At 39.8% G+C, this 144,179-nt stretch overlaps 3 protein-coding genes across 14 annotated transcripts; 2 read left to right on the top strand and 1 right to left on the bottom strand.

Annotated features, from left to right (window-relative positions):
• Window positions 1-31,295: 31,295 nt before the first annotated feature.
• CGGBP1 (CGG triplet repeat binding protein 1) lies at window positions 31,296-38,976 on the bottom strand. Of its 2 annotated transcripts, none has more exons than XM_080363275.1 (2): window positions 38,848-38,976; window positions 31,296-36,262 (listed from the first exon to the last, which is right to left on the bottom strand). In XM_080363275.1, exon 2 carries the CDS (start codon window positions 36,231-36,233, stop codon window positions 35,730-35,732), a length of 504 nt encoding a protein of 167 aa, XP_080219401.1. In that variant the 5' UTR covers window positions 36,234-36,262; window positions 38,848-38,976; the 3' UTR covers window positions 31,296-35,729. The 2 variants fall into 2 exon arrangements, with proteins under 2 accessions (XP_080219401.1, XP_080219402.1); XM_080363276.1 differs by lacking the exon at window positions 38,848-38,976 and adding an exon at window positions 38,112-38,239.
• Window positions 38,977-39,255: 279 nt separating this feature from the next.
• On the top strand, window positions 39,256-76,513 carry ZNF654 (zinc finger protein 654). 11 transcript variants are annotated; one of them, XM_080364009.1, is made up of 10 exons: window positions 51,013-51,136; window positions 51,859-52,006; window positions 52,482-52,560; window positions 56,030-56,111; window positions 58,063-58,198; window positions 62,301-62,503; window positions 63,287-63,426; window positions 68,162-68,303; window positions 69,942-72,255; window positions 72,646-76,513. In XM_080364009.1, exons 3-10 carry the CDS (start codon window positions 52,523-52,525, stop codon window positions 72,651-72,653), a joined length of 3,063 nt encoding a protein of 1,020 aa, XP_080220135.1. In that variant the 5' UTR covers window positions 51,013-51,136; window positions 51,859-52,006; window positions 52,482-52,522; the 3' UTR covers window positions 72,654-76,513. The 11 variants fall into 11 exon arrangements, with proteins under 11 accessions (XP_080220137.1, XP_080220130.1, XP_080220132.1 ...); XM_080364011.1 differs by lacking the exons at window positions 51,859-52,006; window positions 52,482-52,560 and adding an exon at window positions 39,256-39,373 and having other exon boundaries at window positions 50,991-51,099; XM_080364004.1 differs by lacking the exons at window positions 51,859-52,006; window positions 52,482-52,560 and adding an exon at window positions 39,262-39,373 and having other exon boundaries at window positions 50,991-51,136.
• Window positions 76,514-82,584: 6,071 nt separating this feature from the next.
• Window positions 82,585-90,188, top strand: LOC308048652 (uncharacterized protein C3orf38 homolog; the record flags this gene model as incomplete). Its single annotated transcript, XM_080357914.1, has 3 exons — window positions 82,585-82,717; window positions 85,911-86,131; window positions 89,611-90,188. The coding sequence occupies 3 exons, from the start codon at window positions 82,585-82,587 to the stop codon at window positions 90,163-90,165; spliced, it is 909 nt and encodes a 302-aa protein (XP_080214040.1). The 3' UTR covers window positions 90,166-90,188.
• Window positions 90,189-144,179: the final 53,991 nt, after the last annotated feature.

Here is a 144,179-nt window from a genome sequence, read left to right as displayed (position 1 = left end):
TCCCACACCAGAGTTGGGAGGCAGGGGGAAGAGGCCCAGGTCAGTTTTGGGATGCTTGATTATATCCTGTGTGGCAAATAATGTGGCAAATAATGAAATAGTTCACATTTTGATTAGTTACCTTCTGAAAGAGAAAGAAACTCTGAGGAAAGATGAGCAAAATTTGAAATATTTTATTTGTCAGAGACAACACTGGATAGGAGTATAAAATGCAGAGAAATTCAGTTCAAAAGAAGCATGTTATTTAAAGAAAATCAAATGAAAGCCAATTATTTTAGGAGTTAATTTGCGACAGCCAAGTAGAAGCAAACCCTGCAGATGTGGCAGCCTGTTAGCAGAGTGGGCGTAGGGAGTGGGACTGGTAGCAAGTAGAGAGTCACCAAAATGAAAGATGTTCAGCTCCCTGCCTTGGCTTCAAGCGACAAAGCACAGGAGAGGCTCAGGTCAGGGTCGAGACAGGGGCAACTGTAGGGGGTTTCTCTGAGTCAAGAAAGACAGGAAGCAGCACAAATATAGATAAGAAGAATCTTGTTCTGTTTCTGTTTTTGGTTGATATGTTCTTTCACTGGCGCCAGAGTAGTTAAAAAGCACAGTCTTAGAGAAAAGTCTTGAAACTTAACAAATATTGTAAAATGGATTTGGTGTTCTCTAGTTGAGCAAATGACAGTTGTCCTGACCAAAAATGCAAATCAATATGATACTCCAGCTAGTAGTGCTGAAACCTGCTCAGAGAAAACCTGTTTAGCCCTGAAATCTCAAAAGTTCTGTGGGATTTTCTCTCTGAAAAAAATAACACTTCACGAGAAGGAGCAAAAGGGTGAGCAATTAAGGATCTAGTCTAAGATGTAATGGTTTTGGTTTGTTCTTAATCAGTGAAACCCATGTTTGTCTGGTGGTATGTCATGCTGTCTTCCAAATAACTGCAGAATAGCACCCACTCCACCCTAAAATTAACAGGCCCTGTTCATGCACCACCACAGTGCCACAATTCACTGGCATCTCAAAACACAGGTACCATGTTTTCTTTCAGCACTGTAAGACGACAAAGCAAAACCAAAGAACACCCACAATAAAATTAAAAAAAAAAAAAAAAAGGAAGGAAGGAAGAAAAAAGAGGAAATTAATTTTATGTTTGCTGGGTGTAGAGGGGTTGTGCGTGTACTCTGATGCCCTCATTGAATTTAGGAGGGCCTGTCTGCAGGTTTGGCTCGCAGCTAGGGGCTGGGTGAAGAAAGGGGGAGTCCTGATGACACCAAGTTGGGAGGGTGTGTCAACCTGCTGGAAGGCAGGAGGGCTCTGCAGAGGGATCTGGATAGACTGGAAAAATGGGCTGATTGCAATGGGATGAAGTTCAACAAGGCCAAGTGCCGGGTGCTGCACTTTGGTCACAACAACCCCCTGCAGCGCTACAGGCTGGGCGCAGAGTGGCTGGAGAGCAGTCAGGCAGAAAGGGACCTGGGGGTACTAATTGACAGGAAGCTCAACATGAGCCATCAGTGTGCCCAGGTGGCCAAGAAGGCCAACGGTATCCTGTCCTGTATCAAAAATAGCGTGGTCAGCAGGACGAGGGAAGTGATCCTTCCCCTGTACTCTGCATTGGTGAGGCCACACCTGGAGTATTGTGTTCAGTTCTGGGCCCCTCAGTTCAGGAAAGACATTGAAGTGCTGGAGCGGGTCCAGAGAAGAGCAACATGACTGGTGAAGGGACTTGAGCACAAGACCTATGGGGAGAGGCTGAGGGAGCTGGGGTTGTTTAGTCTGGAGAAGAGGAGGCTTAGAGGTGACCTCATCACTCTCTATAACTACCTGAAGGGAAGTTATAGCCAGGTGGGGATTGGTCTCTTCTCCCAGGCAGTCAGCAATAGGACAAGGGGGCATGGGCTTAAACTCTGCCAGGGGAAATTTAGGCTGGATATTAGGAAGAAATTCTTTACAGAGAGAGTGGTCAGGCATTGGAATGGCCTGCCCAGGGAGGTGGTGGACTCGCCATCCCTGGAGGTTTTTAAAGTGAGATTGGACATGGCACTTAGTGCCATGATCTAGTAAACAGACTAGAGTTGGACCAAGGGTTGGACTCGATGATCTCTGAGGTCTTTTCCAACCCAGTTGATTCTGTGAGTCTGTTTCCAGGAAGGGCAGATACAGCTGCTGCCCAATTTCTGCCTTTTCCTGCCATCTAGTGGTCTATCAAAACACTAGTCTTCAGCCCAACATCTCACGGCGTTAAGAGCATGATCAGGAGAGGAAGGATGCTGTACACCCAGGGGAGAGAACAGTGCGAGGCAGGAACCTTCTGCCCCTGCAGAGCCAAGAAAGCATAGCTCTCCTGCGTCCTCCCGTCCGCTCCCCACGCCCTTTTTCCCCTCTTCTCTTCAGAAGATGGCCAGACGGCAGAGGTTTTGGTTGTTCATTTAGATCTTGTCTAGGTTGGAAAGAGCTTCAAAGTTTTAGCTGTGGTGATTGCTGAATAACTAAGCTAAGGTTTTGCCAGCACTGAAGTGGAGGATGGTGGTATCACAGCATAGTTTTTTTAGTCCTTGGTGTTACTGGGCCGCATGGAGCAGCATCCTCCAGGCATGAGAACCCTGATGTGGTCAGTCTGGCCACAAATGTGCTCCCAGCATTGCTACCAGCCATTCTCTCATAGCAACAAGCAGGTAGAATACTGGCAAATACTGGGAAAAAATCCCTGATGTAGGCAACCCCCCCTGAAGCCTTCCTTGATATTTAACATGTATTCCCTCAGTAACATCCACTTTTTTTTGTGAGACTTTACCCTCACTTAACTATTTGGGAATAACTGTTAGATTAGGATGGTGGTGAACTCAGATGTCAATGTTTATTATAAAAGGAAACATTTGCAAATGCGAGTGGGTTGATCTGTGACTTATGTCATTCATATTTACCTGCTTGTGGGAACCCTGCAACTTGTTGTCTGTGTACACTTTTGCTGCATTGAATAGATTTCAGGTGTATTATTTTTTCCCTGGAAGGATGTTGAGTTGCATTCAGGGGTTTTACACAGGCAGGAGTGACTGTGACTCATTACATACTTTATACACAGAAAGTAATCCTGACCAGATCTAACCTTCAGGGTATTGTTTGTGCAAGAAAATTCAGATTATCAGAAGTTTTAGTAAAAACAGTTCCCAGAGGAAGTAGGATGCTTCGACATATTCGTCCAAAATTTCCACACATGTAGAAAATGAAAGATAACAGTGTGCTTTACAAGTCTGGTACTTTCCACCTTACTCTTTACGGTAAGAAGATGAAGTGAAAACAGGCAATTGTTTTGTCTTTTTTATTTATACACTTCCCTCACCCCAGAGGAATCAGAATGTTTCTCACAGTAGTGGAGTGGGGTGGTGGGTGATTTCCTTGCCTGGGCAGGGGGATCCCTGGAGCAGCAGGGCAGGGGCTGGCAGCCAGGACCTGTCCCACTTCCCATCCAGGAGCTGGGCAGCCAGGGAACACAGAGGGGGCAGCCCCACTCCTAGGCATTGGGCACCTCCCTGGGACAGGGGTGTGACACCAGCCTGCAAATAGGGTCAGCTACCTAGCTGTTTGGACCATAGGTGATTGACGTACCCTCCGGGACACGGAGAGGAGATCATGGCCAGAATGAAGGCTTCTTGGCTGTGGTCTGGAGGCGTTAGATGACATGCTCCTTAGCCCTCTGTGGAAGAGTCATGCTCTTTCTGCTGATGGTGATCCTTTTGGACCAAGGGGACAAGAGCCATCTCCTTCTCACCTATGTGGTGGCTGTGGCTGCTGCAGTATCCAGCTAGGCAGCGCTGCTTCTACAGCATGTATGATCCTCTCCTGACTACATGCTTCTGTGGTAGAGGAAGCTCACCCTGTATATCTGGGAGCTTGTTTGCCAGATAGCTTTTACAGATTTATTTTCGTCTAAGTGACTGACTTCTCTTTCTGGTCTGTTTTCAGGCCCCACCCCTTGCAAGTGAGATGTCGAAGCTCATGACTTGATCACTTTTGTCTGGGATGGGGTTTGCAAGGAATTCTTGTGGTTCCCAACTACAGAGCAGCAGGCTGAGCTATTCACATGCAAACTCATCACCAAAAGAGCTCGGCTATATATTTGGCCTAATCAGTATGCATTTATGTGGTTTCTAAGGTAAAAGGATACTATGATGTGTTTGCAAGGGAAGGAAGGAAGGAATAAGTTACATTCTTAGCTCCTCTTTCCACAGCCTTTGCAGCAGGTGTTGGCAGGTATGTCCAGACTCAGGACTGTCACAACTCCTGGCAAAATAAATGCATGTAATTTGAAAATTCATTTCAGCTGTATAAAGAGTTTTCACAAGCCATGCTTCCCTTGACATTATGGCCTTAAGGTTGTTTTCGTAATAATAATATTGTGAAAGCCTATTATGTAGTACCTGTCTGTTTTCTGGAGCAGGAATGGTGTTTCCAGATCTATAAATTCACAATCTTTTATCTAGCACAAGGTATTGCTTGATTTTCATCTCCTTTGTAAAGCAACTAAGGAATTATTTGAGTACTGCATTTACTGATTCAGAGAAATACGATTTTAAAAGGTAGCGAATCTGATTTTTTAGGTATTGTGCTTCAATAAGGAAGTCAACCAGTTTGAGAAAGCAGAAAGAACAACAGTAAGACTGCTAGTCTGAGGAAGCGTTGAAAGACTTAGGGTCATTTAGTCTACTGTGAGATGTGATGTCTTCAAATACACAAATGCAAACCTGTAAAGAAGATAAGAATAAATGTTCTCTTCATCTGCTTCAAAGAGAAAAAGAAGTAATGGCTTTAAGTTGTCCTAACTGAAAACCTCTATTGACAGTGATTATAAGGTGCTGGAATAGATGGTCTTGAGTGAACAAGAACATCACTAAAGGTCTTTAGAAACAAGTAAGAGAAAGAGCTATTGGGGATGGCTTTGGTATTGTGATCTTGTCCTGGATTGCAGTGTCCTTCCCAGCCTTCTTTCTCTAGCCTTTTGCTCTGCAATCATAGTGTAATTTCACTCATTGTACAGGTAGGAAAGGTGGAGTGTTGAAAAGCACCCAGCTCTGAGCAGCCTAGCGTACCTTCAAAGTTGACCCTAGTTAAAGTGCGGGATAGACAAAGGGGTGGCCAGAATGGCCCATCTAAGTGAGATCTACTGTGATTTTAAGCATAGCCCTAGATGGTTTTACCAAAAGCAGATGCGTCATTTTTAGCCAAAAAATTTGTGCTTGGACTTTCAGGAAGGCAGTTCCATTTCATTATTGGAACTGAGAGCCAGAAATAATCTGATTTCTGAGCAGTTAGCACTCGCATTTCCTAGATGTGAAATGGGTACATTTTTGCAGAACATGTTGAGAAATATGTTACAAAGCCAACTTTAGGGATGACTTACATTTCTTCCCTTTTTTGCTAGGGGAAAAAGTTCCCAGGGCCTTCTGCGCAGGTGACAGATATTGCAGTGCTGATTCTGATACCAGATATCCTCTTGTCAACAGGAAGGTGCTGAAAACCTTTAGAAGATGAGAAAATTTGGCCTTGTACGTCTATCTCATCCAGTTAAAATCTTTCTCTGAGCATTTGTCAGCTTTCACATCTCAGTGGAAATCTACACTTCAGCATGGGCTACGCCCCTGGGGTTCTCCAGGATCCTGCAAAGAGTTTTTGCTCTTGTTTGTTTCACTTATACTCTGAGCTTGCCTCCTGGCACCCACTCCCATAATTTGAGGTCAGCCAGAGTACCTGAAGACTTCTGATTTGTCTCTGGTTTGTTTTTAATTTCTCTTTTGTAGGCTTTGAGCTTTGCAGCCCCTCCAAGAAGCAGAAGAAACCACACTGGAAGATGAAAGCCTTGTATGGGTATTGAAAGCCATTTCCGCTCAACCCTTGTTTCATTATGACAAGTTGGTGTCCAAAATCAAAGCACACTTATTACTTCCCATCACTTACTTACAATGTGAGACTACTGTTTTAGTAAAATCTCAGACTTTGGAGAGGAGCAAGATGACAGATCACAGGTGTTTTCAGCCTCTGAGTGAGGTAATCAACCATCATGTGCATCTGTGAAGTTCTCAGCTGAGAAGCTGGTACTGATATTGTAACAACAAATTACATAAGGACAGTTTTTGTGTCTTGCTTTCCTACCATGGCAGAGGTTGCCATTGTAATTAACCTTTTAAATATGACTTTCTTGAGAATATAGAGGGTCTACTGAAGCTACCACTTCTTCCAGAATATCACAACAGTCAATGACTAAGGCATGGACAAAGGGACCTGCAAGTTATTATTCAATTCATTTTTAGTAAATGCAATTGAAATTACATTTCCCAAATGTTCTGAACCTCTCTGTAGAATTTGTGAAAATGTAGCATAATGAGGCTAAATCACTGATGTGAAGTTTAGGTAGTAGACTTTGAGGTTTTAACAACTTAAAAAAGGTAGAAAGAAATTTAGCAGAAGCCTCTTCTACTTCTCCATCCTTTCCATAATCCAGAAATGCTAGAAGGTAGGCAAGTTTCTTAATGCACACTAAAAGTCAACATTCCCATCTCTTTTACTGGAGCAGACTTTGTTTTATAACAGGTCACATGAGAGAAAATAAATGTAAACCTTTAAACCCCCGAGGCTGCAGCTAGAAATCTGTGAGTAGTGATTTTATGGACTACTCTGAGCTCTGTTTGAAGAACTATTGTCTGTAAAACTTGAATACCTACTGAACAGCTACTGTGAGGTGAAGTAGTTCTGTAGATTTTGACAATGCTGAATCCTTTTGTGTTGGGTGAAAAACTGGCTCTTTGTGACCAGAAAGCAAATGGTGCTGAGACCTGAAGTGTTGTGGTCATGGTTTCAGGTCTCAGCCAACAGACACATGTTGGTGCATCTGGCTATGTGCAGAAATGCTGTGTATGCAGTAAGTGTGCCTTTTTCCAGACACTGCCCCAACTGAGAGGCAACTTGTCCACAGAAAATATTACTAGCCACAATTTAAGAGGGGAAAACATAGATGGTTATTAGTAGGTTTAAGAGATCCTTATTAGCCAAGGCATCATGATTTTAGGAAGCGTTGAGTCCCAGTGCACGTGTCTTGCTGGGATGGACTGGACAGATTGTCTGTTAGTTACTGTTGGTTTCTAACCGCAGTGTCGTCAAGTTCATTTTCCTGCACCAGTAGTGTGTTTGTCGAACGTGCCTGCCTCTGAATGCCATTCCGCTTTACAAAGCCACAGGGTGAAAGCTGAGTGTGTGTGATTCACTGCCAGATGACAGGTTTGTGTCTCAGCAGCAGAGGTGGTGGAGCTGCAGCAAACACCACAGCCCTGCTGTTGAGTGGCGTCTTGGTAATGCATGTGCAGATGTGCAATAACTAAAAAGTGATGCATATGCAGTAGCTCATTTAGAAAATCTCATCTGAAAAGATAATTCAATTTGGTTTACCCGAGAATAAATACCACTTGGATGCAAATGCAGCTGCTATGTTGCTAGCTTTAAGCCAGCGAAATTTTACTCATCAATTTTGCAAAATTATCACTCCTGTGTTCTCAGTTTTGTTACATCTTATTACATGCATATATTTTACTCTAAACTTGAGCTGATTGAGCATGTCTCCTGACTAAAATAAATTATACAAGATGCATAACTACTTATATAAGTCCATTATAACATGAACTCCTCTGTCTCAGAGGCCAAGATTCACAACGGTTAGAAGCTCAGCCTCTTAACAGTGTTTCCAGTACTGATTATTCCCTGTTGCTTTAGTTATATCATAGTGGTGTTCTATCCATGGGACCCCACAGGTGTGTATGTACATACAAGAAGGCAGAAAGGAGATCAGGAGTTTGAAATTTGAGTTCAGGCTATGTATGTAATTGACATGGTTAGGAATGTAAAAGGTACGGTAAGATCACCTATGTGAAACTAAGAGAATACGAGCGCAGTTGATTCATGTGGCTGGCATATGCCATTGACCTGTGCAGATGGAAATGTGGGCGTATGCTGTTCTTGGGCACTTTCGGTTTCATTGAGAGAGCAGAAATTGCGTATTAGCAGGCCTGGCCCAGTGTAGGCTTTTTAAATGGAAAATAGTAGTTGCCACTTAAAACTTAGAGAAAAATGAGATTTCTTCACTTTCTCTGTATTGAGGGACATGGGATTGTTTTCGTCTCAAGCTTTGTGGCTAGCTCTGCTGTCTTCTAGGCTCTGGTGGTCTTCCTTGGGGATCCTTCTCTGGGTACTCTTTCAGGTTTCCCTCTCCTGCTCTCTATCTCCCTCTAAAATCCGCTCCTCTCTCTTCCCTGGCCAGACAGTCTATGTATCTGTTCCTGTCTCTGGTTCCCATTTGCCTGGGTTGACATTTGTTGAAATGAAATGGGATAGGGAAGCAGGGCCTTGGAGACCACAGAAGGAGGAACCCTGTGCAAGGAGCAGAATGGGGAACAGCCCAATTGGGGAAATGGATGTTTACCTCTTCTCTCAGCCTGCCTGTGTACCCGGGCTGGTGCTGTGGTCTGGTCCAGGGCTTGGCTTTGGGCTTGCATCCTCTGTCCCCTCCTGAGGATAGGGGATGTAGGGAAACCCAGGGAATGGTACCACTTGCCTGGACTTTGGAAAGATCGAAGCTGGCAGCACAAGGGACGGCTGGGATGCAGGGAGCAAGGCTTTGGTGTGGAGCTTGGCTGCTGAGTCTCAAACTATCCTATGTTTCCATCTGTCTGTGCTGCCCCTTTTCCTCCTGAGTCCAGCGCTTTAACAATGCAGGTAATACAGGTACAGCAGGACCTAGGTGGGGCGGCTCAGGTGAATCGAGGAACAGACACTGTCTGTACATCCTATTTCTTTACATTTTGAGGGCACTCAACAATTTACAGCCCTGGCTACTCCCTTAGGGGGAAAGCAGCAGGAAACTTAGCAATGTAAGACAACACCTTTTTTTTTGGAGGTGCAATCTCCTCTTCTCATGTACTTCTAGCTTTGGCACTCGCTTCTGTGCTCTTCTCATTGTCTGTGAGCCTTACAAGCTAAAATAGGGGTCAGGCTATTGTATGCATGCTGTGGAAAGTATTGCAAAACATGCAGGTGGAGAAGCAAGGCTCAGCAAACTGTTGCTTGGTCTAACAATGTGAAAAAGTTTTTGGTTTGCCAGAAGCAGTGCCCTGTCTGATAGACATTGGAGACCCAAGAGTTGTCACATAAATAAAACCCACACTATTCTAATTTTTTCATGTCTATAAGGAAGCACAACTCGGGGGGAGAGAAGAGGAGAAATCACAGGATCAAGTGAAACTAGGTTGGTTGATGTGTTTTACTGTCTAAGAGCCCACTCATCCCATCTAATCTTCTAAAAGGCTTGTGTGCTGTGTGGGTTGCTTGGGAGGGAGTAACTAGTTACATGTCACTCTCTTGCAAGCAGAGATTGCAATGAAGAGCAATAATGTTGTTTTGCTGTCATTAACAGACCTTCAGCTCCACAGACTTTGCTATTTTCCTTCTATGTGGGTTTGTGGGTTTAACTGAGAGCTGTATAGCTTTGTTTCTGTTCTTTGAGCTTCCTGTGTGACTATACCTGTACAGCATATTTGGTGCAAAAATAGCAAAGGGAAGAAGAGGAAAATTATGTGACAGATTTGAGGCCCTCAGACCATGTCTTAGGCAGGCTACACAAGTGTTATACATCTCCCATGGAATGGGTCCTAAACCTATTTGTTTCCTTTAGTGCACTGTTGTAATTGTGTGGTTTCACTGCATGGTTTAAGCCAGACTTAGCTTCTTTCAGTTGGGTGCTGATCACACAGGGTGAATCATGAGACTGCTCTGCTCCCACCAGTGTCCTGCCCCTCTAGTAGGATGCTACTCTGTGAAATCTGGAGGCCATCCACTGAGTCTTAACACACAACCATCTTTGGGTATGATATCTCAAATGTGACATTAAGTTATTGAGAGGTGACTGAGATGAATATGCAGCACTTTAGGTGACATAGTACAGTCCTTCTGTTCACTGGCAGTTTTACAGCCAGTGGACAGTGGAAATAAGACGTTTTTTCCTTTCTTTCAAAAGGCTGCGAAAACTGAGTGATGCTATACTTTATTGGAATGGATTATCTGCACCTTAAGAGGCAGATGGTTTCAGTCAGAGTCTTTTGTTTCCCTGCTTCAAAAGGCACAGTCTTTCAATTTGTTCACTTAAAAAATGCACCTACTGCAGGCTCCTGTGCTTTGCTTTCTACACTAGCATGTTTGATGGTAAGGTGGTGAGGTACTTCCTGTTTATCTACAAAAATTTCATCTTCCAAAACAAACGTGGCTCTCTGGGGACCTTGCTAAGCCAAGGTTCAGCTTTGATGTATGGGTATCTCTTGATGGTGCAATACTTCTTGCATGTGTGTTTGGTCTCATTCTAGGTCCCAGATGCCAGTCGTAATTCTGAGGCTGCTCTGAACAGACCTGCTGGTGCTTTCAGCGTTCTGGGATGACAGAGGGAAAGCTGCATGTGCCCAGATGAATTTACAGCACAGCTGGTTGGAAACTCAAGCAGGTAACATGCCTGACCCCAGTACCCCTCTTCTCCTTCCTGAGGGTCTTTGGACTCTTCACTATATGTACCATGGTATGGACAGAGTGTTGAAAAGCATCTTTGAGAACCATATTGTTTCACGTGTACTTGCTCTGTGGAATGATGTACATTTTACACTTTCCCTTCTGCCTGCAATGTCTGTATCCAAATCGTGGAAAGCAATTAAAGAAGTTTCATGCCTTTTGTTCAAATCCATGCAAGCTCTCCGTTGAATGTCTGTCCTTGTTTTTTTAGTTTAAGATCGCTGAGGTAGAATCTGTTTCAGAGAAACCTTCTTTTTCATATTCTGAAACTACTTGTAATCTATGAAAATAATTATACCTTGATCAGCTGAACAATAAATGCTACTAAAGGTCTATTTCTGGGCCTGTTCATACCTAACTTCCTCCAAGTTTCCCAGTCCTTCACATGAAATAATTAGTCTCTAGCTATGCAAGGACTGGACCACTAAAACAAAAAGAGCAAACTGAATTTTTCTGGAAGAGAGTTTTCTATTATTTTTTTAATGAAGATTATTAATTATTTACTGGATTGATAATTTACATATTAAAACAAAACAAAAATTATACAAAGCAATAACAAAACCAGAAAATAACTTAGTATGACACTGTTATACACATTTATTTTTGAACAAAATATTTTTATTTTTACTGGGGTCAGTCACTGCTGATCATTTGTTATTTCCATTGAATCATCATGGACAAAAGCGGTATGCAATAACTTCGCTAACCAACCATCCCACCAAGAGAAAAACACAGTGCACTATATTTCAGTATTTTCTCACACATTTGTGAGAATTCTTTGTCAACAGAAAACAACTATCTCTGCCTTTCCTGCTTTCTACAAAAAACAAACACACAGATACACAAGCATTCACCTGATTTTGCTTAATAATAGCTTTAGACATTCATGGTGCTCACATAACTTTGCACAGAGATAAAACGGAATGAAAAACTGAATACTTAGAAGGATGTTTTTAGAAACTCTGAGAAAAATGCTCCCACAGTCACTCTTAGCTTTTACTTGGGAGAAATCAACCTGACCCAGTATTCATTGATTCATTTTACGTGTATATCCTAGGAAAACCTTCCCCTTCTCCCCTTTGTCTATATTTAAACTGTAACCAAATCAAAGTCAGAGTAGAAGCAGAACCCTGAAAAAAAAAAGGAAAAATAAGAAAACATATTGTTTGTTTGTTTGTTTGTTTGTTTGCTTATTCCCCCATTTAAGAGACAATCACACAGTGCAAATACCCACCCATCAACACAGGATGTATTTTGAATTCTGATGCTGCAGAGGAGCTTCTATAGGTTCTTCTTAACAAAAGGGAAATTTTCTCAAAAGAGAAAGGAACACCATCCTGGAGGGAAGCTAGAACTGAGAGTGCATGCAAAATGGTGGTCTGGAGAAGCCCTTGCCACATTCATCTATTTATTTATATTAATGGAGGCATATTCTGTAAGTTCATTTACTACAGTTGGTTCCCTTCTCTGGCATCTTTCTGCAGAAGCAGAATGATTTAGTGAAGCATATGTGAGGACATCTGGGTTTTCAGGTAAAACTGGGATGGAAGGAATAACAGGATCATTGTGAGGTGCACCAGGCACTGTCCTCTGAACATTCCAGGGAGGGACATCGTTGTCATAAATTGTGTTGCTGTGCAAGGCCTGCAGTGGGCTTGCCATGGAGTAATAACAAAGTGAGGAGCTTTCTTCTGAAGCTTCAGTTGTCCCAGCAGCGTGGGATGGACTTCTGACCTGCAGAAAACAGAACAGTGTACAGCTCTGTGCATTTCTGATTGTTGCCTGTTCTCCTGCTAAGTAAGAGATGTAGGATTTTGTTCAAGTTACTTTAACCCCTTAAAAGTGCTTTTGAACACTTTTGAATTGGATTTACCTGGCCACCAGGTTTTATGTTGATCGTTGAAATAAAATTAGAAATCACTCTTATATGTCCTGCCTCATTCCATTTCCCTTCCTAAGCTCTCATGTCTTTTCTTGCAAGATGCCAACGTCAGGCAAAACTGATATATCGCTTTGAGAGAGCTCTTCTCTGCCACTCATTCAAGGCTTTCGCTTCTCAGTTTATGAAATCTTCCTTATTTCTACTTCCAAACCCCAGAACAGCTTTTCTTCATTGCCCCTGTTCTTCTGTTTCCTGATCACTTGCTTCTTATCCTCTTTGTCTTATTTTTTCGATATAAATCTTTCTCCTTCTCCAAAATCTGCAAATTCCTCTATAAATTCATCTCTCCCTAATGAAGTCCTCTTTTGACATCCACTTTTCTAGCCACTTAGAAAATACTGCTTTTAATTTTCTTTCCCCCAGGTCACCCTTTGAGAGCTCTGCAACCTGTTTGGTACCCTTTGATACCTGCCAACACTACCCCTGTGATTGACAGCTGTCAGTTCGAGTCACCTCTTTTGCCTTCTACTTTCTGCTCACCTAATTTCTCTGGAACTGACTGCAAGACCTGTGTGAATTCATGCTAGCCGCATATGAAAGTCTATCTTTTCAGTCATTTTCCTTGCTATGTGCATCATTTTTTGGCTTACACAGACAGTCTGAACCAGATCAACAGAGGTGCTTTAGGTGACTAAACTCTTACTGCAATGATACTTGCAAATTAATGTTTTAACAGGAATTTAAATACCTAAATTACCTTAGTGGCTAAGACCCTTAGTTCCTTCCCTCAGCTCAGCCATGATGGTATCTCACACCAGTCAACCCTGGTCCAGGCACAAGATGGTCACTAAATCTGTCTCTGATCCTATGCCATATATTGTACCACACAAAGACTTGTTCTCAGTGCATGGTTATGCAGGACATGGTCAGGTTTTGATGATGGAAAAATTTAAACATACCAGGCTCACTTGTCTCTGTTGAGTTAATGGAGTTCTTTTTTTCTTTGCTGGGGGAAAAAAAAAAAAAGGTTCAATAAATCAGCATAGAGAAGATGCCTTTCTGCTTATGGAGGGAGTATTAATTAATACAGGAGTCCTTGCCTTGTTGAGTGGACTTCAAAGAATGAAAATCTATTTCCAAACTGGATTTGGGTATGGCTATTCTGACAAAAGCTAACCATCAGAGAATGACATATTTATAGCATGAGGTTCTGTGTTCCGCAGAGCTCCTCTGAATAGGAGCAAAAAAATTTCTACTGTACTTGTGGCCAGTTTTATCTGTGTTCAGTGAACTGAGTGGGGAGAAAAAGGCATGGAAAATCCTGAACACATCTTTTGAGCAAACGTGTTCAATTTTATTGGAAGATGAAATAATGCTTTTTTTTTTAATTAAAAAAAATCCATAGGATTGTAATAGACAAACGCAAGATCACTTAGATTAAGATATGGGGGACTCCAAGTGCCTTGATTTAGGACATAGCAGCTGTGTAAGAGTTGATGCAAAGCAGGAGAGATTAGTACTGTAATTGTTAGGTAATTTAGAGGGAAAACTAGGAATATAAAATGTAACTTGATAGGGCTTGACCGCATTTGCAAGGCTAAAACTCCTGTTTATTTCTAGTTTGATTATTTGCAAAACAGGAGAAAAATATCCAGCTATTATAAAGTCTGAATTTTTTATTTGTTCTTACTTCACTTCTATCCTTCTGTTTCTGGAAGGGAGCAATACATGGGGCAAATTAAATTCTTAAAGATTCAATCTCCTAACTGACACACTCAACAAGGACGCCTCAGCAATCAGTTGGGGTAATTATTAGGGGATTTCCATAGAGCTTTGAACGCAACTGTCATGAAGCTGTGAAAAGGAGCAGAATCAAATGCACAGTAGGCAAAGGTTAGATGGTAAAACTGCTCACCATGGTACCTCCTTAGACACCAGAACATGCATACGATGATGAATGGACAACACAGACCCACAGCTGCTGAAGCACAAATAATGTGCCATATCTTGTAGTTTTCAGCTTCTTGGAACTCTTCTGAAATGCCAGTGGTATCTAAAATTGCATTAACATGTATTAGCATAGAGAAATATTTGACTGGCTTTAAGATTAGGTCTTTCTGATGCAACTGGCTTCTTAATGTACCTAAACATTCTGTAATTTGGCACAGTATGTTATGAGACAGCCTTATCTCCATGGACATTCTAGAAGTATGAGAGTATAGTTTATGTATGATGCATGGTAGAAGGCTGGCAGAAGGAAATAAATGCTCAGAATTAGAGCCCCGCTCTGAACTTCGAATATACTTTTGCAATTGTAATTGTGAACAATAAACAACTGTGAGTAAAAATCATACCTCAGGCAATGTTAAGGTGATTGTATAACACGATTCCTAACACTTTGTACGTATAAGACATATATCACTTGGATATGAAAGAGCACGTGAGAAGTGTAGAGTATAACACTAGGAAGTATTTTGATTGGCTTTGTCCCTTTTATGCTGGATGCTGGGCAGTCCTAGCCTCAAAAACCATGGCCTTTGAGAGACTGTATTTTGTTCAAATGGAAAGAAAGCAATTGTAGTTCAGCAATGAGATTAAATTTGTCCTGACTGCTCAAAACACTAACCAGAAATTTGTAGCAATACAGATTAGTTCCTTTCTCTTAAAGAAGAAATAAGAATTACAACTTACTTTCTGGTGAAATTGTGATAATGTTTGCAGGCTTTTCTGAAAGATAAAAACAAAACAGGGAAGTGAAACAGCAACCTGACATTTTGCACTGCAGTTGTGTTCTCTCTGTATCACATACTGAAATCTTCACAAGGCTCCTCTTCAATCTGCTGATGGAAGAGGTAACAAAATGCAACAAGCAGAAGAAAGGATATTTTGGAAGGAGGGGGAATGACGTGTTGGTCTCCCACTGCCAACAGAGTAATTCTCTCTTTCAGGCCTCTTTGGCATTAAAATAAATAGATCGGCAGAACGTATTTAAAAGGAAACTTGCATCATGAGCTGGGCACATACTGTGTCTGCTAGCACGTTACACCCATACATTTTGATATTGTTCCCCCTGTTGCAGCATTTTCTGTGGCAATAAACAAGGTCTTAAAGTTAATTAACTTAGCAGGAGAGGAATTGGCAACAGAAAAATCTTACTACTCAGCTGCCTGGGGTCAGTAGGACACTACAGCCACACGGATCACTTTCTACCTGCAGCGCAACATTGAGGAGGGCAGACCTGGCTAGTCATAAACTAGACTTGGCATCCTGACTGCCTAAGTTAAAGTGAAAGCCTCACTTGCCCTTAAGATCATTTAAAGCTATTGTAATCTTTCCTGCTCTTGAACTTCTTGGGGTACAAAATTATACTTTCTCTCTGTTTGTTGCAAGAGATGGCATTCTCAACAAGACACTTGAATTGTTTTGTCTCTTTACTACTCTGTCTCTTTACACACTACTACATGACCATTTGCCTCCCGTCTAGTCCATGTGATGTATAACCAGGCTGTCCTCCCACAATCTTTTTTTGTTCCATTTGATATTTTTTTACTATCAAATAGTCCACAAGTGGCTATTGGTTGTTGGCAGCTTTGCTTTTCTCTTCCACATCCTCCTGGGGTTTTTTTGGTGTTTTGTTTTATTCTTTCCTTTTTTTTCTATCCTACCAAGAGGTAGGAGAGAAGCGTGAAGAAGGTACAATTGCGCTACCAGTAAAGCATGTTGGGAGAAGCCATCATCCAGCATGCATGAGCTTTTCTGTATGTGGCATCCTTTTATTTAAAAGACTTCTTTCATAATATAGGAGTCTCACCTTCAACAATAACAGTTATTCCATGGCTCTCACTGTGCAAGTTGTCCTCTATTGCTCGACAACGATACAGTCCACTATCATTCTGATGAACTGAGAGAAACTCCAGAGTAAACATCTTGGACTTCCATTCTGCTTTGCCCTCCTTCACCAGGATACATGTAGCCTCCTCCAACTTGCACCACTGCATGACTGGCTTTTTCTTGCAGTAATGAACTGGACAGTCTATAATCAAAGAGTTCCCAATATAAACTTTGTACTGGGAGTGTCTTTTAACTTGAATTTCAGCTGGACAATCAGTGGCATCAAATCCTGGAGGAGAAGAAAAAATATAACAGAAATCATGGTGGTCAGGGTCTGGTATATACTCTCCATGACACTGATCACAGTTTCTTCTCTCTCATTACTCAAGACTTCCCGTGTCTACTTGCAGCAGATCTGGTCTCTATATGAGACAGTGATAGCAGATAGTGCCCAGACTATTGGTTCTTTCATTTTTAGGAGGATTGTTAAAATGCACTTTCTTCCTCTGATACGAATTTTTACCCTTTTCTATATCTCAGTCAAGTTACAGATTTAATAGTTTAGAAAGGAAATACATAAAATATATATTGCAAGTTTTCCTGTGCTGTCTTTCTCATGCTCTTTTCTCTTCCTTTTAGCTTTACTTCAGATTGTTTACTTCACAATTCTTGTAAATTTGTGGAAGGGGAGGAAAGAGCAGTGTGGGGAGCAGAGGGGTCTGTCTGTCTGTCAACAGCCGGTGCTGTTTCAAGTGACGGAGGCTCTGGGCCCACAGGCAGCCAGTGCACGTAACTGTGATATTGAACACCTCATCTCCACCCTCAGCCAGGGTTTCTTACGCACAAGATTTAGCAGTCCTTCAAGAGCTTGGGATGGCCACATTAACAGTTTTCATTTATGACCTTTAGTTTGCAAGCCTTTTCTCTACAGATTTCAGACTAGTCCACACCATAAATGAACTGTAGAGCACTCAGTAAAACTGAGTTTGGAGCATAAGTGTGTTCACAGCCTTCATTATAGCAGAGCTAATGCTTTGCTGCTGTTGATTTTTCAGTTTAAGGCGACTTTAAGGCGACTGAGAATGGATGTCTGAAAATGAGAAGGCACTAATCTGCCTCTAAACCTAAATCTTTAATATTGTTCTCATTTTGCCCTATCAAGTGTGCCTGATCTTGCTTCATAATGAAGAAGAGGCTGTTCACTGTAAGGCTGATATTTGTAGGCACTGCAAGAAATTGTCGCCTCTGATATATCTCTGCTATGTGCAACAGAGAAACTAAGAAAATATTAGTCCACTAGTTAGTGGAGAGAGGAAGCTGTCAATAGTTTACCAGCAGTCAATTAGATTTACCAGATAAATTACAGAAATTATGTGTAAAAAGGCAGGCTCGGTTTGAGAAGATATACAGAGGATATGCAACAGCCTTTGTGTTCTGGTAAGGACTTGTAAGTGCACCTAGGTCTTGTCTAGTCTTTTGCACTGCCCTTTAAGAAAGAAGGGGAGCAATGCTTGGAGTCTTTCCAAGTTGGAAAGAGGCCAGCAAAGACCATTAACATGATAAGAAGACCAGGAAGGAAAGCTTGAAATCTTGGGGTTGTTTCACTTCAAAAACCAACCAAACAAACAAATAAACAAACAACAATTAGAAGAAAGGACATCATAAAACCATGCAAAGACATAAAGGAAGAATAAAGGAAATAATCTGTTTTTCCATTTTTCTGTTAGGTATGGGGGGAAATAATGGGCTAAAAGTGAAGTAGGGAAGGTTAATTACATGGTTTGGAAAACTGCCTAACTGTGAAAACAGTAATACTGTAAGTGGTTTCTGTAGAAGCTTGCAGAGTTTGAATCACTGGCAACCCTGAGGACTATCCTGCATAGACATCTGTCAGGATAATACCCTGTTTCGCCGAAAATAAGATGTACCCTGAAAATAAGCCCTAGCATGATTTTTCATTATTTTTGAGGATGCTCAAAATACAAGTCCCACTCCAAAAATAAGCCCTAGTTACTGTCAAAAAAATAAGTCAATTTAAATAGTGTCCAGGCAGCTATACATGTAAAAAAGTAAGCATCTTTTGGAGCAAATATTAATGTAAGACCCTGACTTATTTTCAGAGAAACAGGGTATAGCTGAATTTACCTTTTAACTGGTCAGTGTATGTAAGTATGTAGACAAGTTTGTGGACATCATGTCCATAAATGGATTCTGAAAGGATTTTGGAAAGATGTACATGCCAATATCCCCAATGCAACTGTTTCACTGCTGGGGGAACAGGAGGGGAGTGGACCACAGAAAGTGGCCATGCTCATGTGCTCTCCCTGAGCAGCCTTTTTTCTTGCTGCTGCCGGAGACAGAGCACTGGTCTTAGGCACTATGGTACTTCTTACATGGTCTCCACTGATACATGAGATATGATCGTGATTTACTTTCTGCCACAACATTGCCTCAAAAATAGCTCCTGATTATAAATAAACGTGTGGTGTACAGGAAGAGACATTCTCCCAGGGATCATCCATCTGGATGTGGCAGCAGTAGCAATATATTTAATAGAACATTTAACTTATTGTAAGATATTTAATGTGAATAAAATAATAAAATTTATTCTTTGATATGGTAAAAATACTTTTTTTTTTTGGTTTGTTTATTTATTTATTTATTTATTTATTCCAAGCTATATTATGTGATAGATGTATTGCAATAGCAACAGCTTTAGCATGTAGAGTCTGGTTCACAGGCAGTATTTAGCTGCTAAGACAGCACACCCTGCCCAGTCACCCCATCCCTTTTCTGCTCCCCTGAATAGGACATATTTTATTATTGAAAGACATATTTTAGTTTTGAAGACGGATGACTTTTCTTTCACTTAGACTCTTCCACCCCGATAAAAGGAAAGCATGATTTGGTTTCAGATAAGTGGGTCATATTTATTTTGGTCATACCACAGTAGCAGCGCATGGTTATCAGAAGTGTGAAAATAGAAACTAAAAATTCAAATTAGAAAGTAAAGGTTTCAGTTGTTTGAGCAGCGATTGCCATGGAAGATAACACTTGAGGAAGTATCTATACAGCTTGGATTGTGCCCTGATAGTTGCCTTCCTTCTGATATAATCCTATGTAACAGGTATTTCACGAAGCATGTGCAGGTCTCTGCAGAACAGATACTTTCTGATGTCCTTCATCTAATTATTTTATCATACAGTTTTGTCTTTTCCAAAATTCTCCTTTGGGAAAAACAAAACACAACTAAACAAGAAAAGCCCAAAGCAAAACAAATGATAATTTTCCAGAAGTCCAATTTCTCTCAAAGTTTTAAAACAGACTTCAGTGGCACTCTGTCATTCAGATTATTAACCAGGCAGAGGAACAGAAATTGTTGCACCTCTTTCAATCCTATCTTTTTCCAATGCAGGGAGTCATGTTTTCCTTGATTTTGAATCACCCGGTGCTTTTACAGCAGAGTATAAATCACGCCCACTGTCACTTTTGGAAAAATCACCTGATCAGCATTGAGCAAATTTTGTGCATCCAACAGTATTCACCTGGGACAGGGTTACTAATCCTTATTAATTCAGATGAACATTTAATTAAGCTGTAAGAAGCTATTCCACTGCTTGTGAAGCATTTATTTGATTACAATTTGTTTTTTGGTTTGTTGGTGGTGGTGGTTGGTTGGTTGGTTTGGTTTGAGGTTTATTGTGGGGTTTTTTTGGTTGACTGGTGTTTGGAGGTTTTGTTTGGCTGGGTTTTTATTTGTTTGTTTGTTTCAGTTTCACTGGCGTTGGTGTTACTTCTATTACTTTTTGCTCATACAGTACCTTTTTAAGAGGTGTTCAACTAAAACGTGCTAGTACATCTCTCAGTCAGGTGAGCTTGAATAGTGTTTCTCCTTTTTTCCCAAGTGCCTATGCCAACACATGCCACAGTTTTGCTCCTTCGTGTTCTGGTAGTGATCATTCACTTTTGGTGGTGATTATTCACTTACTAGTATAATTCAAATATAGTCATGTCTGGTTAAATTATGTTTCTGGAGTAAAATTCCATCACATTGGATGAGCCTGACTCCAACATCCTTGCTTTCTCCAAGGGGTTACCTACGGAACATACCACTGAGCTTTGGGAACTGCATGTGGTAAAACTCATACTGCCCTTGCCACCCAGCCCAATAGGTCATTGCCTGCCCACGATTTCTGAGCAGCAGAGCCCTCCTGTCCCATTGATCCTCAGAGATACTTCCAGATAGATATTTGTGTGACACCAGTGTCCACACACCTCTCGGCCTTCATCACCAGCTGCTGGTGCAAGTGAAAGTGTTTGACAGCCTGCTCTCAGTTAACCCTAGTGCACAAATCCTCTTCCTCTTCCCTTAAAATATGCGGAGGTTGAGACTATTTGGTTCCACTTGGTTCTCCATTTCCTCTAGTTTATAATACCCTTTTTTTTTCCCCTTCTTCCAAAGTAGCTATAAACCTGGTGGAAGAAATTTAGCTTACTGAAAACTGATTTGATTTTCTTAGTTATCATCTGTGGATCCCTTGAAAGAAGCCTGTGGGTGCCAGGTAAACATCACTATTTTATTCAGTGGGCATTTTATTTGTTTGTTTGTTGTTGATTGTTTTGTTTTGTTTTATTTTTCTTCTGTCAGTCAAATAGAGTAATCTTTGGAACTTCCTAACTGGGAGCCATACAAGCTACTGGTTGCCTTTCAGTGCGTATGAGAATTTGTAGACTGTCCTCAGAGCCTGAAAAAGGATCTTCCTTTCAGAGGCTAAAGCAATGGGACTTTAGGTGGCCCTTAATTATATATATTTTTTTAAAAGAAGTTACAAGACAATGATTTGAGCATGAAAAATAATCACAATTGCTCGTGTGTTTCTGTGTCTTGTTAATGACTGATGGCTGAATGACTTGGGCTTCAGATTTTCAACCTTTTGCTAGGAAGAAACCTATTCCTTGGTAAGTGTTTTAGCCCTTGATTGGGACACCTTCTAGAACAATAAAAGATGAGTGAATAAGAGTTAGACATTTTTCTCAGGCATTGGAAAATTCTTAATTTGAATTATTTTGCACTTCAAAACTTACAATTCTGAGCTAGAGAAAACCTTTTCCTATAATCCAGCCCTTTTTCTCTAGTAATTAAGTGTGGGAATTCATAATGAACATGCCCTGAAATCTCTAATTAACCTGTGCTCTCTCTCAAACCAGACCTCACTTGACAAGAAACTTTAAGTGGATAAAAAACAGTGGATAAAATCTTAAAAATAACCAAAACAAACAAAAAACAAACAAAAACCAACCGAACAAACAAAACCCAAACAAAACTAAACAAACCCCAAAAACTTGGGACTTCTCATGTAGTACAAAATATTTAAGGCAAGCTTTTAAAATATCTTTCACAGGTTTCTTGTAAAAGCCATTTGGCAGGAATAGGTATCAGTGAAGATTTGGGATTAAATAATAATATAAACCATAATATCCTAGAGAATGAGAGATTTATTTTTTTTGAACAGGGGAAAAAAATCAACATGCCTGATAATGAGCAAGAATCTTTTCTGTTCATTGGTTGTCATTAGAAAGATAAATGTGAAATAAACTTCACTTAATGAATGAGCACAGACACGGCTTGGTGTACTTTTCCTGTGACTGTGTATCTTAGCTCTTTTCTGTCTGCTGCCTCCTGTGGCTTATGAGAAGTCAAAGTTGGAGACGCCATCTGCCAATTCTATTCTATACGTGCTTTCCAGGATAAAGTGAATTACCCTTTATTTCTTTAACACTGTTATGAGCTCTTAGGTTTTCAGCATCAAATATATGGATGAAAATCTGAACGTGCAGTTTTCGAGAGAGTGAAAGAATTTTAAACATACGGAACCTTTGATTATCAGCTTCAAATGCACACTCCTCAGTAAGATGCAGTTTGACTAAAAGCTCATTTTCTTTTAGATAGCTCGAGTGTGTTTCTGAACAGGCTGTGGTGAGCCAGGTTCAAAGGGAAGGAAAATCTTCTGTATAGTGTACTGCCAGGTTAAGGATTTCAAATGAAAACACGTATTCCATAACTTGTACAATAGGGAAATTCCCATAACAATAGTTTCTCTTATAAAAAAACTTCTTTTTCTCATTCTTATGTTCTAGAAAACATAGACATGACGTGATCTGCTATGCAAGCAAAAGAGGTTTAACAGAGATGGCTTTCCATTTACCTAACTCAACCCAGTTGTAGAGAAATAACAGCTAAAAATTTTAAAACTGAGCCTTCTAATCTTTGACATATAAATGGTATTCAGCAAACCAGGACTTATTAATTGAAATTTCTGAGGCATTTATTTTCAAAAGGATTTATCTTTACTTTGTTTTTCTGTCTCTCCCCCCTTAAAAAAAAAAAAAAAAATAACAAGAGTTGGGATAGAATACAAGTCATATGTATAATTCCCTGAGGCAGAAAATGGCTGAGGTATGAAATGCCAACTATTCATGAAAATTAAATGCCCACAGTTAGTTTTGAGTCCTGTGTTTGGATCTGTCTCTGAACACAACAAAGCGCTAGTAATGGTTTTAATTCGGGTCTGGTGTTCTGTGAAGTTTCTGACTAGGGCCATAGCACAAAAATTACACCAAGTGCATTGATTTGTTGGGGTTTCAGATTTAACACTGAAATTTTCATGACTTTGTTAATTTTAACAACAAAGAAACAGGCTGTGAAGGAAAATATGCTCCCATCTGGAATTTAGGTAAGGTATATTTAGAAAGATAAGCACTTCAGAAGACATAGTAAGTGATATCTGGATAGGCTTTTTTCAGACTTCTCCTAGCTTCAGAGAAGGCTTCTCCTGGAATTATGCAATATTTTGGTTTATTCATTTTATGTATTTATATTAGAATTTGGATTTTTTCAAAGAATGTCATTATGCTAATAGAAATATAATTTTAGTCCTTTTCACTTAATTTTTCTCATGCCATCTTAAAGATACAGTAATGTACTTTTTCTGTTCATTTGGTGTACAATGAAGGATTTTCTGGGTTTCTTATTGCTTTTCTGTTTTTGTTTGCTTGTGGTTTTGGTGGGTTTTTTTGGTGTTTTGTTTGTTTTTCCTGGCAATGGTAGCATTTGTAAAGCTGTCAGAGAACTGCATCATTTTTTTTAATTATACCCTGATGAAAGCTGTGTAAGAGCAGAAAACATGCTGATGACTGAAACATTCTGATGACTGAAGCTTGGTGGAACGTTTCTGCTTTGCTGAGTGTCAGCACATGCAGGCTATCCCACAAGCAGGTCCAACACCGAGAACCGTGACCACCATTAGTGGGCATGCGTGCACATACTTAGTTACTGGCTGGGCCTTCCTGGAGCAAGGGGAGGTTTGCTGGGTTTTACTTTCATTGGGATGAAACACCTGTTTTGGTTTATGTCTGCTGTCCAGACATCAACAACTACTCTTCAGGAGACTGGATGGGAACAACCTGTTCTTTGGTGCTATAGAGGAGACAAGGTCTGGCTGGACTAAAATTACTGGAGTGAGAGGGGAGAAGGTCCTCCTGCTTGTGACTTCTCAGAAACAAGGTCACTTCTCCTTCCCTAATTTAAAAAAAAACAATTGCAGGTTTTTGACTTTGAATATGAAATCTGTGTGGTCAACTTAGTTTCTGTTAGGAGCAAGGGAAATTTTGGATAGACTTGGAACAATGCAAAGCTTAAAGAGGCTGGCTTCAGTTTTCAGCTTACTTCTAAACAAAATAAAAACCAAACAAGCTTGGAAAACTTACAGCTAAAATGTAAATACATTAAAAAAAATAATCATATCATGGCTGTGTAGAGACTGACTTGCAGAACTTTTTGCTCTGTAATGCTCCTATAAACTTGATTCTGGTATTTGTAGTAATATAGATGTATAGAAGGAAATAGTATTGTTCTCAGAGGACCCCAAGTAGTTTTGATGTAGATCAAAGAATAAAACCTAGTAAAATAAAACATATAAACAAGATTCATGTGATAAGCAACATGACAGAAATTACATTCTGTTTTAAAAACAGTGTATAGGAGCCTGGCAGATTAGTATGGAGGATTTGTCCATGCATTGATGAACTATGCTGGATGATGCAGAGAGGTGATTGTGCGAGGAACTAATAACACACACAGACTTAATGAAGTGAACAGAAGCAGTAGTTAACTCTTAGAGGACAAGAAGGTGTTTCTTTTTGAGGCATGAAGGAGGTTATCAGCTCTAGATACATCTCCTTAAGAAGTACGCTAATTCATTCATTTGAAAATCAAATGTAAAGCAGCTCAGTAGCCTCCTCGAGCTCAGACCACACCCCAATTAGGAAATAGGTACCTCTAACTGATATGGTAATTCATGTCTCTTAAGCTAAATATTTGAGTTTCCCTTCCCAGACAGATACTCTGAATGCTTGCTTAACCTTACCTGTATTAAGAATGTGTTTTATTCATAAAAACAAACGTGTCAAAAGATGCAATAAATTTGCAGACTTTGCTCATACATTTCAACTTAAGCTTCACATAGCCAATTCATTTGTATAATTTTGTCAATGCCTTATAAAAAAGGTTGTTTTGATCAATTTATCAGTTAATATGTCTGAAATGTACCAACAGCAGCTGAGCGCATCTGTTGCAGCAGATATTACCCTTTCTGTATGACTCTCTTCCTTTCAAAACCAGCACCTATGACTCCTGTATGATACTAGCAAGAAAGAACTTGAAACAAAATAATCTCATTAAGCAAAATAAAATAAAAATAATACTAGAAATATACTGAGCACAGTGTAGTCCTCACATCAGTCCAAATTAGGAGAATCTCTCTATTTAAAAATTGCGGAGATGCAAAGTTGAAAGCAGGATGAAAATTAAGTGGAGTTAAACTAATAATTGAAGGTACACTTACCCAGTAAGGATAACTTAACTGCAAATGGGATTTAGTTCAGAGTTAGTAGGATTCCCAGATTTCAAGCAGAGGCTTGAATGATGCCAAACACCTTAAAAGCAGAGCCTTTGGCCACAAAGCCAGATGTATTTGGTCCCCAAGTGCTAGAGTTCTGATCTAGACAGTTACCGAATATTTCTCAATTATTGTCATCTTCCTCTTCAATCAAAATAGGAGTCTCTGATGTGGTAATAAAATCAGACACAGATTATCTCCAAAGTACACTAAGCACTGCTTTAGTTCCTATTCTCCTTCTGCAATGTTTAATAACTACAGGCAGGTTAAATTGTAAGACCACATCTTACCGTAAACTTGGTAGCTGCTCTGAGCCAGCATTGCTAGAAGTATGTACAGTAATATCCTTTTTATCAGCATGCCTGGAAGAGCCTTCATTCTCTGGGCATGGTAGAGAGAAGAGGTCCTGGCGGGTTTAAAAAGTGCAGTTCAAATGGCCTCTTGCATCCTGTTAGGTTTACCTGGGGTGTATGACAGAGCTGATTCCCTTTTCTAGTTCTTCTGCCAAGACAGTGCAGAAAGGGGCGGGGAAGCAACATATCTGCAAAAATCTGACAGTTGTCTCTTTTTGTGTCTGTGTGCGTGGTTGAAACGTGAACTGCTTGTTCATTTCATATAATCTCAGAACTCTTCTGCAATTCAAGGCAAAAGATCTTTCACCGACCTCTGGCTCCCCTTAGAGTGTAATGAACACAGCTGCAGATTTCTTTTTTTTTTTTTAAAGATGCTCCTGCAGTTGTGGTTTTGATTTTAAAAGCAGTGATACAGGGAGAAAAGATGCACAACAGGATTTTAAACTTGTGCAGTCCTATTCACAAGTTCGTTGATGTCAGAAACACATCTGAATATTCTTAGTTTGCATTAGATTAATTTACAATAATCTGCACTACAAGAGATGATTGCTTCTACTATCCAGTCTTGGCACTCTCATAAGACTGTGAAATTTCAGTTTCGATTTTATGGGTTTTTTTTCCTTTTACCCCTAAATATTTCTAAACCACTGAGCTGTTTAACTGAACCTTCCCCCAAAATTCTGTCATTTTAGAGCTTCTTCATAAAGTCAGAACCAAACTAAGGTTGAACAGGAACTTTTTAGATAGTAATTATCACTTCTGCTTATAATGCAAATACAACAACCACAAATAGAAACCAGGGAAGAAAGTAGTGCAGTTATTAAATCCTGTGTTAAAATGAGGAGGTTTAAATGAGACTAAGAAGCATTTATTTAGCCAGAGGGTGATCAAACAGTGAAACAGGCTCCCTAGAGAAGTGGTGCCCCAAACCTGTCAGCAATTAAGAGGCATTTGGACAATGCCCTTAATAACATTTACTAACTTGTAGTTGTTGTAGGTGCCTTCCAACTGAACTATTCTATTCTAAATATTTCAGGCTTTCTAGACAAAATATATGCATATTCTGCTCCAACAAAAATCTAAATTATCAAGAGTTTTTCAAAGTAATATTTTGGAGAAAATTGTAATAATATAACAGCTTTCCAAAATTTTGCGGTTGGAAGTGTCTGGCTAAGTACTTGATGATCAAAAGAATCATACTGATGTTTGTGAGGAACTGAAATAGCCTTACAAAAATTACAATCCAGCCTAAGTGGAAAATATTTGTGAAATAAAAGTGTGAGTGTAACTGCACACATAGCATGCTTCCAATTGAGACAAAATACGCGTACGGCAGGTTGCATTTCTGTGTACTGAAGACATCTAGTGGCTGAATCCACAACTGGTTCAAACAGTAAAACAGGTCATTAAGGGATGTGTTCCCTGGCAGTGTCATTTCTGCTTGTGTTAATGTTGAGTTACCCAAAGTTTCTGCTAACAATCTAATATCTAATCTAATATTAGTTGGTCCTTAATCTCTGTATTCTCATTAGAAGAACTGTTTTGGGCTGAGTCTTCTGCCAGCTGAAGCTTTTTGATAAAACAAGGTTTGGTCTGTTCTCTACAGTGTTCTGAGGTTGGCTTTCTGGGTGGATAATTCCTTGTTAGTAACTCTGTGGAGACATTCTGAACTGTAAGACAGGTACTGTCATACGTTAGCCTTTCGGGAGAGGTGAGGTGGGTCAGAGCGGCAGGAAGGAGCTCGTGTTTCCTGTACCGCAGACTGTATGTGGCTTGTGAGGATTCTTTACTTCACATTTTCAACAGTAAATGTCTTGAATACCCACCCATGTTTTTGGGGCCCTTTTCTTAAAAAGATTTGGGCGTATGTGACTTCTACAATCACTGCTGACACTTCCTTATTTCCTTTATCTCCTTTCTGCTAGAGAGTAGGATTGTGGGTTTTTTTGGTGGGTGCTTTTTGAGAATATGCTGGAAGATGGCAAAGCATCTGAATTGTCATGTTTTCTTGTTAAGACTAACTCCTTGAGACATTCCCGGGAGGTTTTTTTTTTTTATGATTTTTTTTTTTAAATATTATTGAGTTATGAATGAGATCTTTTAGATTTCCAAATGGCAACTTATATTCTAACTTTTTGAGAAAATCAGCCCCTAAATTTAGGACACTAAAAGTTCTAGCTTTGCTTTAAAAGCATATTTCAAACAATAGTAAATACCAAGTAAATATAAAATAACTAATTACCAAAGAAAGCAATGAGAGTCCTAATCTAAAACTGCGTAACTAGGAGAGGGAGAAGCATATGCATTTAATTCAAGATGAGATATCATTCTGCTATCTGGCAGAAAAAGATGTCACTAGATGGCACTAATTTCAACTATCAGCAGTAAATCAGTAACTTCCTTGCTACATACAAATCAGACCTCAGCTGAGTTCTGAGAGATACGGAGTATTTAAAGAACTAAGAGAATTTAATGCAATTCAAACACAATGACTAGCACAGTTCTGGATACATTGGATACTCTTTTCGGGAAGAGGCTCAAGAAACATGGAATAAATTTTAGGTAATCTTAAATACCTGAGGACTGCAATTAGTAGAAACTTTCTTAATTTGATTCAGTCCACTTTGTTGTGTCTGCTGGTTCTTTACTGAACACAAGTGAGGGGAGAAAAACAAAACAAACAAAAAACTCCAACAAAACAAAATAAAACAAACAAACAAAAACCCCAACAACAAAATCCACAGACAAACAAAAAACCCCACCACCAACAACAAAAAACCCAAACCAAACCAACCAACCAAAAAACCCTAATCCACCCCCCAAAACATCACTGTGTAATGTTCCTTCTGTTTCACCTCAGTTTTTCTTCTGACAGGACAAGGTTGTGTTTCGGTGTTGCATTTTCGTTGTTTGCAGGTGTCTCGGCATTGATCTCCAACCACACAAAGAGATACAGCATTTAGATAGTGGGCTCCAATAGGTCTGCTGGAAAGTACCGTCATTATGCTACATGAAGAAGCCTTAGTGCCTTCAAGGAGCAACAATAATTTAGAATCTCCCACTCAGCCCCTTGCCCATCACTCGTGATTCTGCAGCTTGCAGCAGCTTGTGCTGCCACAAGAGCTGTGCCTGGTCCCTGCAGCCTGTTCCCATGTCGTACCACAGTAGCTCCCTCTTCAAGGAGGGATCAGTTACTTCATTTGTAACCAAGTTCTTTCCTTTTTCCACAATATGAGGTTATCTGCACCTCCCTGCTTTTTTTCCCCATGCAATTTCAGTTTAATGAGATGAGCTAAGCTTTGTTAAATCAATAAATACATCTTGGACTAGGTTCTAAAGTGCAGACTGAGCATGGGCCTGGATGCTCTCGCAAGGGGTGTCAGTTCATTCAATATGGAGTTGGTTTAGAACCTGTTCAGGGTTTGGCTGTATATAAAACACTTCAGTAAATATAAGCATGTGTATTCTAGCTACTGGATTCACTTTAGGGTAATGGCAGGCTTCAGAAATAAGAGTGGGGAGGAAGCTATTTAGAGCTAATTAGAAAAGAATTAAGGTAAGGAGGTCTCATTTACTGAAATGAAATCTAATACCAAATTTGGGAGCTATTCTATACACTGAACGACAGATACAAAAAGCAACACTTGAGGCTAACCAATATACTAAAACCCCCTAAGAACCTCTAAAGCTCATAATTATTTTTCCTCCAGCTTCAAACAGAACTGCTGAATGATGCCTTCTCTCCACTGCATTGCTATAAGCTACTCTATAGGCTAGGAGAAAATGGAAGATTTCCTTATTTTTGTCAGGGACACAATAGTTCTTACTGAACAGAAGGATCATATGGGAGGAGAAAATAAAAGTCTCTACTGAAAGACAGTAGAAATGTCCTAATGAATGTGTACTGATTTTAGTGTGTTTATGAAGCACATAAGAGAGAACTGGCTACTTCGCTACACTTAAGTAGTCCTCTGCTTTTACTTCGCATTCCTGCACACCACTAGACAGAAGAAGACACACATAGAGAGAGCTAAGTACTTAAATACATCTAAAATTTGAATACATTTAAATTGCTTGTGCTTGTTTGGCTCAGCTGAATGTGGGCTTTGCATACCAACTGAAACCAGTAATCTTATGTCCTTGTCCAGGTCTAGCAGAAATCTTCTGGCAAAGCAGATGTTGTTGTACAACACTAAATCTTCAAATGTTTCTTGTTTCTGAAACCTAGAGCACGGACTTGGGACACTCAGAAGCTAAACTCAAAGGAACTCAAACAGGTACTCAGCAATTGTTTAGATTTCTATTTTATACTTAATTTTGTATTTTATAGACTAGAAATATATTAAGCATACTTAATATATAACATTTAGCTTCAGAAGCAGCAGGTCTTGAGGCTGCCCTCTGTCAAACCTGAGAGATAGTTGCAGTAGCTCTCTGCATCCCATCTCAGAGCCTGCACCTTGTGCTTTTACTTGTGAGATGTGCAATCTGCCTTTGAATATGAAAGAGGTGGCCTCTACCACCAGAAGACCCATGAATTCCAAACCCCTTGAAATGGGAGTGAAATGGGGCAGAAAAAAATCCTTACCTGACATAAGCAGAACTGCCACAGATTGTCTAATCTCTGCTGTCCAGCCTATGTAAATGGCAAATGTCAAACCCAATTATCAGTATAAATGTAGCCTAAAAGCAGTTAATGTATACTTCATCCTACTGCATCTTAGATATGGGTTAAACAGCGTGATTCACTTAGGCACGTAAGATGCCATTGTAAGAATTTAGCATGGCCTAATGATTAATTTTTAAATATATACTTCACCTGATTCTGTATCAGCTTCCACATAAATCCTTACTGATATGTTGATTTTGCAAGTATACATAATGCTGTTTCAAAGATGAATTGTCCACACTAGAAAACTTTACAAAAGGGTATGTTTATTTCTATTCTGCTTTTCCACTTGGTATAAAGACAACAAAAAGCAACTTGATCTTAACGTGCTGTGACCTCAAAATGACTGAAAATGAGAAAGTAATGATTAATAAATGCATGAGTTGAGAGGTTGCACAAGTTTATCACCGATCCATCATGAGATGTCAAGCCAGATAAGAATTAATGAAAATGAACGTATAACCTACACTTGATAATTTTGATGGGCTGATGTTATTTGCTCAGTTTCCGTGAAGCTCCTAAGGGGGACAGAGATCAAAATGTGACCTTTTTGCAGATAGTTTGGAAAGACCTGATTCTTCCGCACTGCAAAAGCCCCTCCTGAAAAGGCCTGAAGCATTATGCAGCCGCAAGATCCTATAGCTACAAAACATGTACTGAAATGTCAAAATGCATAACCGTTATTTCACGTGGTGTTCACTTGCAACAGAAGGCACAATTATGGAATGAAGAAAGTCACATACTTGACAGGAAACAGGGGTTCTGTATAACCAGTCCTGAAACAAACTTTGGTATGATTGAACAGATACATTAAAAAACTGCTTCAACATATAGTTTGATATTATCTTAAGCCATCATAGAAGAGCATGTACATTCTTAGTTTTTTCTGGTCACCATCCATTTCTACTACCTTACATTACCAAATACGTGAACTGCCATGTTCTTTAGCCGCTCTATCGGCAAAATATGAGATCATGCATAAATTCTATGAAAAAAGAATTTTTTATTTTTTTAAAAAAGGACCATTTTTTCATTACCAAGTGAAATCTTTACAAAGTAAAGTATTTCTCTTCCAGTCATATATTAATATAAAAACTTAAATCACTTACTCTGGTCTTACCGTTCTAACACAAAATCTTGTGGCACTGCAGGACCCCCAGGTATTTTCAGCCTCACTCCAGTATCTAATCCTAAATTCATGACTTGTTTAAATAAAACCTTTTCTGTGGCCACTTACCATCAGCAAAACATCTTTACCAACAAATGAAAAACACAGCATCTCCACAAGCCCAAAAGAGACTAAACTCTAATAGTATTTTTACAATGAGAAGCTTTGTTAAAAAAAATTTATTTTGAAAGTTAGACACAATCTTAAAATTGTACAAAGACAACAAGCACTCAAATTACACAGAATTAAGAGTGAGTAAAATGTGAACACAACAACTGTGAGTCTTGCCTCTCTTTATACGTAAATATAAATAGAGATTATCCTTGACAAATTTCCAGCTCTTATATTTTTTTTCTTTTTTTCCCTTTGAAAAGCATCTCATTATGCTGCAAAACCTAGCAGGGAGTATTTCACTGTTCAGCTCAACAGAATTGCTAAAAGGGGCTCTGGCTAAAAATAGTCCTTTTATCATGAGAATATCCCATACTTTGCGGAACCAAGTTTCTCTCTCAGCTGAAAAACAGCTTTCCTTTTCATTATGGTGAATGTTTTACCTCCTCTAGGGACCTGCCAAATTACATGCTTCAAAATGCTTAAAAATATTAGAACTCGCTCATGTTTTTTGAAGAACATGCAAGCTGAAACTAACATGGCACGTACATTTAAGTAGTCACAAAACATAAAATGTTCCTGTTTGTATTTTACTCTTTGAAACTGTTGTTCCAAGAAAAGCACTTTGGAGTAATTTTAGCTGTGAGTTGGCTAAACTAATATGAGTACATAGAGAAGAAAATACTTTTTTTTTTTTTTTTAATATTACGTTGAGAACTTCATCTGTATTAATAAAACCACCCGGCAAAAAAAGTATCACTTATAGCTTGTCCCTACATATGTATGTAAAATGAAAAGCAGACATTGCTACCATCCTCCCTACTTCTGAGAAGACTCTTTACAGGAAATGCACGGAAAAATAATGCAGTGTTCTTGCACAGAAAAAGGAAAACCACACAGAGACTGTTAAAAAACCTTAAAATCAGCCTCTGTTCTAGGAATTAGTTATTACTTAGGTTTAGATACACCAGGAATCTTCTGCTGTAAATCTTCCCTAAGATCAAAAGCAATTAAACTGAGGTTATGCTTTATCCAACTATAGGCACAGTGGCAAAATTATGCTCTGAACTTGAGCTGTTGCAGGATTCTGTTCCAGGATTGAGTGACAACCATTTTTACTTTTAAAGAAAGCAAGTGTAACTGTCTTGTTGATGATCTTGGCTATGTCCATGAATATAAACTTACTTATTCATTATTCTTTCTAGATTACCTGGAAGTGCTTAGTTTTCCATTGTTTCTCTCCATTATGAATGTTTGCAATTGATCAGTATCTTGATTTTCAGAAAGCTTGAAAAATGTTGTCACTTTTTTTTACAAAAATATCCTATTATTTAGACACCAATGTCCTACAAACTACTGTGCATTGGAATTAAGTCGGTTCTGTTCAAAATCCTGATGACCAATTCTTGCTTCCAAATTATTATGAGTTGGTAGCCTATGGCTATACTGATAAGGTTCCTCACCGGGATCAGACCTTCTGCAGTAATTCCGCATAAAAGATAAATTGGTACTATAATAATTACTGAATATATTTACAGAATTGCATTGATTCTGTAAATTGAGGCTCTGTACACAGATTGCTTTATAAGTAGAGTAAGCTTTTGAGAAACTGAGTGTTCTGATGTAGCTTTGCCATATTGACAATGACTGACTTTCTTTTTTAAACAAAAACTGTTTATGTTGCTAACTTTTATTTTTATGTTAAACCATATACGCAAAAGTAACTTGGTTGGTTGGTTTCTTTCTTCTTTTTTTTTTTTTCAGTTGTGCAAGAGCCTGTTTAATGTTACCATTAAGCTTTGCAAAATGTCTGTCAGTTTGCCAGTCAAGGGAAAAACATACAGCATTAAATCCTATATAAAATGGTTATGGGGTTCAGTCTGTGAAACCCCATGTCAGCAAGAACTGAGCTAACAGCCCAAATTCATACCTTTTAATCATACCATTTTCTCTAGATGCTTTTGATTAATGGAAGCCTGTTTTCACAATACTCCATTGTCTTCTCTTTGCTTCAATTCTAAGATAGTATACATAGGTTTAAAAAAAAAAAAAAAGAGCAAGGATGTTGTTTCACTGTAACAAAACGACAGCTGTAAAAAACCACTTTCAATCACTGTCAGGACATAAAAGGCTATTGGCAGTGTACCTTTCACTTGGCTTAAGATTTATAAAACAGTTCTAGCCCAAGGCAGTTCATGATCTTAAGCTAAACTCAAGCTTGTGCAACAGCAAATAGTATGTTGGAAGGCATATTTTGATATCTAGGATTAGAGAAAAATCTTACTACCGTTATTTCCGTCTGAAGTTCTAAACTAGCAACTGGCATCATTGACAGGATTGCCCGCTAGCTTCATCAGGGACCAAAGGTGCAGCAGTGTATTGAGTACACATGGACGAGCAGCCTCCTGCTTTTCGGCTTTGTCCATTTACTCAAACAGGTCTCATAGCAGAAGGCTACAAGACATGCTTATAATGTAACACAAGTGCTTTTTTGTAGAAGCTAATTGCACAGAAAACAGTTGTTACTAAGTATGTAAGTCTCTCTCAATCCAGCGAAAGAGACTGCTCTAGAAAAATATAGGAAACAAAAAAGGCAGGTTATTTTGTCTCTTTTTAGCAATTACTTAGTATTGCTGCAAGTATCTGGAATAAAAGAAATACTGAGAAACAGATACTGCGAAACTCTGCTGGGGAAAAGAAGCTGAAAAGAACAACTGTTTCCACCTGAGGGAGTTAAAGCACCCTTAGATCATTGTACCCACTGAGTACTGAGGATTTCTGTGCTATGAGAAGATGCTTGGCACCTCTCTGAGCCCAGAGAATCTCAAGGAAACCTAGAGCAGGCAGAAGTTGGTTGTATTCCAGCACTTTGCACAATGCTCCCTCACTGCATTCAAAAACTTTATAGAGCACTTACATCCAGTGGATTATTTGGCATAATAATACAGAATAGCTCAGTAATAGTTTACTAGATTTTGGAGAGGGTGACATTATTGAAATTCTTCAATTTCCCATTTTATTTTTTCCCATTCCAATAGATGTGGCCTTGGCAAAGAAACACAGTCCAGGCCTGTAACTCCAGTATAACTTCAAAGTATACACGCTTTCCTGTTTGCGCTTACAGGTACTGGATAGCCTGTGCAGTAACTATTTTGAGAACTATTTTAATCACTTTACTCCCTTTGACTGAGGCCAGAGATGTAGAGAACCTTCAAGGAAAGATGGAGGGGCCTCTTCTCCTGTGCACTGTAAAAAAAGCTTTCTCAACTCTGCAATTTAGTGCCTCCCACATCCCCAATTTAGATTTAGTATACTTCGTCCTGCTAATATGAAAAAGGCATTAATCCTCTCTACTAAGTTCTTGGTCCAGTATAAGTTTCACTTGCCAGCAGCTGCACTTCAAACCACACTCAGTTACCGGTTTGTCTACTCAGCTTTCAAAGATTGGCACTGAAACTGAGGGGGACATGCTAAACCAAGACAATGAAATGGTGATTTAAAAAAAAAAAATGAGCACGATAAACCTGCAGAACTCCTAGCTTTTTGAGAATAGTGGAATTAAATACAAGAGACTGGCTACTCAAGCTAGATAATGAATACAACCACAGTAGCACCAAATAGGATAAGAGAATATACTCCAAGAAAAATGTTTCTTGTTGTAGAATGTAAACCAAACTTGAATATGAATTTGCAATAATCCTCCCCCAGCAGAGTAGTTATACTTTAACTAACCACTCTACAGCTTCTTGCATTTCAAACATGCAGCACTTCTTCTTGGTCCCTCATGGGCAGGATACTGGACAAAACAATCCACTGGTGTGATTACAATCCCTATTGCATCGTCTTCTTCATACATTTAGATGCACAGTTTAGGTGAGGTCCTCCATCCAAGTGCCTTTTTCTTAGCATCAGTTATAGCTGGACTGAGCATAGATAAGGTGTATGCCAGGTATATTCCCTACATTCATCATGAGTTCTACCATCAGTGTAGCTCTGAAGTCCACAGCAGGGTTAGCAACAGTCTGTGGCATACCATTAAGTTCACAAATAGATTGTCGTTTCTACAATAATACAAAATAGCTTGTAAAACCAATATGTAACACTGTATATATGCATGAATATAAAAATAAACCACACCATCAATATGTAAAACTTCACAATAATGATGAAAACAGTTTTCTTCTCAACGGTCTTCAGTGTTGATGAGTTGGTTCTCATTGTCATACCCATCAGGCAGGTATGCTTTCCTTAGCTGGTCTGACTTAGGTATTGAGCTGCCATTCTTGACATAGCGGGACAGGAAGGCTCGCACAGATGGATGATCAGCCTTCTCAAGTGGAATATTGGCTTCCAGGCACATTTTCACAAAGTCCTGGATGACGCTGGTTTTCTCGGTCTGGGCAGTGCTGTTGCACTGCAGGGAGGCAGTCAGAGTCCTTTGCTTCTTCCTGACGTTCTGTTCTTCAAACTCTGCCTTTCGCTTTGTGTGCGTTTTAGACTTGAGGTGGTCATTGATCGCAGACTTGCGAACGTGATTCAGAACCACATTGCAGGAGGTACAGAAGAGTTTTCCTCCATCTTCGTGCAGCTCACTGCCAAACTCCGTTACGCGATCCTGAGGAGTTACATACAAAGCAGTCTTCGAGCGGTTGCGTGATGGAGCAGACTTCACTCCAAATCGTTCCATTGTTGCCTTCAATAAACTTTACCTGAAAGCTGAAAAAAAAATTACTGTTAAAATGCGCTATTGATTTCAATCAAACAGTTCTAGATGCAGTCTGTTCAATATCCAATGTAGCCCTTATTGACATCTAAAAGTTAATTACATGTGAGACACATGTGTGAAACTATTATTGAAAGGTTCTTCATCTTGAAGTCAAAAGAACTTAGGAGACCAAAATTCCTCATGGGTCAAGGTAAAATACTTTCTACAACTACAAAGTTCAACTGAACCTTCAAAACTTGATCTGTTTATCACTGAAAGTCAAACAGAAAGGTTTTTTGTTTTTTCTTGAAGAGTTTTTATCCTTTACTCTTCAGGGAAAAGGGTGCTTTCTTCTTACTGTTTTCAACATATTTGTCAGTTTCTTATTTATGTTGAATTGGTATTTTTCTGTTTACTTCCTGAAAATGTGCATTAATTCTGTTACAAAAACTTAGTTGTCCAAATATCACGCAAAAAGGCCGTTACTGTCACTTACAAAAGCCAGTAAAACAAACACATATGCAAAAACCTCAAACAAAACAAACAAAAAACCTGAGCTTTGTTAGCACTTATTTGGAACACCCCTCCCTTTCGCCCCAGCTCAAATCACAGCTATTAGATTGATCCTTAACTCAGAGCCAAAGGCAAATCATTCTGTCATGGCAACTAAGGACTGGTGGAGCAGCCTAATGTGAACAGAAAATCCCATAAATTTCAATGCAGAACAAGAACCTGTATTTTCAAGGATGACAACTTCTCTGAGGAAGGTAACTGATAACAACGAGAGCTGGACACTTTCTAACATCACTCTAAATTACACTATGTTACCAAGGCAGGCAATAACCTAGTCAAATATAATAAAATCAAGAAGAACTTATTTCTTTTTTTTGTTACTGAGAAATAGAGTAGCTGCTGTAAATCTCAGCCAAGATAATTTAAGTACTTTTCAAAGTAAAGCTGAAGAAACAGCTCTGTTCTGGTTTGAGGTTTTCTGAGCAAAATGTCCATTCATTACATTAATTACCCACTTCCTTATCTAAAAAAGGGCAACAGATGTTTAGTAAAAATATATATATTGGCAAATACTTTGAGGAGGTTGCTTATGGGTACTTATGGGTATAAACAGCTTTGAAAAAATTTGTATTGCCTTTGCTTACAAGGCAGACTTAGAGATCAGAATACCTCTAGATGTATTATTCTCTGTACTTATTTTGTTATACATTGAGAGTTTACTGTTGCAACATTTTAAAAGATTCACCTTTAAAACACCAGGATTTCCAAACTAAGTCTAAGTTGAGCTTGTCCAGCTCTAAGGACTGAATGAAATTTCTGCTGTCCACAATGCCTTTTGCTTGCTCTGGTACTGGAGTAAAAGAACAGAAAATTCAGTCTTCCGAATTGTCCTTTTTTTCTTAAACAATGGCTACACTAAGGATGACAACCTTTTGGGGAACAAAAAGAAAAAAGGAGACAAAGATCTTGCTATTAGCTAATTTCCTAGTTTTTGGGGTTTGTTTTGTTTCTCACTATCTGCTACTTTACAGAACAGTAAGTTGTGACTGATACTTACTGCACAACACTACAGACTAAGATAAACAATCTTTTTTTGATTTCTTTATGCAATTTATCTCTGTGAGTTTCCAAAGTAACTGTTTCCTGGAATCAAGTGAAAAACAAGTCTTTGACTTAGCGTAAACTTGCTGCTTAGGCTTCTGCAATGTCAAATCTACCAAACTAGGTGTCTGCACTCAGGCTTTATCAAGATCTGCAGCAATCCTGTGAGCAGTACAATGACTGACACACAGGATTTTTGGTGAGTATTTTTGCTTCGAGTTTCGGCACAGATTCTCTGATACCTACTAAGTGCCTTAACTACTTCTGGGCTCCCAAGCGCAGGGGAAGGTGTGCGTTGCAGTCAAGGCCCGTCGGGACAGAACCCCGATCTGTGACCCTCCGCGACACTTTCACGGGGAGGAGACGCTTCCGCGGCGCCGGTAGCCAAAAACTGTCACCGGAGACAGAACCGCGACGAGTGCCCGGGAGCTCCCGGCGAGCCCAAGGGGCATTTCGGGTGAGGAGGAAAACAGGTCGGGACTCCCAAGCGCCGACTGTGTCCCGCTGCTCCCCCCGCTGCGAGCGGGAGCCAGAACTCGGTGCGTTTATATTCCCCGGGGACTGGTCACCGGCTTGACGGCGCCATTTAACCCCTGAGGGCCCCTGCGGAGCGGCGGCGCCCGCCGGACGCCTGTCTCCTGTGCCTTCCCCGCCCCGGGGGGCTGGGTATGGCCCGGCCCCGGCGGCGTAAGCGCCCCAGGACTCACGGCCCCGCCAGCGGCGGCAGCAGCAGACAGGTGCGGCCCCTCCCGCCCCGGCCCCGCCCCGTTCCTTCCCCCGCCCGGCACGGCGGGTGTTTCCATGGCAGAGCCGGGAGGCGCCGTCGCCTCCGCAAGCGCTGGCGGCCCCCGCCGCTCCCTCCCCTTCTGTCGCCGACCAGCCCCGGGAGCCCAGAGGCGGCGGAGTGCGGGCCCCGCCGAGGCAGCGCCGCCCGTCGCGCCGCACCCGCCGACCCCGCCCGCCCCCTGCCGGGCGCCGTTACCCGCTCCGGACGCGCGGCCTCCCCACGCCCAGCCGGCGGCACCGCGGGGCCGCTGCCGCCGCTCCTCCGCTGGGCCCCGCGCCGCACAGCCAGCGCCGCGCCGCAGCCAGACGGACCTACCCACCCTGGCGGCAGCGGGAGGCGGGACCTAGCAACCCACCTAGCAACCGCCGCGACCGCCCGCCTCTTGCCCGGCGCCACACGGCGGCCGAGTGGGAGAAACCCTTCGGTGATTGGTTCCCTTTGGCAAAGCAGCGATCAGATGGGCGGTACTTTAGCCCAATTAGAAGTGAGGGGCGGGTGTAAGCGCCGTGATGGAGGCATGCTCAGGCCAGTCAGAGTGCGCGAGTGAGGCGGTGGCGTCTAGCAGACGAGGGCTTTGGCCAGTCGTCGGCAGGAGGCTGCGGAGGACGGTGTAACAGGCGGGACGAGCAGCCAATGGCAAGAGGGGGACAAAGTAACGAAGAGACTTTTTCTCCAATCGAAGGACGCTTCGGCGGGGCCGGCTGAAAGGGAGGAGCTAGAGGTCAGAGGTCATCAGCGAGTTCTCTCGTCGTCCGCCGTTGATCGGCACGGCAGCTGGCCCAATAGGCGCGCGGCGGGTGGGCGTGGCCGGACGTGAGGCAGCGCGGCGGGGGGCGCCCCTTCCGGCGTGGCGAGGCGGGGGCAGGGGGGTGCTCGGTACGCGCAGGGCGGCCGGAGCAGCATGGCGGAAGACGAGAGCGATCAGGAGTCGGAGCGGCTCAGCGAGGAGCTGGAGGCGCTGGTGACGCCGGGCCCCCTCGCCGGCCTGCCGGCCCTTCTCAACAGCCAGTATTACTGCCGCCGCTTCTGCCAGGTGAGTGCCGCCCCGCCCCCCTGGCCCGCTCCTCGCCCCTCCCCCCCCGCGGGAGGGCTTGGGGTGCGGCGGGGGTCGGGTCCCCCCGACCCCTCGGGCTGGCGGGGCAGTGGGATGCCGCGGGGCCGGCACTGCCGTGGGGCTGGGGCCGGCGCCGCGTCCGCTGCCCCTCAGCTCTCCGCCGGGCGGGGGTCGAGCCGCTCCCTGACGGCCTGGGGTCAGTGCCGAGGCAGGGCTGGGGGTTAGTGCAGGAGGGGGCCCGGCCCGCTCCGCTCCCGGGTCTTGTGGCGAAGGAGGAGAACGGAGGCGACGCCTGTTCTTCCGCGGGGGGGCGGCCGGGGTGCTGGCCCTGAGTGCCCCCGGCCCGGAGGAGCGGTGGAGGCCGAGGCGGCGCGGGGCCGGGCTGGGGCTGGCAGGGACCCTTGCGGAGGGGAAGGGAGCGAAGGCACCTCTCGGCGCGGGGGGCGGGACGGGAGGGGGCGAAGAAGAGCCGGAGGCATGTGAGGGTGGCGGAGCCTCCGCCACTGCTGGGACTCGCTTCTGGGCCCGGCGAACTGGGACACGTGCGGTGCCGCGGGCGAAACAACTCCGGGTGGCTTTGCCTGGGCTGGGGAGTTGGGTGGGTGGCGGAGGGAAGGAAGAAGAGCCTCGGAAACAGCTCCCATAACCGTGGCTAAATTAGACCAGAGTGGTTTTTTTCTTCTTTGGAACGCAGCGTTTCTTCATGCGGGCCCGGAATTCTTGTGCTCTTTGCGATCTCTGTGTATGCCTTGCAAAGTAACAAGGAACAACAGGTTGCTTTTCCTAGTTGCTTTCATCAGCAGGTGTTGATGAAACATTAGTTATGCTGGGTATATTTCAGCCACACTACTTCTTTGGAGAAACACTGTTCAGAGGTTTTTGGTATGGAGTTACTTAATTTCATCTACTTCTTGGCTACTTAACTCACTACAGAATGTTAAATAAATGTGTTTTTCTGTTCTTTTTTTTTTGTTCTTCCTGTTTTAACATTCCACAAAACATCTATTGGAAATGTTATTTACTGTAATATGTGTTTAAAATTATCTTGAGTAGTATACTGCCCAATAAGTCCACAAGTTGCTTTTGGGTTTTATTGCGCCTTTTATATTTTCTTCTGTTTAGTGATTTCTCTGAACTTAGTAAGTGTGGAAAAACTGTGAGGTCAGTAAAGGGAGAAGTGAATGTTTTTTGTAGTATAATGTAGACTACAGCCATATATGTTTAAGTTGGGAGGTTGAAAAGTCATTTGCTTCTGTCAAAGACCGAGAGATTTATCTTAAATTTTTCTTGCTACATTTACTGTGTGTTGAATTCATTGTGTTGAGGAGGAAGCGTGAACAGGGTGATCACTTCATACACTAATGCAGATCCTGTTGCCCAGACAAAGCTAGGAATTGATAGGGAACAGAAGGGGACGAGATAAGGGAAGGAATTTTCATATAAAATAATTGTAGCATTGTCGGTAATGGTAGAATATCTAAATCATTTGACTTTGACTTCTGCAGTTTCTTTTGTGTAGAAAGATTGCCAAGCCTTCTCCCCTACTTTGTTTTGCTTTGAGTTTATGAACTCTTCACATGAGCGGCCAACGTTCTGATAGAGAGAGGGCTCTCTTTCTTCTCTTAAATTTTCTTTTTAACGATGCACAGTTTAAATAATCCTGATGGAAGTGAGTTAATATTTTAATACTTCATCTCCAGGGATTAAATTTTTTGTTTAGATTTGGTCTAGTATGATCAGTAGTCATGTGCTAACTCAAAATATAGTCTTCTGTGTTTTGTTTAAGCATGTTTTATAGTAATGGATTCTTCTACTGATTTAACTGTATAAATACAAGATCCTAACTGGTGTAGTGTACTAGTTTGAAAAGCTTGCGGCTTTGTGACATTCATGGTTTGACAACAAACAAGGTTGTGCGTGCTCCACATTAGCTCATTTACCCTCATGAGGTTGACAGTGGTTTAATTATACTGGTCTGTACGTACCTGTACATCCAGAGGACTGGTAGGCCCTCAGCATATTAGTAAGTGATGAAGCATATTTATATTTATTCTTCAGAAAGTATCATGAAGTTTAGGTTATGTATTTCTTGTCACACTTGTAAAACAAAACTTCTCACTTAAACAGTGTGTCACTTTATAAGATTTAGTTATTTAGTTGGGGGGCGGGGGCGGGGGTGTTTGTTTGTTTGGGCTTGTTTTTTGTTTGTTTGTTTTTCCCAATGATATGTCTCTTTTTTTAGTGCAATTTTTCCCTTTGGCTCTAGTTTTTGTCAGAGCCTCTTGCTTTGTATTTTTCTATCCAGATCTTCTGAAAGTCATATTTGGCTGTTGTGCAGATCAGGCCTCTCCACCTCATTCCACTTCACACTGGTAACACGATTTTACTTTTCTTAATGGTTATTTGACACTTCTAAATGTCCTAGTTTGCCTCCTGTGTTCCTGTTCCAATGTCAAAAGTTGAACAGCAGTTGTAGAAATAGTTGCTTAGTGATAATACCATGAGCTTGAACTACCCAGAAGAAACATTTTTCTTTTACAGAATAGCAAACTATTAAAATATATGGCTGTGCTTTGATCACAGTGGTGAAGCTTCATGTTAGCCGAAAAGAATATTGTTTAGATTGCTTGTAGTTACACTGTGTGAAGATGCACACAATTCACATATCTCAGCAAGAGCTCCAGGAAAAATGAAGCAAGGGGTAAAGCCTTTTCTTTTTGTAGAGCCATTTTCCATAGAAAGAAGCAAAGACCTCTTGACTGATCTTATGGAGTAAGAGAGTGGCTTAAACCTTCAAAAGCATCATTCTTGAAATAGGTAGAACATTCTTGAAAGGTAGAACATTACTGTAAACAGTCAGGTTTGAGACTCTTGAGGCCTGGAGTATTGCACCTGAACTTTCAGAAAGTAGATTAAGTAACAGTTACAAAAGATGACTGGATTTTCAGAGCTTTTTCTTTAAATATATGTGTAATCATGATCTAATAATGCAAGATGAAGTCGGAATGTGGAGTCTCTAAACCCATGTGTAGTTTCTGGGATCTGTTTTTCTGTTGTAGGTGTTCACGGTCATACAGAGTCATTACAGTCTGAATCTTCCAAAACAAAGTGGAATAAAATGCTTTCTTAGGTGGTTATTTGAGATTGAAGACATATGGAAAACAAAAATCAAAATTTCTGTGCTTGAGAATTAAGAGACCATTGGAAGATAAGTGTCCAGCTGATGCATCTCACCAGAAGTTTCTATGTTACTTTCTAAAAATTGGTGACCTGGCATTTCTTCCTATTTGTGAAGTTCGCTGTCTATTGAAACCACATACATGTTGGGAAGAGCAAGTCTGCTGTTCCCAGCTTTTACAAGCAAAGGAATAAGGTGTCTGTAACTACTTTGTAGGTTTGAGGAAATTTGAAAGATGGTACCTAGCAGAAACTCCCTCAGTCTAAACATTTGAAAGGGCTTCATGAATTTCAATTTGTTATACTATATGTGGAATTTGAAATTCTTTCATGAGATTCCTTGAAGTCTAGAGTTATTGAGGTTCTTGTGTGAGCGAAATACAAATGATGAAGGGCAGAGAAAATGGTTTATTTTTGGTATGAGGGTAGAGGAAATAATTTTATAATTAGAAGGATGAATTTCTAAATTTACTTGATTTAAAAACAGACCTTATCAGCGAGCTGGCAAATGTATATAGCTTACCTTGTTGCACGTGAAGTGGATATAGTTTTATCAACTAGCTTGAAATTGCATTTTCTCTTCAGAATCTTTTGTCGTAACATTAAGTTTTATCAAAATGCTACAAGTTACGCCTAGCATTTCTGTAGTTGTCCACATGGCTGCATATCTGTACTAGATGTTATTTTACATTGTTCGTTACTGACTGAAATAAACACAAGGTGAGTCCGATATAAAGTAACAAGGTAATACCATGAGGGGTAAATACTACTCAATCTGCTCTTGCCGTGGCATCAGCTTATGGCTTTCCAGTATGATCTGACTTCCTAAAATAAGGATTACCTAGTTGGTTTACATTAATAGGTGGTGTCTTGAGTCACTGCTAGAAAAATAATTCTTGGATTTATACTCCAAAGCTAAGAAGTAAAATTTAGTAACACACTAGAGAAGATAGTGTTTCCTGGATTTATTTTAGTATACAAAAAACAAATATGGGGATGTATGACTCAACTGTTGTCTGTCTTGCTCTGTAAGGATGGAGGTACAAAAATGTATGTCTTTGAGTGTTTGTTCTTCTGATTTTGAGATTAATACATTTTCACACCTTTTGTGACGTGCTTAAATTTGAAAGTACTTGCCTTTGACTTTTGCTGTGAACTTCAAGTCAATAATTGTTAAGTTGCCTTTATATTTTGTTAAAAAAAAAAAAAAAAAACCCAACAAACAAAACTAAAACAACACCACCAACAACAAACAAACAAAACCCACAAAACCCCCTTTTGGTTATACCAGAATTTCATTTTACTACTCTTTTGACCTTTGGGATCCATATTTGTTCTTCATACACCATTTTAAAATTTAGCCATAGAAATGTTGCTCACATGAGTACTACTAACACAAAGTGATCTCTTCAATTTCTTTGAAGTTTATTTTTCTGAGAAGGTATAGCTTGTAATTTTTAACCCCATATTTTCTCTTGTAATGATTTGTGGTGTTTTAGCGTTTTTGTTTGTTTGTTTTGTTTTGTTTTTTAGCATCCAAAAAAAAATGCTTTCTATATGTTAATGACTCAAAATTTGAGAGTACTGTTGAAAGTCACGTGTTATTTATTTGACTGGCGTTTTTCAGGTTTTTAAATGTGTGACATTGCTAGTTCTGTGAAAACCTGTAAAGGACAAACCATACCTTGCAGTAAGTAAATTTACCTCTGTATCAAAGAATACCGTAGCTACTTGAAAAGGCCTAAATTTAGAAATTAACCTTTCATTGTGTTCTCTATTTACTGGGTCTTTTTTCCATGCTTGGCTGGTGAAAACAAGCATGTTCAATTTGCTGATTAGCAGTTTAATATTGTGCTGCTTGAGATCTAAGTGAAGTACAGGTTTAAAAGGAAATCCTTGCAAAACAACTGTGGCAAGCACCAGGTCATGCTCACTCCCAAGCTCACTGCCAAGTGTGAGCATTCCCTTCTGTTGCAGATTACCTGTCCCCAAAGCAGGGTGTCTGGGGTGAGCTGTTGACACTCTTTCCTTTGAAACCTGAAAAGCCACTGTCATGCAAGGCTGGATTCTGGGATAAGTAGCACATTTGGCTATTTGCAGAATTGGGAGAGTTCACAACAGTAGTTGATTTGCAACCTCTTCATTTGCAGATCGGGAGGCTGAAGGAGTCAGTCTTCAATGTCCTTATCAATTAACATTATAAAGTCTTATTCACATACTGGCCTTTCTCTTAGTATGGGCTTCTCTTCAGCATTCATGCCTGCTGTCCTTGTAGCTTTACCCTGAGAAATTATCTCCATGTTTTAGAAGTCCAATTAAGGAGTTAGTATTTTAAAAAAGGAACCATTGCACAAATGTACAAATACATTGTATACTTTATTTTTGTAACGTTTTTCTCCTTCTGTGGAACTTTTCATTTTGCACTCTCAAACTTCTTGGTATTTATGCTTCTCCTGTTTTTAACACCTTGTCTTGAAGTTTAGCTTTTGTTTGAAAAGAAGCATTTGAATTTTGATGGAAAAAAAATATATCAAGATTGTAACTTATAAAGGAGCTGCAGGCTTTTATACCTAACAAGAAGGATCTCCATTGAATGATTCTGTAGCATAGTCTGTCTGATAGCCTTGCTGTGTGGGCTTTTTCAAATTAGAAAAGGCACACTTACGGCAGTATATAATGCAAAAATCAGAAACTTGAGTCCTTTTGGGTACCAGTTGTTCAGATGAAGGAAAGAAGTATTTGTACTTTTTACGCATCTTAAGTTATGTTTTACTTATATCACTGGTGATCTGGACATATAAATTCATATGTGTGTTGACAGGATTGTCAGTTCTCTCTTCCATGTATGATCAAGATAATTCTTTAAATTTGTTGACTTTTACTCTCAGGGGAAGCTAATCAAAAGGTGAGAAGGACTATTCCTTCTTTTCAATATAAATATTTATCTTTCAGTCATAAAACCTTACACAGGCACATTTACTACAGTAGCCGAAAATGCTTTCCTAGGATTAGTATATAGTTTTCATGGTTGTGCAAGCAGCAGACTGCAAATATGTATGGAAGCTGGTTCTTTGGTAGCTAAATGTAATGGATATATGGAACCCAGTCTTAGATGTTGTTCTTGCCTCAAACAGGCGGAGGAAATGGATGAGATCTTGGTGATTAAGGGTGGGGGAGACATTTAGCTTTAAGGGTAGAGCTTTGACAGAAACTTGTCTCATAGGATGTGTCATGCTGTTGCTGGGTGATGTTTTTTCTTTTGCCAGAAGTGTGATTATGTTTGGTTACTCCTTATGTAATATTCGCATGTGAATTGCAGTAAAACCATTGCATACGTCCTTAGTTGCACCATATAAAAACATTTTAAACTCGTATCTACTAAGTAATCATTTATGTTATTTTAAAAATCTGAAGACCTTTTCTACTCTCTATTTGGATCATTGAATCCTTCTTTTGTAAGGATATTTACCTTTTTTGTATGCAGAACCAGAAGAAAATACTCATCATCAACTAAAAATGTTAAAAAGACAGTAAAAAAAGCTGTGATTATTTCTTCTGATGTTTCTAGTTAGACTAATTTTAGTGTTACTCAAGTTCTCTGCTAGAAGCAAACTTAGGTATCCATGCTGCTCTGGTTCTTCTGCTGAACAGGCCCCTTTTTTGCTTGGCATTTTAAATCCTTTTTGGTTTGTTCTGTTCTGTGACAGCCATTATATTTACCAACTAGCTTTCTTTTTCTGAAAGCTGGGCACAAAAGTACTGTTGTGATTTTAATCCTGTGGTGACTTCCTTTACTGTTATCTCACATAAGGTTATGGGAGTAACTTCATTTAAAATCATAGTTGTGACAGAACTTTAAAATTGGTGGGATTTGTTTCTTTTCAGTTTTTTTGTTTTTGTTATGGAGTGGGACAGGAAAACCTCTAGCAACTTCAGGGCCTAGCACTGCGTGAAACATTTGTTTCTTGTGTCCTATGTATTTGCAAATCTAGTTTTTTTTGCGATGTTATTTCTCTTAAGTGTTTGGAATATAGTCAAATCACTTTATATGTTTATTTAATTACTTAAAATAATGTGTATATGATAATGTTCCATGAATAATTATTTTTTCACATGAATTCAGGTCTTTTAATTACTACCTTGTTATTTTTTGAGTTAGCTGCTTTAGCTGTGTGCTTAGAAACTTCTTATAGGAGACTGATAAGTTTGATCTTGGTTTTGCACTTCAGAGGACACATCCAAATCATGGATTTTCCTCTGCATTTCTCAAATGTATTAAAGAAGGGAAAATAGTGTATTGGTGTGGGAGAAAGGTGGAGTTGAATAGGGGAGTGTCAGAAAGATGTTTCAGCCTCCCTTTCGGTATCTGTATTTGCACTGAACGAGAAAGGGAAGACAAACAGCCCCACCGTCTCTTTTATGGATGGTAGTAATTTAAAAGGTAAAGACAGACTGTGAAATGATGCATGGAGTCTTCAAGTACATAAAAATTGCACCTGAACAGAATTCTCGAAGGGAGCTGTTGCAAAAAGTCACATAAAATGTCATCTCCCTTCTGGTTTTCTGCACTATATGTTGGACAAGGAACGGGCCACTTTGTTTTGACAATGTTATGTACTGCTGCTTTGGCTGACCTCATTATATTGAGATTAGTGTGCTTGTTAAAAATGTGCTGATAAACGTGAACTTTAAATAAAACATTTAGGACTCAAGCAGCATAATCTGATTTTCTGAAGTGCTCTGATTACACAACTTCACAACGTGAGAGTGAAGATATGCATGTCCCTTTGACTTTCGTTTTCCTTGGGAAATGTCAGAAGTGGTAAAGTGTTCCAGGGTTTTTTTTGTTTGTGTTGGGGGTTCTTTTTGTTATAAACCTTTACCTATTCTCTGGTTTACAGACCTGTTTCTAAGCATAGCATGTGATGTACTTTGAACAAAAATAGGTGTTAGTTTCTAATATAGAAAAAGGTATTCTGTGAGATCACTTAACGTAGACATTGAAATATACATGGAATTGTAAAACAAAGGTATTGTTCCTTCCTCCTTCCACATAGAATGTGTGTGTGGAGTATGGTTGGGCATTTATTTCATACTTAGTTTAGCTTTTTCTCACCATTCTTGCAACCTGTGCCCTTCCTTCCCCCCACCCCGATCTCTTACTGGTGATTTTTCCAAGTCTGCTGAGGATCCACTAATTTGAGACTTTTTTTTTTTTTTTCTTTCTCCTTGGGTCTAATGAAGGCATGGTTTCAGGTATCCACACTCAAGGGGAAAAAAAAAAGATGCTAGACGTATTCTTCCTGACCAGTTTGGGATGGGAAGGCTGTTGCTGTGAATGGTTTGTTGGATACATGGAGTTGCAGACTGACTGCCTAACTAAGGCAATGCTGCTGTTGCGCGGTGTCTTTCCTTTCTGCACTGCCTCTGGTACTTCACAGGCATGGTGGTGGGCCAGTTCAGAGAGCTGCTGTTCAGTGACTGATGGTTTGTTTTGGCTTTTTTTTTTTTTTTTTAAAGGAGACCTTTCTTTGCCAGTTAGCTCCTGAACTGGTTTACTTTGGATTCAGATAAGCACTGTAGGTGGAGCAAGGGCAACTAGTAGGACTGTATAAGCCTTTATAAAGAGTGGGCAGTAGGACTGCACCTTTCAGAGAATACAGTGTCAAACTGTTGTTGGCAGCATGAGCCATTGTATTTCTTTTGAATCCTGATTATTTGCAGAAGCAATACACCGACATTAGGACCAGAATCTTATCAAGAGTTCATATATGCCTAACCAAAGAGTGAGATGAGCAAACACAGTGACTTTCCCCTCTCTAAACTGTTTTATAACTTCTAGTGGAGATATTTTTCAGGTCATGCAGCCTGTTTCAACTTATGTAGCCATTCAGTGTCCACAGCATTCCTTTAGTAAGGAGCTCCGCAGCTTAATTGCACACTGCATGAAGAACTACCTCCTGTAATTTATTTTGATCCTGCCAACCTTGTTTGCTGTCCCTCTCTGCACTTGTCATTTCTTTTCAAGCTGAAGTGTCCTAGTTAGCTGCATTGATCCTTATGTGAAATTTATTTCAATTCTTAGTGCTTTTTGCCTTCCTTTGAAGCTTTTTTCAGGCCTTCTCTATCCTGTTTTGAGACGGGAAAGGGTAGGTAGCAAACCAGCATGCAATTTTATAGATGTGGGAATGCACTATGTTTCTGAGAAGTTAACATTCTGCTTTGTTTAATCTTACTGCTTCCAAATATTTAATTTGATTTCTTGGCTGTTGTGATTAGCATTGAGGTGATTTTTTCATTAAAATATCTACCATCATAACACAGTCTTGCTCTTGGGTGGTGATTGTATCTATACTGTGCCTCTAAGGTCAAAGTATTGTGAAACACCATAGTGGGAACGGATGTTCTGTTTCTACCTTTGACCATTTGGAGGCTAAAACCACTGAAGTGTGTTAGTTTGCTCTGTCTGCTTGGTTTCTCCTAAGGCTTTTGAGATTTCCTATACAAGGAACCTTGTTAAAAGTGTTTCAGAGAACTTGCAATAGATGTGTGAGGCAGTACTATTTTATAAAGTGTTTATTCTTTCTTGTAAGAGGAAGACTATTTATCTACGAGTCTGCTAATTCTTTTCCAGTTGACCTAGATATCAGCTGAATTAAGCTAACAGATTTCCAGCAGGAATTATTAAAATAAATTCAGTGGAAAGTCAAAATCTACTCACAAAATATTAATCAGTCTTAACTGTTGTTGGTGAGGAGAAAAAATTACCAGTCCCATTATCAGTGCTTTGTTTTGGAGCAGCTATAACCAAACTGTCAGAAATGGGGCACTCACCTGCTGATGTTGCAGAGCCTTAAACAAAGCTAGGCACACAGCTTTGGAACTGAAAATATAGGCCACTTCACCTGACTTAAAAGCCTTTATTTAGTTCACAGGGAATTATACAAGTCTAAGTGGGATTCCCAGACTTTAGAGTCAAAAAGAAATCCTGAAGAGGGATATATCTGGTTTTGGTTTAGCCTGTGCTTTGTTGGCCAGTCTGGTTCTTGAGATAGGTGGGCCTGATGTAACTAGGATTGGAACTTTATAGCTTTCTTGAATCCAGTTGTCTCTTCCATATGCTATGAAGTGCTTTGCCTTTCTCATTACAGCGTGGTGTCTGGCATTGTGTTTTGCCACCTACTTTTCAATTTCTCAGGTTGTGGGAGATCTCAGGTTTCCTCAGCTGGAGAAGAGTGCCCTGAGCCCTGAAGTGCAGCTAGGCCACTTGTCTGCTTATACTGAAGCTGTGCTGTTAGGATGAAAAAAATAAGAGTAGGTGAGCAAAAGGAGCCTGGCTGCAGTGCAATGACATAAGCTGTATGCTGGAATGTGGAAGAAATAAGGTTTTGAATCTCTGCTTAGAATACTGCTTAAGAGTCATGTCTTAGCTGTTGATTAAAAGAGGAAAGAGGATCCAAAGTCCTTGGCCTTCTAATTGCTGGGAGACTGCAGTGTAACAACTAGTCTGCCACAGAACTGCTGGGTGCCTTTACAAACATCTGTTCTATTGCTACGCTTCGTGCTGAACTCAGTGCTGTTTTATACATGGAATGCTCTAAATGGACTGGGCCTTTCAGAGGAGTTCAGCATAGGGATACTTGTGTAGAAATATCAGATGGTGCTGAGTTATTGAGCCTTGCAATGTGGACATAGTCAGTGCTGGAAATCTGCATCTGTTAATACAAACAATCTTAACTAGGTGACCAGACAAGGATTTTTCTCCATTACAACACCTATTTTACACCTTCATGTTTCTCTATAAATAGTGATACAGTTCTATAACTGTAGATCGGGCAATAACTAGCTTTAGTTCCATCATATCGATAAAAAAGACCAAATAATTTGATCAGATAAGAAAGAGTGGCTGATATGTTCATGCCTTTATCTGCTGACCTAAAGGCTAGAAGGGTGCAGGCTAGTCATCAGGACAGGTTTTTTTTTTATTACAAACACTGCTTCTGAGGGAGAAGGAGGGAAAATAAAGCAGGTTCAATATTAACTAATTATTTCTGACTAAACAGAATGTTTTTCATTCTAATATGTATTTCAATGTTTTTGTCATTAGGTTGTTGAAGACTATGCTGGAAGGTGGCAGGTTCCTTTGCCTCAGCTTCAGGTGCTTCAGACGGCTCTCTGTTGTTTCACATCTGCCTGTGTATCATTCCCAGCTGAATGTGAGCACGTACAATATGTATTGAGTAGCCTAGCTTTGTAAGTATATATATTTTTAATTATTATTATTACTGTATTTACTAGTATAGGCAATATTACTTTCTAATAGCATAGGGTGTCAGAGCTCCACAGAGATTTTAAGAGTGGTTTTACCAGATGACGTAGCTACTTGGAATCGAGAATTGCTAACTGAGGATACACCACCTAGAATTCAGTTTAGTTTTTTTATGTATTACAATGTTGTGTCATAAGAGTTTTCTGGCAAAATGAATAATCCAAATATATAAGTGATCACCATTCACTTCTTTTTGGAAAATCTTATTTTGGAGTATTTGAAGATCAACCTTTGACAATACATAATTTTACATAATTTGTCTAAAGTTTTTACTGTTCTACATCTAGTTATGTAATAAGCTAAGTATTTGCTAAGATGAATTTTTTGTAGTGTTTAATAAATGAGTCAATTTTAAAATCTATTTTTATGTCTGTCATCAAAATGCTTATAGGAATGACTTGTTATACAGCTAACTGACCAAAAGTCATATACAGCTTAAAGAACTGCAGAATTATAGTTCATAAATCTTACTATAATCTTGATTTTTCTTGATGTATTGGTGGTTTTCTTACATGAAGGCTCAAAGTATCAGGGTAATAATCAGTAGATAAGTAAAAGTCTGGATTCTGTGTTTTATTTATGTGTGATTTTGTTTTTTTGTGTTTGGTTTTTTTTGTTTCCCTTGCACTACAACCCTATTTTTCAGGTTTCAAAACCTCAATGTTGAATGGAAGCAAAAAAAAAAAAAAAAATAAAAATAAATCTTGAAGTGAATTAGATGTACTTAGCCAAGATGCGATGTACTTGATCTTCTCTCAGCAAATGGGGACAAAAACCTAACAGCTAGCTTTATTGTGAGTTTGAGTAAATCAGATTTATTCGTCCAGGTGGTTAAACTGCTTTCTTGTTGAGTTGTGCTTTCAAATACAGCTGGATATCTCAGTTCAGAATTTTGTGAATTTTGTGTGTAAATGTCTCACTTCCACCTCATCTAGTCCTCAGAGGTGAATGTTCTCCTAGTCTTCTTCTCTTAGTTTACTTGGTCAGGAGGACTGGGTTGTTTATCTTTTCCACTGTTCTTGAGCTATTAGTACTAATTACATAGTAGTCAAGGCTTTATTCAGTACACTTACAGAGTACGTAGTATCTTTAAGTGTTGGTGAAACTTCATCAAGAATATTAACTGTTTTGTGTGTGCATGGAACTATTTGATGTGGGACTATTTTTGGAATCATAGACCACAATTTTTAAAATCAAAATGCTCAGGTGTTGGAGAATGACTAGCAGTTGCATCAAAACATGGTGATTTTTTTTTTTTTTTCCCGCTAGGTTTTTAGGAAAAAACCTCACAAAGTTCAAATCCCACTTTTATGTACTTTGAAGTGTCAAAACTTGGGGAGGAAAAAAGGTAGACATTCAGGTATTCGTTGTATGTAGGGTGGTCACTTCCTGATAATCTAGAAGTGAATTGTATCAGTGAGTTCCTGTCACCCATGTCTATCTTGGTTTTTGGGGCTAGGTTTACTCACTGAGATTTCCGTTCTAGAATGCTAGCTTATTTTTTCTTCTGAATCTGCTTGGCTGGTATAGTTTTGCATCTATTGTAAAGGGATCCTGGGACCTAGTAGTTGCAGTTACCTGGGAAACCTTACTTGAATCTCTTTTGAAAATTTGGTGTATATTAAGTCTTACTTCTTGGAGAGCAAAAATCTGCCTGACTGTATTGTCATACTACTGTAAAATTTCCTTGGTAACAAGAAAATAAGCTATTAACAGTGTGGTGGCTGCATTTCCTATACTAACTAGCTTTGCTGTTCATCACAAATGAAGCAGCATCTGTATTGCCATTAATATAAGGGGGTTTTAATAATGGTGCCAGGATATCGGTGTTCTTAGGTAATCTTCTGATGCCAGTAGTATCAAAGTAGTGGTATGATAAATCTAGAAGCACCAGTGTTATAAAAAGGTGGATGTGCAATGCTGCAGGCTAGTTTGAGATAACAGGGCCACACTGGAATTGACTGTAGTATTTTCTACTGAAAGGAGACTGATGAGGAAGTATAAATATTTTGATAGTTTCCGTTATTAGTCTGAGTGGAGTAGGTACATTGATAAGGAAGAAAACTAACTTGCACTTGTTCACTATTAATTTCCAGACTTTTTTTCTGTTTTTCAAGATTCTATTCTGTTTAAATCAGTCAGAGCAAATAAAAGTGGATGCATGCATTGTTTACTATAACTAGTTTTGTTTTCTTATTTAAGTCCCAGTTTGGCTGCTTTCCAGATCACAACATGACTCATGCCTGACCTTTCCTAAGAGTCAAGTATGCTGCAAAATTTTGTTTATCAACATGGAATGAGAAAATGTTTTTCAAAACGAAGTACTTACTCGGGTACTGGTTGTTTTTTTCATTCCATATTTGAGTTGAGATTTAAGGACATAATCTGGAGAAAAATTCTGTCATTGAACATAATGAATGTGTATCTTAAATCTGGCATAGTTTATCACTGGTTAGGTTTGGGTGTTACCTTCAAATATGTTGAAATTTTACTTTAAATTCGAGGATAACTGCAGTGAATTTAATTGTTCTGTGAAAGAGTTCATTGTCCTGCTGTTCCTGAAAATCTGCCTTTTGTCTTAAGAGCTGTCACAACAAAAGACTAAATGCTGTAGTTGGGAAAGAAATTGCCATGAGCAAGATCTTGAGTCAAAAACCTGTAGATTGAAAGAGTGCTGGCACCTCTTTCAGGAGTCATTTTCTACTTTTTCCCTCTCTGCCTTCTTATTCACCCTGTTCATTTGGAATAAATGCCTTGAATAATCTTAAAGAAAGTTACTCATGTTTTCTTCTCTTATGTGACCAAAACCTGTCCTGTTTGTAAAACACCCTAGATGCACACTTTTTCTTCCGGTGATCTCTTCTGTCTTTCCTTCTTAGTTGCTCGGTTATTGCCTGCTGCTCATGACTTTCTCAACTAGCAATTGCAGATTATGTTAGTGTGGTACTTGGTATTTACCTTTTCCAAATAGAATATAAGTTTCTCAGAATTTTAAGGCAGAGCAATAGCACATGCACTGGAGCTGTCTGTAGATCCATGAGATCCAACTACCTAGTTTTTGATTGACTTGATTAAGTAGCAGGTATTATCTGGAAGTATGCTTCTGTCAATGAAGACCTAAATTGACTTGAGCTCTGGAAAGCTACTTTTTACCAGCCTCTCGAAATCTGCTATCGGGATTATTTATCTCAGTCACTGTATTAAAATAGATGAAATGCTAGACAAATAATTTAAGTTGATGGAAAACATGGAGACCACAGGTCAGTTTGAATCTAGGCTGCTGTTGAAAGGATCGATCCTGCCTTACCCCTTATCTGCCACCTCTTTTGAGGTAACACTTGCAAATTCATGTTGCTTAAGAACTTGTTTGTGGTAAGACTGAAGTTTTATCAATTCATTTGAATTGCTGCGCTGTCACTGTTTCAGCTGGGATAGAGTTAATTTTGTTCCTAATAGCTGGTGTTATGCTGTGTTTTGGATTTAGTATAAGAAGTGTTCATGTTATGGTTGTTGCTAATCAATGCTTATACCAAGTCAAGGACTTTTCAGCCAGGGGACTTGAGATGCACAAGAAGCTGGGAGAGGGCACAGCCAGGAGAGCTGACCTAAACTGGCCAAAGGGATATTCCTTATCATACAAGGTCATGCTTAGTATGTAAACTAGGGAGAAGTTAACCAGGGACTGCTGCTCAGCAACAGGTTAGATATTGGTCGACAGGTGGTGAGCAATTGTGTTGTGCATCACTTTTTTTACATACTCTTTTTATTTTTACTGATGTTGTTATTTTTACTGTTGCTGTTATTATTATCCCTTCCAGTTCTATTGAATTGTCTTTATCTTAACACATGAGGTTTACCTATTTTTTTTTTGGTCCATTTCTCTCCCCCATCCCATTGCGAGGCTAGAGGGAGTAAGTAAATGACTGTATGTGGTGTTTAGCTGCCTGCTGTGTTAAACTGCAGCACACTCAGAAGATGGATGTAGCTCCATAAGTCTCCCTTTGAAAATAATCTTTGAAGGCTTTTTTAAAAATATGAAATTAATAGTAAAAGGCATTTATTTGGAAATATGAAATTAATAGCACCTTTAAACCTGTATCTTCACAGAGAGACATCAGTGGGTGTTATGGCAAGACAGGCTGAAATGGAGTAAAATGTGTTAGTAGAATGTGCTTGTCATACCTGAAAATATGAATTGCCGTGAATCTGCATTCATGTGAAATTACTGTTCCTTGAACATAACTCCTTATACACTGTGCATAGTGTAGTCATTTTACAGTTGTCCTATCTCTTCCACAAAATTGTTGCATGTCTGACATATGCTTTGGCTTTGGGGGAAGGTTCACTTCGTAATGGTGAATGGGGAGAAGCAGTATGGAGGAAATGAGTTCTTGAGGGAGAAAACAGGCAGATACTGCAAGTCTGAATGTCCTGAACTTAATGTCAAAGGTGCAGCAGAGGGGTTTTAAGTTATGCTTAAGTGTAATTGGTTTTATTACTGATTTGGTCTCGTTAGCTTATCTATAGCGGTGTTGTATTTGCAACTTGGTGTTTGATGAAAAATGTATTTGCAGTGTGTCTGTGGAAGTCCAGCTTCCAAAATCCAGCACAAAATATCAGATCATGATAAAGTTTTTGAAGTATGAATTGCATTTAGAGAGTGTCAGCGTTAGCAACTCTGGCATGTTCACGAGTCTAGAACTTATGAAAGTCCTAATTTTGTTTTTAGTGCTGTGAAAACTAGTAGACTTATAGTAGTTTCATTTTTAAATTAACATTTTTAGTTTGGTTGACTTGTCAATACTTCTGTTTTTTAGGAGTTTTTTTGAATTGCTGCTGTTCTTTGGAAAGGATGAGTTCTATGAAGATCCTTTGAAAGATATTTTAGGTTCAATCCAGGTAGTGTTGCCTACTTTCATATAAACCTTTAATTTTATTTTAGTACATGTAAAGACAATTTTTGTGGATATATAACCTGGAGGAAATGTGCCATTATAATGAAGAAGGTAGCTACTTCGCTTACATTCGTACCACGTGAAAAAAAATAAACAGAAACCAAAACAAACACACAAAACCTGAACAATTTGGACTAAGTAAAATGTACTCCTCTTTGTTTGTAATACTGATCTTGTTAAAGATAGATATTTTTTTTTGATTTTTTTTTTTTTTTTCATCTCCCATATAGAAGAGAGAAGCATTGCTTGTTTATAACTAATTAGAACCTAATGTCATCCAGTGTTGGGTACCAGTTCATGACATGAAACCCCAAGTTTCCCTCTGCAGTTTTAAACAGTAAATTTGAAATTGAAGCTCTATCTTAATGAAGTCTTCAGGTCAGCATAGACTTGCGTTTTTTAAAACTGTTGTACTCTTGGCTAGGCTGGGACAAAGTTTAGTATGGCTATATACAAGTGCATAAGAGAAGTGATCCTGGATTTTAAAATTTACTGTTTCTGCCAGAAGTCTTTTTGACCTGAACTGATTTTGAGAGTTGAGTTCACTGCATGGGAAGACAAGCACTCGTGCCACGATGAGAGGAAACTTGATTGTATGAAAAGGAAGGAAGACAGGGTTGTTTCTTGTGTTAATACTGATCATGGAACTGCAGTTTGAAAAATATCTATCCCTTCTGTTATTTTTATGTTGATACCTGTTTGCTACTGCTGCTACAAACAAATGTGTCAGCACATGACTGTTACCTTAATTCTCAAACTAGCAGCAATTACATGCTTGATTAGAATTGGTGGAAGAATGGGGTCAAGGAGTGGCTTAGCAGCCTCAGGAATGGGTAGGCCTCTTGCATAAGAGTAATTTTGGCAGTCCTGCAATAAGTACTTTTCAAAAACAGTCTATGAACAAGAAAATTTAGGAAAAAGTGTGATGTATAGTACTTTTTTCACTGTGCTTTTGTATTACAATTCTGTGGATCAACTTTTAAACAATGAATATACCAAAAGATATCTTTACATAATTTTTTAGATAAAGAATTTCTGAATTAGTTGTGGCATCAAACTGGTAGTCAAAACCATTGTTTCAGTTACTTAACCATTTTTTTTTACCATCAAACATATCAATCTCAATAGAAAAGATAAAAATTTATTTGAAACTGAAATTGAGTTGAAACAGAAAGAATTTACAGAAAAAAGGCATGTGAAGAAGTCAATTTTATGTGCATGAAAGCCATTCTTCAGCTGCATCTTTTTGTTTCAAAATTAGATACCTTTTTTAAAAAAAATTCCACTGTTGATGTCAACATTAATGTTGACACTTTTACCAGCAAATAACAAGGAGCAGGAGGAACTTGGTATATGTGAAAATCATGGGTGGATAAAACATTCCAGTTTATTTTAGGCAAGCATAATTTCTGTTATGTAGACATTTGGAGAAAAATGGTTGCTTGAAGGCTCATGACTGAAGTGGCTTAATTCAGATTTTCCCTCGTGGGATTCAAACACTATCACTGGATCACAAATCCAGTGCCAACATGTCTAAGTCTGTTCAGACTAGCATGAGGTGAAGACTTCTCTCACAGCATATGCCAGTAGTATCTCTAATTCAAGGAAAGGTGTTTTTGCATTATTATGCAAATGACAGGCTCTTGCTGTGTGAGTATAGAAGCCATGAGCATTCTGTCTTCCATGGTTCTGTGTCACTGTTTTTGGAGAATATAAGTTGTTGCATTAGGGCTTTCTGTAAACCTAGTCAATAAAAGATTTTGTAGCTTCAATTGTTGACTGAGGAAATACTGAAACGTGTGAGTTTTCTTGTTTCTTATGTTTTTGATAGCCTAGCTTTATTTTTAGACAGCATTTTTTTTCTTCTTTCTAATTGTTCTTCTTTTTATGTGTAGGAATGTCAGAACCTTCTAAACAGATACAGAAATATGAACCTGGAACTAGTGACTCGCATCATCCGAGATGGTGGACCATGGGAGGATCCAGTATTACAAGCAATTCTTAAAGGAAAGCCTGTATCACAGGAATTAGGTATTTAATTTCCCAGCTTAATTTTTTAGAGTACTGAAAAATGTCTTAAATTATGCTTTTTTGATACTAGGGTCAAGTGTTGATAGGTGGACTTGCACACAATTTAACTATTTTTCTGTAGTAAAATGTACTGGTCCCTTTTTTTATTTGAAAGAAAACTAAATTTCCTTGCTAGTAGTTTAATTCTACTTTTATAGTGTAGAGATTATTCAGATACAAGAGCCTATTGAGGAGTGACTTATAAAATGTATTTACCAATCCCCAGTGTTCAAGCCCTGAAGGCACATGGCGAGTGACTTAAATTCAGTTAGGCTACTGCAGTAACGTGGTCAGGGGAGGACCTGATATGTATTTCTGTCTTATGGTACTCTGACTCATATAATTTTTCTTTCAAATTGTAAATACTTGGGCTTATGGCTTTTCTTGGTTCTGTTCAGAATGAGGCCTGTGACTACGCCTGATAGCTGCTTTCTGTTTAATATGTAATTCCTAGAGTTAGGAGTAGGAGAAATATTTCTGTTTAGGCTGCAGAGTAAATCCGCATTTTTAACAGTACATGGAAACAAACATTACCAGAATGTTAATGAAAGTTCATGAGAGGAAAAATACCCAATCTACAGTGAAGTCTTTACTAACATCTTATGTAACTTACTTGTTAGCAGTCTTCACTAAGGACCTCTTAAAAGTTGTTTCTATTTGATAGTGGTAGAAAACACTAGTTCTTTAGTTACTATGGTATAATGCATTATTCAAATTCATTGCTGTGTTTATGACAATGTGTTCGTTCTATAGGGAGAGGAAGAGGACTATAAAGTCAGAACAGTTCAGTGAGCTGCCTCTTTAACCAGAGAAAGTCTCTTGATAGCAAATTAACATGATTAAGTGGGTAGCCATTTTTGTTTTGTCTCTCTGGTGAAGCAAGCACTTGAGCAACATAGTTTACCCATTATTTTGATTATATAGCTGATAAACTTCTAGTCAAATGCCTACAGAAAATGAAAACAAAGATTATCTTTTTGTTCTGCATCACATGATGAATTTTAGACGTTTTGATGGTTATGATCTAAAGATAGGTCTCAGTCTCCATCTCTCCAGCAAAGAATTCCTTTTGCCTTAATGATTCCTTTATTATCATCATGAAGCCTGAATATGATGGGTAACAGTTTGAGGATTTTTACTTAGTTTTAACCTGACAGAGTAGAAATGAGACTGCCTGTTTTCACTAGATGGTCATTTTGCTTCCTTATGTTGCAGGCCACATCTCCTTCCCCTCTGCTGAGGTATTCTTCCTCCCTTTATCTTCCAATATCCCACATACACCCTTGACATATCTCATCCATGATGACAAACGTTTTATTTTAAATAATGTCTTTCGAAGGCTTTTTCTTTCTCCTTGTACTTCCTCTCAAATCTGATTCTTGTGAAGTCTTACACAAAGCAAACTTTCTGTGCTGCATTATAGGCTGGCAGTATTTGGCATATATTTTGAAACTTGGCCATGTAGCTCCCTCAGGGATCACTCTTTTAAGTGAGGAAAACTGACTATTATTGCTGAATCACCAACCATTGCTTGCAAAAGTCAGTTTGATAAATATGCACTGTGTGAACTACATAATCCTGTCTTGGATCCATTAATTACACAGAGAAGCTTAGGGCAAGGCAAACCTTGCTGTGTCTGTATTTATGTGAGTTGTAGTACGCTATGAGCTGTTTCAGTCTGTTTTGACATGGCTGGAAAGGAAAGCAGTCTTTGGCTCTAAAGAAAAACAGCAGAGGTGAAACACAGAAGCAATAAACTTCTAATAGATGGGGGAGAATAAGGCAGCCTACTGTGAACATCTAGAAGATAATATTGTAGAGAGGGGTACACTCAGGTGTAAGCAGTTAATTAGTTTCTGAGCTGATGGTTGGCATCTATAGCTCTAAAGCAAAGCTCTGTGCATGCTGCCTGGACAAGAACAGATGTTGTTTTTCCCAAGTCATTTTTAATGTATCACAGACTTGGCTAAAAACTACTATAGTTAGCGGTTGTCTTTTGCTTGGGGGGGATAAAAGAGCTGTAAATGCTGCCTTGGGGAAAAAAGGGAATTTCACTACAGGGAGAGGGCACAATCCTGCCAGTGGTGTAGCTGAAACTCGCAGTCTGTTTAAAAGCAGTGTTGGAGGGCGTGGGAGTGCCCCTTCCCTAGGATGTGGTGCTGTCAGAAGTGGGATTCTCGTTTTTGGAACAGAGGGGCATGCTGACCTAAGAGTTCTTCATACAGAAAGTGGAAATGAGTTAAAAAGTTAACGCGTATTGTGGACCATAATTTTCCCTTGTTTGAGGGAAAAGGGTGTTACAGGCAGTTGTTATACCTTCAACATTTTCTTAACATTAGCACATAACAAAAGCTAAGTGCTTCTGGCCTAGTTTTTCAATGTGAATATTCAGTAATCTGTTGGGTGATGTTTGCATATGAAACCAATGATTTGGTTTATTATCCTTAGTATGTTAATTCCAAAAAGCAGAGACCTTTACTTGGCTTTAAGGATTGTTCTCTAGGAACACTTTTTCTTCCAGTTAATGACAGCTGTTAGACACTGGCCTTTCTTTCAGTCGTCATATTTAGTAAGTTTGTACCCAGAAGCACTAATGGATAGTAGGAAGGAGATCTGTTTTTATGGTGGAGCTTACAGTACATCTGTTAACAAATCTCATCTCAGACCTTAAATCACCTTGAATAATATTCCTTAATGTTTATTAGCATATAATATCATTACCTTGAGTAAAACTAAAGATGCTAGAGAAATGCTGTTTCTGAGCATAAGGAATGTCTTTCAAACGAGACATCCTTTAAAAAACAAAGTTTAGGTGAAAGCTTGTTAAACAAGTAATCTTTTTATTTTGGGGAAAAAAATTGTCTTGTCTGTTCAGATTGTGGTTTTCAGTAATCGTTTCTATTCTTAATAATTTCAAGTGTCACTTGAAGTTACTTGTAACTTTCTTAATACACACTCCTTCTAGGATAGAAATTTTTCATGCTTACTTCTAGCCTTCATTGACTTTAAATTGACAATCTCTTTTTTCTTTGTTTTTTTTTAATATGAAACACTATTCTACTACAGGGCATGCAGTGGAAATTGTGGGGTTTTAATGTTGTCTTAAGGTAGATGTTGAGAATAAAGAAGATGATTAGGCCATATTGTCCAATACATTACATACATGTTAACACGCTATGAATACCTTGGAGTGTGCATTAACTAGACAAGGTACAAACAATTCTCAATATAAAAAGAAAACATTATTGCATTTTATAGCCGTGAGTGATATTTTAACTTTTAATCCTAAGAGATACAAGAATCTGTGTGATCTTTAATAAGAGGGATCTCAAGCACATCTCCTATGTATTTAATATATTTCCCAATTATTTAAATGTTAAGTATTTTGAGTATTGCAGTTGAAACAATGTCATTCAAGTGCTAGCTTTAAGACTAGCTTTTAGATCTGAAAAAACACATTTGCAGATATTAGGGCCTATCATTTAAAGCTAAGTAGGGATTTAGATGTAAGAATTGTGTCTAGTAGCACTTTTTGAGGAAGAAGTATATTTGCCACTTCTCCAGGCAAAATCAAGTTGTTCAAAACTACCTAAAACAACAGAATGTGAATTGTAGGTAACTTTTTCACTGCCTCAAGCTCTTCCATTTGAATGGATAATGGCTACCCTGACTTCTTTTAAGTACTTATAGCGTTGGAAGTGATGGATCCTATGCTTCTGACAATCACCCAGAATCCAGTGCTGAGAAAGGAGAGAGTTTTCTTTCTCAAAAATGCTTCTATATAGTGTATATTTTACTAACCCTTTGCAGCACCTTGTGCTGATATGTTAGAAACAAAATACCAAATTAGATTACTGGTTTAAGAAAAATTACAATTTCTGTTTGCAACCAGAAGGACAGATTCTTGATGGTATTTAAGTTAATATATATGATAGCTTCTTTAGCAGAGCCTTTTTTATATTATTTGTTGTCACTGCACTATTAAAAACAACATTACATTTAAATATATTTATTGTTTGGACTTCATATTCTAATTGCCTTTAAATCTTTCTTTTCTGTACAGTTAACAAATATTTAAGCTCTGAAAATCCACTGTTCTTTGAACTACGTGCCAGATACCTTATTGCCTGTGAACGCATCCCTGAGGCAATGGCTCTTATCAAATCTTGCATAAATCATCCAGATATCAGTAAAGATCTGTATTTCCATCAAGCTCTTTTCACCTGTCTTTATATGTCACCATTAGAAGATCAGCTATTCCAGGAGGTATTGTTTGTCAGTATGCTTTTTTTTTTTTTTTTTTTAATGGAGTGATACATTATACTTACTGTATACACATTGTCAAGAGGAGAGTTTGGAACTCTGGTTTTGTAGAACCAAATGTTGTAAAGTCAGGAAACTATACTGGTCTTGCTTAACTTAGTGCTGGCTTAAGCTTTGAAAAGTTTAATGTTAAGTGCCTACAAATCTCATTGACCTAAATGGAATTTTTTGGCCAAGTTTACTTGTAGATACATTCCCTAAATAACTTGAGTCATTAATATTTTGTAACTTCTTTGTATTGATTAATTTTGACTATTATTTTAGCGAAAGCACTTGAGCCTAATTGAGCACTTGAGCCTAATCTAGTGTTTTGTACATTGTATACTTTTCTTAGCCTTCAAGTATTTTTTTAATAATGCCCCAGTATGTAAAATTACACTCTAGCTGACTGTGGCCCTACTTTTACCAGTGATAGCACTTACTAGAAACAATACTTTCTTAACCTTGTTTTAAGAACAAGCAACTGTCATGCAAAAAAAGTGGTTTTGTGTAGTCTTTTAATTTCTCTGACAATTATTCTGATTGTCATTACTCTAAGAAGTATGAAAGAGCTCTAAATATCTCCTAAATCCCTATTTACAGACCTACACAAAACTGTTCCAAAGAAATCTTATGTTAATAGCAATTCTTGAAGTTTTCAGTAGCTGCTTTAATATAGGAAGGTCTGATAGGTTTTTATTTCATGTTAGCAAATTTGTCTAAATTGATTTTATTTTAATTATATAGCACTTGTTGAGGACTGATTGCAAGAGTGGAATTGAGATCATCTGCAACACTGAAAAAGAAGGGAAGACTACTTTAGCCTTACAGCTGTGTGAATCGTTCCTAGTCCCACAGCTTCAAAATGGGGACATGTATTGTATATGGTAAATACTTTCTTTTTGGTGAAGCGACTTAGCAAATAATAAATGCTTATTGCCAAAATGAAACTCATCTAACTTTGGGATGTAGCTCAAGTTTAAAATACCAGGTAAAAACATTCCAACATGATTTTTAAACATTCCTAGTACATCTGTTATGCCTGTTGCCTTTTTATGCACAATCATGTACGGTGGTAACTTCCGTAGTACATAACATTTACTAACTGTTTCAGAATAAAAGAAGGGTGAGCCTTTATATACTTTAGGCTGTAAATGCTTATAAATGTGGCATTTATGATTATGTGTGACAATATACAGTCTGTAGACTCTCTGGCAATGCAGATATCTTACTCTTCTGCTAGTTAAATGACACTGCTCGTAACAACCAAACTGTAGTATGTCAACAGTGTGTCTAAAAAGATAGTGTATGGTTCTGAAAATGTACTATGAATTATCTAGACTTTTACTTCATAAACAGAGCCATAATATAAATGGTGGTCCTCTACAAAACATTTAAGTAAGAATTTCTTCATACACACTGAATCAGCTTGATAGTTGGACATTTTATGGCTAAGAAGCATTTTTTAGAGAGTTGTCAAAACAACATCATTTTGAGGACTGAAAAATGGCTAAGGAAGATAATCCTTTCTGCCTAGCCTGTATAATTTCTGTACCTGAAGTAACATCTGCCTTCCTTGATAAAGTATGCTTAATTTCTTTGTTTCATTATGTAGATGAAGCAAAAAGGCTTTGCAAGGATTTTATTTTTTTAATAAATAAAGATCAAATTATCTGCATAACTAATTTAAAATTGAGTTTAGAATCTATATAGGATTTCCCTGTTCCCAGATTTCAGAGGGTTGAAAAAATGGGTATGTTTTTTTTTCTCTTGAGGAAGTAATGAAGGTCAGACATGATAATGCTTGATTTGTTAATAAACTTTTTCCTTAACTATTGGATGAGTAATTGATTGCATTGAATCAAAACCTTTGGAATTGTGATTATGACATATATTTATAATACAATGTATTGGTGGTACCTGGTGGCATTTTCCATTCAGTCTGTCCAGAAAGGGGTGGGCATGACTGTCCACATAGGACAGATGACTAAGTTAAATCAAAAAGGCACATTGTTTGTGTGAGCCCAGTGACCACCTTTGGGATGAAATCTGACTTTGCTGATTCCTGCTCAAATACTGCATCTCCTGACTGCTTACTTATCAGGAAATTTGCAGATGTAGCCTACACTTATTAGTTGCATAGTTAATGCTTTCTGTTTCAGGGATTCAGTCATTTAATAAGTGCATTTTAAATATTGGAATTAAACCTACATTTTATACCTTATGCTGTAGTAACATGTTAAGCGTGCTCTTATTCAGTTGTTCATTAAGTTTGGCATCATCCATTTTAAAAGTGCTATTCCAAACAGGATGTCTGTCCCTATGTTCTGGCAAAATGGATGTCAAAATGAAATTTCAAAAGAGACTAAAGTTTTGTTTGATATCTTTTATCAACTAAACTATTTTGGCATCTCTTAGTATTTTAATCTTCTGTTGAGAATATAGACCTTGAAGATTTTTCGAAATAGTTTGGAGCAGTTATGTCTGTGCATAGAACAGCTGCTTTGTTCTTTACAGATGCTGAGCCTTACAATTGTGTACCTAACAAGAGAAATCTGCATAATGCTTAATACATAATGTAAACTGGGATAAAGCTTGTGAAGACATGACTGTACCATAATTCAAATTTTTAAAGAAGTAGGAGCCAGTTTAAATTAACCCACACTGTGTATTTTTCCGTAGAGGAGATTTCAACATCTTCAGCACAGCATAAATGATCTTGCCTTGTCTGGAATTGAGGACCTTGTTGATCTAGCAGGAATCTAGGAGCAAACACTACAAGCAAAGATATCAAAATAGATTAGAAAGCTGTAAATAGCAGATATTTGCTGTCACTTCATGTGAAGCAGACTATGTGGAATCTTAATGCTGAAACCATTAGCACTCATTATCAGAGGAAGATGGACTTTAAGTAGCTCTGTCACAAAACTCATTGTTTTCATTGATGTTAAGAATAAATTCTATATTTAGATGATCTGAATATTTTTTTCTGAAGTGAAAGCCCACTTACAAGTTAATCACAAAAGCAAGCTGTGCTTTGTGTACAAGGTATTGGTAAGAGATCAGTCCATAATGATGTGATTATTTTCCAATATCAAAAAGTGATGTCTCTTAAGGAAGACAGCCAAAATTTTGATGGAACAGGTGTAGCAGAATGACTTGCCTTCTCTGCCAGGCAAATTTTAAATGCTGTTTTGGCACTTGTCAAGTTGTTCCTATGCAGTGAATTCAGTAAGTGAAGGAATTTTTCCCACACGGTCAATCAGTCTTTGGCCTTTAGGTAATTTTTGTGATTTGAATAACATTTTGGTAAAGTGTGCTATCTATAGCCAAGGAAAGACAGACTTTGTACTTATGAAGAATAGCAAATATTTTAGAGCTAGCTAAGGTAGGAGGAACTTAACCATTCTCTTACGTTGCTCATGGAGGCATGCAGTGGTTTTGGTGTTTTGCAGGGGGTTAATGGCTTGGAATACCTGGTTGGCTCTGGTAAAGAGGTACTGAGTTCTGTGATCTCACAGTAACAATTTAAATTGCCCTAACACGTCCATAATAATTTAAGCACAGGCCTCAGTGTGAACTAAGTTACACTATCCAAAAAATAAATCTTTTTAAGTACCATACTTCTATGCCATAATGATCGAGCAAATAGAAAACTACCCCTGCCTGCATTATCTGAAGTTTATCATCTCTGTTGTGCTCAGTGACACAGAGATGTCTCAAGTGCTGCTGACTTCAGCATTAACGTTGGTATCCGAAGTGTTTAAGTGGTTGAAATAGAGTCCATTCAGCACTTCAAGAATGCTTTAATCCTTAATGATTACCAGTGTCAGAAACGTGCTTGAGAAGAAGCTTCCATGTCTACATGGAGGAATAAGACTAAAATACTATTTCACATCAGGGTCTAGTCAGATGATGGTTAAACGGATTTAACAGCTTGCTTTTCACCCATGGAGCTGTTACTTCTACTTTCAGTTTTCTCCATTCTTTTTTCAGCTCTTTCCTTGTGCCAGCTGTCACACTTATCGGAACATGTGACAAGCCACTTGAACCACTAATCTCTCAGAAGAATAATTTGAGTTTTCTCAAATTCTTTGAGATTACTGTTGAAATGACCTGCTCTGAAGTGGTGTGAGACAAAGCAGAGAATAAGTTGTATTATTTAACGGCAAAAATATTCCATTGTTTGTTTGGTACTTCACATTTTTATTGAATTTTTATGAGTGGTTTTATGCACAAAGACAGTAGTTAGTTTCAAACCTGTATGTGAACTTATCAAAGACTTTCAAGAAATTAGATTTCCAGCCTGGTGAAGGCAGAGGTGAACAGGTTATATCTTCAGAAAACCTGTAAGACTGGTATTTTTTTGTGGGTAGAGCAGCTTGTAGAACTCCCTTTTCACAGTTTCCCTTCAGTTTTCTTGGGTTCTGAATGAAAAAAAAAAAAACAAACAATCAAGCTCTCTTGTTTTTCTCTTAAATTATTGAGCAGAATTGTGGAGCTGTCCTAAATTTAAAAGTAAAGTTAATGTTTTGTCCTAGGCATTTCTGTCACTTCCCTTCGTGCAGGTACTAACCACACTAGACAAGCTGAATCTCAAAAGGTTTGTCTGATTTGTGTCTTACACAGGCTAGAGACTCTGAAAGACCAGCCCAATATTTTGTTAGTAACTGGGCTTGTGTTTTCTGAGGGAGGAGCCTGGTGAAAAAAGTGTCTTCCTTCAGAAAATGAAAGTCGATTGGTCCCTTGTTCTCATTGTAATGTTATGATGGGATTTCTGTCTAGTCCTAATTATATCTACTCCTTTGTGAAAATCTTTGTGCTAGGAAATTTTATTATGACTCAAAGTTAGGTCCAGTTGCCTTTCCAAGTCTCTGAATTAAAGTGCGTAGAACTTACAGGCTCTCTGTATTTTATAGACTAAACACATTACCTGTGTGGTAGCTCTGCTGTGAAGTCTAGCAGTCTATTCTTACGTTTCCTTCTATCTGTCATAAATGTTATTTGACTTAAGATCTTAGGATGCATGAATAGCTGTAGAGACTGATACTTTCATGTAACTGCTATTGGCTAGAAAGACCAGTGGTGACAGCAGTAAAAAAATAAAATTATGTTGCAATATGCATAACTAGAGAACAGAATATTTCCTGTCAACAGACCGTATCAGAAGCTAGCTTTCTACAATCCTCCCTTTTTCCACACACAGATAGTTCTTCTTCTTCTGGACTCCTCATCCTTGCACTGAAAGTAACTTAATCTCAAGAGTACACAGAGCTTGCTGTTCAGCCTGATGTTTATTGCCTGTGGTGTTAAGGGCTGGATACTGTAGCTTCTGATTTTATTATGCAGTTCTGTGATACTAAGCTGAATACATTAATATTTTGTTGAATATTTAATTGGCTCAGTGATAGGAGATACCTTGAATGCGTTAACAAAGTAATTAAGTTGCATTTTCCATTGTGCATGTTGTGTACAGTTGTGGTGTTAATTAAATTGGTATTACACCCTCAAATATTATTTTAGTTACAGAATATGCAAATAGTTGTTCTTAGTAGTGCATCATGCTTGGTGATAGAATTCTAAAACTCAATCTAATAAAAATATTTCATTCTGTACTTATAGGGACCTGATCTTCATTTGGAGTAAGCTGCAACTTAAATCTAACCCATCAAAACAAGTATTTGTTGACCAGTGCTACCAGCTTTTAAGAATCGCTACAAATGTCAGAGTAATTTTCCCTTTCATGAAAGTCATTAAGGATGAAGTAAGTTTGTTTGGTTTACACCCTCCCTTCTTTTTGTAACTAGTTAAAGTAAAAAGAACTGGTGTTATATTGTGTATTAGCCACTTTTTGTGGAAAGTTAAGATGGAGTAGGGAAGGGCAAAATATTAATCTAAAAATTTTGTCACATTCCAGAATGTGCTTTAATGCTATGATTGCTCTTGATCTGTTGTATGGTTTTAAGATTTTTTTTTTTTAACTGAATTCTGAGGTTTTTCTTTCTGTTTACTGTAAGTTTAAGGAATGTCATCCTCTGTAAATAAATGGGGAAATTAATAATAAATACATGCAGTAAATGTGAAAGGTGGATCGATTGTTTTGTTTGCTTTTTGTTTGTTTGTTTTTTAAGCCTGACTCTTTGAGGAAGCAGGGCTTATGTACTGTCATTGTATTTGCCTTTCACCCTTGTTAAGTTCTGAATCCTTTCACCAGTTCTAATCAAATCTGAAGAAGTGCTTAATGTAACATAAAGGAAAAGCTAGGCTCAGATAGAAGATGTAATTTTTCTTCAGAAAAGTGCACTGTGTTTCATGCTTCAGATGTTAGTCTTATACTGTCTCATACAAACATCTGCAAAACATGTAACATGTAGCATTTTGCACACAGGAGTGTAATTTGTTTTCAGACAAATGTTGGGTTTTATCATTAACCTGACTGAACAGAGCTCCTTCATATTCTATGCCCTAAATGAATTGTAAATTATTTTGTCATGGGTGCTGCTGTGCAATTCTAAATGCACAGATTTGCTGCTGTTCAAGATCTTAATCTCGCTATATATTCTAAAGTACTTGCAGTGACATGAATGACTTTTATTTAGATTTGCATCTGAATTGTATTTTTAATAACCCACAGCATGTGAAGCATTGCATGTATTTATCAATGCATATTTAAATATATGTAGGTATTAATTATTTCTAAGGTTCTTGAAACCTTTTACTTTAATCTGCTATCTCTTGGTCAGTGTGGTTCTGATCATCCCTCCAAATTACATGTTTGTGCTTGGCTATGGGTTCTTATGGTTTCCCAGGTGGCCATGGTTCAAAATTGAGGGCAGTGTTTTATAGCTTGTATTTTTATGCAATGCAAGTTAAATGAGTTAGAACGGGGACAAAATATAGAGTAACTGTCCAGTTATAGTGTGAAGCAGCCTAGGTAACGAAGGTGCAGACAAAAGATGCTGCTAAATCAGATATGATTTGCTGCAGCCTTGTATTATACCACCAAATATTTGTCTTTAACTATAGAACTGCACGTGGCAAAAGAATCTGCAGCTTTTTTGACAGTAGCTTTATGTCTTTCAGAGCAAAGTAGATGTTATTTTTGGCATTTTTGTATCTGTATTTTATAGTCTTGTTTAAGCTTTATTTTAAAATGTACACGCCTTTAGGTGAAGTTTACTAGCATGATGCTTTCTGAACTCCTAAGTGGATGCATATAAATACATGGGATGTTGATGTTTGGGCATTATTCATGCTAGTTATTTTTTCTTTTATTTTCTGTGGGTCTGATTTTATTTTTTTTAATACACTTTTAAGCTGTAGAATTCTGTAAGCCCGTCCATAAGGAAAATAACGTTACGCATACTCAGTAATTCTGTACACTGTAATTTCCTTTCTGCAGGTTGGTGAAGATGGTCTTCAGATATGCGTTGAGATATGTGGGTGTGCCCTACAGTTGGATCTCCGTGAAGATCCCAACATGAAAAGTCTTATTTATAAAGCAATTGCTCATTTTCTGCCAAATGACTTGGAGATCCTCAGAATTTGTGCTCTTTCAGTCTTTTTTCTTGAGCGCACCTTGGAATCTTACTACACTGTTGAACATTTATATAAATGTGCAGATGAAGAATACAATGAATGCACTAGTTCTGTTCAAAACCGTGTACGTTTTGAGTTGCTTCCAATTTTGAAAAAAGGTTTGTTTTTTGATCCTGAGTTTTGGAATTTCTTGATGATCAAACAGAATTGTTTAGCATTATTGGGGGATAAAGCCTTGGCTGGCTTAAGTGAAAGCACACTGGAAAACTCTACTGCAAATACAGAGAAGATAACAGAGCATAGGGCTCTGAGTGAGGAATGTGTCCGTTTAACAGATGTAAGCAATGGAGAGCTTGACCCTGAAGACCTCTCTGAAGCCAAGTCCAAAGGTAATGCCAAAAAGAACCATGAAGCTCTTGAGGCAACTCAAATGTTAGATCAAACTGTACCAAGGCACCGCTGTGTGATATGCAATGAGGAATTTCTTGGTGGTCACATTGTGAAACATGCACAAGCTCACCAAAAAAAGGGCAGTTTTTCCTGTGTACTTTGCACCAGAAAGTTCAGGCAAAAAGGACTTATGCTGAAGCACTTAAAGAATCACGTCAGGAAGATAGAAAGGCAACACCTTGCTGCAGTTCTTGAGGCTGGTCAGCAGACTCCTGCTCTTAATGAACCAGAATGTTCTGATGTTTCTCTGTCTCTTGAAAATGGGAATTCTGATGGTTCCAAAGATAATGAACCAGAGACTGCAGTAGCTCCAAGTGCTGACCAAGTGGTCCAGGTGGAGGAGGAGAAATCAGAACAGGTATTTGATGCAGTGGAAAACCATGTAAGCGACCAGGATGATGCTACTGAAAATAGTAATGACAGCTGTTTTAATAATGTTCCTGATGCTTTAAGTACAGAAAGCTTGCCTGAAGATGACGAGAACTCCAGTAAAGAGTCACCTATTCTGCACAAAGTGAATGGAGCTTTTTGTCCTCAAAAAGACATTGATGCTATGGATGAGGAAGGAAGCTTTAAGTGCCCTGCCAATGGTTGTGCTAGAGTGTTTAAAAAGATAAGATTTCTTAATAAACATGCAAGAAAAGCTCATCCAACTGATATGAAGGTGCAGCAGCACATAATGAAGTGGAATAAAGGAAAATGTCGGTTCTGCCAGAGAAAATTTGCTGATTCCCAACACTTTATAGACCACCTGAAGAGACATGTGTATCCAAATGTTTACTTTTGTTTACACTTTAATTGTAATCAGCGATTTAAACTGTCAACTGAGCTTGCAGAACATACAAAAAGTCATACTGTGTTTAAAGCTCAATGCAATTTTGCAGAGTGCTGTGAGCTATTTGAGGAGCTCCCTTTGCTGTATGAACATGAGGCTCAGCATTATTTAAATAAAGCACCAGAATGTTCAGAAGACGCAAGTGAAAAAGATTCTTCAGATGATCCTTCAGAACTTTGTAGTTACCAAGATGATGATGAATCTGTTAATGAAAAAGAAACTGTAGATTTACCAATTCCAACTTGGAAGTCAAGGAAGGATTCTACAGAACCAAAGACGTATACTCAAAGTGTTGAGAAGAAAGCAAATAATATAATTCACAATGGAAATGAAAGTTCATCTGAGGGTAGCACTACAGTTTTAAGTTTGATAGACCAAAAGACACCTGTGTCACAGCCAAATTCTGAAAACTGTCATGTTGTTAGTGACCAACTAGTCAATGGGCACAGTGACCTAGATCAGACATCATCAAAGTCATCAGAAATACCTTTGGACAGAGTGGCAGGTGAAACAAGGACAGAAAATGGGTCAATATTACCAGTTTTACAGAATTGTCATGATACGTCACAAAATAATACTGCTGCCTCACAGTTACCTTCAAAACCAAACCAGACAACAGAGACTACTTCATATGGTGTCATCCTAACAAAACCATATTTTAGACCATTGCCTCCAAGTTATCTCGATGAACAATACATTAGCATGCCAAAACGTAGAAAAATTTTGACTGATAATGTAGATGCTCATTCTGAACAAGACAGATTGTGTAGCAAAACAGAAAGATTTAGATGTCGCAAATGCTTGACCATCTACTGTAATTCAGAAGCACTTGAGGCTCACCTTGCACAAAAGAAGTGTCAGACGCTCTTTGGATTCGATTCAGATGATGAAAGTAAGTCTTGCAGTCCTTCTGGGCTGGTTTGTTTGGAGGTAAATACCAACCAGAAAATAAGTCTTTGAAAACAGGCAACCTGATGGAGTAGATAAGATAGACATGATTTCTAAGCAATTGTAATATGTTAGATCTTAGTCAGTTAAGTCACAATACTGTGCTAAATTGGAAGTTCAAATTGGACATGCTGTTTAGAATAAGAAGCAGTGAGAATTGGTGGGCAGCACTCATGGAAAAGCATTCTCATAAAACAGAAGGAGGTAATTCAGTCTGCTTTTCCTTGCATGTTTGAAATTAAACATGTCAAAAAACATAAAACAGTGTTCTAAATTAAAGAATGACTTACATCGGTTAGTCTTCATTTTGATCCCAATGCATTCTCTTTTACAGGTGCCTGATTCAATGTTGTGGGAAAGTGTATCAAACGGAGAGTGGTGTGAGAAAACACTACGTGAAGAAGCATCAGCTTGTTTCCCAGTTGGCCTTAATCATAAAGCGGTCTCAAATTACTAAAAAAAAACATGACCTTGATAAATACAAAGCACATTTTATAGACAAAACTCACAGAGCTCTGCAGGTCTTGAGTCCAGAAAGGTTGCTACAAAATCCCCAAAGCACCAGTTATCTGAAAAGCCACATTCATTCCAAATCTGTGATTGAAGCTTAGCGGCACAGTCTTTCTAGTATGAAAGTTTAAGGAAAATAAGACATACAGTTGAGCAAGCAGAGAAAGCAGAGGTGTTCATTGCCTTATGGAAATAAAAACAGACAGTTCTGAAAGCTACTTTAGTTGGAAAATGTGTGGTTAAAGGGTATCTATCCACATAGCTGGGAAGAAATAATTCAAGAAGGCGTTACATTATTATAATATGAATAAGAAATGCATAGAGGAACTGCACATTCTGTTTTCAAAGTTTGAGTATGTGATTCTATTTTCTGCTAAAAAGCATGGAGCTCATTTAATAAACTTATACTCAGAATCCAAAAAGAGGAATGTAGAAAGAAATTGAACCTGGATAGAATGCTCAGATAACCAAAAACTTGAAGTACAAAGTATGCAAGGAAAAGTGAGTTGATGTGATACTAAGTGTGAAAGCTATGCACAGTGAAAGTCAGATGCATGCAAGAGAAACCCTTTTCCAGCCTGTGGTAAATGTATATGTTGCGAGTGTCCTGTAAAACATCTGTTGTAGGTGCGGGAAGACTAATACAAGCAGTACAGGCACAGATTGCGTGAATATTAACAGAAGGAGGCTGCAACAAATACAGCATGTGAAGGGGGTTAAGCTTGCATTACAGGGCAGAGTTAAATTTTATGCAGATACAAAGGTCCTTCAGCTGTTGGTATGATTGAAAAGAACTAGAAATGGCTTCCTACAAACAAAAGGCAGACAAAAGCAAGACACATGTCAAGTTGGGAAAAAAAAAAAACAGAGCCTGTTTCACATGTGATGTTGCTTCAAGCTGGTAGGTCACAACTCAGTACTGTAACTAATTTACTGTCTAGAGGAAGAGAAAAAGTATGTATCAACTCAACCTTAAGACCATTTTACAACCCTATCTAATAGCATCTCTTGAAAAGACAGACTGTTCCAGAAGTTATTGAAGGAATGAGACTTAAATGTTAAGCACTTTATCCTAAATTTACTCATAGAAACAATCAAAATGTGAAGACAGGAAATTTGAGTCATTCAGCTCTATAATCTTAACTCCGAAATACAGGACATCTGGAAACCAAAAAGATACTGTTGTAGTTTTTGGTCTTCCCACCCTTAACAGATATGTAACAAACATGCACATTGTCTAATTACTGGGCTAAATTATCCTATAATTTATCTTACACTGTCATGGCACCTAAAAATGTTTCATTTGGAATCCTGTTCTATGTGGGCAGCTGAAAATGTTAATGTGACTCTAGGCATGGGAAAGTATAGTGGTGAAAACTGGTGTGTACAGATGGAGTCACTAGAGAGGCGTTGGACAGCAAAGACCAACTGTTCCTGCTCAGCTAGTTTGCTCACTGAATAGTTCATCACAGTGCATGTATAGCATAATAAGATGATCAACTTGCTTAAATCAACAGATTTAAAAACTAATGAGTAACAAATCAAGAGGTACGTAACAGATCTGTTCACTGTAGCAATGGCTCACACTTGCAAACCTATGGGTTTCATTGTAAAATAGGCTGTTAAGTAGTTCTGGAACTTAATAGTCCAGTAATGCCTCTGCTAATAATCCTCTGTGAAATTAAACAGGTATTTGCATTAATTCTGCTTCCTTTTCCCCTCCTGGGAGGTAAGAAGAATGCAAATTCAAAATCATACTTTTTTGAGTTCTAGAAAATATTTGCCTTAACTTTGAGTTGGATTAATGCAAAAGGTTATAAAATTATGATCACAGGTATGTGTGCATTACATTAATACTGATGACTGGCCCTCTATCAGAGATTTGTGTGGTATTTCAGGCACCAAAGAATCTCTTTTTTGCTGTTGCAAAAAAAAAATGTATCATTCATTATATATACATATATACATGCACTATATATATATATATTTACATATATAAATACATTAAAAGTTTTTAAATGTAAAATTAAGGGGGACCTCATCAGCCAAATGCACTTTCACATTTTTTGCTTTCAAGTTGCCAACTAATTTTTAAGGACATGGTTATCATCTTGAATGTTCCCAGGCTCCCCTTCTGTCGCTTCACATTGTTAATCTAGTTAAATTTGCTTAAATATATTTGGGAAAAAAAAAGGTTAATTTCACAGTATTACACTTTTAAACTGAAAACTCACTCAGTAGATATGACAGAATTGTTTGTGTAAAGCCTTCGAAATGTATCATTAATCTTTGGTGCTTTTTTGCCTTTTCCTGGAGCTCCATGTGCTGGAAGATGCTTTAAAAACATGATTGAGACTTGTATTTTCTTTGGTTTAAAGTGTGTAGCTAAAGTGTACATGCATAAACTGTGACCATAATTTTTTGTACCTGCATTAAACTCACCCTTGTTCAAAGACGCTTTTCTTGGACACCACCATTTGTTTATACCGTGTGTTCAGTATATGCACTTTGGAGAACTGGAAAATTGAGTTCTTATGCAGGTGAACGTCACCTCACACCTATCAGAAATATGCTTGACTGACATAAAGTAGCAAATGGGTGGTAATTTTTGTTTTAAATAATGATTTTTACTTCAAAATACATTGTATTTTCTTTAAACTAGTCCCTGACACCTGTTGGTATTCTCAGATAGTTGCAGTATTCCATGACTGTAATTAAGAGCAAAAGGATACTTGTAATGTGTGTGGGATAATTCTACATGCTTTTTAGGGATTCTTTAGTATGTTGAGTATTACCCTGTATTAAGCCTGCAACTTCTAGGGCTGAGAAAGGTTCCAAATCTAGAATTGAAAGTTTTGGGTGTTTTTCCCAGGCATTAAGCATTGTGTGATATAATTGGAAATAATTCCTTGAGATGTATCACTTTGATTCAATAAATACTAAAGAACATGTGTAATGTAAGCATGCAAATATCTTAGAGCTGCCTGAAGTTATACATGAACTTCGGAGCTTTGTTGGATCAAAGTTCGTGCATTCCATTGCTGGTAATCATGTTTTTAAGAGTATTCCTCCAGGTGGCTATAACTTGGATTTAGACTTTCCTTGTCAGACTGTCTACTCTGACCCAATCATGGTTCACTGTCAAGGTCATGTAAGTTCTAATTTTCAAAGAGTTGCCGCTTGGTAGGCACCTTTCACAAAAAAATAAATACTGAACGTAGGTTGAAAGTGGTCATACTTGTGGGGAAAGGTCACTGGTACTTTGGTTGTTTAGCCATATTCATTAAAACTATATAAATTGTATAGTTTGGATAATTTATAACATTAAACTTTGTGATATTAATATCACATTGAAGGTTCAGCTGTACTCATTTATTTTATTGTTTAACACCAGTGCTATGGACAAAAGACTCAAAGGGGGTGGTAGTGTTACTATTTTCTTAATTTATTTGGTACTGTATAACACCTTTCTGATTAAATGCAGTGTATGCATTTTGGGACTCTTGTTAATTTGTAAAAGCTGTTACAGGTTCAGCAAGAAAGGAAATTTGTGCTTCCTTGTTGAATGTTAAATTATTTTACTTTGCATTTTATATAAGAGTACAAATTAAAACTGAGCCATCAAACTGCAATAAATCAACAGTAGTGTCTCATTTTAAAAACCTTTTTGTACTGTATATAGATTTGTTCAATAAAACGTTGTCTTTGTTGTTGATAGAAATTGATGTTGTCTTTTGGGGAATCTCTCTGAAAATACTGCTGCAATCTTTATGGTTACCCTGTTGTGTTTGGTATATGATTGTTGCACAGCACCTGTGTAAAGTTGCCAGGTCTTGGTGTTCCCGGTATATGGATATTTGGCTTTGAAGAGACTAAACCTAAGAATACCCAGGCTTACTGAGGAAATCAAAACAGAAATAACAGAAATCCTGTCTCTCTGCCCCCCGCACCCCCCCTTTTTTTTTCTTTTTTTTTTTTTCTTCTAGCTAATTAGCTACCTACTCTGCCCTGGTGAGACCACATCTGGAATATTGTGTCCAGTTGTGGGCCCCTCAGTTCAGGAAGGACAGGGAACTGCTGGAGAGAGTCCAGCGCAGGGCAACAAAGATGATTAAGGGAGTGGAGCCTTTCCCTTATGAGGAAAGGCTGAGGGAGCTGGGTCTCCTTAGCTTGCAGGAGAATGAACGGTGACCTCATTATGTTTGTAAATATAAAAACAGTGAGTGTCAGGAGGATGGAGCCAGGCTCTTCTCAGTGACAACCAATGATAGGACAAGGGGTAATGGGTTCAAACTGGAACACAAGAGGTTCCACTTATATTTGAGAAGAAATTTCTTCACAGTGAGGGTGCCAGAGCACTGGAACAGGCTGCCCATGGGGGTTGTGGAGTCTCCTTCTCTGGAGACATTCAAAACCTGCCTGGACATATTCCTATGTAGCCTCATCTAGGTGTTCCTGCTCCAGCAGGGGGATTGGACTAGATGATCTTTTGAGGTCCCTTCCACTCCCTAACATTCTGTGATTCTGTGAAATTTGGGACCTCTCAGTTAAATAAATCTTCAAAAAGTTATAGTATTATAGGTTCTTTACAAATAGATAACTGCTGACAAGAGAAACACATCTGTGTGTGAGGGAGAGGAATAGCTTTTTTTGGTCATTGGTTTGAGCTGCAAGAAGAATGCACCTACTGCAGAAAAAGCTTCCATCAGCATTTGAACCTTAGACACCAGGCAGCCCCTTCCCTCCTCAGGTCTGACTGGCTCTAGCCATCTTTGAAATGCTGGCAACTTCAAGAATATTTATTTCCATAGTCAGCTGCGTGCACTGGGAACCAGGCTTGGTAATTAATGTGTATACCAAAGTAATTTACAAGCATCACGTATCATTCAGATGCTGTGTACCCTGATCAAGAGTGTCAATCAGAGCAGAAGGGGAAGTGGGAATCTGCTCACTCTGGGCAGGACAGGCCTGAGAAGGTCCTGAGCTGGTAACAGAGAGCTCATGTCCTGGTTTTTATCAGGCATATGGAGAGCAGCATAAGGTTGGCAGGGCAGAGAGAAGGGAGGTGGTAGGGAGGAATAACGCTTGCAAGGAAACATATGTAGTGTTCGAAGAAATCAGCAGACCTGTGTTCATTTTAATAGCTTGTATGGTGTTTAACCCCGAGGGGCAATGACTTCAAAATGGAGAGGTTAACCACATAAGCCATTGTGTAGGACTTGAAAGCCAAACTTGAGGCCACAGACAAGTCTGGATGCAGCAATTTTAAGATACCTCTGCTTCTAGTTGGTTGTCTTCCTCTGTCATAAAATTGTTAAAGTTCTTTGGTGCTCTGCATTGCAAGTACCAAACGCTGGCCTCAGCCCCTTGGGAAGGCTGGTTGGCACTAGTACATAAAGCTTGAGCTTCAGCTGTTGCATTTTATGAGCTTATGTTTTTTTCTGATAATGCTGCTAATACAGATAGTAACCTCTAGCATGATACACTTGTTTTCCATTGCTTTGTTTAGTCCATTTGATGGAATGCTGTAGTTCAGAGATAAAGACAGTGTAAGTATTTTTTAATTTTGCTTCAAAAAATTCAATACTGTCATCTGAAAATGCTGGATTATTTAGATTTATTATTCATAGTCCTGTAAATTCTTAATTTTCTTTGATCAGAGATTTTGACTATTTTCTGCAAAATTTTGAATGGTGATTTTTTTTTTTTTTTGTCTGTGTGTGTAACTTCAAACTTACCTTTTTTTCTACTTTGACAAGGTTCTTGCTTAAGAAAGTTACTAAGTTTGGGCATAAGGGATAAGGGTCCTCAAATCTCTGGTACTATGGCATATGCATGTTGCAGGCAAAATATTTATCAAATTGGCAATGTATACATAAGCGATTTGATAAATTAATTGCAAGATACATTAGCATACCAAATGTAAATTTTTAGGTGCAGGATATTGTTTTAATTCCTTTGACATGCTAACATTTCAGGCAGAGAAATAACAATTTCTCAGTAAACTGTACCTTAAGTCGGTGGCCCAGTGCAATGTCGTAAATTAAATTTTCTCAACAGTGACATAGTTCACAACAGGTTAGTGTGGCTGGTAAACAGGGCAGGAGAAGTTTGGTGTCCAGTGTTAAACAGCTGGATTGTGAGGGCTAAATATTGGGCTTTGAGCCCAAGGGGAGGTTGAGGTGCCTGGATGAATGAAGCACCTGACAATCAGAAGCCAGCTCAATAGACTAAAGAGGTGCTCGAGGGTGCTTGAAATAGTCTACATAAGTTTAAGGAAATGTCAGCTTTGAACTTGTTGATTGTGCAGATAACTTTGTACATACTTGAATTTTGTATGTTGAAAGTTGAAATGGTCATACTTTTTTCTGATTTTTAGAATTATGTAAGAAAACTAGTATCAATGGTGGCAGGTAGGTATAAAATATCAGTTGAAGGTTATGAAGTGTTATTGAATGGGAGGTATAGTGGAACTGAATATGCTTCATACGGTAGCTATCTACTGTTGCTCATTTTTATAATATTTCAGACCATACATGTAATCTTCAATGTTATTATGAACCCACTTCTTGAAAATTTAGTTTAGGATGATAGTGGTAAAATCAGTTAATGCAATGGCTAGCATCATTTAAGTGTGTATGTAAATATCCTTTAGTTATTATAGTTTTCGACTGTGCCCACCTATAAAACAGCTACTTCTACAGATGACACTAAAATGGACTGTAACTGGTGTTTCAGTTAAGTTCAGTTCCTGCCAATCCAAACGGCCTTAGACATATTTGTACTTTCTTGATGTCAGAGCAGTGCTATGTGACTTGGAGCAGTATCTACCACTGCCTGAAATGGTATTTCTATGCATCAGTGTGATTTAATCCAGTACTATGTCTCAGTGCCTGACTTCTGCACTGAGCTCATAGAAATAAGAGAGCAGTTGACATTTTAGGGATATAATTTGCAGTAAATAAAATTCTGAGCGGGGAGGGAGAGGATTGCTTGTAGTGAATTACAACAGCAGTTTAGTGTTGCAAGATTTCTATTCACCTTTTGTTTATATATGCTAGTAATTTTCCTGTTTATTCCCCATTAGGAATGCCAGTTTACATTCCTTGTCAGTGATCAAAGTCAATTGAAAGTTTGAATAAAAACTCTATAGTATAGGGAATTCTGAGTTACAGGAAAGACAGAAAACCAAAATCTACTTCTGAGATTTTCCCTACCACCACCCCCAAAGGGAAGCGCTTACAAGCTATAGGTATAATCCTCCTAGAAGGACTGGCCTTGGTTTAAAATAAGAAAGCAGGGAAAAACATCAGTTCTGAATGTTAAAGAGTCTTTCCAATATCTCTGATGACAATGCACTTTTCTTCTCTCAGGGTTAATGGGAATGTGACCACTTTAAGGCAACCTGTCCCCAACCCACACAAAAATGTTCATTGAAAACATAGCAAACAAAATAATCTAATTTTTAAAATGGCATCTTGATTTTTTCCCCTGAATTCTAGAATACTCAGATAATATTCCACTGAAGGCTGCAAATCTAAAATAGGTTTTTTGAAAAATAAGCAAAATGAAAGAAAGGTCATTTATATTTCTCAGACGCATTTTCTAATTTTAAGCTTGCAGGATTAATTTTAAGAAATTGGAAAATTTCAGCAGCAAAATTAAATTGGTGGCATGTAGGTAGTCCCATTTTCAATGAACCAGTTTTGCTTTGTAAACTCTAATACAGATATGCAGAAGGCTGCACTATGTATTGTAGTGGGAGATCTCTCTTGTACATGAAGAGTGTGCTAGTAACTGGTCTTACAGAATGGGTAATAGGTCTGTGTCAAGGCCACACATATTATACATGAGGCTGATCTTGTCAATAGAAACCGTTACACATTGCTTGAACTGCATAAAGAATACTAAATCAATGTACACGTGAGGGGAAATTTGGCACGGCAGACAGTAAGCGTTATTGTGTTGAATGTTTCCGGATGCTTTAGGACTGAATGGACTTAAAATTCATGGGTAAAAATGGTTCAGCTGTTTCTGGTTTATTTTTAATTCATTGCTATAACTCAAGAGAGTAGCTGTTACTGTAGCTGAATGTGTGTTGGTTTTCCTTCTGATAAACCTAGGAGATCTGCATGAGCAGTTTTTTATATCTCAAAGAGGAATCAGACTTCTAAAATGTATGCACAGTATGGGAGGTGGGACCGTGTTCTGTTTATGTAAATGTTCTGTCTTAGGTTTACAAGATCTTGAGAGCAGGGGGGCATTTTTTACTACAGGTCTGAACAGAGCCTACTATAAAGAAGCGTTCAGTTGTTTGTGCAAAGGCATCACCAGTAATTGTAACTCCTGTCTTCAAGTAACAGAATCTAGGTCTTCCTGTTTTTGAAATCACAGGCAGCTTTAGCACCAAAAGGTGGCCTCCTTATGCTGCCCATACTGATGCATGGGTTTGATGAGAGTGCCTGCTTTTTCTGCCACAATGAGGTCAAGCACTCGTTGCATCTACATTTTTTGCAGCACCAGCCCTCACATAGCTTATGGTCCTTAGCTCAGCTGAAGCTTCTGTTATCTTTTTCCTTTTATGTTCCTCTTTCCCGCCTCTTCTCTTCTCTCCATGACTCATCAAGTGGCCATCACTGGTCAGAGCAAATACTGCCAAGTGGAGGAGCAGCACAAGGTTCAAGCCTTGCAGGTAACAGAAAAGCAATTTTGGCTTACAGAACTTCATTTCCTTGGGCAGGTGCTGTGCTGTCAGACCTCCTGCTATTGCGGGCATGTGTAACTTGCTTGGTATTAGTTCCCTAGGTGTCCAACACCTCCTCCAGTCACAAGTTGAAGACTTAATGCCACAGGGGTTGCAGCTCTGATATCCAAAGATTGGCCAGTCCAGCTGAAGTGACCACCATAGATGTTACCTCAGCTTGAGGCCTACCAGTAGACTTCCAAAGCCTGTTTCCACCCAGAGCAGCTGCCCAGACCCTGCTGGGAGCCTTGTTTGTATAAGGCCTCCAGCTCCGGGTAGGCTGTGGTAAGGCTGGATGTGTGGGCTCTGCATTAATGATGGAAAGCCATCATTAAGCAGCTATGGGAGGTTCCCTTTCTGTTCTCCTTTGCATTGTGCAATGTGATTGTTGTGACAGGTCTAATACTGGAAATGGTCAGACAGTGCACTGCTGGAGACTGAAACATCTGATCTAGTTGAAGATGTCCCTGCTCATTGCAGGGGGGTTGGACTAGATGACTTTTGAAGGTCCTTCCAACCCAAACTATTCCATAATTCTGATTCTGTGCTCCTCTGCTGGGCTCACGGTGACGAGGAGGTGAAGCCACAGGCACCCCATGGCCAGTGATGTGGAGCAGATGGGGCTGCAGCACTCCCTGACCGTGCTCCATGGGCCTTGGCAGTGGAATTAGCGTGACAGTTTAACGATCTGATGGAAGGGAAGGGTGATAATTATAATGTCTATCATAAATCTAATGTATACATTCAAGTTCACTTTCGTGTGGCTCTTCTCCACCTGTGGGCTGTGCTGAAGCTGTCGGGTCCTCCCCGACCTGGTCCTTGATCCCCAGGGGCAGCTGCGGGGCAGGAGCACGAACCCGGGGGAGGTTTCTCCCGCTGCCGGGCGGAACCTCAGTGCCGGCCGCTCTTCCCGCCGGCGGCACCGGGAGCTGCTCGCAGTGGCGCGCAGGAAGCGGCCGTTGCCCCGACTTCCGTTGAGGAAGCGGCGGCACCTTCAGTTTCGCCGGGCGGGACCCGGCGATGGCGTCACTGGGGCTGAGCGAGCGTGAACAAGCCGGGTGCCGGGAGCTCTTGGAGTTCCTGGAGACCGAGGAGCTTCTGGCGCTGGCGGACACGGTCACCAACCGCCTGGTGCACCCGGAGAGCCGCCAAGGTGCGCGGAGACCGGGACGGGAACGCTGCTTCCTCCTACCGCGGCCTCCCCGGCCCGACCGCCCTTCGACCCCGCGGCGGGGATGCCGGGATCCGCCTCTGCGCCCCAGGGCGCGGCCGCTGGGCTCCCTTCCCGGACGGGAGGGTGGCAGCCGGGGGCTGCGAGCGCGTCCTGCTCCGCTGGCTCCGGGGCGGACGGGCTCACAGCGGCGGGCTGGGGGGAAGCGAGCTGGGCCGGTGTGCTGGAGCGTCCCGGGGGTTTCTCGGCGCCTTGGAGAGCTGGCTGCGCCCTGTCGGGTGCGGGGCTGCAGCGAACTTTAATGAAAATATAATGAAATATAACAAGGGCAAGCGTAGAGTCCTGCATCTGGGCAGGAACAACCCCAGGTGCCAATATAAGTCGGGAAACGACATGATGGAGAGCGGTGTAGGGGAAAGGGACCTGGGGGTCCTGGTGCACAGCAGGATGACCATGAGCCAGCACTGTGCCCTTGTGGCCACGAAGGCCAATGGCATCCTGGGGTGTATTAGAAGGGGGGTGGTTAGTAGATCGAGAGAGGTTCTCCTTCCCCTCTACTCTGCCCTGGTGAGACCACACCTGGAATATTGTGTCCAGTTCTGGGCCCCTCAGTTGCAGAAGGACAGGGAACTGCTGGAGAGAGTCCAGCGCAGGGCAACAAAGATGATTAAGGGAGTGGAGCATCTCCCGTATGAGGAAAGGCTGAGGGAGCTGGCTCTCTTTTAGAGAAGAGGAGACTGAGGAGTGACCTCATTAACGTTTGTAGATATGTAAAGAGTGAATGTCAGGAGGATGGAGCCAGGCTCTTCTGGGTGACAACCGATGATAAGACAAGGGGCAGTGGGTACAAACTGGAACACAGGAGGTTCCACTTAAATATGAGAAGAAACTTCTTCACAGTAAGGGTAACAGAACACTGGAACAGGCTGTCCAGGGAGGTTGTGGAGTCTCCTTCTCTGGAGACATTCAAAACTTGCCTCGACACATTCCTGTCATCTAGGTGTTCCTGCTCTAGCAGGGGGATTGGACTGGATGATCTTTTGAGGTCCCTTCCAATACCTAGCATTCTGTGTGATTCTGTGTGAAATGTGCAGCTGTGTTTTGTTGGGTTGTTTGTAGCCGTTGGGAGCCTTTTCCTCTGGTGGGCCTGTGTGTGTCCCAACAGCACTGGGGTTTGGCTGCGGGGGGACTGAGGTTTGTTTTCGCCAAGGAACTTAGGGCTGCTAAAGACTTGTGGCAGATTTTTAGATCTCAAGCACTTACCCTGTCTCCCAGCAGATAAGACCTACCCTGAAAATAAGCCCTAGCATGATTTTTTCAGGATTTTTGAGGATGCTCAAAATATAAATGCTACTCCAAAAATAACCCCTAGTTACAGTTCTTAAAGAAAGTCAATTTAAATAGTGTCCAGGCAGCTGTATATGTAAAAAAGCAAGCATCTTTTGGAGCAAAAATTACTGTAAGACCCTGTCTTATTTTCACAGAAACAGGGTATATTTCTCTCTTAGACACCTACTCCCTACTCAAGGAGCTTGGTGCACTACTCTGCCTCTTTTATGCCCTTTTAGTCTTTAAGACAATATTTAAAACTCAGATGTCTCTTGTTTGTGTTAATGATGTTTGCTTTCAGGTTTTAAAAGGGAAAAACACAAATCAAATCGTAAACTAATTTCTTTGTAGAACAGAGTGCTTTCAGGTGTGACCATCCTCCCTCATTTTGTAGATGTTGAGATTTGTTTTGTAAAACTTTATTTTGTATATGAGTTACCTGAGGCCACTCAGCACATTGCCCTGAAATATACTCATCCAAAAACCTTGAATACATTCTGTGTGATATAACTCACACCTGTAAAATTTGCCATACACATTTCTTAAAAAGGTCTTATTCCTTTAGATTTTCTTCTTGCTTTTTTAATCTGCTTTTTGCAGTGGTTGTTGGTTAAATTAAGAGATTTGTGTGTATGCGTGCTTTTGTTTTGTTTCTGTTTTACTTCAGTAATTAGTCTCTTCTTGTTTAAGCGTTTATAGGCAACATGTTAAACACCCAGTCTCAGTTCAGGTGAGAACTGGCTACCACAACTACTTTAAAAGTGAATTTCAATTTGTCATGTTTCCTAATTTTGTCACCAAGCATTGTAGCTGAATTTTTTTGAATGTTGCATTTCAATGCTTTCTAATTTTGCTGCAAAGGTGTTTTCTTATGAACTCTAGATTAGTAATTTTATTAAATAAAATGGATTTAATTCCATTTCCGTCAGTTTTCAGGAACCTACATGGAACCTCACATTCGCAAACTGCTGTCTATTGTCTGAAAAACTGCAGATTTCTGGTACTAGAATTTGTGGTCAACATACAGGAAATCAGAGATTACCTTGGTTATCTCTGCATTTCTGTCAATTTTCTGTTCACAGGAAACATTTTAAAACTTGCGTATTCTTCAAAACAACAATATGTTCTCTGACCAAATAGTCTGAACTACCCATTTGATGCAGAAATAAGATGCGCATTCCATAATCAGAAGAACCATAAAAGATTTGTCTGGTTCTTCTTTCTCTGTCTAATCTTGCTTCCAAGAAGACAGGTGGCTGGCTTATTTTGAAATATCCCAGAGCTTTTCAAACAGAGAATAAAGTAGAGCTCAGTTTTTGCTAAGTGAAGGTGATGCATGATGACGTGAAGCAGGAAGCCCTAAGTGATTTCATGTTAAATGAACTTCTTTTGAAGCTAAGGCTAGCTGCATCTTAGGAAGTATAGGTGAAGTGCATTGTGTGCAAGAATCTTTATACTTATTGAAGCACTTGGAGTTTCTGAAAAGCTTGAAAATACTTGAAGAATATTAGTAATTTCATTTGGAAGAAAAAGTTGCATCCATTTCATCAAGCTCAAGCCATACATAAGTTCCAAGCAGTCATTAAACAGGAAGTAGACATTACAGGGTAGCAAGGTTTTCTGTAAAAGCAGCACCACTTCTTAACCCTGTTTCCAAGCCTTTGGGTATCTTCTGTGTCTAATATGATTAGGTCAGATTTCAGCTTGCAAACAAGCTTTTAAATATTTTGTTTAGGCTTGTCTTGTGCTGTGTTTGGAGGTGCTGGTCAGGAGCTTAAGAAATGGCATATGTTTGGGTTTTAATAGTGAGAGAAGTAACTGCTAACTTAAATTTCTTTACTTGCAGAAGCCATTCACGCCATTTTGGTTTACAGCCAAAGTGTAGAAGAACTTCTGAAACGCAGAAAAGTCTACAGAGAAATAATTTTTAAGTATTTGGCAGCACAAGAAATTCCAGTGCCTCCTTCTGCTGAGAAACATCTGCTCATCGATCGTGTAAAGCAGTACTGGAGTGGGCAGTGCACAACACATGCCTGGGACTCAGGGGAGGGAAAACCACATGCAGAGGTGAGTGCTGTTTTCTGAAAGACCCAAGTATGCGTAGCTTTGCTTTTGCAGGGTAGCCAGTGTAGGAGTTCTAATGTATATCCAAAATGTGGCTTTTCACCCCTATTTAGGAATGTACTGAATCTCTTTAACTCTTGGTTTGCTCATTTTTGTTTGTTTGTCATTGGTGTTAGTTTGTTTTTTAAATTACCTCACTTTAAGGCGTCTATGCCAACCTGTCACTTGCAGAGCACAGTCTTCTGCTCTGTCTTGCAAAGTGTATTAGTGCATTTGAACTCTAATGTGTGGGTTCTTTTTCATTCTTTTCATTTTGAAGTTGTACTGTAAGCTAAAATAGAGGATATTCACAAGTAATTTTGTGGATTCAAAGACAACTGAAAACAGAGTTAATGGTACAGAAACCCTGCATAGCACCTTGTGATTTTTTAATGTGGTGGATCTTCTTAAACTTTTGGTGTGGATCTGGGATTTCCAGTCATCCTGCTGTCACACCAGGCATTAGTTATACCATTGATAGGGCACATACCGGAGCAGAGCAAAGAGATGCTAGTAGATCACAGGGTGAAAACATGTGTCAGAATGTAGTCTGAAACATTTTGGGGGAGCTGGGGTGGGTGGAGAGAAAATCGTCTCTTTGTAAGTGGCCTTGGTCTACTTCTAGAGACAGTACGATCGAAGTAGCACTGTCTGTGAAGTGTTTCCTTCTTAGCTCTTGCAGTTAATAGGGTGCAGAATGGATTTTAGAGAATTTTTATATTGTTCAAATGCAAAGTTTGTAGCAGTGCCAGGTCCATGTAACTTTTTCTCCTCTGATATTAGTAACACTTAATACAGTGGAACTAAATGTGTTTTGGCAATTACAGGTTATTCTGAAGTTCAGAATTTTGACATTTAGCAAATCCTGGTGGTGTAATGAACTTTCAGTGTTTTATTAGTCTTGGATCTTTACCATCTAGTTCTAAGTAGCCACTTTGCTCTTTTAAGTGTTGTACTTCTGAGACCTAATGGGCAACAGCCCCACCAGCTGGACTGTTGGAGCTCTGTAGCTGTTGATAACCTATTGCGCTGAGCTTTCTCTCAGGGATTAACCCCTGAGAATTTAGCTGAGATTTGTTTTCAAAACAATTTTTGTGTGTGTGTACTTTGGGAAAAAAATTAGAATGTTGCTCGTGCAAGAACACTTCCCAGGTATCACGCCCTAGCAAAGTTTTATGATTGAAGGCAAGTAAACAAAATTCTCCAAAGTACTTAAAGCACATTTGCAAAGAATGAGAAATTCAGCTGGATTATTTATCACATACATCTTTCTTTGCCTTTGTTTTCTCTTAATTCTTGTGGCCCTCACCATTGTGAAGAAATGGGTAACATGAACCTACATAACAGAATTAGAAATTAATTACTGTTAATTGTGAAACAATTACAGCATTTCTATATATGAATCTCCAAACTTTTCAGACTTAGTACTGACTTAAAACTTACTTAATCTAATGCTTATTAGACTTTGATGTTAGCAAACCTGATATTTCATTTACTTCCAAACATCTTGCTGTCAAGTTGCAAATACTGAGAAGCCCTACAAAATAACCATACATTTAGTTCTTGTTCAAAACAACATGCCACATTACAGTTGGAGGTCATGTATCTTTACACTGGAAAGTCTGTATGATTTTTCTTAAGTAAAAAATCTTACCTGTTGTAAGAAAAAGCAGAGGATAAGCAAACTATATATGTATAAATTAAAAAGGCTCACAGGACTGTTACTTTAGCATCCAGTTGCCTTTTACAGTGAACCTTCCTTTAGAAAGAATTGTCATCTAAACTAAACATGTTTTATAATCAACTTAAGAATCTGTCTTAAATATCTAATTCCTAAGCAACTTGTTTCCTAAATGTTTGTATTTAAATTTTGCTATTCTTGTACACGTACCAAGAATTCAACTGCAAGGAATAGATGTTTTGCTTAGCTTGACCCATAATAGCATCTAAAAAATCTTACTGCTTACTTTGGTGCAGTACATATTTAAAGTATTTCTTATTCCCCTACATCTTAGATATATTTTAGGAATGTGTGTATCATTTTCTGTAAAACGAGGCAAAAAAGGACACAAGTGGCTTGTCCATAACCTATGGGGAGCCAGTGGACAATGTGTTTGGGGCAGTTTCCTGTTTTCTTGCACTGGCCCATTCTTCTAGGCTTCTAAAGACAAGAATCTTTGAGCCTTTTCAGATTGTTCTTTGAAGGTTTAGCTGTCTGCTAGCAATGTTTACTTTGTCTCACTCCTTAAAAATACTTTCTCAGAAGATTCAGTATTGAAGAAAGGATTTTATGAGTCTGAAGCAAGGGTTTTATGACAGGCTGAATGGAGTTGCCTTCATTCCCAGAGTAAGCCTATGCTGCTCTGTGAAAATCCCTGCAGCCTTCCTATCCCAATGTCGTATTGTCTCAGTCTGGTTTAAGTGATCAGTTGTACAATTAGAAAAGTAAGTGAGATTCCTCAAGGCTTTTGTCTATTTTGGAGGAGCAAGGGTAACATAACCTACAGTTTTCTTTTATTTGGGTTCTTTTCCTGTTAGAAATGTGGTGAAGATGACAAACATCACTCATTAAAGTGACCAAGCATCTTTTGGATGACTTTTGGCAGGCTTATTGCCCAATAGGGCTAAATTCAGGCACATGAGCTGGTGGAGAAAAAGTTCTGGAATACATTACTTCTTTGTGTTTCGGTTCTTCCTGGATTAATTGTGCATTTTGTTAGTGTATTCCACTGACTTAAGTAAAATACCCCCATGAATCAGAAGTATCCTGTGAGCTTTGGATATTAGGATATGAGTGACTTACTTCCCAATAGGTACTGTTTGTTCTTACCAGCTATATGAAGATGCAGAGACCAACACAACTAAATTAAAAGGTACTAAGAAGAACAGACTGAAGGTAACATGAAACAGGAAAAACATCTCAACATAGTTGCTTATTTATAAGCACTTCTTAGTAAATTGATATGCCTTAATATGAAATTAGCTTGTGTCTGTGTCCTTCTTGTTTTTCTGTAACCTTATTTTGGAAACGTAAAGGCCAGTTAAAAGTTACTAACCAAAGTACGTTTTACTCAGGACAAATTTTGTTTTTCACTGTGAGAAGCCTGGTCTCATGGAAGTTGTTAAAAACTCCTTCCTCTGCCCTTTTTTGGTAGAACCAGGATTTTCCTCTTTGTTTATAAATTGTAGACCAAAACAAAACTGCAGTGACTATTCTGACTGTAATTCAAAGAGCCTACCTTGATTCTCTAGATTATAAGATAATTATGATCTTAAAAATAAATGAGATTTTACTTAGTTCTTTTTCTTCAGGCACTCTCTCAGAACACTTGAGGAAGAAAGAATGTTTAAAATAAGTATTTACATGATTCTGTGTTGTTCTAAGTGGTAATCTTGCATGCTAAGGCTAAATAGTTTTAATAAAAAAATATGTTTGATTGCAGAGTCATGGAGAGAGACAAAAGTCATCACAAGACATTCATGCTCTAGGACAAGTATTCTGTCAGTGGTTCTTTGAACTCCTGAATTCTCAGCATCCCTTGGGAGTAAAATCTGAAGAAAGATGGGGACCACAGCATTTTTGGGAGAATGCCAGAATGAAGTTCCATTACAACACATTAGAAAAAAACAGGGAAGAATATGTTGGTGCAGAAATGGTGAGCCTTCGCCTGCTCTCCTTGGTTAAAGAGGAATGTCTTCTATTCAACCCTAACTTGCAGGCCAATGGACTGAAATGTGCCATGTCTCCACATGGGTTAGTACTCGTAGCGGTGGCTGGCACAGTACATCGAGACAACACTTGTTTGGGCATCTTTGAACTAATTTTTGGACTCATTAGCTGTCCCATTAGGGAGAATACCTGGAAAATAAAAGTTGTGAATCTTAAAATTGTTGGACAGAACGCCCTGCAGCCTGGAACACAAATTGAAGAACCCTCCATAAAATATGAACCAAACCAACTGCAAGAATTGTATGATGGGGAAGACCTGACTGTTTGAACCTCAGAAATTCTGAGCAACATTTTCACAACTGACTTGATTAGGTGAGGGGGGACATATAGCACTTGCAGTGCATAGCTGAATATTGACATGGTTGCAGCCATGTGATGTTGTCTCTTTTTTGAGTCAGATTTGCTGAATGACAAACTGAGATGCAGAGTTTAAAGTATTAACATGGGTGATGCTTTTGGGCACCTTTCCAACAGCTGACAAGTGTATTACTTTAGATGTTGTACTGTAGTTAGGAATGGCATTAGTTTGGTTATTCTGGGTTATAAAACATGGTTACATTTCAACATGGGTTGGCAGCAGTATATAATGAACTAGATGACTTAGGGTTCACAAACTGCAGGTGGCTTCTCTTCAGGTCACCAGTTCAAACTCTTGAGTTGTAACAGGAATTCATTGCTTCTGGCTTTTTGAAATTGGGCTTGGTGAGTGTCTAAATGGAGATCTAAGTCCCAAGAAAACCATCTGCTGATGTAAGAGTTTTTGGAGAGAACAGACAAAATAACGAGTGGAGGCTGCTGCCATTTATGTTCTAAATGCGGTTCCCTCACTGAACAACAGAAGTAGTTTAATGGGACAGTGCAAGGAACTTAACATCACTGAAGTAGTTTTATTTTGGATTAATACTTTCCTTTTTACCTTATGGTTCCAATTTTGTAATGAATACAGACAAACTCTCTTGTTCTGTGTCACTAAGCAGACAAATTTGAGATGGTTACCCAGACGTCCATTTCTAGAACTGTCCTGGATCAAGTAGTTGATTTCATGACTTCCAGCAGCACTATATGAAGCAAATGCTTTGATAATTATTTTGTATATACTTACAACAGAGTTTTTAATATAATGGTTGTGATTTTTGTATGTTTTCTCAAAATAAGAATTTTATCTGCTCTGAGCTGCTTTACTACATTGACTATAAGTCAATTTTTTTTAACACTGGGCAGTTACAAAGACAGGTGATATTAAATAAATAATCCAATTACTACTTAAAAACTTAAATTATTACCATGGTAGGATTTGTGTTTGTTGTTTGTTTGTTTGTTTGTTTAATTTATACGTGATTAGAGGTGAAAACAAGATGAAAACTTTTTTCCACAGCTTGCTTGGATTGTTTGCAAGTTTTGTTTTCATTTTATAGCTTCACCAATACAAGCTGTGAAAGTGGAAACATTCCCTGTTAACATGGGAACAGTTCTTTTGGTTTTGATATATTTATCAAAGACAACAAATGGTAAAATGATGTGTGGGTGAGGGGAAACAAGAAGATTCAGGTATGCACAGAATTGATTTGTATGAACAGTATGAATCGTAAGTTCTCTTTAAAAATGTCTAAAATTATTTCTAAGCAAAAATTAAAATACTGTGTTAGAATGTTCTTTCCCAATAAAAAGTTGAATTGTCACTTCTTCAGCTCCTTATGTACAATAAATAAAAATCAACCTGAATTTAAAATTTGGAAGAAGTAGTTTCCTCATATGTGTTGAGAATTACATTCCTCTTCAGGTGAGGACAAAAGCCTGAATGGATATCTTGTCAACATTCAGTATGATGGCCTGTAGTCCAACTAAATATTTTATTGTTTGCAGAACTGTACTTTGTAACTGGCAGCATAGCTATTACTTTAGTCAGTGTATTAAACATGAAGATGACCAAGCGTGATGTGTTAATCACTGCTTTAATCGGATGTGGTGCAGGTGGTCCCCTTCCTCCGCTCAGGTCCCTGTCCCTGCCTCCTCCTTGTGTCGGCATTAACACCTGTGCTGGCTCTGAAGGCGAGCGAGGGAGTGGGAACTGATCCGGATGAAAACCAATGTCTTGTCAGAAACCCTTCAGGCTCATCAGCTCTGTAAGAAGCCTGGCCACACCAGTGCTAGTATCAGCTTGAAGAACAGTGATGAAAATTTGTGGTTTTTTGGTGGGACCTTGATTTCTTGTGGGATTAAGCAAGTGATCAAATAGCAGTCTTAATTCTTACATTCAAAAAGTCTATGCTAGGTAACTTCAAAATACTGAATGTCAGGAGCTTTGTGGTAAATCAGTTTTTTACTAAGGCTGATAGCTAATGAACTTGTTCTTACATTTTCTGTTCCCCCACGCAAAGTACACAAGAAAAAGTTAAATTGTCACAGCCTTGTGAGCTCTGTGTAAATCCCTGTTCTGTTGTGGAGTAGGTGCATGATTTACTGATTAACTCCTGGTGCAGTTGCTGCTTTGCATTTTTTTATCAGGCTGTTAAGAATCTGCATATGTTAGTCTGTGCTCATTAGCTGCTGAGTGGTAACTGATTTCTGCAGCAGCTAATTTTGGTGTATGGTCACTTGAAATTGTAGTTGCCAAGGAGCAGCTGGTGTCAGCAGTTGATGGCTCCGGATGAGCAGCAGTTATCCCAGACTGCTGCTGTACAATTCAGTATCTGCTCTTTACAGTCTCACCACCTGAATACTTGGTGGCACTGACAGTCAGCTGATGCTGAGTAACTGTAGTTTTGCAGTTAGGAACCAGTCTGAGATTTTATCCTGTGATACACCTTCCTCTTTTTCTCCCAGGCAGGCATTCCCTCTTTCAAAAGCATACTCAACCCTTCTAAATGCAGTTTATTTCCACTTGGAAAAAAGATTCCAGTTTTATAATGGTTCTTCAGGCGCTCAGTCTTCAAGAAGGCAGAACTGTGTTTTAAAAGCTGCTGCTGGTTTGTAGTCAGTTGTAGGGGAGTCAGAGAGGTGGTGATGCCTCTGCTCTTTGACATTTCATGTATGTAGAAGTGTGCTGCTTTTGTGCCACGTGACAGTTGTGAGGTTGTATTTGTAGTACTACGCCACAAGATGTCACAGATATTGTTTCTGGTGTTCTGGTTATTGTTTAAATAATGTATTCTTACTGGGAATTCAGAATTCAGTTTTCAAATCAATGTCACGTTCAGAATTTTTAAGAGTAGAGAAACACTAACTGCAGGGTAAATTTCAGAAGGTACTTTTAGTCTAACCTTGACTTTAAGGAAAAAGTTAGGACTTGTTTAAATGGGGTACAGCTAAAAAACTTTGCTTGAAAGATTTGTGGAAGTGGTTTCATCACTCCCTATAGATGCTGCTGTTCACAGCTGAAATAAATTCTAGGTCGTTGACGTTTGGAAACAATGACCATTTCAGTTGCCTTTAGGAGATTCAGAAAAATGAAATGAAACTTCTTTAAAACTGTTTTTATAGATCTTTTTTTTTTTTTTCTTTGTAGTAATATTTAATAAAAGTGTTTGTCTTTAGCTTTGACTAACATTTTTTTATGTATATCACTACCACTTAAGATGAAATGCTAAATTTACATTTTCTAGATCTGTCTCTGGAAAGTAATTTGATCGTAAGGAAAACACTGACTTGCAACAAAGCAGGCAGAACCTGCTGAATTGTATAACTGTTAAACAGTGGAAATCGTGACCCTCTGTCCTAATCAGCCATACCAGAGAGACTGATTTTTTCATTGCTGTTGTTTCTAAAGTAGGAAGCTGGAATTTCTTACAGCGATATATGAGCAGAACCTCTGTGATTATGCAGGGCAGCCACCCTACTGCAGGTTATGCTGTATTCCTTTGGCTGTGCAGAAGTGATCACAAGGAGACCTTCAACAGAGCATTAAATGAGTTCTAACTTGCATCTGTGGACTAAATATCCAGTAGTGCTCGATTTCATGTTATTTTATCAAGCTTGTAACAGTAATAAAAGAAATGTGTTTTCTCTGGATGTTCACTCCCTCCATGAAATTCAATTTTTTAGTGCATTTAGGAATTTGTAAAAGGTGTGTAATATTCTTCTTGTAGGTCCTGCTTGCTTAATAATCAGAGGAGGAAATCTTAAGGCTGAAGGCTAAGAAAGCGGTTTGACTCTGCATTGTACATCCAGTTCCCCAAACTTAAAAAACCCAATACTTGTTACAGGCACTATTTCAAAAAGTATGGATTCTTCATTGCTCTGGAAAGACAGCTTCACATCCCAGATTAGATCTAGTTTATTAGTTCACAGATTTATTGTAATATACTTCTGTGGTGGCTGCAGAAGTAGCTCAGCTGTTAAACCATTGTATTGAGGAAGACAATTTGTTTGCAATTGTGATAGTTTTCTCACCTGAAATGTTTGCAAGCAATAACATTTCTCACACTGGCTGCAGAGTACCTACAGTCCTCTTCATATATCTTCGTCAAAATGAGGCAGGATAGAAATGATGAAGTTTCCCTGCTAAGCGCTCTGTGAAAGTGCAGGCTCTTAATTCTGTAGGGGATCTGGATGCCTTCAGAAGCATATAGATCTCCTAATTAGTAGTTGTTTGTTTGAAATGGGAAGCTAACAGTATGTTGGACTTGAAATGCTTCTGAGGACAGTTCTTTGAGCTGAGGGTCATACTGGCATTGCAGCTCAGAAGCAAACCCTGCTGTGTGAGGTGGGGGCAGGCAGATGTCTGCAGGACAATCAGCGGTGCTGACCCATCTTCTGCTCTGTTGCTTGGACAAATGTTTGTGCTGTGTTTTTTCAGAACCTGCTATAGGAAACTGTCTTAATGCAGTATACCTCCTAGGCACGGATTTTATGCTTTCCAAATAGTATGAATTTGACTTTATTTGTAAAATCTTTACTAACATTTTAAACATTTGAAATAATTCACATAAGTCAAATGCTTTTTGTGGTCTGTACCTGAAAACAGATTTACTATGAATTACGTAATTGTTGAAAGAAAGCAACAGATCTAAAGGTGGCGAAGGAATGTGTAGAGCAAGTTCATCCTACAGAGTCCTGCCATGCAGTAACTGGTGGCAGAAGAAATCCTAGTGTTAATAAATGCAGAAGATGATTGCAGCAGCAAAACTGCATTGTTGCAGAGGTACTGTATCTCTACCCTCTCTGTATATTTTATTAAATGTTAAGATGTAATATTACATCAAATGTGCAAAGGCAGCTACTTTGCCAGCATGACATTAGTAGGAACTGCAGTGTTTTCTTTTATCAGTCTTCAACTGTCACCTGCTGCAATATATTTTTAGCTTGTGACTGATTTCTTGATCTCTTCAAACTAAACCAAGAGAACTCAACAGGTTTAACTGTTAAGCATGAAGAACTGGAGGAGAATTTTTGCTTGAAATATTGAATTTTCTCTAGTTTCCAGATACATTGGACAAATGTCACATACTTCTGAAAAACTGGTTTTAAAGAGTCACAGACATTTATTAGAATGGAGTCTAAAGACGGGTAAGTAATGTCATGTTCTTCTTAGTTGTTTCCTCTAATGCATGCTCATATTTGAAATTCAGTATTGAGGAACTTCCAAGACTATAAATGACATAAGCAGCTAAATAAGGCATTCTAGGTGATGGAACTTTATCATTTCTTTATTGTTCTGCTGTTGTTCTTTTTTTTCCTGTGTTGATTGTCTTCATTATGGCAGGAAATCTTCTATGTTCCCTTGTCATGAGACACTTCTGCTTCTTTTGCATTGCTTGCTATTTCTTGCAATTCCTTATCAGTCTTAATAGCTTATTCTTTTTCCCCAGAGTGTTTGAAAGGGTAAACTCTGCAAGGTGATAAAGTTCTGTAAAAGGAGAAATATAGGCCTTTGGTAAAGAGGGCAAAAACCATAGGATTTGGCCATTAGCTCATGCAATGTACTTCAGCGTTCAAATGATTTTGTTTTTTTAAGACTTACTGCAGATTGGAAGTTTGTTTTTTTTTTCAGGACACAAAGTAGAAACCTTAAATTAAATGTCATCTTTCTCCCACAGCTTGGAGTTAACAGGAACCGGTGTCAACAACTATTTTTGCAGATGTATTTCATTATAAACGCTCAGGCTCTGATTTAAAGTCTGACGTGTTCACCAAGACAGAACATGGGGCTCTCCTGCCTTCTGTGCAATGCTGATGTGCTTACAGTGCGGCTGGCAATTCAGACACTAGTACTAGCAGGGACATATTGCAGCCAGAGGCAAGAAAGAGACAAAGTCACCCTGTTTCCCTGAAAATAAGACATGATCTTATATTAATTTTTGCTCCCAAAGTTGCTTACATTTTTTACATGTATAGCTGCCTGGACATTATTTAAATCGACTTTTTTTACAAACTGTAACTAGGGCTTATTTTTGGAGTAGGGCTTTTATTTTGAGCATCCTCAATCCTGAAAAAATCATGCTAGGGCTTATTTTTGGGGTAGGGCTTATTTTTGGTAATTGCCATCAGTAAAGACTGATGAAGAAATGGGTGAGGCAAGCAATTGTGGTGGGCCCATGTGCAGGAAGGCTGAAGGACAACTGACAGCTGTGACCACAGCAGTGCTTGTTGGAGCATCTTGCTAGCTGAGGAGGGCAAGACATTGAAGAGCAGAACTTGATGTATACTGACAGCGCCTCCACGGGTGTTAAAATCTTTAATCTGAGATTTTGAGTTTCAGTTTGTGGCTGGTCTGAAGTTAAGCCTCTCTCTGGGGAGATCAGTTAGCTGGTATGCCATGTGAGTAAACCTGGAATGCACAATGATGCCAGTTGATTGCAAGTGCTCTGGTTTTATTAAAAGTAAGACTAGTTTCTTTTTTAGTGAATTTTTCTTTCAGCTAAGTTCTTCTTAGTAACTGCACTTTTCTGAAGTTGGATGCGTGTTTTGGTAGATTTAGCAATGATATGCAAGATCGCTGATAAGGATGCACATCCCATAAGCAAGGAGGAGCGAACTGAACAGGTGACTGAAACTGACCAACTAAGTATTCCATCCCAACCACGTCATAATACCATATGAAAGTGGGCAATCGCGAGGGTCTTGTCTCTTTTCAACTACAGCTGGTGTCTAGGGAGGACTCTGCCTGTCGTCCCTGTGATCTGAGGCTTAGTGACAAACCCTGCATCCTTGAATCCAGTTCTGGTCTGCTTCAGAGTCCAACTCAGGACTTTCGGGTGCCTGCCCTGCAGCTGCTGGAGCAGCTAGTGCTGGGAATTTCAAGATTGGTTTTGTATATTTTGTATTATTTTCTCTATTTTATTAGTAGTGTTAGGAAAACATTTTAAAATTTTTCCAGCTTGCAAGTCCTCTCTCTCTCTTTGCCTCTCTTTGCCCTCCTATTGCCTTTCCTTAGTGGGGAGGGGGACGGGGGCTGAGAAGGAGGGAAGGGGAGAGGGTTAACAAAGCATCTGCCACGGTTTATTGTTGCCCTGCAAGGTGACAACAAGGAATCCTCTTTTTTTTAAAAAAAGCTAATTTTCAGCTGTAAGTAGTGGAAAGAAAGGACCTCCTGTAACCTTAAAGGTAATGACCGTGCTCTAACCCCCCTGCCCCGTCTGTGGGACATCCCGAGGCTCGGCTTGCATCCTGCGGCCAGCGCGGCCGTTTGGTGACACCTGGTGGCCCGTCCCTGCGCTTGGTCACACCCCGCACAGATGAGGCACAAGCAGCCGCGGCTTGTTCTGGAGAGAAGGGGAGGGGGTGCCGGCTTTACCCCTTTCGTTGCTGGCCACGGAATGGCCAGACATTGCCAGTGGCTCCCTCGCCTTGGTCAAAGGGGAGGCTTGAAGGCGGTCTGTCAGCCCTTGGTACGGATCTGAAGGATGTTCTGAGGATTTCAACCCATCCGTGATGTCAAGCTGTGATATTCAGGAAACCTGTTTTTCTAGGGTTGTAGAAGGAAGCATTATGGTGATAAAGGTGGCTTCCTGGCAATAAAATTTCAGCTGACTTGTTAACAAATGTGTGTCTTTTGGCATCTGCTTCCCTGTTTTTTGGGGGGTTTTGTTTGTTTGTTTGTTCGTGGGTTTTTTTGGTGTGTGGTTTGTTGGTTTTTTTTTTTGGGGGGGGGGGGCTGTTTGTTTTTTGTTTAGTTTATTTTGGTTTTGTTTTGTTTGTGGTTGGTTGTTTTTTGTTTGGTTTGGATTTTTGTTTATTTATGGTTTGTTTCTGTGTGTTCTTTTGTTTGTTTGTTTGTTTGTTGTTTTTTCTTTCCTTTTTCCTTCCCCCTCAGCCCCCTCCCTTAGAATGCTTAGCTTAAATGACTCGCATCCTGAAGACAGCACAGTTGGCTGTTTCTCAATACTGCTCGTAACCACAAATCCTAATCACCTCTATCCCTCTGCATCACGCTGTGTTCAAAAGGTACCTTTTTTTTTTTTTTTATTTCAGGTTCCCCAGTCCTCCTTGAAAATGCCAAGGAAACAGACATATTAAATATATTAGCAACTATGTTTGAGCAGGGAAGCTGGACATGCCCAGCCCATTGCATTTTGCATAGAGCAGAATGAGAAGCAGGAAACGTCTTATCTTGCTTTGATAAACTTATGGAGAGAACAAAAATACAAAAATTTATTTGGTTTGTTGCCAGTAGTAATTGCCCTGACATGGGCTCTTTAGAGACATGAATTAGAACAAAGCAGAGGTTTTTGTGATAGTCTTAATTGTGAGGAGAGACAATGGTGCAAGCTGTACTGGCTTTGGTTTTAAAATTGCAGTAAAAGAGCATCCAGAAAGCCACAAACAGTTACGCAGTTAGAAAGCAGAGGGGGGAATGGCACGCAGCCTGATGGTTCCTCCATTCTGGTCTTTGGTTTGGTGACCTCTGCCTCCGCTCTGGAAGAGGCTGGAAGCAGCAAGGGACATGTAATTGGTGCACACCCGGCTCTTCTCTGCACTCCGAGAGCATGCTTGCAAGGGGAATAACATCATGGTGTACGTGCTGCCATAAATCACTCATTTTAAAACCAGTAAAAGCCAAAGCTTCTCATCTAGATGAGGTTTTGGTACCTTGCCAGCATTTTCCCACATGACACTACTGAAAGAAAGGAAACAGCGATTTTTAATAACTTGACTGTAATTCAACAAAACAAAAGAGAGGCTCATCTTTTGCCTCAGAGCTTTCTCCCTCCTGAGCTGCTGAAGTCTGCCCCAAACCTGGTGGCTTGTGCCTGAGAACCTCAAAAGAAGAAAAAGAGTAGTTACTCTCTGTAATAATGGGCCCGAGCAACTTTTCAGGCGAGTAATGAGTGAACAGACTAAGACTTCACCAGGAGAGGTGGCAGCAAGTACTATCCCCACCTCCTCTGCTGTGAGAATTGGAGAATTGAGTAAAGCTTGCAGATGGCAGGTAGGAAAAAGTGATGAGATGCTTCTTTCTATTTAGTTACGTGTCAGGGAAGCTTTTCTATTTTCTCTTTTAATGTATCTTGTACGCTTTTGCTGCTTGTTTTCTTTGTCTCTTGTATCTAGTTGAATCACAGTATCTTGTCTCTCTGGACAAGCATTTTCAGCCTTCGGGTGTATTGTGACTTGTTTAAGGAGACCTAGGAGCTCTTTTCAACTGCACAAACAAATTGGGGTGGGGTTAGAATCAGCTTCTGCGGTAAAAAAAATAATTGACCTATTTATAACAGCTATCTTTTGCATGTTGGCATTTCCAGCTTCTTTCTCAAGTTACTCCTTGAAGATAATAGGGTGTGAAAAGGTGTTCTCTCATAATATTCAAAGCTTTAATCTCCCGTAGAGAAGCATGTCCTGTGGCCAGTGCAGATCCCATCATGACACATATCTCCTCTTTGTCTCACAACTGAGGCACCAGGTATTCACTTCAGTGAGTTTAAGGAGCACTGAACATACAGGTATTGGTAAAATTGTCTCAGTCTGCTTTGGAAGCCTATAGAAAATTATTACAAGTGTCCATTGAAGCAGACTGGCTAACTCCAAGTGCGCTATTCGAACAGGCATACTGTAATTCCAAAATACCAAGCCAACTGTTTGAATTTTCATCTTAGCAAATCACAGAACCTCACAAGCATATGGAAAAAGATGTTTTTACATTCTGTGTTGACAGCTATCACAGCCCATTGGTACTGAAAAGGCTATTTTAGGTACCCCCTATTGTCCTTGGATCATCTAGGTGACGTGGGTGAGTGTGTCACTTAGATTTCTGCTGTGTCTCATTGTTTTTGTTCTGGAGCAAACCATCTACAGCGTTCTGAGTGCTTCCACTGTAGGAAGCATTTTAGTGCAAGTCAGGGAGCTGTTTTTGATGACAATTTCATGTTTGCTGCTACACACACCATCAACGTGTTTTGATTCACGTTACAGAGCACCCTTGGAGCGTGCACTTTCAGTTCCCATCAGACAAAACCAAACTAGAGGGATCCTCCAGCCCTGCACCTTGGGTACCCTGCTCACTGTGGGCAGTCAGCGCACAGGACCAGCCTGGAGCTTGCTGGCAGTAACCCTCCCCAGCACATGTACGGTTTGTGTGCTGGCAGCCTCTCCGCAACAGCTGTTTCATGCTCCTGTTGCACAGCACTGCGTGCTAATGTAAACATAGCTTAAGGGTGTTGAAAATGGTGTTATAGCCTCTTTAGGAGTAAATTAAATCAGCTTTCGTCATAATACATTTTAAAAATGTGTGTACATATGCACATACATATTTTTAACAAGCCTTTCTCTCACTTTCTAGCATTTCCCTTACTAGAGTTACATTTCAAACAGAGTAATTGTCAGTTCCTCTTTAACAGCGATAAGCATAAGACATCATGTCAGTACTTGTTCATCTATTCCTTTTTCTCAGTTCATTAGTATGATTTATTGCATTGCTGGATTTTGAGTATTAATGAATTCTTCTCAAAGTTTGCATTTTTTATTGAAATAAATTGATCCTTTTAATATCTCTTCAGTAATTATGGTTTTAGATATATTTGCAGAGTGCCCTAGCTCTAACAAGATTAGTAGTGAGAAAATCCCATTCTGAAGATTAGTGTGATGTATTGAGTTGAACTTTAGGATTTTACTCTGGTGTTTTCATTATGGAGGTTTATTACAGAAAAAACACTTTGTCTTCAATTACTTGCTAGCTGACGTGCATCTGAAATGCAGCTCAGATGAACAGCCATTTTTTTCCTGAAATTAGAAAGTTCAGCTTATGAGATGCAAACGCTATAAACACTGCTATTAGAGATAGTTGTTGTGGCAGTAAAAGGATCTCAGTATTTTCAATTTACAATTCAATTTAGTCTATGGTACACTTTATCACATCTGGGACAGACTGACAGTGACCAAACAATGAGGTCTCTGTACCAGCAAGTTGCAAAGGGAGACAGTGGTGGATGCATCCACATCAGATACAGTTTCGGCAAAGACCACGACATGTGTGAACCCTTCATGCTTCGGCTAGGGGGGCTATAAGGACTGAATTTACCTGTTGCACCTTAGCCACTGACTACTATGGTAATGTAAAGGAACATGAAGTTGAAATACTTTACATACCTGCCTTTTGGATGCCTGACGTTGTTGTTTAGTGCTTTGTGTGCTTCAGATTTGCACCTACATAAAAGATTTGTATCCAATAGGATAAAATAAGCTGGAAGCCTTCCAAGGTAAGTGCAAACTTAATTTGGTATTATGTGTCATGGGCAAAATTGTCTTGATTTGAGGAATTTTTACATGACTAAATTTACTGCCAGTTAACGCAAAGTTTTAATTGCTGACTGCTGGTTGAGAAGAAAGAAAACCGATGAAAAAAAACTCAGGGAAAACCTGTTCCTCTGCCTTCCTCGGGGTCAGATTCAGTCAAACACCTTTCTGGTCTCCCCTTCCCTTGCTGCTGCCATGTGTTACCCTCAGGGGTGCCCCTGCCCTGGCATGGAGGGTCAGCAAGCCACAGTCCCTCAAGGGTGTCCATACCCCAGTGTGGGCTGGCTGCGGTCCTTCTGGGCTGTCCCTGCCTCAGCGAGGGTCCCTGAGCTGTGACCCCCTTTGACATGGAGCACCTCCTTCGAAGTGTGTCTCCAGCTGTGTCCCCACACAACAGTTCCTTTCACAGGTCTCCTGCACCTTCCAGGGTGTTGCCATCTCCTTGCAGCTGCCACTCTCTGAAATGTGTCTGAGCTGGGGTGCCGTGAGTTCCCCTGGCTGTCCGCGGACCTATTGCTGCATTAAAAGCAGCGTTGGTGCTGCTGAGCCTGAAACCGATAAATATCTGAGTGTTTCCATGGGGCATATGACTTTTGCAGCTACTATGATAATCATAAAAGTCTCCTTCCATGTGTCTTCAACAACCGCTTTCCCCAGACATAAAGGGAAAGGACTCTCCCAGAGGCAGGAGAGTAATAAAACAGGTAATTTGTTGTCAGTGAAGGTTTAATAGTGAGGACAAGGGCTTTCAGAGGAACAAAAGGGCAAATTCTTCCCCAGGTGAGCTGAATTTCAGTGCTAGTTGGTCTTCCACATTATTGGCCCCAAATGGGATTTTCTTATGAGTCTTTCAGCTTTTATAGTTGTAGCCCAGGTCAACCAGCTCATGAGCTTGCCAGGTGCTGCAGGACAAGTGAGAAGAAAGTGAGATTGCCCAGAGAGGTGTTAGGTGCCCCATTCCTGGACACATTCCAGGCCAGGCTGGATGGGGCTCTGAGCAACCTGATCTAGTTGAAGATGTCCATGCTCATTGCAGTGGGTTGGACTAGATGAGCTTTGAAGGTCTCTTCCAACCCAAACTATTCTATGATTCTATGATGGAGAAGACAGCACTTGCTTCAGCCCAGTGTGCCATTGTTTACAGCTGGCTGGTGAACAAGGACCTGTATGCATAAGCAGTGTCACTGGTATACTGAGTGGTGACAGTAAAACAATTAGATAATAAAAATTTTCTTTTAAAGCATTCTAACTAAAACATCATTAAAGGTTTTTGCATCAGGGAAAACCAACGACAAGCAATTTTGCACTGGGAGTGTGAACACCATGTTTGCCCTAATGCTTTTACGTACATAACAGACGGCTTTGTTTCAGGCCTAAAGAAAGTTGGATGCGTGCAAGCTGTAGCTGACAGACTTTGGCAACCAGCTGACACTGCTAAGTATGATGTATATATTTTTTTTTAAACCCTGTCATGGAAAATACCTGGCTGTGGGCTCCAAGTAAGGGAAGGCTCCACAGGGAACAACTGGTCCGTAGATGACTCCTTTTGGTGATCCTCTAACAGAAGAAACAGTGCTGCAGCTTCTTTGAAAAAATCACCAGCCCTGTCCTCCAGCAGCCCTGGGCAGAGGTAAAGAGTGTCTGGTTATCCTGAAACGTGCTTCTTGGTTGTGTGACTCCACATATAGAAGGCTGCTAAGTAAAGCATCCTGCAGCTTGCTTGTAAGGTGTTTGTTCCTTCCGCGTAAAGAAATAAGCTGGGATTATTCATGTCCTGGAAGGCAGAAACGTTCTGTATATTTGGAAGTTTAATTAGTAACTATGCCACATTGCAATTGCATGGAGGTGATGCAGTTACCTAGGCAGTGTTTTAGGACAGCTACCCTTGCCTAATTTACTCGTGTGCATAGAGCCTAAATCTGTGTTTCATATCAGAAGGCACATGGTATATCCCACCATGTGCTTCCCCTGGCCTTGTGTACCCTGTGGAAGGCTGGAGAGAATGAGAGGCTTTGTATTTTCCTGTCTGCTTACAGTAACTACAGCATTAAAAAATAGGGAATAGGCTTTTAAAAAAAAATTTTAACTTCCATTATCTTCTAGTTCTCACCTCTTTAACTCGAATACAGGACATATTTTCAGGTTGTTTCCCTTACTGTGTTGTGTTTTGTGTTTCCTCAAGAGGGGAAATGGCTCTGCGCTTCCTACCACTGCACGTGGGGTACTTGGTGCAGCATCATTAACATGCAGAGTCTTCTGTTGCACTCTGGACCGTAGTTCACTCCAGTAAGAAAATGGGTTGTATATCTATCCTGGATGCCGTTGAAAAAAATTCCATCACCTAAAAGAGAGTGTTCTTTTGTGGTTGCTCAAGTCATCTGCCACACTTCAAATCTTCAAAGTCTATTTTTAATCTGGCAAATCCTAACTAGGTTAGGTAGACTTGCCATGTACAAAAGTAAGTACTATATGTGCTACTCTCTGTAGAGATATTTTTTATGTAGTATTACATTTTTTGAACAGATGTAAAATTAGACCAGAAAAGTACAGCTTCAGATCCCAGGCCAAAAGTGAAGGGCTGCTAGAATGGAGTTCTATTTAACTACTTTTTCCTGGCGTAGCTTGATCTCTGCAGGTGGAAGTTATCAGATGACCCTTGTGCTCCTGAACGTACAGTATTTAGTATGTTTTAATTTCAAATTCTCATTTTCTTGCTTTCATTCTTTCCTGTGGCCTGCTCTCTGGTTTTCTTATTGACTTGCATATTGCCTTCCCTCCTATCCTCCAGCTTTGCTGCTCTGGGGTGTATCTCAGCTGCTGAGTGCACACCAGGCAATGTCCTCAAGGAGTAGTGCAAGATCGAATATTGCAAACTCTTTAGTTTGTTTGTTTGTTTGTTTTGTGTTTTTGTTGTTGTTTGTTTTCTTTTGTTTTCTTCTTTTAGTTTTAAATCCAGAGGTGTATCGCAAAACCTGAGGTGAGTAGAAGGGGAAGTAAGCTGCCGCTTACAGTAGTGCTGGTGATTGCTCTCTTGGTTTTTCAGTCAAATGTTGTGTCCAAATGCATTTATTCTCATATTTTATGTACAGACAGAAGTGACCCTTTTCCTTCTCAATAGAAATAACATTTTCCATTGATCAAGTCACCTTCTTTTTCTAATTTCATGCTATCCCTGAAGAATTATTCACACAACTCCTTGCCTGACCTTTTACTTGGGGTTGGTGACACGTCCCTGACGGCACTGTTACCTCTTGTATTTCCTTGTTGGGTGGGCTTGAGAGCAAATGAAAACCTCCATTCCTGTCCTTCAGCAGCACGAGTTAGATATATCTTCTGTATGTACCCAGGGCAGGAAACACTCTCACAGCATTCACAATGATTCTGCAAGATCTTTCTCACTAAGGTGAAGCTGCTGTGTGGAGGATGTCTGCTGGTATGGAAAACACCATTTTGGATGCTAGAGTGAACGTGGCATTATGTGACCTGGGCAGTACAGAGAAGTTTACTTGCATGTAAGTGTAATATTCATCTAACACTGCTACTTACTGTGTGTGCTCAGATAATGCATTAATGCAGGGAGGTGAGTTCAGAAAAGCAACTTTTCAGCATGAACTAGATGGCTTTCCTTCATGTCCCTGGTGTGTGTGGGGAGAACTGCTAATGCCTGTCCCAAAGGTATCAGCAGGGACAAAAAGGCATACGCAGGGACAGGAGTTGGACTCAGTGATCCTTGTGGGTTCCTTCCAACTCAGGACATTCTATGATTGTATGACATGCAAACAGTGTCCTAACACTGTCAGAAGCTGCTGCAGGGAGTCCCCCTGACCCGGCTGCTGCGGCAGGAGAAAGTGCACACGTGAGATCAGTCCATGGGTGCTTTTCTGGTGATGCCAGCATGCAAAGGAAACCCAGGCTTTGCCTGGAAGCAGGCTGCTTGGTCAAGGTGTTGACCGCTACGAATGTCTTGAAGGAAATGAAGTGGCAGTGTAATTGTGAGGGGACCTTGACCCAGCGCAGTCCTGAGGGCAAGGGGATGGTCCCCTCTGCTCTGAGGAATCACGGGGGGCAGAGAGGTCTGTCCAGCTGCAACATGCACCTGAGGAGAAAACGCAACAATATATAAATAGAATATAAAAAGCTTTAGTAAGTGCTAGGGACCTTGATTTTGAGAAGCCAGGGGTAAGAATATTCTGCAGTACTTCCGCGTGGCTTTTTTCATACTTTCTAATTGATGAGTGAGCCAAGATTTGGAATGCATAGCAACAACTTTTTTGTTTTGTTTTTTCTTTGTTTTTTTCCTTCTTCTTTTTTAGGCTTTGTGTCATGTCAAGGCTTTGAACACTCTGCAGAGACACAGCTCAAACCTGGCAAAGTTGTGTTGATGCCTTTGGCTGGTTCTGTTATCTCCAGCTGGAGGGTGGGAAAGGGTTGAGCTGTTTTTCGAGGAAACGGATTTTTCAAAGTCCTGTAGGAAAAGCTCTGAGTTAAGAGCACTAAGCTAAAACAGGAGTGCTGAACTGAAATATTTTATACTATTTCAATTGGCAAAGACCAACCAGAGGAAGGCAACAGCTTCCAGCTCCATTGAAGTGTAGGAGCAGGGAAGAAATGCTCAGTTGTCTTCTCCTCCACCTCCAAGTAAAAACAAGATCAGAAGGAGCAAAACTGGCATTTTCTGTAGCTCTTAACAGTAAAAGGGTTTGGCTTTTGCTGTGTTCCAGCCTGCATTCATGTTTGTGCAGATTAAAAAAAAATTAAAATGTTTCAATTTGTTATAGATATGAACTTAGGACACTATGCTATTAGGATGATAGCTTTTTCACAACAGCTTTTGTTGTGATGAAAGCTTTTATAAAATTTCATATCTGAAAAATGACACTTTGAAAATCACGCTGCAATCTGGTGCAAGCGACTGTATATAATGTAGCTGTAACTCATTATGAAAAAAAACAACAAACCAACAATCAGTCAATATGGTTATTGGTTGATACCAAACCATATCTCATAATTGGACTTGTTTCTCTTGTGTTGTATTTACCTCATAATGCAGATGACTGCATTCTGGTATGATCAAAGACCTTACTCAAAATTTTGATTATAAATTGCTGTACAGCATAAACTCTCCTCAAATCTGCTTCCTTTGTCCAGAGGTGGTAGTGGTGACAAAGGAGATTAAAAAAAAAAAAAATTTAGTAATTTTCCTGGCAATTTTAAACTTCTTTCTGCTCCTTGAAATTCATTCTAATGACTGTGGCATCAATGGTATTGAATGTGGCTCTTTTGCCCAAAGTAATGGAGGTGTAAAAGCAGCAGCACAGGGCTTTGGTGTTGCAGGACTGGAAGAGGAAAAGAAAAAGATGATGCTGGAGTTGGGTAGAGTCAGGCGTGAAAAAATGGCATTTTCTGATCATCCTGAAACATGGTAGGTATCAGTTATCATGGGAGTGGGAGGCAGAAGTGATGGTTTTCTCAAACCAGGCAGCTTCCAAAAGATGGTGGGAAAAATATTCAGAGGTAAAATTCAGAATTCCGGCCAACATTCAGCTACATACTTATTCAGAGCTGAACTTCATAACAGCTGCCGTTATAATACTGGTTTGCAGATCTAACACTTCCAAGATGTGGAAAATAAAATTCAGTATGAATTTTAAGAATGTAATAGAAATAACCAGTGTGGCAGATGTAGATTTAGGGTATTCTGCACATTCTGAAGGATTTGTTTTTAATGTGAAGCATGTACCTTCACACTTTGTAACATGTGCTCTGATTCACTGACAGATCCATTTTGCACAGTCCCGCTGGAATATTGGCACTCACGCCGTCTATAAACAGACAGTCAAGGTTTGTGTCTGTCAGGACTGTACTTCATTTTATTTACCACATGGTCTTTGGGGGCGGGAAGAAAGGGAATTAATCAAAAGAAGCATGCAATTCTCCCTCCCTCTTTCCCTTTATTTATTTATATTTGAACTTGAAAGCTTTCTGTACTCTTTATTATTCCCAGAGTTCATTTTTTATTCTTATTCCCAATAGGAAAGCAGCTGATCTCAGCAGGTGAGGGGCAGGGCGATTAGGTGTTGGAGACAGAAGACAATTCAAGAGATTATCACAGAGATAAGGAGCCCTCTGGTGATTACCTTGGCTGCTGGGGTGAAGGGAATAGGATGCAGAGGAGCTGGGTAGGTGAGGAATGGCTGGTTATCTGCTAACTGGGTGAAGAGGGTGAGAGTTGTTGGTGCCACACAGAGTTGGGCTGGATGATGACATCAATAGGCACAGGGCATGTGTTTCTAGGGGCTATGGCGGAGAAATTTGCCTTTGTCTGTGTAATGTGTTATACCTGAGCAGGGTGTGTGTATTTGTATGTGATTGTCATCTGTCTGGCAAATTTCATCAAGACAGAAAACACAGCATGTGTGATGTACTAGCAGTGTTTCTCTATGGGATATTTCATCTGCGCTAGCTTGTAAGTAAGAAAAAATCCCCCAAAGCAGGAGTCCCTTAGTGCAAGTGATAGGAGACAGCATGGAAGTCTTGACTGAAGTGGTTATACCTATTAAAGGTAATCTATAATCTCTTTTAGGGCCAGTGAACTAACATCCATAGTTCATAACCACCAGTGCAGAACAATGTCATCCCACCCAGCAGGAGCTTACTTTGAGGATGGGCCAAGTAACGGCCCAAAGAAAGCTTGCAATTACCAAGTTTCCTCTACAGAAAGGAATCTTTCCAGAAAAGAGCCTTTCAGCTGTAATTTGCAATAAAACAAGTGGGATTACAAAGCTATATTTGAAACATTAAAGTCAGGAAAAGAAATGCCCCTTGCAGTAAGCGGTAATTCCAAGACCCATTTTCGACAGGTGATGAGTTAGAAAAAGGAAAGTTCCTCCCCACTTGTTGATTGCTATTCATGATGTATTGAAGTTTATCGTAAGACCAAAGGCTGCAGCAGTAAGGCATCAGTCAGAGCTGTGAACCCTTGGCAAACCAGACCTTTGGTACTTCCACAGCCAGCCGAGAAGTGAGGACAGGAGAAAGTGGGGAAGAGCGCCCTGTGAAACAGTGAGGCAGAGCCAGGCACTGGGAGAAGTGGGGACGCAGCAAGTGCACCCCAGCTCCCCTGCAGTTTTCTCCCACCTCAACTCTGAGCCCCGCACTGAGCTGCAGGCTGTCGGCTGGGTTTCCCTTTCACAGAATCACAGAATGTTGGGGATTGGAAGGGACCTCGAAGGATCATCTAGTCCAATCCCCGTCAGAGCAGGAACACCTAGATGAGGTTATACAGGAATGTGTCCAGGCAGGTTTTGAATGTGTCCAGAGAAGGAGACTCCACAACCTCCCTGGACAGCCTGTTCCAGTGTTCCCTTACCCTTACTGTGGAGAAGTTTCTTCTCATATTCAAGTGGAACCTCCTGTGTTCCAGTTTGTACCCATTGCCCCTTGTCCTATCATTGGTTGTCACCGAGAAGAACCTGGCTCCATCCTCCTGACACTCACTCTTTACATATCTATAAACATTAATGAGGTCACTCCTCAGTCTCCTCTTCTCCTAAGAGACCCAGCTCCCTCAGCCTTTCCTCATAAGGGAAATGCTCCACTCCCTTAATCATCTTTATTGCCCTGTGCTGGACTCTCTCCAGCAGTTCCCTGTCCTTCTTGAACTGAGGGGCCCACAACTGGACACAATATTCCAGGTGTGGTCTCACCAGGGCAGAGTAGAGGGGAAGGAGGACCTCTCTCGATCTACTAACCACCCCCCTTCTAATACACCCCAGGATGCCATTGGCCTTCCTGGCCACAAGGGCACAGTGCTGGCTCATGGTCATCCTGCTGTCCACCAGGACCCCCAGGTCCCTTTCTCCTACACTGCTCTCTAATAGGTCATTCCCCAATTTATACTGGAACCTGAGGTTCCCCCCTGTGGCAGTCAGCGATCCCCCCAAAAGGCTGCGCGGGAGAGGCTTTAGGAGCAGCGGGCTGTACCCCAGTCCCCTCTCGCCACCCGTACGGGCGCAGTGCGCTTGGCGGGCGCAGCGCGGCGCTGTTGCCCCGCGGTGGCGGCGGGCTGGCGGGCGGCGATGGGCAGCGAGCGGAGCGGCGTGTCCCTGCCCGACGCCGCGGGGAGGTGGCTCCGACTCCCCGTGTCCCCGCAGCCCTGCGGGCTTGAACCTAGCAGAGCCCGAGCCCTAAGGGGCGAGGCGAAGGGATGCAGTGCAGCTGCAGAGCGACGCATTGCCGGGGAGGGGGGGAGGTCTGCAATGTTCCTCCCCCTGGGTCTTACGGTAAACACGTATTTATTGCAATTAGTGTATGGAACGATAAATCTCATCTGCAGTGCAATTACAGCATCTGCCACCTACGCTTATTGATTAAACCAACTTTTACGCCGTAAATAAGAAAGGCAAGAAATGGTAATGTGTGTAAGTCCCCGTGTAAGGGCAATAGCTCTTAAAGCCGCTTCTGGCCGTGTTGCTTGACCCAGTTATGGCAGAAAGCACTGGAAGGTGAATGTGGTGGCATCTCCTGTTTCCGCTGCAGCATCATTGGCCAAGCCCTCCATGACCCCTGTGCTTTCTACCTGCCTCAGGACAGCTCCCAGCAAGCAGGGACAGGTTTCACAATAACACGTGCTGCAGAGTGACAGCAACAGTACACAGAGCAGCATGCTGACATCCTCCTGCCCAGGATGGAGCCTGTTGCAGGATCTCGTCCACAAGATAAGCATCTCCTGTGTGACGATGCCGAGGTGTGCACAACTGCCCTCCAGGGAAATTAGCAGAGACCTGCTTGGTGAAGTGGCACCTAGCAGTTTTTGCTTCTGCTTGCAGAGTTCAACAAATGCGCTGGTCTTTTTTAGCAATGGTCCATCTCCTGCTGCCTGCCATCACTCGAGCTTGTCTGTCACTGCTGTGTGCACAGCTCACTTGTGGTGGGTGAAGCTTGCAGGAGCTGATGAGTGTAATTCCGTCTTCCCCTTCCTCACCCCACAGGACAGCAGGAAGCCACTGTGATCCTTCAAGGGGTGGACAGCTGAAACAGTAAGAATTACTGACCAAAACCAGACAGTTTTGGCCTGGAGTCTGGAGGTAAATTTGGGGATGAGAATTGCCTGGGGCATAGCTGAATTATTATTTCAGCAACAGGTATCAGATGCACTGAAGAGGCAGCAAAAAAGCTGATGGTGATGTTGATGGCACACTCCTAGTGAAAGCCAAGAGAGGACTTTTGTTGCTGAGGTGACTTTGAAGAGCTTTGCCTCACCAGTAAAGTCACTGCCTGCTCTTCTGCAATTCCTCCTGTGCTTGGGGACTAGCTGTGTGAAGACTTTCCTGACTCCATCACCTGTTTCCCCTCCTAAGGGACATTGTTGGCAAGATTCCGAATCCAACTAATGGCTCAAGTTGAAAAGGTAGAGGTACCAATATTGGTCATTTATAATATTCCTGCTGAAACCCCGGCACAACAGAGCTTCATTCTTTTGCAGTGCTCACTCCATGCAAGGATATTTGCAGCTTAGCAAGTCTCACTCAGTTCTACTTTTATTCCAAGCGCCAGTAACTTCTGACACAGGAAAGGGCATCTAGTCTTGATCTGAGAAATTTAAGTAAAACAAACCAGAAAACAGCCAGCTTCACCCCGCTGACGGTTCATTTCAATGGGTAGCTGTTAAAAATGTGTACCTTGCTTCTCATTTTAAATCACCTGGATTTAGCTTTCAGGCACTGCCTGTGATTGTACCTCTCTCCCTGCAAGGCCAAGTGACCCATCTCTATCCTGGCATTTCCTCCCCTTGAAGGTTCTTTATATGCTTTCGAGCAAAGTGCTTAAGGACTGTCTGCATTAGAGAGAAGCTGCTGGCCAAAACCTGGGACTGAAGCTTTTTTTTCCTTCATGAAGAAACAATGTTTGTGCTGTTGGTGATCCCCATCCCACTGGAAAACCCTCATTCTGCTCCTGCTGTGAAAATGACAGGCTCCGACTGGGGGCAAATCCATGGGTATGATGGTTTGGAGGGCAGTGGCTCATGCTTTCACACTGGAAAAGCAGCATTTGCTAGAGGGAGTGAGGAGCTTTTACCTTGGCTCCAGCCCACAGGCTTTCTTCAAAATATTCCTTTCACATGGAAATTCCTGCCAAGTGAAGATTGCTGGCTCTAGCTGGCATGTCAGCCGTGGCAAGAGACACAAAGGTTTTGTATCATTTCATATACGTGACACAAAGAAAAGGAAAGAGGTTTGTTTTGTGTTGGCTACTGTAATCAGCCAGCAGCATGCAGGGACTCTTTGTGCAAGGAGTGGGAGAAGGGGGAGTAAGTATAGGAAAAGAAAGCTAGATTTATTAACGTTAATTCCAAATAATCAGTTTTCTGCTGAAGGCAGAACCACTAATCTCAAATTTCCCTGCCTCAGAGTCAATACTTGAGTTCCTTGCCTGCTCCATGTAAAGCCCCAGCCAAAAAAGCACACCTGCATTAAGTCTGCTGCATGTAATTTATTGAGCCAGTTTCACCACAATACTTTTTTTGTTTCCCATCACCAGCAAAACAGAAGTCACTCCTAGCGTGACCGTCCCACACCTTGTCTTTTAATCAGCATTACACTGTGCAAATAAGGCAAATGCTGCTCTGTGGTACAGTCCCTGCATGCACTGTGGGTGTCTTTGGAGATTTTCTCCAGCCAGAAGACACATGTGGAAGAGTGAGAAGGTCTCAGACATGCTGCCCTGATGCCAGTAGGCAGCAGGCTACCTTCTTTTTGAACCTCAGCTATGGACCTCTGGGCAAGTGGATGGGACATGTGTGAAGCCTGCAGAGCCAGCCAGCACTGTTGCAATATTTGCTTGGGAAGGCAGGGCACAAGAACAGCAAAGTGCACTGGGGGCTTACAGTGTCACCAGAGGAGCCCTTCGAAAAGGCAATGAGTGAGTTTTGAACAGAGTTGAATAGGCTGGAGGCTCAAAACATACAGCTCTATCACCTGGGAAGAATGGATAGCCATGAGTTTGCAATGTTTATTTTTCCCTTTACAAATATTAGCCTTTTTTTTTTTTTTGAATTTATTTTCCCTATTCTGTCTGCATCTGCAGAATGTCTTCTCCACAAGCCCTAAGGTGTTTTCCAAAATGCTGTAATGCATACAAAATCTCCTAGGAAGGACCAACAGCTACAGCTGCCTTTTGGTGCAGGAAGAGAGCAGAGGAGAGGGATGTCATCAACTAATATTGTGGGTCCTTGGGAAAACCAGAGGTTTCCTATGTTGGATTCCCAGATGATCCTAGGACAACAAATGGTACTGTGTCTTGTGGAAAAAAGTTAAAACCAAAATGACCCTACTCGGTTTCACTTTCAGGAAGACTCCTTACCTCAAACCTAACAGCTGGGCACTGAGTATCAAAATCACGTAGTATGAACGTAAGCAAAGTTTCACCTTGGATGTCTGGTCAGTCTTAAACACCTCACAGTAACACTGAAATTTTCTTAGAAAAAGCCAGTTGTGCATCTACAGTCCACGCTGGACTTTGTGCATGACCCCAGTGCACCTGGATATGTGGAACCTCTGCAGCACAAACAAGCAGGAAACTAAGAGTGATCCACTTCTTCTGAACTTCCTTGGAGACACTGGGCATCTGATATCACCAGCTGAGCTTTCTTTCTCAATGGATCTTTATTTTGTTTTACAATCGCTTCCATCAGGTTACGAAACTTGAGCTGGTGCAGGAGAGGTTCCTTATCATTTTGCTTGCTAGGCTTTTTGAGACCTTCACTTTTCTCATTCCTAGGAACTTCTAAATGGTTACTTTAAAATTTATTAATAAAGTTGTAACAATCTGATTTTTGCATGCATTGCCTTCAAATTAAATGATTCTTATCTCTCCTTGAAATTTCTGTTCTTGTAACTCTTTAAGAATATCATGCTGAACAGAAAAAAATGACTTATTTGAATCTTTGGTATTTATTATTTTACAATTTCCTTTTCTTCTTTCTTCAATGCAAATTGAATTTTGTCCATATCTCATTTCTGTTCTGTGGATATCTGGAAATTTGTAGAGAATGAAACCTGAGCTGTTGAATTTGTGTGTGTTTTAAATGTCTGTCAACAACAGCTTCTGGTCTTCGCTACGGTTTACATGATGCTGTGTCTCCATGGGCAGCTTGCAATAAGAGAGCTCACCACATCTGAGTCCTTCATGATAAGAAAAGGCAAACGTTAATGTGAACAGTTCTTTTCCTCTTTTCTCCTAATTCTTTATTTTCCATAGCTCTCTGCTGGCCTCACTTTTAGGCAAACATGCTTTACCCTGTTTTCTGTCATTAATATTCCCTTTCCTCTGTGTTGCTCACCTCGTTGTAAAGCTGTGAATCTCTTTTGCTACATCTCACTGTTCATTAGGGTATTTAGGCCTCTTTCAGCTGCTCCAGCTGGGTTTTTTTAATTGGAACAAGGATGCCCGAGGGTGTAAAGCAGAAAACAGAAGACAAGGGAACAAGTGGGGGAGAAGGGTGTGGTTTGAAAGGGTAGAATAGAGATTTTTTTTATATCTGGGAGAGGAAGAAGCTTCCCTGCAACAAGCAAGAGCTGAGCAAGAGAGAAGAGGAAATTGAAAGGAGGGAACTAGGTGAGACACAGGTGAAAGAAGTTTAAGAAACACTGATTGGTTAATGTTTGTAAAGTGCTTCTGAGAATGCAAAGTTATATGTATGTGCTAATATACTAATTATTATTTTGTGGAGTGTCTTGATTTATGCAATCATGTATGATTAATCACAGCTGACTTGTCAATGGCAATGAATGATGGGAGTGTAATACAAAAATTAAGCAGCAATTTAGGTCAAGTTCTTTCTCTCTTTGAGAGCAGAGCAAGGCATTTATTGGTGTTTACTTTGAATTTATTTAGAAGATGCCCTGTTTAAGTGGAGAGAGGTCTTTCTCCAGCAGAAGGACCCTTTGGTTGATCTTCTGGTGTCTCATCTGCCCATGGGGTAGAGAAGGTTGGTGAAAGTGGATGAGACCCACTCATCAAGAGGGGTATAAGGCTTATTTCTGTAATGTTTTATACCAACATCTGATGGCATGGATAAAAATAACAGAATAAAGAACAACCATTGCCTGAACTTTCAAACAATCCTGTCCTATGGCACAAGTCTTATTTCAGGTGATATAAAATCTCATCCCACGTGGTTTCTATGATTTGAAAATTGACTGGGGAAAAAGCAGTGGGTGGTTAGAACTTTTCTGTATGCCCGTGTAGCCACCAGCATGGCCTGTGAGGGCTGGACACCTTGTGCTCCTTCCTGCTCACTGGTCTTTCAGATGTCTGGTCAGTCTGCTTACCAGAATTGATGTGGTAACAGCAATAATGGCCAGGGGAAAAGATTAATGCTAGAGGGAGCCTCTTTTGTCATTTTTAGAGCTAGAAAGAAAGACTTATTGGGGCTTGTTTGTGTATTGGTGCAAAATCTACAAGTATAGCTCAGCAAGCTGGTGACTGTACTGGATAGAATCATGAACTTGCTCCTTGCTGACCTGGTTTTCATTGTCATGGTAAAAGTCTTTCCTGAAGGGAAGAGGCCTGACGATCAGTATTTGTGGCAGCTTTTGTTTTCCCTCTATCTGCAGAAAAAAAGGGAACTGAACAGTGGCTAGCAGCACTGAGCTAAGGTGCTGTGAAATTATTCAGAAATTACAGAAATGAAACTTGGTCTTCATGTCTTAATTCTGGTGTATTCTAAACACAAAATACTGTGTTTTAAAGGGCTCTGAATTTGAGAGGCTTGAGGACATGCTGTGAGAGAGACCTGCCTGGAAGTAATGACAGTAGAGGCTGCTATGGTGCTCTTGAATGAAATAAAGTTCTGGGTGTGTTAGCTAGTGGCTGCCTGAATTTTCTGCTATTGTCGTGGTGTTGCTGAGTGTGAGGCATTTTTGGTTATGTGCTTTGTTTGGAAATGAATATAGCCTGTTTGTGCTAGTGATTTTACACAACTGCTGTCCTTTCTGAAAAAGCTTAATGCTTCTTGTGCACAACCTATTATAAGTCACTTTTTGCAGTCTTGGTGCTCTTTTTCTCTCTCCTGTTCCTATTCCTTAGTTTATCTACACTCTTTGTAACTTTAATTACAAGTGGTATTGCTCAAAAACCAGAGAATCACTTCTTGGTGTAAGAGAAAGGTGAGAGAAATCAGAATTGAAACTTGCATGCTAATAGAGTAGTTAAAACCCATGCTGACATTTATCTATTGCTTTTCTGTTTAAAGCACAAGCTGTGAAAACAGCAGCTGAAACACATGTACCTTTACGATAGATTAAATATAACTCTTTATATTCATGCCTGAAAATTGTAAAAAGTTAATCGCAGAAGTTGCTCGTGAGAGTTTTGGAGCCTATCATCTTCACCAGGTTCTGGGTGTTTTTACTGATACACAATATCATATTAGTAGCCTGGAAAGGTGAGTTTTAGTAGTGTAAGGTAGAAATTGGGATGTGGGTGGCATACAAGTGATAACAGGGAAACTGTTTCTGTTTGTAGAACACACAGATTCAAACAAAGCCATTTATGTAGGTTCCATTGTAAGGGTATAACTGGGACATCCAAGTTTGAAGATGTACTGGAGTAGCTGAGTCAGTGTAGAGGAGGGTGCTAATGACATACTTCATCAGTGCTTGACTGATAACAAGGTGAGGGGCAAAACCTATCTTGCTACTGTCTGTAACTTTCTATTAAAGCTTTCTTCATGCTTGTAGATGCCTGTGATGTTTGCAGCACTGTGTCCTTGCATGTTTCCAAGGAGCTGTGAAAGGAAAACTGTGTCTTTTGGACATCATGGTGACTGAGGTTTTCCCCCTGCCCCTAAAGAGAACTTTATTTTTCTGGCGGGAAATCCTAAATGTGTCAAAGCAAAGCAATGAACTATGGGTAACATAGTCTTCAGACTGGCAGTGCTGAAGGGAACTGGCAAAGATGTTTTCCTTTGTGAGGGAGAAAAGGATTGACATATTTCCAGGGAAGGGAGTTGGAGAATGGATATTCCTTTTTGGAAACACCAGACACAGGACTCCTGAATGCTGAGCAGAGCAAGGACACTGAGCCTCTTTGCTGAGGAAGAGTGCTCTTCCCACAGCCTCCTCGGATCTACGTGTTCACTGGCAAAGGTCATGTGAGGAATCAAACCAAAAGTCTGAGGCAGCCTGTCATGCCAGAAAGCCTTATCTGGCCACAGTTCCTGCCCAGCAAATAAAGAGCATCTGCAGAGAAACATTCACTGGTCTCTGGTTAATCTGCCAAGCTAGGCACTGCAGAAGTGAACCCTCAGCTGTGAGTCTGCTGAATAAACATCAGCTGAACTGATTATCTTCATCTTCTTTGGCTGTGAAACTTAGTTGGTAATTGTCCAATGGCTTCTCTGACTGTGGTACAGTGGAGTTGTTCACGATGGTTTTTTCCCATTGAAGTGGCAATAAAAAATGCAAGGACCGTGTACCTGTACAATTCTTCTATTATACAGTGATACAAAGGGTGAGTTTAGTAGTAGTATTTTGAGCTTTTTGTTTTATGGGAAAAAGTTTACAAGACCTCTGTTCTAGCTGGTATTGGTGGAAAGGCTGCTGAAGGTCACTACATCAGCACTTTTAGTTTCTTTGGCCGATATTCAAGCCTGAGATAGAAGAGGGGCCACTAATTGAAAATCACTATTATTGTATCAGAAGGATGATATTTCCTTCTGCCTACATAGCAAAGAGAATATAGAGCAAAAAGGAAGCCAAGGAAGTAAGGCTGGTGGGAAATAGGGAGCCTTTCTACAAAAATGCTCAAACACGTACATTAACGTGAGATGGAATACAGGAGTTTAACCTAAGCAATCTATCAGATAAACCTTTGGGATGGGCTTGCTATTGGAAGAATGGGTTGCTGCAGGTAGACTGCCTAGTAGTACCTCTGGTGTCAGGGTGATCTGGCTCACAAGTTACTTGCCCTACATAATATGACCTATATAGTAAAGCTAAACCTAGGTAATTATACACACTTGTACATATAACTTGGAAAACCAGATTTTTCAACAATTTCCATTTATCTGGAAAACCTTGAAGTATCTCTGTTTTACCAAGATTATTTTGGGGAAGAGATAAGATATTGCTTTTCTTGTAGGAGCAACATAAAAACCAAAACCGAAGCATTTAAATTGCAGTTACTTTTAGAGTAAACAGACCGATCTAAGACCAGATTTAAGGAAGGTGCACTCTGTTCTGATTCATAAGGCTTTATTCTCTTTGCTTACTGCATCTTCTCTCCTCTCTTCCTAGCTCTTCCCTCCAAAGCTCTGTCTGGAGACGTTGATGCCAAGCAGGGTGCTGCCATGAGTCCCAGGGCAGGACAGGAACTCGGAATGTATTTTAACAGCTTGCAGGTTGCTTGTAGCAGTTCCTGCAGCTGAAGTCTGGGCTGACTTCTGATCTTAAGCAGCTCCTTCAAGCCTCTCCTAGCAGTGATGTAACTGAGATGTTTTAAGATAATGTATTTGCAAAGGTAGATGTCAGCTATGTGCTGAAAAACGTGCGACTTACTCCCTCTGACCATCTTCCTGTCACTTCTCCCACTATTTCATATGGAAGCCAAATACTGAGACAATAGCAAAATCTGTAAGATTTCACTTTGAAGGTGGTTTGGACACTATGCTTGGGAATAACACTTTTTCACTTATGTTCTTTCTGCAGTGTTTTAGAAAACTGTTCTCACCTACATCTGAAGTACATGTATTAACAGAAATACTCATGCTGAATTATTTCTAAAAAAGAAATATATTTCACCAGAGTTTGTCCACCTGAAAGTGTGCACATGCACATTTTTGACTGTTGCTTTACTTTTTTGCAATATTTTGGGGGAAATATTATTTAAAATGAGTGTGGATTTGTGGTTTTGGGAGGTTTTATTTCTGTTTTACAGAAATACTTCACAGTTTTTCCTTTTAACCACTTTTATGCTCAGTTACTTGAAAGTGGGAGGAAGAGTACAGGAAAGCAGAAGGGGCAAATCTATAGGCTTCACCACTATCTTAACTGGGACCAGGATTTCATCTCAAGTGTTGAAGCTTTTTTTCTATCATCACAGATTCTTCTGTAGCTTTAAAAAAAAAGTTATTGAATTTCCTTGTGGATGTATGGATTCTTCTTTCAAGTTTCTCCTTGTTATAAGCCACTCAGGGAAGATGGGAACAGAATTATTTTGTTTTTAGCGTCAGTCTAACAATCTAAGGACCAGAAAAGCACATGGATGTCAGTCATCTGTTTCTTTTTCTCCAATATTTCATAGGGAAATATCCCTGGAATGCACTTTTTCTATGAAAAAAATAATGTAAATCTAAGTCAGGCTTCTTTTGTAGTGTCTGTAAGTGATCCAAGGAGTTGATCTTTTGTCTGTCTGCACTGCCAATGACCTTGGTCAGCTCAAACATGTACATTCACTTATTTCAGGAGATCTGTATAGTCTGTCTTATAACTCATTCTATCTCCTCCACACAGGACACCAAAAAAAAAAAAAAAAGTTAATGTCTCTTAGCATGATTTGTCTGGTGTAGAATAATAAAACAGCATCAGAAGAGCAGGTGCTGGCAATTGCCGCTTGTGAAGCGTTTAGTAGATTACTTGGATTAATTCTTTCAGCTTAACTTTTTGCTCTGGATTTCATGTACTCATTCCAGATTCAGCGGTAGCAGGGTCTATGAGTTTGCCTCTACTAGGGTTTTAAAGCATTGTGATACAGCCTTAAGCCTCTTCTGTAAATCAGTTTCAGGATTACGGCTGTTTGATTTTGTACTAACACATTTCTTCGGATTTGGTATAGATAGATTGATTTCTAGGGCCAAAAAACAGAGCTAAGAGACAAATGTCTAGGTAAAATGTGGGATGTATTTTAACAGCTTATGGTTATGAATGTTCAGCTGCTCATCAGTAATTTTGCATGACTCACTACATGTAATTACTTGCAACTCTTTACTCCTGTATGCGACTGTTTCCTAAACCATTCCTGATACACCATACTTGACTACTTTTTTATTTTCATTGTGACCGTACTGGCTAGTTAACTTTTGTGCAATTTTTTGTCTGCCTTAACCTTCAGGCAACAGCCATGCACACAGTACGAAATAAAACTGCTAACTCACCTTCAGTTTCATATTGAAATGACTTTTTGACATTCCTCTAGTATCTAACATCTGTCTCTTTTCCCAGGTTTCTTGAATGTGAGAGTTATTTTCTTCTAGGGGAGAGTAAGGAGGGAGAGGAGATCTTAGAATTAAAAACAAAAAGAAAAAACAAACACAACCAACAAAACAAAAACAAACAAAACCCCAACCAAAACAACAAAAAAAAGCCCAAACACAAACCCAAAACCTGTGTGTATCAAGTGGTAAAAATTAATAAATTAATAAAAGATAAAATCAGTCTTTGACTGAAAATGTGTTGTACACTGCTTGTCACCAGGGCATCATGTAATGACACTACATGATGAAAGTCAAGATTAGTCAGTGCGGACTTGATAATGAAATTGTAACTTTAATAATGGTTGCAGAATGTTATTACTGTGTTGCAGAATATGAAAAGCAGGCAGGTTTTCTGTGGATGTGGGTGATATATAACTCACTAAGCTTTCAGATGATTTGCTTAAATTGAGTAGCTTTGTTATGGTAGACTTTAGTGTTGACTGCGCAAGGATGTGAATGTATGAACTTTATACTTGAAGAACAATAATAGAATTACTGGCAATTGCTATTTGAGAATTGAAAAAAAAAAAATATTGGGAATTACATAAAAATGCCAGTAACTTGAAAAAGCACATGCATTTTGTGACTTTTTTTTTGACTAAAGCCTCAAGTTCCAAAGCATAATATTAAAAAAGGGGGGTTGCCTAGTGGGGACAAAAAAAAGTCGCACTATGTCACATATAAGATCAGAGGCAAATGCTGAAGAGGGATCTCATCATTATTCTCTCTCATAAAAGGAGAAAAAATTGAGGGACAGCAGCCTTGATGTTATTGAGAAGAAGATTGAAGTGAAAGACAAGGTTGGTTGTATTCAATTCAGAAGGGTCTGAAAGCTGAAATTGCAAAATCAATTTACTATCGTTACTGTAACAATTAAATTGACATGATGAAAAGATGGAGGAGGAGGAGGATGGATCAGATAATCCACCCCCACAAAATATCTGTGTGTGCAGGTGGCAAGTGTTACAGCTGCCAAGGTTAGAGCTGCCACGACTGTCTCTCCTCTAACATGACAGGCAGCTGCCTCCTCCCCTTTCTCCATCTCTTCCCCAGGTCCCCCTTCTCCAGACACCTCGGCTTGGCTCAGCAGAACCTCCTCCTGTGGCAATTTGTGGGTTTCTTAACTCCTCAGTTCTATTTCTTGGGTATCCCTCAAAGCCGAGTGTTTTCGCTGGTTTAGGCTGCCATACTGCTTGTGTTTGTACAATATAATAAGACATCTGCTGCCCACCAGCACTCATCTGTGCCCCGGCGGAGCGCTGCAGTTGACTGCTATCCTATTTATATTAATTGAACATGCCGTATTCTGCATACGCTGCTGATTACCCTCATTTATTTCGTCTACTAAAGACCCAAGGATTTCTGCTGCTCGCCCTTACAGCATTGTTTTACTCATTTGGCTCCAATTAGCCTCGGCTAATGAAAATACATTATACTGAACCTCTTGTTACCCGTTGCTGTTTCTAATGACATAATTTGTGAGTTTTGAGCCTTTTCAAGTAGAGACATCAGGAATTACGTTACAGTTTCTTTGGTGGGGTGGAGAAATATTAATTGCAGGCATCTGGGCTCCTTCCTTTAAAGAAGACTGGTGATTTTTACTTAACTAATAAATGTTGACATAATCAGGGAGCTATCAGCACCATATGTTGGCCTTTTGCGAGATGCAGATCTTATCCCTGCCCGGCTGGGAAAGGAAATGCTTCAGTGTTAGCACTATGTCTTGGTATATTTTTAAAGCATCACTCAGTGCAGGCAGATTTCTCTAAGAAGGAGATGAAACCTATTTTTAAAAACAGGTGGTCTGTTTCCCCAGCCATTCAGGTGAGGTTATCTTTAATGATAAACAGATGCCAAAAGCTGCGTATGCAACTGTGCTTATCTAGCATGGTATTTGCAAAGCCCCTTTCTGTTAGCTGAGCTCTGCCCTGGGGACTTTTATAGTGGGGGTGGAGGGAAGCCAGATCAAGCAGTCGGCCGTCTATTCGTTGGAGGTGTACTCATCTCTTCTCCCTCCCTTCCCCTTTCAGGGACATTATGTGCAAACATTGGGCCCTAAGGATGCTGTTGCAATTAATGAGTTTTGAGGGTCACATCTGAAGGAGAGGAGTGCTTCTGCCCTTCATGGAGGGATTGATGTGACTCCTCTGCCCAACCATGCCAAGGAATTAAAGAGTTTTTGTTAATTCAGGAAAATGTATCAATAATAATAATAATAATAATAATAATAATAATAATAAAAGAATAGATGTGACATATACTGCCAAAAGACAACAGGCAATAATCATATTTCATTGTGGCTAGTCCAAGCTGGGTTTTGGCACAGTACACTTCAGTCTTGAAAGCCATACACATCTTCCCTCCTAGCTCCTTTGTTACCTGTTGACAAACTCTATCTCAGAGAAGCTTCACAAGACCTTCCTCCATCTTACTTTTTCCTTTGAAGGAGTTCCTTTGGCCTGAACTCCCTTAATTTTTCTGAAAACATTTTATGTCTCTGTTTCTGAAAAAAAGTGGACGTGACCTGTGGAAAGCTGGGTGGATAAGGCTGCTGTACCTTGGGGATGTTTTTCCGCTGTCAGTCTTGTGTGTAGAAAAGGCGGTTGTTTAGTGCATAAGTAGCTGTTAAAAAGGAAGGGTGGACTTAAGTGGGGAAATATATGAGGAGGCATTATAAGCTGTGGCATGATTTGAGTGACTACCTGGTAGCATTACACATAGACGTCTTTGTTTAAAGCAGTTGTTGGCTGCCTGACAAGGACTGGGTGGATCAATTCTTCTCCATTAATCACTCTGCTTTATTTAGCATCAGTGCTGCTCCAGGCAGGGCCTCCATTGCCAATGGGAGGGTTTGGTTTCCCCTAATGTAAGGTGTCCTGTTTCCCCCATTAATACAATCAATCAACCCTCCTTGGCTCTGTGGGCATGAAGAAGCTGTGTGGGTTGGCAATGGCTGGCTGAGTCTCCTCCAGCTGAGCAGGGCTGTTGTAAGGCAGCATGGGCTCTGTGGCAGTGCCTCATCCTTGCCCCAAGGAGGCTACACCTGGCATGGCTTTGAGGGGGATGCTGACTTAGTGGGAAGAACAAGTGGTACGGCTGAAGTATGTGCCCAGTGTCACGAAGTAAACTGCCTTCTTGTTACTGCCCTTGGTTTCAGATGTTGTGTCTTCTTGCTGAATTTGTTGCAATTGATTTTGTGGAACAGAGAAGCTTAATGCTTTGCTCTTGGCTCCCTTTAGTTCACTGTGGGTGCTCAAAAGAGGTAAGATGGGTTGCTTCTGCATATATTCTGCTTCTGGTTTTGTGCCAGCAAAAATAAGAATTATTTAGGAAGCATTATCTTTATACACTATAAAAGCACACAAAAATATGTGTTTACTTGTTTTGTTGCTTAATATTCTTTATTTCTTGCCCGAAGGCAACATGGTAGCTGACACATCAAGACGACAAGCTGCAGAGCTAGCTGGGAAGTGTGGCATTTTATTATATTTTATATCTTATTTTTTATTTTTTACTATTTACTATTTACTATTTTATATTTTAATTTATATTTTATTTATTATTTTATATTTTTTTGTAAGATGGTGCCCCCTCCAGTAGCTGGTCTTATTTTTATATTAACTGCTGGCATTTCCTCCACATGCATCAGAAACTCAGGGAAGTTCAAGCCTAAAGTGTTCCTGGAGGTAACAAGATGATAATATTTCTCAGTGGATGGGAGGTCTGGTTAGGGAACAGTCAGAGCTCTGATCCCTTGTATGTGGCATTTGTTGTCATTTCAAAAAGGACTGCCAAAGAGAAATAGGCAGTATAAAACTAACCTTTAGCTAAAGAAGCTTTTAGGAGGGGGAAGCTTCATAAAAATCCTGTAAGACAATACAGCACTAAAATACTGAGTATGGCAACAATCTCCCTTGTCTTGGTTAGGGTTTCACTAGGTTGTAGCTACATTCTCTGCTGTCCTGCAAGTTTATCTAGTTTGTTGTGCAATTTGCATTTTGCTATTTTTCAGGCAATATACACTCAGTGAGAGCTTAGACTTATCTGCACACACCTCCAGCTCCCGCCCTGGATAACAGCAGAACCTAGAAGAGGGGTGTGGGGAGCTCCCCCATGCAATCCAGACTCCCTCTCTGCCAGCGTGCAGAGGACACTCTGACATGTCATGGTCTGTGGTGGGTCTGCACTTCAGTTCTGTCACTATGTCTCTGTGAGCAGCCATCTCCATTGGTTTTATTGTGCATTTAAGTGTGTGCTTGAGGAAAATGCCCAGAGTGTGTTCCTGCATGCTGATGTCTGCTTTTGTCTGATGCTAGTTCCAGAGCACCTGTGGGCTCCTTGCTCTAATGAGTAAACTTGTATTTTCCTGAGGGTTAGAGGAAGGACTGAAGTTGCTCAGCTGTTCCAGGAAGGGAGATGGGCTGATGATTTGAGGGGTAATGGTAAATGCCTTTTGTGGTTGGGCTTGTCCCTGGGCCAAGATGAATCGGTGTCTCTTATCAGGGGGCTCAGTGACCAGGTTTGAAGGTGAGGGCCTGCTGGGGAGGTCTCAGTGGCAGGTCTGGCTTTGGAATTGGAGGTGCTTTTTGCTCTTCTGCATCTGCCAGTGGCTTTGCAGAGCAGTACATGGCTGGAGCCATGTGAAGGTGGAAAAGAAGGTGGTTGAGGTGCCACTGGAGGAGTCTTGGCATGTGGAGAGGGGCAGGGAGCCAGAAGGGCTTGTTCCTCTCTGCTGGCAGCATGACTCTGAACACATGAAGTGAAAAATATCTACTTGAAAAATGACTTTTTAGATGAGAAGTGTAATTTAAGTAAGAAAGCAGTATGTGACTGCTCTTCTCTATTAAGATATGACACAGACGTTATCTCACAAACACACTTCAGGGTGTCCAGAGCAGTACAACCCAATTCTTCTTGATTCCTACCCCGCCTCTCTTATTTTATTTTATTTTATTTTATTTTATTTTATTTTATTTTATTTTATTTTATTTTATTTTATTTTATTTTATTTTATTTTTTTTAAAAAGGGAAGACATAGTGCTAGAGTACAAGAGGAGAACAGAAATCATTGGGCAGTCTTCAGTTAATGTATATCATACCTTTAAATATATCCACTCTGCCACAGAGTGGAAGCTAAGTGGGGCGAGAGAAAAAAAGCCTGTAAGAGGACAGGCTTATTGATCACATAATGAACAGTCTTGCGTTAATCTTGCTGAGGCAACATCTGAAGACTTATGGCATTTGGCTTGAGGTAAAAGATGTGTGTGTGTAAATTCATGTTTTGGTGAATAGTTCTGGCCGTACTTTGATGTGCTGGCTAAAACATGATGTCAAGGTTAAATTGAAACTGACTGTGTTGGTTTGCCTTCTCAAATCCCACCACCCACCTTCACGTGTTTTTGAGGACAACACGAGATTCCTCGTGGGGAAATTCGATTGCCCCTTTTTGACAACAGATAGGCATGGAAAATGATTATTGTAACTGTTTGGTAACTCTGTTTGAATAAGGTTGCTGAAGAAACAGGTTTAAAATGAACTTGAATAAAAGGCTTGGCCAGCTGTAGAAGCTGTTGCTGGGTGTACCTTGGGGCCTTTGTTTTGATGACAGCCTGCCTGTGCATCTGGGCCAAGATGTGATCTCTGTGCAATATCTCACATGGCAGCTGGTAATTGTGAGTGCAAATGTAAGACTGTGTCTTCTCTGCTCTTTATTAAGAATGATGGCAAAATCCTTTCTAGATTAAATAGCCAAAGTCACATCCAGTGACTGAAGGGAAGGGAACTGAAGGGAAATGTAGGAATATGGTGGAGTTTATCTGCTTATTCAAGGACTAAAATCTGGCCTAATAGCCTTCATTTGAATGGGGATTGAGTAATGTCACCAATAAGTTTCCGTGCAGATGTCCTGGGGTCACCTTCTTGATTAGATGGTGTGTTATCCCTCCCTATTTTTAATTGAGGGGTTGCTCGGTCTGGGCACATTTTATGTTCTTCAGTGTAGGAATTAAAAAGTTTTGAAGAGTTTATTTTTCAGAGGTTTAGTGTCATTGTTCTTGCTGGATTGATAATCTTAATGGGGTATGTTTGGAATGGTTCCAAATTCTAATTTTGGAAATTGAATTGTTTTAGTGATTAAACAAAGTAACTGAGGGCATCACCCTATTAAATAAGATATTTCATGCATGTGATTAATTGTAATCTCAATATAAATCCTTTTGATTTAGAGATTAATGTTGATTCTTTGCTTCAAATTTACTGTCCATTTGTTTTCTTAATTAAAATTAAAGGTAGAAGACAGATAGCAGAGGAACCTCTTCAGGATGTTGATGTTCACTTTGTTAAATAGAACATTTTTCATTAGGAGGCTCAGAAGTAATAGGCTTGGTATAACTATATTAACCCTCAGACAATAGAGAATAGATTGTATGGGTTTTCTATTGCTGGCTAAGCTTGTCATGTTTCAGATCACTTAAAAAATATTGGTAGCTGATCTAGCTTGAATGCAGTCTTTTTCAAAATTAAAACCTGGCATTTGAAAAATAGCTTCCTGCTTTTTAGAGAGGAAATTTCTCCATCATGCTGCTTGGAGAGTGTGTATTTCAAATTATATCATGTTCTCAAGTCAAAATAAAATAGTATATGGGGGTAGAGGGAATGTCTCCTATTCCCCATCACTTTCATACAGGACATCTATACCTGGTCTTGGTCCAAATGGATTCAATATCATATCAAGTTTTATAAATGCTTATCTTTTCATTACTCAGCTGTTAACATAAATCCACTGGAGTGTGTTAATGCACTGTGTTATGTCTGGGTATAAAAATGCAGAAACAGTACAAGGATAGTATTAATGCAATACTTGTGCTTCCACTATACATTAAGCAAAATGTTGCCTCTGTACATTAAGTTCTTTATAATACACAAAGAAGCCATAGAAAGGATTTGTCATGCTCATGTCGAGAAAATATAAAATAGGTAACTTAACATTACAAGCTTTCTAGTGCAAGGACACTGGGCTTTTTGAGAAAAAGCATATTACTGATAAAGGTACAAAGTTGCTTTGTATTAATGAGGTGTGTCATGATACAACATGATGATTTTAATTCATCTTAATAAGAATGCAAATTATTGAAACAGTAAAGCATTATTGAAAATCATTTGAGATCAAATAATGACAAGCAATTCTCATATGTCAGCACTCTCATGCCTAATTGTGCCTTGCAGCCACACCTCATGCTTGATTTCTAGAAGATCTTGAGATAGATGGATAGAAGTACAAATATGGAGTGAACCTGAAAAAAAAGTGGTCCACCAGAGTGCACCATACTGAAGTCATCCTTGATGGGTGTCTGACTAATCTGATCCTTCGCTGCTTCTTGTATGTTTGGTTTTTTGTTTGTTTGTTTTAATGGTGTTCCTTCCTAAGATGCTGGTTGTATGTCTTTTGATGCAAATGAAAGATTGTCTGCCGTTGAATGTGTAGACCATGTGGCCTATAGCACAGTAGAAATCATCTGGCTAATGTCTACAGCCTCTTGCATTGTGCAAAAATCCTTTGGTCTACCTTCTACTGCTATCAGGGTGATACTGATGAGATGTCATCTCCTTGCATAACTACTAATGACCAGATGGTATCAAGCCATTTTGTAGTTATAAGCTTTTGGAGCTGGTGTTTGTGAGCTACAGCTTTAATGAAATAACTTTTTTCCTAAGAAATAGAAAATTACAATAAGTATAAAGAGACTATAGTTACCATTTCAATAACAACAGTTTGAAGTGTAAAATTTATTGAAGTGTGAATGGTTAAAAATTCAGTTCTCGTGCCCTCCTGACATTACTTATGCAGTGAACATTGTTAGGTGAGCTTAAAGCATAAACTCAGACCAAAGTTTTCTACCTACTATTGTGAAAGTATATTTCTCCTACAAAAACTTATTTAAGCTAATGTTTTCAAACAAAAAATATAGGGAAATCCTCCATAATTTCCATTTGCCAAAGAGTTTAATGTTTGTTTAAAATTTAAGGAGCATTTTCAGAAATCCTCCCATAACATTAACTGGATGTGCAATGCACTAGCATAACAAAACATAACTGCACATCAGTGAAATTCAAGATTAAAAGCAGCTTCTACTGTCTCAAAACGTGCTTTCTCATGTGTCCCGCATGACTATAATTTTCTGTTACTGGTTGTAGTTTACCTCCCGATGCTGTTTAAAATTTTCTGCTTTGTTTTCCAGATGTGTGTATACTGTATGTTTATGAGGCAAGTAGGGCTTGGGCTCTGATCTTGAGTGCAGCCAGGAGACTGCATTGGGACCTTTTCGGTTGTGCAAACACAGCTGGATTAGAGATGGCAGTTAAATGTTTCCTCTCTGTGATTTTGTTTCCCAGAGAAGTAAAAGATAATGATAGGGGAATGCTGTCCTAATTTAGGTTTTATTGGAGCAAACCTACCACCGCCTAACCACTACAGAAGGAGATGTGCACTCTTACAGGTCCAAACAGCATGAAATTTCCTAATTATCCTATATCAATGGAGAACTTCCTAGGGAGATCAAGTAGACAGTGAAGAGCTGCAGAGAAGTACCTGTGTATTTAACCTTTCAAAGGCATTGTATAGGAGGCAAAGGAGGAGAGAGGGAGCAAAGACTGGAAACGAGACTTTTATCCTATTGTTGCAATGAATTTAGGAAGGTAATTTCTGCAAAGCCGTCCAGCTTATCAAAAGTTGGACCCTACCAAATGAGTCAATTGATTTTTATCAAAGTGATGTGCCTCCATAACAGACCAGAGGTTGGTCTGGCAGGGGAAACCTACCCGCTTTGATCACATCAGGTGCCAAGAATCTCAAGTTTTGACAGAGCTAGGGTAGTTCTCGCAGTGGCAGTAGGCTGGGCAATTGCCCCTGTACAAGCAGTGGGTGCTCTTTCCTCCACACAAGCTGGTGCTGTGTTTGCCTGTCTCCAGCCCTCTAGTTTTCTTTTATGTGCTGTTGGGGTACCTGCTTTGGAGATTGTTTCCTGCAGCTTCTGACATCTTCCAAGGGAATGTTCTCCATGTCTAACAGCTGATGTGAAACTTGCCTGTCCAGCCCTTGGTCTGCTCTCCCAGGAGTTACCCCATGAAGCTGAAGATGCTTCCCCTTTTGGTGAAGTCTGTGGCACAAACTAGTAAATACTTCATCATCTTTTCTTTAGGAAGGAGGTCTTGCTTTCCTTTGTTTCCTCCTGTTGTATTCCAATGAAGTTGCTCTTGATGCATTTTGTCCCTTTGTGTCTTGTCTCTAATGTGCTTTGATTAATGTTGATTCTTTTGTATTCCTCAGCCATGTATACTTGTTTTTGACATATGATTTATGTTTCTTTCTGTTTTCAAGTGCCTTAAATAACTTCTGGCACTGCCTCGATGGTCTTGCTATGCATTCTGTTCCTCTATATCAGAAGAAAAGCTGTTTCGCTTAAAATAATTGTGTATGTATATACACATACTTTTTTGATTGCTTTAATCCAAAGTGTTATTTATTACCCCCATATGTCAACTTCTCTATTGGTACTCTCCTGTTAGTCAGGACTGGAGCTGAAATAGCTCCCCTCTAGTACTTCCTCTGTGTTTTTTTTCTTGTGGAGGGCAAGAGGGAAAAGACTATCCAGCTGAAACATTAACCCACTGAATTCCAGTTTGTCAGTGTGGCCCTGTGCTGCTTTATCAACATACCTAGATGAAGTTCTTTGCCCTATGCATGAGGAAACACTGCCTTCTTTTTTAGTGTGTTTTTGATCTAGCCATGCTAAGACTCCTATAATGACATCACTCTTGTTGTTTTTTTTTGTTATTGTTTTCCTTATTGCATTTTTTTATACATGCTCTTGAACTTTAATGTAATAATGTCCTGCTTTCTTCCTACACAGTAAGTTATGCTCAGCTCTACAGTTTGCCCAAGAGTATTTCTTCTAGTACTGGTTCAAATATTAGAGTTTCCAGTTCTTCCGTTTCTCTTTTCCATGCTCATAGGGGTATTAATACAGACATCTAAGTTTCCCAAAGTGTCTCACTGCTGTTTCTTCTGATAGACTCTATTATAGTTTCTTATCACTTCCCCAGATTTCAGCCCTCTGGGCCAGATCGTTGCTTTTAGAACATGAGAATTTTGTGATCCGCCACGACTCAATCTGGCTTAAAATCTTTCCCACTTGATAGGCAAGCTGATACTTCCTACCCTGCTCTTGCCTGTCTCTGTTCAGAGACACTTCTTCACGGGATAACATCCCCTAGTTAAAGAAGCCAAAGATCTCTTGCTGGTGCCATCTGTACAGCTACACGCCTGTTTCTGAGAGGCATCTGTCTCTGTCACCAGCAACCCGTGGGCTTCGCGCCTGGCCTCCACCCAGCCACCATCAGTCGTGGGTAAGCGGGTGGCTTGTTCCCCTCCAGCTCCTCTGCTGCCAGTCAGTGGACTGGTTTGAAAGAACTGTGTGTGTGTGTGGGGGAAATTCTTCCTGTAAGTATGGCTTTAGAGACTTCTGTTCAGTATTAAAATTTGTAAATGGAGATAGTTTAATATTAGCACGATGTAATTAGAAAAAAGTTTATCAATCAGAACATTAAATCAGAAAGGAAATGAAACTCTTTTGAAACCATCCTGAAACCTTCCTTAACACTCCTCCTTTTGCATAGTAAAAGGAACACTTTGAATAGAAAAGCAGGCTTTTTCAATCAATTAAGCACAGTATATTTATTTATATATATATATACATACATATATATTTTTTCCCTTGTGTCACTACTTATTAAGCTGAAATTCATCATCATAATTTTTCAGTGACTTGTAACTTAACCTTATGCTCCACGTAAATATTCAGTTCTCCATATAGCAATCAGAAGAAAGCCCAGTAAAGCTATGAATAATGCAGCATTTAATGCAAAATATGTGCAGGAAATAATTGGTGAAATGACCTTTCATTTGTGGCAGTAACTTCATACTCCTGATTTAGAATGATTTCCCCCCCTTCCACCTCTTTAAGCTTGTTGTTTTGAATAATGACATCTCTCAGCTGGCAGATCTGAAAATTGTCTTTCCTTCAAATTTGATGAGTTGGGTTATATCCCATAGACATGCTTCTGCCTGGGGTGGAAATATGTGAGAGAGCCTGTTGGTAAATGAATCTGGGCTGTAAAGCATCCTTTTGCAATTGCCCGAGCTGACCATTTCAGAGGTGTGAGCATGCCCTAGGATGCTGTCTAAGCACTCTTGAACTTTTAAATATTTGCAATGAGTAGGAATCAAAGGGGCTTATGATCCAAGGTTTGCAAAGTGCTGCCAGACATCCAGGTTTTCCAGGGCTGTCAGTGAAGTAACTGTGAGAAGGAGCTAAATCCCAAATCTGAAGACTCATGTGCAGGCATGAGGTGCAGATCAGGGGACAAGTGTCAGTCATGTGAGGTAAGCAATGTAAAGTACATCTGGATGTGGTTTCCAGCAACCGAAGCTTGAGTGTTTAGCCTGTCATAAGAACCCTCCTTCGGGGGGGGATCCTTTGCTGGCTGCTTTATCATGTACTTATATTCATTTAGGTGAAAGCAGGTGTTTCTGTTGCTGGCGTGGGAGATGTTCTGTCTAGGAACTGATGTGAGAGGTCAAGGGTTTGTTTCTGACTTCTGCAAAAGGAAAAAGGAAACTACCTCACCTTCTTGGTGAGCTTGGCACCATTGACTGGAGCCATTGTTGTGGGAGATAGCCATTCATCAGACAATTAATTGCTTAAATGCTGGATGAAAGGATTGTGTGTCTAAGGCAAGGCTATTCCTCATGTCCCTGGTTTTCTAGTTGTGGTAAACGGGAAACTCCTGCCAGGATTTCCCAAGAGCCAAGGTTCCTGGAGGTGGCTGTGACAACAGGCAGCCTAGCCTGGTTATCTCCTGGGGACAGTCTGGCCCTCTGCTGTTGGATGACATGGACACTCTTTCAGAATAGAATATTTTCAGTTAGAAGTGACCTACAATGATCATCTCATCCAATGGCACCACATCTTGCTACTGTCTCTCCATTTCCATGGCACTATGTGCTGTGCTGGCAGTGGTCACGATGCTTGGACAAATGTGACTGAGTGATGCTTACTGACCAGCTTTAATGAAATACGATGAGGCCTTTGTATAAGAGCAGCTATATGAACAAAAGCTCAGGAAATGGTGCATCTCATAGGCAATTAGTGTATTCAAATGAATTGAGACTTTGTGTGCATTCTGTACTCAAGGAGTTACTTGAATACTGCAGCTTGGATAGTCGTAGCTTAATTGTTCATTCCTACCTGAATATATATTATTGGAAAACAAATTTCTGAACTGCTTACATTTTGCTTTAATGATGTAGGAAGCTGATTTTTAAAAAAATTCTGGAAACTAAGGTCTTAGTACCAAATGTGAGAAGAGCCTAAAAGAAGATTACTTCTAAGACAAGAAATATGACTGAACTAATTAAAAATACCTCTTCTAAGGGTTTTCAAATTGGCTTGTATGATAGCATAATATTTATTTTGTCAGGATAACATTTTTTGTTGTTGTGAGGATGAAAGGTAAAAGCATGTGTTTGTTTTTAGTACCTTAAATTTATTTCCACTGTCTCACCATTAGACTGTCTTTTCCATATCTGTCTATTACCAGGTATGTAAAAATAACCTATGTGCTAGATAGACAGGTTAAAATTTGTGTCACAGTGGACAGAGGAGACCAGAAAGCTTCCTTAAAATACTTCTCCTATTTATGTTATATCTTGATCGCTCCTGAGCACTGTGAGTGACCATTCTCATACCTCAAGGAAAGAAGAATTGAGGCCAAGTAACAGCAGGGGGATATGATGCTATAGAAACTTATATTGCCTGCATGTTTGATCCCAGAAGTGCATTATGTGAGAGTGGAAAGGGAACTTAGCTTATACTGTTTAAAATACTCTGGAGCTGAGAATTGTTTGGTTTTACTTGTGAAACACTGCTCATTGAAGGAAGCCATAATTTTCTATGTAAATATTTGGAGGAGACATTTCTCCTTAATTTGACCTAATGTCTAACATAAATGAAATTATAGGATCTGATAAAGGGATGATACTTCAAATTTCTGGTGATAATGATATGGCGTGTTTTCTCCATGTATATCTGGGATGCTCTTTTGGAAAAACAAGATGGATGAGACTTTGAGGCTTTAGGATGAGGTTTTGTTTCTTCATGTTTCTCCTTTTGTGAAAAAGGAATTCAATTTTCCCTGTTGTACTTATGCTTCATAGGTAGTTAAAAAGCAAGCAGAAAAACTGAGATGGTTTTTGTTCCTTTTTAGGCATTTACTAACCACACGTTTTAGTTTGTGTGATATTAATATAGTGTGCCTTCTCCAAATATGTCCAGAATGCTCTTTAAGAAAACACAAAAGATGAGATCTTAGGGGTTATGATGAAGAAAAGCAGTACCGGACTTAAAAGTCAGTTACACCTGTTTCCAGGTGACGTGTTTGCTGAGCCCTAAACCCATTGCAGTGAACTGGGCCAAAAGTTTGTATTTTTATGGCTTTACAGAAAGCTTTACAAGACACAGTGTAATGTTTTCTTTGGGGCTTTTATGATGGCTCACATCTAGGAAATGGCTACAGTAGCTCAGTACAGCTGACAGCCTCTTTGCTCTGTGGGAGTGCAGAGCACTCCTTGCTGCAGTAGCTGGTACTGAGCATGCTGGAAAGGCCCTGTGGTCTAAAAAAAGGTTGAAGCTGTGTAGAACCTCAATAAAAGGTGGCCTTCATGATATATTTTTTAACCTATGTGTTGTTCTGTGCGGGTAAAATGGTATTTGCCTTCTGTCTCCACAAGAAAGAAATGGGAAAGGTCATATGGCACAACTTGAACGATTTCTGTATTGCTTACTTTATTTCAATAGGTCATATCTGTCTCACCTGAAACATGTTTAACTTTCCGTGCCGTTCAGAATCCTTAAAGCTGTGTTCAGCATACTTTTTCTTGTGGGAAGTTTTGTCATCAGAAGCCCTAACAGATTTGAAAGTGGGTGACAAACATAAAACTGGCTACATGCTCTTGGAGTATGAATTGTGTGGCTTTTTAGCCTGGCCTTTTGAACAGAAAGGCTAGATGTATTTGGTCTTGTGTGATTAATTTTCCATTAGAATGTTAGCAGATTATTACTATGTCTCAAAACATATGAAAGTTCCGTAATATATACATAGTTTTCATAAAAAAACATACCAACAACCCACAGATTACCAGCAGGGCATAAACAAATGTATACCAAACAAAATACAAAACAAACAACAAAAAAACCCCAACAACAAACCCCACATTATTAATAGCCTTATGGCAATTAGCTGTATTTTTTAGTTACAGTCTAACTCTCGGAGAACAGACATTTGTTGAGAAGGTGAACCATGAAAAAGCAGGGAAGGGTGGAAGTCCACTGTCAGGAATGGTTTAGAAGGGACTTTCTTTTCTTCAAGAGAGCATTTATTATGCATTTGGGAGAGCAGTCAGTACAATATATTGAACATGTGTGGGAAGGACTTCGAGTTATTTAACAGAAGAAAATGCAGAACTAAATGTTGTAGGTGAGCAGACATGGTTCTTACCTCAAGACTGGTGGTTGTCTCATAACCAGGTTTTCCAAGTTGTGGTGTCTGTGTTGTGTTCTTCCCCCTGCCTTTCCTCCTCATGAAAATACTTCGGAGGAATATGAAAACTGTGGCCATTTGTCTAGGATTTCTCAGTGTCCACTGGACAGAATAGCAATATTCAAAATTCTGAACAAATTATTATTGCAAGTCACTTCGACTGCGGGATTAGTTTTTAAGTGGTGAACAAGATTGCTTAACTTGGAGAGGAGTTTATGGGTTGTAGCATTGTGTCAGGGAATTCAGGAGTGCCACACCCTGCTGACAGAGTGGGTCACTAATCTGGCTCGATGGGGAGGGAGAAAAGGTAAAAGTTGCTTGCATACCTCGCTGTCTTGTTGAAGTGATATGATACTTGTTGTATCCTTCCCTCCACCACCACAAAAGCATGTGGGTGCCACTTAGCAAAGGGAGGAATAGTTTGCTACTATATCTGTAGTTGTTCATGGCATTTCTAAACTAGTATGATGTGTGGCTGGAAAGTTTAAGGTTACTGCCATAAAAATGTCATCCTTTATTAAAAAAAAAAAAAAAAAAGAAAAAGAAAAAGTGATACATTGCTATATGATAATGAAGCACTTTGATTAAAAGCATCCAACAGCCTATGATGTATGGGAGCTAGCTGGAAGACCATTGGAGTGTAATTAATTATTAGCTGTTCTTTATAAGGTCTTGTTGCTCTTCGCAGAATTGATTTTGAATGGTGACAAAGAAGCAAGCTCTTGTTTGCGAATGCTATGCAATTAATATATGGATGTTGGCAGGAGCAGGTGGTGTGTGATGGGTGATGGAGTACAGAGCCTTTCACCTGCGAGCACTTTCTTATGCTGAAGCCAGACAAGTTGTTGAGGTGACAAAGTTGTTGCTGATGGACTGGTTGGAAGCCAACACAGCTTGTATGTAGTGGATGCATAGCTGTCTCTTAAAAATTACGATGGTGTGGAGTGGGAGTCTCTGCAAGACTGGGTCTGCATGGGCACTCGGCTTTACCTAATGGGCTCGATACAGGCTCTGCCACAACAAGGCCAAGGTGCATGTTTGCAGACAGCTGTGTACTGGTTACTATGCCCATCTCCTCTGCTTTTTGGTTTGATAGAGCAGTTGGGTAAACATAGTTTATCCCCTTTAATGAGAACTACATATACTTTAAATTTAGGTTTTCAGAAGGGAATGCTTCTTATTTACTGGAAGAGACTTATTGGAACCTGACCACCTAAGAAGTTGTTAGATACTGCAAAGGACTCAAAATCCTTCATTCAATTATTTGATGTAATGAAATGGAAATGAAATAATAAGAAACTTCCCCCCTCCCCTTCTCCCATCTAAAATTTAAAATCTCTGTTTCTGGTGAATGCTGCTCTCTGTAAAGAGGAAAACATTTAATAACAACAGTAACTCTGGAAACATCAGAAAAAAAAGAAATTGAACTCAAATTTTTTGCATAGATAAAGACCTCACAAGAAGTTAGACAGTGCTACAGATGGGATCTTACTATCCTCCTGTTACTGTGGCTGTTTGGCTAATTTGGCTGCTTGAGCTGTCATCTGCCGTTCAGGTCAGCTGATATGAGTGAGCTGGTTGAAGGAGCTGTGTCTTCCTCCCCTCCTCTTCCAAATGCTTCACTTGCATTTCTACCCTAAGTGCACCTAGAGGTAATAGATACAACCACAAGTGAAGGGAGAAAACATAATTTGCAAGCATTCTTCTGCCAAAATGTACAAATCCTTTAAAAAAGTACCTCTATTTGTAAATAGGAAAACCTGATCCAAACCAAGAGAATGGGATGAGAGATCAGAAACCCTTGGAGAAAACAGCTTGAGATACTGTAGAACATCATCTCAAATGCAAATGAGAAACTTAACTTGTTATTTTCATTATTTCAATCTGAATTAATTGAAATTTGTCTAAAGTTTTTCAGATATGCTTTTACTGAACATAACTTGGAGACAAATCTGATAAGTGCACATGCCCTGCTGCTGAATTCCAAGAAAAGTAAAAATAAATAAATAAAACCACACCCCAAAAAAACCCAACCCTCTCTCCTTCCATCTCAAAACAACAAAGCAACATGAGACCAACCCTAAAACCTTTTAGTGTTATTTTGAAAAGAAAACCGAAAACTTTGGTGAATTGGACCAAACCTGGGTGGGAAGCGTGTGACAAATCCATGCTAAGTATATGGATATCCTATGAAGAAAGAGGTTAAATTTTGAAATATTGAAACTACATTCTTCCCAGCACAAATTGCTCTTATATTATGCTCTGGTTTATATATATGTATATAAAAAAACAAAAAAACAAAAAAACAACGGTGCAATTAGAATTGAACATTGTCATGTTACTTTTGGATGAGAAACTTCGAAAAGTCACGTTAACTGGAGTGAGCGAGAAAATTGTAGGCGTTATTTACCCAAACAGTCATTTGCACAATGAACAATAACAACCTTGAGAGCAATGGCTAGCAGTCAGGGTTAAGACTTTTTCTCTCTTTTTACTTTTTTCCTTAGAAACACCTATTTGGAGCAGCTGTAGGGAAAAGAGCCTGGGGAAGGAGCAAACATAAGTAGCTAGGAATAGCTTTTATTAAATACGTGAATGAATAAAAAACTGAGCACCAGCTGCATAAGGGGCTCCGCTCTGCTCTGGTGATGGGAGGGTAAGCTTTCAGGACTCTATTAACAGCCCAGGAGCGCAGCTCCACGTGTGGCTTTACTGGATGTGGTCAGGAGTTTCTGGTCCTTCAGCTGAAACCTGGAAGCATTTGGGCTGCAGATCTCCAGCATAACATGGTTTCTGAAGGCCCAGCCTTGGGGAGACATGATGTCGGCAGGTGACGATTTCTTTCCCTTCCTCTGAATGGGAAAGGGATCTGTGCGTGGACGGGGGGTGTCTCTTCCTTGTTATTCAGTTGGGAGATAAACAGAATCCAGCTATGGTAGTATTCAATATCTTTTTTTCCTGAAATGTAGTTTTCTTTTTCAGTCAGTGCAGTCCCAGTGCCACTTATTATGTAGCTTATTTCATATATGAAAATTATAGTTTGTAAATTACATTTGTGGTTAACTTTTGCTTATATGTCATAAAGAGAAATAACCTATAATTATTATGGTCCCCTAGTAAATTCACTATTATTATCTAGTTATTTTGGCCATATGGATTACACCATATTTAAGGTCCCAGTTCAATAAAAGTACATCTGGTTCCTGTGCTGCAAAAACCTATTAAAGATTTAGGAAACCATACAAATAGATTTATATGTTTTTTTGTTGGATTTTACAGTGTTTAATTGGCCTTTCTATTGAGGGTAACCATGACAAACTTCATATTCTGGAAGTAACTACTATAAGCGATAGTCCTTTAGTTACTACAGAGTTAATGTCTGCCATTTTTCTGCTAGTACATGTTTTAGGGATCTTGCCTGTTGGAGTCTCCTCCACTTCCTTTGGGAGAATATTCTACAGCCTCATAGATCTCAGCGTCAGGAAGTCTTTGACCACAATTTATGTAACTGCATACATTTCATATGGATTCTTCCTTGGCCTACGTAAAATATGCCATAGGGCTTCAGCAGGGATTTGAAAAAAAAAAGTACATGAATGATATTAAGAATACTTTCTATACAGTCTATAAGGCTGGTTTATTAAACGAATTTGAAAGTGGGTTAAAGTGCTGTTTCTGGAGGAGAGATTCACCATCTGGAATGAGCAGCAAACCTGTTGAAAGTTCTTTTCAGGGAAACAAGTTTACCAGAATCAATGCAATAGGTGAAATACTTTTGCTTCCTTTCCACTGACAGGCTCTTGGCCAAGCAGACTCTGTATTGCTACCACAATTTTCTGATGTTCTTGCAGTTCAACCAACATTCTCTTGCAAAGCAGATTCCCCACCCCACCCCCTGCCCCATTTTATTTTAATTTACAGATTCCTCCATCTTCAGAACTTTTAAAGAAATACTTAACATATCTAAATTTGTTCTGCATATTTACAGCAAATTTAAGGCATGCTCCTAGTGTAGGTCAAGATATTGAGTTCTTGTCCCCTACCAGAAATGCGTGGGCTCATGTGAACTCCTGCCAAAGCTTGTGAAATTGTGTGTGGTCTTTGCTGTCAGATATGAAATCCATGCTAGAGCCCAGAGCTAGCACTTCTGTGTTATAAATGGGAGAAGACGGATGTTTCTTATGCTCTAATCTGCTGCCTGGAAGTTTCTTTGAAAAATCACTGCAACGATTTGCCTGAGCTCTTCCTTCCTCCCAAGTAAATCTTTAATGAGGATCTGACTAATTCAGTATCTCTGTTTCTAAAGTTGAGAGAGGAAAAGTTTTACTTATAAAGATATTTGTCTAAGATGGCTCTGGATAATTTTCTTGTTGGTATGACAACTTTTTTAGCTTTAGGCTCACTCAGCTGTTATTAAAATGTGAAATGATAAACTCCTTTTATCTGAAATGATGTTTCAGACTTAATCACATAAAGTACCAAGATAACATTAATTTCTGATAACCAGTTTTAAGGAGTGAAATTTGAAACTTTTAATAGCATTCTTTGCCTTTCTGCAGGAAAAACAAAACAAAACCCAAAACCAAAACAAACCAGAAAAACTTTGGAGGAAACTTGGTGTGGTAACACATGCGGAAAGCCAAACTGTAATGCACGAATGACACACTGCACAACACAACTGAGTTCCTATGCAGTCAGTTTTACTGTACATGGAGGCAAAAAGGGAGTAGTAGCCATATGAATCACTGGCTCTTTCTTTGGGAACATGAGTTTCCTTGGAGCTGTCTTCTAGCGACATGGACTATGCTATACACCAAGAGTATAAAAGCAAACCAAAACCCAAACAAATTCTTTGTTTTTAGAAAAACAGATCTTCAGACAATATGCCTCTGAACTTTAATTGTGCTAGTGCCAAAAGCATAGATCCTGTAGGCTACGTTTTCTGCTGTGTACCCTGATAACACAGTTATCCAAACTTTTTTAAGAGGTGAGGGTGCCTGTGAATATATACTGGTTTTGCTGTGTGAAGGCATGTTTTCCCTGCAGGTACTGCTGTCAGAGTGCTGTGAGTGGGAAGGAAAAAAAGATGAGAGAAGCTGCAGTCAGAAAGATTTAAAGAAAACGGTAGGAGAAATTTCATAGGAAATTCAGCTTCCTAGGAGGAAAGATAGATGTGAGGGCTCCAGCAGCACGTTGCCCAGGAGCCAGCTGGCCTGGGAGCATTGCTATAGTGGGGGAGATCAGCGGAGGGGCAGGGAAAGAAGCTCCCGCCAGGGAAAGGTGCCTCCGAGTGCAGATGCTCGCCTGGCTCCTGCTTTGGCTTCGGCTCTGCAGCTTTTGCACAGGAGGATGCCTGACGGGAGGGAGGGAAACAGGCAGCGTTCAGCATACGCCACGGTCCCAGTTTCAGCGCTTCCCATGAGTTGTATTTCGTGGGAACGTACAAACGCTCCCCTCTGTGTGATGGCAGGGATGGTAGGAAATGACAGTATTTAGTAGAAATGTTTGGACCAAAAAAAACAAGCCGAACATGTTATTTTGCTAAAATGTAAATGTCTTGCAAAACCAGTGACCTATTTCCTGTCCTCTAACTCCCCAAATATGTCTGGAATGAAATGCTTCCTTTCTTTTTGGGACAGGAGTTTAAGGGTTTATGTAAATCTAAGTCTTCATTTGGGTGAAAGAAGAGGGTAAAGCAAATAAGTAGAATAAAATCCCCATTAAAATGGGCATGTAAAATTTATCTTTGTGGTGGTATTGTCATTGTCTTTTACATACAAGTTGACAGTTCTGAAGCCTCCGACTTTAGCCAAAGTCTATCAAGTCCTTACATTATGTTCTATGCACAAAAAAATGAATGGTACTACCAAATCTGTTTGCTTGGTGGTTTTTTTTTTTTTCCTCTTTGTGTAAAATGTACAGGTATGCTTGACAGAATTAAACAAAAAATGTTCCTTAGGAAGGCAATATGTTTAGAGTCAGAACATCTGTCTTTAATGTAAATTGGACTATCTTCAGGCATTTTCTTATGCGCTGTGTGTGCACATTTTTGTTTATTATTGTCAGATGAGCTGTCTTTATAGAAAGGACATGATCTATTAACTATTTACATACACACATCTGTCCTGTATGGAAATCTACTGGCACAGGAAAATGTGTCATAGCTTACAAGTCTGCAGGTTCAACAAACTGCTGCTCTTGTGAACTGCAAATGCCTCCTTTATTAGTCGGCTTTTTAGCAGCTCTCACAAGCAATGTTTCCTTGGCTTTGCAGCTGTCTTATAGATAATCTCACATACATATTCTGTTAGGCTGTAGAGTGGTTTTCATTCTGTCTAGCAGAATTTTTACATCACCATACTCAAGAAATGAGGCAGGATTAAATTTTAAGATTAAGTAAATCCTGACCAGATGTAACTATGCAGAAACACATCTAGTTAAGCAATTCTGTTTTTGGTGTCCAGAAGTGACAAAAGATCCTTACCTTTCTGTGTTACCTTTGAGTTCCAGATCATGGTTTCATGAATTTCATTGTAAGAACACAACCAACAAAAATTAAAAAGAAAAGCCATGTTTTCATTTGGGCCCAGGATTTCAGCTAGGTCTGCCTGATGCTTCATTAACATTCGGGTTTGACAGCAGTAGGGAGGCTGAAGTGCAGAACCTGAAAATCAATGTTAGATCGTTTCTTAAGGTAATATGCTTGTTGCTGCGTACTAGACATCATTTCACGCATAGATACATACCATCACTGGACAAGAAACATTCTGTATGTTGGGGAATAATAATGAGGAGAGCAGATTGGAATTGAAAAAAGGTGTTGCTGACATTCAGAGTAAAAGCCGAAACACCAGTAGCACATCCATTGTTGAGCTGTGTAGAAATAGGACAAGACATCAAGGCAACAGGTCTCTAAGTTCAGTCTCCTCCTTCAGTGCTGTGGATCCAGAGCTGCCAGCAAAGCGTGCAGGTGGTTGATAATGGCAGGATCCAAATACATCCTTGCAACTTCCTTCATATACAAAAACCACAGAGAGCAGTTTTGCTCATCTGTTGCATTGTGAAAAAATATTTTATTCTCTTACCGCTCTCTCTAGAAAGGGATATAGCTGTGACTTCTTGCAAAAATCGCTATAATATAAAACTTGTCCATTTTTTTTCTCACATGATTTTTTTTTTTTCTGTAGAAAATTTATGTTCACATCTCCCCTTTCCTGTGCTTGTATTCTAGCAAATGACTTGGAATCTACTTATTTCTTTGTGGTCGAAGGCCATAAAGCATTTTTGCTGAAGAGTCTTTCAAGAGACAAAACAAAATTACTTCTGGGTAGCTAGTTTTTTGTAGGCTCCAGGGCAAGTTTATGTCAAGTTTGTACAAATTCCTTGTGCTCATTGAAGTTGCCCTGTCTTTCTGATACAGGTACACAAATAGCAGTTCACTTGACTCGTGATTCTGCCTTAATAAGTCACACTGAAACAATTATATTAATTCTGAGTTTTCAGCTGTAGGAGTTCTAAGCACAGGTGTCTCACTTTTGTGTATGGATAGACTCCCTCCCAGGCTTTTCTTACAACAGTGTTGGTAGTACAATTTTTAGTTTTTCTTGTACATTAGCACTAAAAAGTACAGAGGGATGATAAAGCATAATTTGAACACAGGATTTCCTGCTGAGAGAAGAGAACTCAATGTGGCTTTCAAATTCAGAACTCGTGTATGAGTCTCACAGGAAGAAATCTGTATTTCAGTGCCTTAGGAGAAGTCAGATCTTCAGCCTCTTCTTTGGTATTCTGAGTTGTCTGGTTGTGGGACAGCATTAAATCTTTGTGTGACCATGTGGTGCTGAGCTTTTGTCTGAATTGGCGGCGTGGTTTGGGTGTTGCAGTGTGTGGTTTTGTTTGTGTTTCGTGGTTTTGATGTGTGGTTGTCATAGTTGTGCATGTATGTTTTTGTTTTTGTTTTTTTTTTTCCTGTCCCCTGTTCCTTCCTAATTTATGAAATGATGTCTCAGCTTTGAAAAAGTCTTCCGAATGGAAATTTGGCACAGATATCTTCAGCCAGAGTAAATTTGAAAAATATGGTTGCAAAACATGCTCAGGTTTTTAAGGAACTCTTCCAATACAGTGTACTCTCACTGACTCAGAGATTAAAAAAAAAATATTTTAGGTGAGTGTTGTGGTTTTTGTTTGGTTGTTTGTTTTTTAAGATGATGTTTATATCTAGTGTTATTTGCATTCTGAATTATTACTTTTTTTCTTGTCCTCCAATATTGTACTCTTTGAAGTGAAGGTCCTATTGGTGAAGATGTGCTAGCCATGTAGGTGAGGATTATTGCTTTTTGCAGGTGATGTCATGGATGTTTATGGGATGTGTCATGAATTACTAGGATAAACTTGTGTAGGGTGAGTCATGGTATGTCATATTTATGACTATACACACATCTAAGCTAACAAATTAAATTGCTACAAACTCCCACTTACGAGCTGTACTGTATGTTGTTGTGAGTGATCTCACTGAGGCCATGGGAATTATTTGCAGAATGAGAGCTATATCCAAAGATGAGAGCTGAACAGGTTAGCTCTGACACCATATATTCTGCATTCAGTGCTATAGGCTTTTCAAATGTGCCCAAGTCCCATGCACTGCTTGGTATATTCAAGTGCTCTGTGGTGGCTACAGACAAGCTGTGAGTCCCATGAGCACAGCGCTGTGCCATGGAGGGTGCACTCGGCCAGCACAGTTTTTGGCTTTGCAGGTGGAGGCAGCTCATATCCCTTCATGGGCTTGTATCCATAGTCTTGGACCAGCCTGCACAGACCTGCTTGCAGCAGTTTCTAAAACTGCTAGCCTTATTTCGCTTCTGCCACTAACTAAAATGCTGCCAACAGGAATTTTTAACCTTCTTAATCTCTAGTTTTTTTCTTGTTTCCTGGTAGCTTGAAAGCAAAATTCAACTAATGATATATTTATTTCTGTATAGGCTATCATTTCACATGTGCTGTATTCCCTATTAAAAACAAATATGAAATTTCTTATTATCTGATACACTTTGGAAGAAAGATTTAAAAATATTCAAAAAAGCAATTGAATTTAGGTCTGTATATTTTTTAAATGTGGATTGAATGCAGCTGGATTTGGCTGTGTTTTATTAGCTTGCTGTCAGCCTTCAGAGTGCCACTGTTTTAAAGCTGAATAAATATCTAACAACCAAGAGATAATAAGAATGTTATTTAATATTGTATTCCCAGTGGCTTAGGAAAGGTTACAAACCCTGATATCTGTTTAGTGGCCCAAATGGTTTTCTAGCAAGTTACTTAACTATGCATTTATTCATTTAATTTATAGCAGTTAATGAGAGTTAAAATACAACCACAGGATTCAGGTTCCTAGAAAAACAGACATAAATTATGAGCAGGTTTAAAGAGTATGACTTATCAAGTGATCAACCTGATAACCACTGGGAATTTGGTGTCTGTACCACAGATATTTATGGTTATCCAGTTCTGCTTTCCAGGATAGAGCTTTCTTTTAGTCTTCATTGCTACTCTGCCACTTCACAGTCATCTTTTCTTCAAGACAGGGAAAGATTTCAAATCGGGCACTGTAAGGCCCATGTGAAGTAAAATTAAAAATGCAATGAGCTTTTGCAAATGAGTAGGATAATTCTGTATGGCATACTTACTGTCTGACATAAGTTACAGAATTGCAG

Source organism: Nesoenas mayeri (assembly GCF_963082525.1).
Source record: "Nesoenas mayeri genome assembly, chromosome: 1".
Classification (NCBI taxonomy): domain Eukaryota; kingdom Metazoa; phylum Chordata; class Aves; order Columbiformes; family Columbidae; genus Nesoenas; species Nesoenas mayeri.
This window is presented reverse-complemented; position numbering and strand designations above follow the sequence as displayed.

Coding starts and splice junctions, on each gene's coding strand:
- CGGBP1 (XM_080363275.1), bottom strand. CDS start 36,233: ATGGAACGATTTGGAGTGAAGTCTGCTCCATCACGCAACCGCTCGAAG.
- ZNF654 (XM_080364002.1), top strand. CDS start 39,554: ATGGCGGAAGACGAGAGCGATCAGGAGTCGGAGCGGCTCAGCGAGGAG. Junction 39,686..50,990: donor ACTGCCGCCGCTTCTGCCAG/GTGAGTGCCGCC, acceptor TTTTGTCATTAG/GTTGTTGAAGACTATGCTGG. Junction 68,304..69,941: donor TGAAAGTCATTAAGGATGAA/GTAAGTTTGTTT, acceptor TCCTTTCTGCAG/GTTGGTGAAGATGGTCTTCA.